This window comes from Elephas maximus, chromosome 11, assembly GCF_024166365.1.
Source record: "Elephas maximus indicus isolate mEleMax1 chromosome 11, mEleMax1 primary haplotype, whole genome shotgun sequence".
Classification (NCBI taxonomy): Eukaryota; Metazoa; Chordata; class Mammalia; order Proboscidea; family Elephantidae; genus Elephas; species Elephas maximus.
In genome coordinates this window covers 65,941,718-66,080,558 of record NC_064829.1, presented here as the reverse complement: position 1 = coordinate 66,080,558, position 138,841 = coordinate 65,941,718, and the positions used below count along the sequence as shown (strand labels likewise).

The 138,841-nt window shown below is 43.2% G+C and overlaps 1 protein-coding gene across 1 annotated transcript; it reads right to left on the bottom strand.

The window, feature by feature from the left end:
• Nucleotides 1-30,700: 30,700 nt before the first annotated feature.
• On the bottom strand, nt 30,701-129,585 carry ST8SIA3 (ST8 alpha-N-acetyl-neuraminide alpha-2,8-sialyltransferase 3). The gene is given in 9 exon segments (XM_049902328.1): nt 30,701-30,983; nt 33,444-34,001; nt 36,549-36,668; nt 38,000-38,291; nt 38,294-38,539; nt 126,985-127,084; nt 127,729-127,822; nt 127,923-128,067; nt 129,426-129,585. Coding segments are annotated over 9 exon segments (1,998 nt in total).
• Between the last annotated feature and the right edge of the window lie 9,256 nt (nt 129,586-138,841).

Here is a 138,841-nt window from a genome sequence, read left to right as displayed (position 1 = left end):
TTTGGTGCTTCCCATAGGTCTGTGATTCTCTTCAGTAGTCTGTGTTTTGTCTTTTACTTAGCACACTAAGCTGTCCTCTAGCTGGAGCTTCATGTCTTGCTCCTACTCATTCAGGGTCCTGTCTGCTAGGAACGTGGTAAAATGTTCATGGTACTCATTACGTACTTATCAGCATCCTTGTGGGAGAATTGCTTTACCCTGAAGATGTATCTCTGGTAGGAGTTTTTCTGGGGGACAGCTGCAGTTAGGTAGAGGAGCTTTTGGGTGGGAGGGAGTTTGAATGCTTTTCAAATTATCCCAGGCCATCTGCTTCTTATTCTACTTATGCTGAATGAGGTAGAATTGAGAGTGAAACCTAGGTGCAAATAGAGGGTGAGTTTGGGAGATAAAACTGAGAAATTAATGATACTCTAGCTGTGAGGACGGAATCATCAGCTGGGAGACCAAGACTTTTATGTTTCTGATGCTGAATAATAATAATAATAAACCCCTTCTCCAAATTTCTCCTTCCCTTAATTAAAGGATTTAATGAATTGAGTAAAGATTTTGTTTTCTTAGCCCTTTAAGGAAATGTGACTTTATATAACAATCGGAAGCTACCTATCAGTACTGTTGTTGGGCACCATGGAGTCGGTTCTGATTCATGGTGAACCCATGTGACAGCCTAGAACTGCTCCATAGGGTTTTCCTGGCTGTAATCTTTTCAGAAGCAAATCACTAGGTCTTTTTCCCATGGAGCCACTGGGTGGGTTCAGACCACCAACATTTTGGTTAGTAACCGAGTGCTTAACCATTGTGCCACCAGTATAGCAGAGCTTAGAAGCCTTAAAGGCGCCAAAGCCACCACATCAGTGATGCTTATTTCACCTCCATCTCCCAGCCACTCAGGGGAGCCTGCTCACTGAAGACAGAACAGGATCGGAGGCGTGAAAGGAAACTCTGAGGCTAGCCACTCTCCTGTTTTCTCCCAGGAAATGTATCTCCCAAAGCAATAGTTTCTGTGACATCATCTTGAAAATTTCATTACCTCCTGAGGCAGCCCATTCAGTTTCTAGTAGGGTTAGGAAATTCTCTTTTTACCTGTAACTTCCATCCCTTGGTCTCTTTTGCCCCCAGGAGGAGAACAGACTGGAGCCTTCTGCTTTTATAAGCCACAGCTCCAGTCATTTGGAGACAGCAATCTCATGCTTCAATTACTAGCCTGCGGAGTGTTAGTTATACTCGCAGCCTTGGTCTGCGGAGGAAAAGCACAAAGACGGTGTTGAATTAAAGTCACAGAAACAGCCCCTCCTAGCGGATGGCTCTCTGCCCCTTGCCTCCAAATGCATGAAGTCAGGGAAAATACACAACAATGGATGATCATTCTTTCCCTTGGCTGTGTGACCGAAGTCTAGCAGTCTCTGTCTCTGGGCCTCTGCATCTTCACTTGTACTTTCTGGCTCTACATTTAATGACCCTAAGTACCACTGAAAGAATTCCTGCTCTGTGTCTCTGTGTATGTGTGATGGGGACTAGGGTGGGGGAGAATGCCAGGGGTCTTGATTTTTCTGTAATAGCCAAATTAGGAAGACCTTTCTGGAATTTTTGCAGAGTTGTTGCACATACTGGAGCCACCATCACTAAATCGGATTAATCATTGAAGATGGAGCCCAAATCTCAAATGTTCTCTCTCTGGCCATAGCATCTTTCATACTTTCAATTAGTAATTACTGAAGGTCCACTGAATGGATAGTCCTATTGCTGGTTCTATATAGAACACATTCTCCAAGCCGCCTGAGAGTTTGAGATCCCCAGTCAGTGATATCAACAAAACAGTAATAATTGCAGCTACCATTTATTGAGTGTTACTCACTAGATATTTGAGCCCTGGTGGCACAATAGTTAAGAATTGTGGCTGCTAACCAAAAGGTCAGCAGTCCAGATCTACCAGCTGCTTATTGGAAACCATATTGGGCAGTTCTACTCTGTCCTATAGGGTCGCTATGAGTTGGAAATCAACTCGATGACAATGGTTTTGTTTTTTTTTTCTAACTCATTAGGTAGATATAGTCTATTTCATATAATCACACACACATTGTAGCATCCTTGCAAAGTGGATTTTATTGGAGGTTTTGCAAGTAGTATGTGCCAGAGCTGGGACTGGAGGTCAGGCTTTCCCAACTACACAGCCTTGGTGCTCTCCACAAAGCCAAACTGCCTCTCCTCAGAGTTGGGGACAAAAAACAGCCTCATGGCAGCCACACCAACTTTGTCCTGAAAAACCTTCTGAGTCCAGCGCAGTCCACACAGCCTGAATGAACATGCAAAGATCTTGTGGGTATGGTGAGTTTAGGCAGACATCATGGAGGTGGTGTCCCCTTCGCTAAATATTTAAAGGCATGGAGAATTTGAATTCATGGGGAAACTGAGCTGGCCTTGCTTTGGTTTGCTCAGGGGCCAAACCCTCCTTCCTTTCCTTCTGCTTTTCCATCAGTAAGGACAAAGTCTGACTTTAGAGAAGTGGGGAGGAGTCCTTTGCAGCTGGGCTTTCTTCTTGCCTGGGTGCAGGCAGGAAAAGCTGTCTATCTATTCATCTACTTCCTCCCTCTCCTCTCTGACTGGAGTTCCCATCCTGCACTCTGTGGTTTTCGTTTAACAAATGTTAATGAGATGGCATTGTAATCGCCGGATTTTATAAATGTCTCATCCACAAATTGGACCACAAAACCCAAATGAGCCAGCTGAGCATCTTTATTCCAGGAGCCTGTGTTTTCCCCACAGTCTTAACCAAAGGATGTTAAAACGTGTTCTTGCTTTGAAGCCCTTTGGGCCCATGGGTGTTAGATGCTGAGGACTACTGCTGCTCGCCCGGCCCTAACTCAAGTGGCTTGTTGGGTCTGCGCCTTTCATACCGGCCCGGGTGATGTTAGGGATTTAGGCTTGATCAATTATACCCTTTTCAAGTTAACGCTAGAAAAATGAGAAATTGATTTTTTTGACGAAACAATATTTTAGAAATTCAGGATATAAAAATGGGATTTGACCTCTCTTATCAAGTCAGCTATCATCGTGATGATTATAGTCTACAATTATGCCATATTTTGTATGTCAGGGTCTAACGCGATCTGCTTGTCAGATTGTGCGGGGAGAGGGCCGCGCAATGATGAAGCACCCGGCTGTGACTGCTCTGTGGTGTGAAGGGGAGAGCCTGAGGATCCATCTTGTTCAGCGAATCTGCTAGAATGAGCATCCTCACAGCCAGGGCACCAGACTCTAACAACCCTGCTTGATCTCTCTGCAGAGATCTAATAAGCAAAAGCAACCCTGAATCATTTTTCTCACATCTTATATTTCTACCTGGTATTTCACATTTTTATCCAATATGCTCTTATTATCATAAAGGCAGGCAGACTTCACAACTACAGATTACAGCCAAATGATACTATTTTACAATCAGAGAAGAGGTGCCAGGTATTGCAGAGGCAGCTTGTTGACCTATGGGTGGGTTCAACAGCATTTTGGAGGGCAGGACCGAGCCTTATTCATTTCTATAACCTCTCCACCTAGCACGCTGCCTGGCCCATGAAACCAAAGACCAAACCTGCTGCCATTGAGCTGATTCCAACTCATGGTGACTCTATGTTATGGAGTAAATCTGCTCCATAGGGTTTCTTTGGCTGTAATCTTTACAGAAGCAGATTGCCAGGCCTTTCTTCCAGGGTGCAGCTGGGTGGGCCCAAACTGCCAAACTTGAGGTTAGTAGTCAAGTACAAATCAGCTGTGCCACTTAGGGACTCTGCCTGGTCCATAGAAGGTAATTAATTTGTATTCATTGAATATTTGTAAATAGTATTCTAGTTCTGGAATTATCTGAAGAATATTCGTCAAGCTTCCTGACTGTAGCTAGTTACATGGAAGAAATTCTAATGTTTAAAAATTTGCCAGTAAAAAATATTAATGCCTTTGGGGAAGTGACATTAGCCTGGTAAAAATTGTCTGACAAGTGAAACAAAAAGTAAATGCAATGGAATGAGGTCATGAGAGATTTTGTTAAAAAAATCAGCACAACAACAAAAACGCCCCTGAAGATCCAGCTTCAGGTATAGGAAGCTGAAAGATGGTTACTTGAACTTTGTTACTGTTTGTTCCCAGATGTTTAACTATCTTTCTCAGTAAAAAAAAAAAGTTATTTAATCACTAATTTAAAATGTCATTATAATCATGCCCTGATCTCCTGGATCTACTTCCAGAATTTCTGCTCTAGCTCAGAATATATTGGTTTTTCTGATTACTCATCACTAGTAATACACTTTTAATTATAGTAACTTTTTAACATCTGCCAAGGCTAGTCATTCATTACAATTGTTTTGAATAATTTTTTTGGTTATTTTTGCATAGCTATTGTTCAGGTTGAACCTAATAGTCACCTTGCCAAGTTTAATTGTTCTTTGCCTTGTCCTCTACTTGCTGTAGAAGTCCCCGGGTGGCACGAACGGTTAAGACCTTGACTGCTAACCGAAAGGTTGGCAGTTTGAACTCACCCAGAGCTGCCTCAGAAGAAAGGCCTGGTGATCTGCTTCTGAAAGATCACAGCCTTGAAGACTATGGGGTGCAGTTCTACTCTGCCACACACGGGGTTGCCATGAGTCGGAACTGACACAATGGCGATTTTTTTTTTCTTCTACCTTCTGTACCTAAAATCTGGTTGGAATTTTCACAGGAATTGTGTTAAATTTATATGTTCATTTGTAGGAAAATAAAAAATCTATGATTTTATATCTCTAGATTTGGTGTTATATCTCCCAGTAATGCTATGGAGGCAACATGATGCAGTAGGCAAGTAGTCAGGCTAAGAATGAAAACATGTGAACTCCAGTGTCTGCTCAGTTGTAATGGTGTCTGTGCCTTGGTTTTGAAATCATCTTGGATGGTGAAAAATCATAAACTCCTTCACAGATTTGGGGTTTTATTGTTTATGGGGCTTTTCATGATTCATTATCTTTGTTTGTTGGCAAGAATAGAGATACCCCTCCCTCAGTTCTAGGGCTTTGTGTCAAGTAAAGAATGAGATTATAATTTAATACATAAAGGACTTCTATATCTGGATAGGGAGTAGGAAGTTTCAAGAGACCACTGCTTGAAACCATAAAAATGAGAACAAGCTGGAAGGTACAAAATCATAACTTTAAAAACCCATGAGAGAGTAGAGGTCACAAAGAAGCCTAAATGAAATACAACCTAGAAAATGATGAGTTTCTTCTGGAAGAGAAGAACAGGGAAGTGGGAGGGGAGGAGCATGCCAGAGGCAAGAATGAGAAGCCTGCTGAACTTCAAAGAAATTTTTGTTTTAAAATTAAAAGCTTTATTGAGCTATAAATGGCCTACAATAAATTATAAATATCCTAAGTATAAAATGTGGTAAGTTTTGACATTTGTGTACACCAGTGAAGCCATCACTATGATCAAGGTGATATAACTATCACCCCCAAATGTTCTTTATGCCCCCCTTGTAATTCTCCCCTCTCAGCTCTGCCCACCTTACTCCACCCAACCCAGGGTCTGCTTTACGGCACCATAGATCAGTTTGCATTTGCAAGAATTTTGTAGAAATAGAATCATATACTCATTTAAGTCTGACTTCTTAAAAAAAAATTTTTTTTTATTGTAGTTTAGATGAAGGTTTACAGAACAAACTAGCTTCTCATTAAATAATTATTACACATATCATTTTGTGACATTGGTTGCCAATCCCATGACATGTCAACATTCTCCCCTTCTAGACCGTGGGTCCCCCATTACCAGCTTTCCTGTCCCCTCCTGCCTGCTCCTCCTTGGCCCTAGGCTGGTGTGCCCATTTAGTCTTCTTTTGTTTCATGGGCCTGTCTAATCTTTGGCTGAAGGGTGAACTTCATGAGTGACTGCATTACTGATCTTAAAGGGTGTCCGGAGGCCATACTCTCAGGGTTTTTCCAGTCTCTGTCAGACCGGTAAGTCTGGTTTTCTTTTTTTTTTTTTGTGAGTTAGAATTTTGTTCTACATTTTGCTTCAGCTCTATTGTGATCCCTGTCAGAGCAGTTGGTGGTGGTATACATCTGATGTTTTTTTCCTCTCAGCATAGTTATAACGAGATTCATCTCTACCGTTGAGTGTAACAACAATTCATTCCTTTTTATTGCTGAGTAGCATCCCCTAGTATAGCAGTTCCACAATTTGCTTATCCATTTATCTGGTGATGAACATGTTATTTTCCAGTTTTTAGCTGTTACAAGTAAAGCTGCTGTGAACATTTGTATACAATCTTTGTATGGACATACGCTTTCTTACCCCTTCGGTAAATACCAAGGCATGGAGCGACTGGTTCATAGAGTAGGTGTATGTTTAACTTTTAAGAAACTACCAAACTATTTTCCACAGTGGTTGTCTCATTTTACATCCCTACCATCAGTGAATGAAAGTACCAGTTCCTCCATGTCCTCACGGACACTTTGTATACTCAGTCTTTTTAATTTCAGCCAATTAAGTAAGTGTGTAGTAACATCTCCTTGTGTTTAATTTGCATTTCTCTAATGACCGAAGGAGAGCCCTGGTGGCACAGTGGTGAAGAGCTCGGGTGCTAACCAAAAAGGTGGCAGTTCAGATCCACCACTGAAAAGGTCAGCAGTCTGAATCCACCAGTGACTCCTTGGAAACCCCATGGGGCAGTTCTCTGTCCTATAGGGTTGCTATGAGTCAGAATTGATTCGATGGCAAAGGGTTTGCTTTTTTGGTTTAATGACTAAGGAGCCCTGGGATGCAAGGGTTAAGTGCAGGGCTGCTAACTGAAAGTTCTGCAGTTGGAACCCACCAGTGGCTCCGCAGGAGAAAGACCTGGAGATCTACCTAGGAAACCCTTGGGGGAAGTTCTACTCTGTCCTATAGGGTTGCTATGAGCCAGAATTGACTCCATGGCACAGAACAGCAACAACAACAACAATGATTCATGATGTTAAGCATCCTTTCATGTGCTATTTGCCATCCGTATGTCTTCTTTGATGAACTGTCCTTTTAAATCTTTTGTCTTTAATGAACTTTCAGTGGGTGCATGTGGACTGATATGAACAATTAGTATTTGAAGAAGCCCCAGACCTAGAGCAGTGCACCCACCCAGCAATGCTTTCCAGTGGGCTTCATGGAGTGATTAAAAGTGGCACACCAAAGCCTGGGGCAGGGCTGGAGAGTTAAGACAGAACTCTCTTGGGGCACATGGACTCTTTCTCAAGTGCGAGGGAGCGGCACCAAAGGCTGAAGTGGGGCCAGGGCATGAGACAAGTCTATCCAAGGCATTCTTGGTCTTCACTGAGTGCACTGCAGTGTCCTGCTGGAAGCTGGGACAGGGAGGAGAATATTTGGAGGTATACTGACCTTCACCAGGTAAAAGGAAGTGCCTGCCAGATACAGGGAATAGGTTAGGAAAAATCCCTCTGGGAACTTCAGATCTTTACAGGGTGCCCTGGGGTGGCCCTCTGCCACACACACATGACCTACAGAACTAATAAATGAATACTGCCAGGCATTAGTATTCAAGATGAATATATAAAAATCAATTATATTCCTTTATACTAGCAATGCACAATTGAGAAATGAAAATTAAAAAATTAAGTTACAATAGCATAAAAAAATCAAATACCTAGGAATAAATCAAACCAAAGGTATGCAGGACCTTGGTACTGAAAAACCACAAAATGTAGCTAAGAAAACTGAAGATTTAACTGAATGGAGACTTGTTCTAAGTTTGTGGATTGGGAAACTCAGTATTGTTAAGCTGTCAATTCTCACCAAATTGATCTATAGATACAGCACAATCCCAATCAAAGTCCTAGCAGGTTTTATTTTTACTTATTGAATTTTAAGAAAGAGACAAATGGATTCTAAATTGGATACAGAACTGCAAAGAATCTAGAATAGCTGAAGCAATCTTGGAAAAGAAGAGCAAAGAGGGTTTACATTCTGATTTCAAGACTTACTATAAAGCCACAATAATTAAGATATTGAGGTATCAGTGAAAGGATAGGCAAATAGATCAATGGAACCGAATTGAAAATCCAGAAATAGATCCACACATATACAATCAAATGATTTTTTTTTTTTAAATCAAAGTACTAAGTCAACTCAATGGAAAAGGGAATGTCTCTTCAACAAATGATGCTGGAATGACTAGATACCCCTATGGGGGGGGGGCGGGGTGGAGAATGAGCCTTGAACCTTACTTTATACACAAAATTTTAAGATGAATCATAGCTCTAAACATAAAAGCTAGAACCAAAACACTTAACCAAAATTTAAAAATTTTGCCCACCGAAAGATATTCTTGGGAAAATAAATAGGTAAGCCACAGACTGGTAAAATATTTGCAAAAGTAGTAACTAATAACAACAACAAACAGTTGCCTTTGGACTCATGGAAACCCAGTGTGTTTTAGAGTAGAACTATATTCCATAGGGTTTTCAATGGCTGATTTTTTTTGGAAGTGGAGCACCAGGCCTTTCTTCCAAGGTGCCCCTGGGTGGACTCAAACTTCCAACCTTTCGGTTAATAGCTTATCAGGTTAACTGTTTGCACCCCCCAGAGACTCCTACCCTATCACTGAGTCTCTAAAATGCCTAAGCACGTATGAGGTGACAGCAGTGGTATCAGAGTCTCAGCACAGTGTGGGTCCAGGAGCTGGATTTTATGTGTGATCTCATGGGCCCTGTGTGATCTGATGATCTGCCAGGACCTGTCAGCCTGGCTGCTTGCGAGGGGTTTTAGAAAGGTATCCGTGCCTTTTAGTTAACAGACTTCTGCCTTCCACACCCGTGGAATAATAAAGACTTCCTAATAGTAAGTCATTGACATTTCCAGGTTAACAACTATTGTTGAAATGAAGCTAATTTCTCAACTGGATGAAAAATGGATCCTGCTTTCCCTGCTCTGGTAATATGAAAATAATGGGTCTCCTTTTTTTTTCACCATAGTCAACCATTTTTTTTCTCTCCAATCATTAGAGACAAGTAATTAACTTGCATTTATAAGACTCATAGAGATTATATGCTGTTAGTGTCACCTCTGTGCTGCCAATGCTTTGAAGGGATAGAGGAGAAGGTCTTAAGTGACCAGGGTTCTAGCCAATCTGAAATACTAGAATGTTAAGTTGATGGGATTCAGTTTACTAAGAGACTTATGACTAGAATTCATTCCTAGAAAGAATTCAGCAGGTCATATACATTTGTATATACAAGCAGTAGAAACTAGAACATACTCCAAAAGTTTCTGAACATCCCTGGGGTCCTGGGTGTGAGTGGGATTTAGATGAGGGAACAGATACTCTGCTCTGAATTAGATGGGACATACTCTTGGGAATAAATCCAGCCTCTTGGAGCAGGATGTAGCCATGCAATTATTGTGCTACTAAATTGGACTCCTTTGTCTCTAAACATGCCCCGTTGGATCTACACTGGGTTAAAAATCAGGAGGGAAGAGTATAGTCCCAGTTCTTCTCTGGGAAGCCAGGATTGCTCGATGGTTAGTGTTTGAAATTTATCTACACAACCGTGAGAGATTATAGGGTGGTTGAGAGGATACAATGAGATAATTCCTTTAAAGCCTTTAGGATAATCCCTGGCACATAGTCCCTTAATTGCTTCTACTAGAAAGGTAGCCCTCTAGGGTCTGCAGTTTACCTCTCTAGTTTTTTACTGTGTTGTATGTGTTGGACTTCTTTGGTGGTCTGCTGAAACCTGTAGACCATGTCTCATAATAAAGGATGCAATTATATTGCATATAATTATCAAAATATTAAAAAAAAACAAAATTTTAATTTTAGCCATATGTACCTTTTAAATTGGAGCCCTGGCGGCACAGTGGTTAAGAGCTCGGCTGCTAACCAAAAGGTCATCGATTCGAATCCACCAGCTGCTCCTTGGAAACCCTGTAGGGCAGACCTACTCCACTCAACCGCAATGGGTTTTGGTTTACTTTTTAAGTTCATGCATTAAATAAGATCTTGAGGTGGGGTTTAATATCTATTTATTTCCAAGAGGCCATGAGTATATGACATTTTAAGATGTCTGCAGCAATTTAATGTGATATGAAAATATCTATGATTTCTGACCAAGCCATGCCTATTGCCATCCAGTTGATTCTGACTCATAGCTACCTTATAGGGCAGAGTCAAACTGCCCTGTAGGGTTTCCAGGGCTGTAATCTTTATGAGGAGCCCTGGTGGTGTGGTGGTTAAGAGCTACAGCTGCTAACCGGAAGGTTGGCAGTTCGAATGCACCAGCCACTCCTTGGAAACCCTGCGGGACAATTCTACTCTGTTCTGTAGGGTCATTATGAGTCAGAATCAACTCAACAGCAACAGGTAAACTTTATGGAAAAGGACCACCACATCTTTTTCTTGCAGAGTGGCTGGTGGGTTTGAACTGCCAAGTAGTAGTAGCCAAGTGCTTAACCACTGTGCTACTTGGGCTCCTTACCAAGTCACAGGTGTTGCTAATATGACTGTGATTTGTTGCCTACTTTTACAATAGAAAGAAATTTGTTAATATGTAATTTGTTTCCTATCCATATTCAAGGACTGCTTTAATTCTATGTAGGGTGACCAGCTGTCCCTGTTTGCCCAGGACTGAGGGGTTTCCTGGGACTCAGGACTTTCAGTGCTAAAAGTGGGACAGTCCTGCACAAACTGGGACAGCTGGCCACTTCTCTCAGCAGACCCCAGGTTAAGAACCCCTGCTTGGGAGCGCCAGGGTCAGCAGTAATTCCTTTTGCAAAGACAACATATTACCCCATTATTATCTTCTCATCCATCAGGAGGCATTAGAATTATCTCCAAGAGCCAGACTGACCAAGTGATACGTTTCTTTTAAATCTACTTTGCTTTAATCTAAAAAAAAAATTTTTTTTTTAAATTCTCATTGGACCCTGTTCTGTTTTCCTTGTTGCTGCTGGAATACTGACAAGCTAATTACTAATTACAGTATAACGGCGGTAATTTCAAATGTAAGCAGTTGCCTTTTGATTGGGAGTCAAGGAGTCAGAGAACTCTGAAAGCAGAGTACAGTACAGGGGCACAGGGTGGGCTGAGAAAAGCCACTTCGGCCACTGCCCCAAAGGGTGGAGTAGGTGGATGCTGAGAAGGGTGTAGGAAGGTGAAGATGCCCTTGGTTTCTGATGTCCCCTGTGCTGTTTTCAGCATGAGTATCATGGAAAGGGGCCTGGAGTAAGAAGGGCCAAAAGACTTAGATTTCTTCTAATGTTAATATTCTCTGATTCTCAGTCTGAGAAGCTCATACTCTTAGTGTCCATTCACCTAGCAATTATCGCTCAGTGTCCTGTTCACAGGTGGAGGAGAGGAAGCATGCTGGGGTTGCTTCGACCAAGCCATTTCCCTCCTCCTCCCCTCTTTGAGCCAGGGCTCAAAGTGCCCATTAGTCATGGCTCACAAGCCACTTTGTAAAAATGGCGTGAGGGTGGTATCTGACCTTGTCTAACTTCACCAGGGGGAAGGAGAATCAAGATCAACAGCCCAAGGCTGATTCCTATGAGGTGGAGGTCAGACATGCCTTCTCTCTCTGCCATCTTTACCAATTCTAACACCAACCATCCCTCCCACAGCACTCTCTACTTCTCTGCTGGGTTTGGTAACTCATTGCAATGGCCACACAGAACTCACAGACAATACTCATGATTACAAAGTTTATAACAGAAGTAACAGGGTACAGTTCAGGTTCAGGAACGTTCACGATACAGTTCTTCCATCAGGACAGTCTCTTCCCAGCCATGCTCTCAGGCATACCTTTCCCTGGTCCTCTGCCTCTGCCCAAAGGCACTCAACTTTCTCACTCTATGGGCTGGGAATCCCACTGAGCAGTCTCTCTCCTGCCACTGCTTCTTTGCCATTGCTTTTTGCAGTCTTCGGGGTTACAGCTCGCTCTCTGTCTCCTGGGCCCAGAAGCTTCTTGGTGTAGGGATCTTGGGTCCAAAGGATGCACTCTCTGCTCCTGGCTGTTCTTCCTTGGTGGTGGTAGGATCGACCTTCTCTTCCCTGCCTCTGGGGTGGCTCATTTCAAGCCCAGGAGAGTGGCAAAACTGACCAATCCCTTTGGTGGGCCACAATTACCCTATCTGCATAGTCTCGCCCAATCACCTGGATGTGAGTTACAAGACCATTGCATGAAAGGCCACACAAAAGCAGTCCATCGCACTGCACGTTTGCTCCTGCCCCACACAAGGAACACTGTGGAGTATTAATGTTTTTTTTTTTAGTAGCATCCGGCTCAAGTGGGTGACTGGGAACAACTCTCTGTGGAGACTGGCATTCCTGTGTGTGGCTACAAAAGTGTATAGGCCTACTGGCTCTTCTTGTTTAGTGTCTATGGTTTTGGTTGAATGTTTTAGGTGATGGCTGGAGACACCTCACTCTGAGGTCCCAGTGTTTCATCCTGTTAAGGTGGTCACTTACAGTCAGGACTGAGCCAAGTGAGGCCTTCATATATCCTCAGGGAACTTTATTGTGCTTTTAATTGTATTCTGAGTGTAATTACCTTGGGTTTTTGAGGGAAGAAACAAAAAAGTCAAGTTTTTATCTTTTTTCAAGATCATAGAAATAAACTTTCATTGGAGAAAATTTAGCAAATTACAGAAAGGCACCATAATTCCACCATGAAGAGATAGCCACCGTTAACTGACATGTTAGTATCTATCTTTCCAGTAATGGATATGAGGGAAGTGTCATAATGGAACATTGGAGGGTGAAGGGACTTCTGGATGTATCTGCTCATGGGAACTATCTTGCTTAGCTTCATGCTGAAATCAAGTAGTGCGTACTGACTCCTCAGAACCACTTACATTTGAGGAAAAGTAGTAACAGCTACAAGATTGGCTCCAACAGTGGTTTTTGGTTGGGCCTGGGTCATGCAGATCATGAGGAGAAAATTCTCCTACATGAAGCTGTTTAGTGCCAAGGCCGCATGCTGAACCACACCAAATCTCTCTTTGAAACTGAGTGAAGCACTTTTTGATGGTAGAGATGGTGCCGACAAGGAGATAGGACCAGCTGCTGCAGGCACCTTATAGATAGGAGCCTAGGAGGAACCACAGGTGAGTCTGAACAATTATTATTATCCAGAACACTTATTGATTGCCTGCTGTGAGTGGATCTGAGTAAAGGATGCAGAGAAGCACCAGAGTGGTCCTTGCCTTCGAGGAACTTAACATTTGTTGGGTTACAAGGTAGTTGTTTTTGTTAGCTGCTGCTGAGTTTGCCCCAAGTTATGGTGACCCCATGCGCAATGGAACAAAATGCTTCCCAATCCTGTGCCATCCCCATGACCAGTTGAGGATCAGACCATTGTGATCCATAGGGTTTTTTGGGTTGATTTACACAAGTGGATCACTAGGCCTTCATTCGTAGTCCATCTTTGTCTGGAAGCCCTGATGAAACCTGTCTAGCATCATAGCTACACCTAAGCCACCACTGACAGATGGGTGGGGGATGCACCTGAGTTGCACTGGTCAGGAATTGAACCCAGGAATCTTGCATGGAAGGTGAGAATTCTACCACTGAACTCCTAATACTTCATTAGGAAAAGCAAGATGAGCTAAAGGCCAAAGACGCAGCAAATACAAGCAGCGCCATTAATGGTGGAGATATCAGGGCAGGAGAGGAGGACAATTCTATGTCAGGATGAGGGCATAGGAGCGGAGCATGCAAACCTATTTTTGGCAAGTAGGGTCTGTAGCTGGACACCAAGAAATTAAATCGGGGTGATTTCTATGCGCACATCATCCTTTGGTTATATTTATTTTTGCAAATTTAAAGCTTAAGGTGTTGTATTAATCTGGATGTTAGGTTATACTTTGGTAATAAATTAACCAAATAAGCCAAAATCTCAGTGGCTTAACTATACATGTTGATGTGCTCATTCAAACACTGCTGGGAGTGCAAGATTGTGAACAGGTTTCTGAAGATGCCGTTTTTCTATGAGGCTGCCAGGAATCTGCTCACTCCAATGTTCTGCCTCTCCGTCCATGGCCCCTTTGTCCTTCCCAGAGGAACTCAATCTCCTTCCCTTTGTTTATCACAATGCTACCACCTACTTGATTCCTTGGGTCTGTTCTGTGTGTTCCCAAACTGTAGCAGAGGAGGCCAGATTCCTACTTTCTGGCTCCTGGAGTCATTCCAGTGATTGATTTTCCCCCCAAGATGGTCTGGGTCTTGGATGCTGTGGGTTTGTTTAGTAATATTCCAAAGGCCTGGCTTAGGCTTGGTGGGGAAGGGCACCATCACAAGCCTGGCATTGTGGCTTGTGCAACTCAAGGGCTATCCCTTGTCACAAAACAAAATGAACGCTGGAGTTGAAGTTACTGAATCCATACAAGGGTACTAAGGAGAGGGCATGAAGCTGGGTAGCTTAATGGGAGAGGGACAAAGGGGAGTCAATATCTGAGGATGGTCAGTGCCGTCGGAAGGAAAGCAAACGAGAGGGACTTTCCTGAAGCAGAATGCTGGGACCACTTAAAGGGGCTGTCAGGGAGTAAACTCTACCACAATAGGGAAACAGTCTAGGCATCCAGAAAGAAGGAACATAGGGAATTGCAAAGGTTTAAGAGAAGATAAAGGTCTCTTGTCCCTTGTCCTTCGTTTGTGGTTCAAGATTCTCTTCTTTAGATAGGATCCAGACCAACCCAACCCTCCTGCTTTTCTACTCGACTCATTGAACTTACCTCTTTGAAGCAACATCCCTTCTCCCTGCTCTTGTGGTTACTGGCTCCATTACCTGGTAGATCCCCTTTCATAGTTAGGGCTGGATCAAAGAGTATAAACATACAGGCCACAGGGTGCTTCCTGGCACAAGGCGATCATTTTCTGGTCTAGAACATCCAGGTTGTGGGGTGTTTCCCATGGAGGTACCCCCAGGTCCCTACAGGAAAGACTATCTAGGCCATGTCCTCATAGAGGCCTTCACATTACATGTAATTTTATTTCCTAAGAATGAATGCCCCAAGTAGTCATTTTGGTCTTGATACATTTTAAGGCAGAAAACTTTCTGGAACATGTTCCATTCTGAAGGTTGTAATGCTTCCAACAGGAGGAAATAAGTCTGCATCAGTTTCTGATTTTCTGTTTAGGTCTGACTTTCCTCTCCTTGTATTCACTCAGTCAGCCTCCTTTACTCTCCTCTGCACTTCGTTGACAGTGGTTTCAGTGTGTCCCGTTTCTGAGAAACATATCTCAGGCTAAATTTCCACCTTAGTTCCCAATAGACTTTGTTCGCTGATTAGGTCGCAAAGGTTTCTGGAAGCTAAATCAGACATATTAGTGTTTGTGACTAAAGTTGTTTAGATCTATATCTATATATATGTGATACCTGCTGCAAGATGAGAATGAGTTTTAAATTGATCTTTAAGGTGTTGAACAACTGTGTCCACTAATACATGTTAGACATTTCTTCTGAACTTATCACTTCCTGTCATAGGTTGGTCAGCTTTCATACTCTTTTTCTTTCAATGTGGGACATGCACTCCAGCCAGAAAACTCACTTACTTAAAATCAATAGTCCTGGTTCTGAGCACTTTGTTTGTATGGGAAGTGAGCTCTTGTGTATTAGGAACATCTTTAGAGTGTGTTCATTTGGGTGGTGATGTTTGATTTGTTTCCGAATCCATTGTTGGAACCACATTCGTTGACTGTGTGCAGACACTAGAGATTTTTTAAAATGCAATTTGAGGACATATCTTACACCACCAATAATGCTATTGGACTTTTGCAGGATGCATTTGTTACTTTTGAAATGAAATAATTGCTTCTGGAGTACATCTGAGTCTTCGCATCACTCCATTATATCCTACCAGCCTCTTCTCAGAGCACTGGTGGTGTGATGCTAACCAAAAGGTTGGCAGTTTGAATCCACTAGACACTCCTTGGAAACTCCTTGGGGTAGTTCTACTCTGTCCTATAGGGTTACTATGAGTTGGAATTGACTCAATGGAAACAGGGCTATGGGCTGTTGAATTACTTGGTGGAAGGGGTGCAGTTGTAAATGAATGTAGTGGGTTGAATTGTGCCCACAAATGATATGTGCATTGGGAAACTCAGGATGTCATCTTATTTGAAATAAGGGTGTTTGCAGATGTAATTAAAGTAAGGACATCAAGATGAGATCATCCTGGATTAGGGTGAGCCATAAATCCAGTGACAAGTCCTCATAAGATAAGAGAAGGGGAAACAGACACAGACACACAGAGAAGGCCACGTAAAGATGGAGGCAGAGATTGGAGTAATACAGCTACAAGCTAAGGAATGCTAAGAGTTGCTGACAGCTACCAGAAGCTAGGAGAGAGGCATAACACAATTCTCTCTCAGAGCCTCTAGAAGGAACCAGCCCTGCTGATGTCTTCATTTGAACTTCTGGCCTCCAGAACTGTGAAAGTATACATTTTGTTTTTTTAAGCCACCAAGTCTGTTGTAATTTGTTATGGCAGCCTTTGGAACTAGTACAATGAAGATTGTCAAATGAAATATTTTAGATATAGTAAGGGGCTTGTTACCTAAAGCAGGAGTTGGCAAACCACAGCCCCATGAGCCAAAACTGGCTGCACTTATTTTTGTAAATAAAATTTTATTGGAACATAGCTGCACTTATTCATTATGTATTGTATCATGTACGGCTGCTTTCAGACTACAAGGGTAGAGTTGAGTAGTCACGCAGAGACTGTCTGCCCAAAAGGGTGAAAATATTTACTAATGCATTTCTTTGTGTTTGTAAACACAGGTTTACTTAAGAAAGGGACAATGGTACATAAGGAATTCTGTGGTGATTGCTTGGTCACCCTTAGCATATCTGCTTTGAAAATCTGTATGTTTATCTTTTAAATTTGCTTAACATACAATCACATCTACCCTATAAAAGTAGAGATGTTGATTAAAAGAGTTTCAATAAAAACAGCAGATCTATAGGATTCCGTGTAGCCTCAAGGTAGATTGTTTAGTTCAACGCCCTCATTTTGACTTCTTGGATTTAATGTGAATTGGAAGCAGTATTAGGTTGGTAGGATTGAGTAAACAATAAACATACTCTCAGAGTAAGGAAAAGAGCTATCTATCATTGTATTGAAGGTTCGCCTCTCCCAGATGGTCCTGGGTGCTTCTTATTTGATTAGTAATGAGGATGTGACTGGATGGGCTTTCTCTCTTGAGCATGTGAAGTTCTCCCAGCTCCTAAACAAGAGATGTGGTAACTGAATGTAAGTAGCATACAACATTACTTACTTATTTACCTTATTTTATTACATAAAAATGTGTTATTTCCCTGTTGAGGAAGTCAACCTCGATGATTATGCATGCTTTTCTTCTAACCTTTTTATAAGTTTTCTAAGGGAATAAAGATTTAAAAATTTGGTTATTGAGATTCTATTTGAAAATTTCTGCCAGGTTTTGAAAAAGATTCCTTTTAGGAAAATCGTTCATACCTCTTGAACTAGGAAATCCACTTCAAGGGATTTATCCAAGGAAATAACCATGGATGTTCAAAGATTTAATTACAAAGATATTCATCAGCGCACTGTTTGTAGCAATGAAACGTTGCAAAGAACCTAAGTTTGAAATAACAGTGGAGAATTGATTAAGCTAGTGGATATGCAATTTTATTAGATACTATGATTTATTTTTTTATGATTTATTTGACTTGATTATGATTATGTGATTTTATTAAAAAATATCCAATCACATGGAAAGCTGCTCTTGACATATTCTTAAAAAAAAAAAAGAAAAAGCCCATTGCCATTCTGACTCATAACGATCCTACAGGATAGGGTAGAACTGCCCTATAGAGTTTCCAAGGAGCACCTGGTGGATATATTCTTAAGTGGGGGAAAAGCAGAAAACACAGTAGTATGTATGGTATAGAACATAAATACACACTCAGAAAAACTGGCAAAAGGTTAGGTGATTTTTACGTTTGTTTGCTTATATCTGTTTTCTAATATTTTTTCAATGAATGTTTTTTATAATAATAGGAAATAATTAATTTAAATAAAATGAAAAGACTGTCCTTTTAAACATTTTATTTGGAGCTGAGGATTGCTATTTGATATAAAAATAACTTTCTTTTTCTTTTGCTTCCTGTAAAAATTGGTAAAGACTTGGGTTGTTGCTCACTAGGAGAGTACACTTGGACAAGTTACTTTCTCTCTGTGAGCCTCAGTTTCTTCATCTGGAAATGAGAGCATTGAATTAATCGAGTCTCTAGGTTCCTGATCTAGTATGACATTCTGAATGCTGTGAGTGTGTGATTAGAACAGTCTTTCCCATGGGGAAAAAAGCAAAAATGTCACTTTGACAACTAAGGTGCCTGACTCAAGCCACGGTCTTTCTGATGACCTCGTATGCATGTGAAAGTTGGACAATGAAAAAGAAAGACAGAAGAAGAATTGATGCATTTAAATTGTGGTGTCAGTAAAGCATATTGAATATGTCACGGACTGCCAGAAGAACAAACAAATTAGCCTTAGAAGTAATACAACCAGAATGCTCCTTAGAAGCGAGGATGGTGAGGCTTCGATTCACTTATTTTGGACACGTCATCAGGAAAGACCAGTCATTAGAAAAGGACATCGTGGTTGGTAGAGGGTCGATGAAAATGAGGTAAACCCTTCACGAGATAGATTGACACAGTAGCCAAAGCAATGGACTCAAACATACTAAAGATCGTGAAGGTGGTACAGGACTGGACAACGTTTTGTTTTGTTATGTATAAGGTTGCTATGAGTTCGAATTGACTTGGCAGCACCTAACAACAACATCTAGTGTGGTAACCCCACTTACCAAGAATTACATACTCAAAATGAGGGATGCCTCAGGAGTGAGGCTGGTACCAGCCACCTGTGGGCCCTCTGGCGGACGCTGTGGAAGCCCAGCTGGAGAAGGAGCCTGCACCCTTACCCACAGACTTCTCACTGAGACTGAGGCAGGAAGCTAAGCTTCCCTTCTGGCCCTTGAGCCTTGGGCCAGGTTGGCCCTTTAATAGGTGGAGGAGGGGGGCTTTAATCCTTTTTGTCTTAATCAGGCTGTGGCAATGCATTTTCTTGGGAAAAAAAAAATTCTGTTTTTAAAATGTAATTTGTACTAATCAGCCCCAGGCAAAGAGAGCCTGTAATAAACTTGGTGTCAATTTCACGTTTTGCTGAAGTTTGTAAAGTGTTTTTGTTTTGTTTTAGAACAACTTACTGTTCTGTGTGTGTTTGGGGGTAGGGAGGTGAATCATCAGTGTGGCAAATGTTTTTTTCAGAAAATATAGGCCCTGAGCATTAAATTTGGCCTCTAAACTTTTATTATCTTTACTTGAATTTTACTAGGTCACCGTTTTCTCTCCCTTCCTTTCTCTTTCTCTCTCTCACCTGTGTTCCCAACATTCTTTGAAGTTGTCTAGAATAAACGTGAGTACCTTTAATGTGTTGAACTGTTTCCCCGATAAGACTTGCAAGTTTCTTCAGGGTAGGCATTTTGATTTTGCTAATCTTGTATCCTGTTCGTATCTTGCCCACTGTCCTACATGATTATCAGTACGGGCTTTAGATTTGAATCAAAGATCCTTGCTGCCAGCCCACTCTGATGCAACCATGTCTCTTGAAGATGAGATTTTGTGAAAAGTGCTGTATTTTTTACTCTTTTTGCTTGAAATTACAATCAACCACGCAAAAGAATGGGATGCACTTTGGTGCCCTAAACGCTGGGATATTCTTGATATTGAAGTGTGGTTATTGAGGAAAACAATCCCCAGACTTGTTCATTTGTTCGTTTGCTCATTCATTCAACAAATGGTTATTATTGTTTATTTAAGACTCTGGCCAAGGCAGCAGAGTCAGAGAAGAGCAAGGACTTTTGATGTCTGTGATGTGGACACCAAAGATAGGGAAGGAAATAGTGAAAAAGAGCTGAAATGGTAAATTGACTCAATAGTGCATTGTCCATCCATTCATCATCCATCCACCCACCCACCCACCCACCCACCCACCCACCCATCCATCCATCCATCCATCCATCCATCCATCCATCCATCCATCCATCCATCCATCCATCCATCCATCCATCCATCCATCCATCCATCCATCCATCCATCCATCCATCCATCCATCCATCCATCCATCCATCCATCCATCCATCCATCCATCCACCATCCATCCAAATATGACTGAGATTCTGCTGAGTGCCCAACACTGTTCTAGACATTGGGGCACAGCATGAGAAAGAGCTGCTTTGTAGAAATCCCATTGCTGTCAAGTCAATTTCAACTCATAGAGACCCTATAGGACAGAGTAGAACTGCCCCATAAGATTCCCAAGGAGAGGGTGGTGGATTTGAACTTTGACCTTTTGGCTAACTGCCAAGCTCTTAACCACCATACCACCAGGGCTCCACTTTGTAGAAGGAACAACTTATAATAAAGTGGGAGAGAGAGATGGAAATTAACTAAATAAATAATATCATTTTAGGTAATGAAAGAAAATGCTATAAAGAAAAATGACACAGTGTCAGGGGATAGAGAGTGCTGGAGGCAGTCAGAGAAGGTTCTATGAGGAAGTGGCCTAAAAAGACACTGAAATGGGGTGAAGGTGCAGGGGAAAGGGCATTGGATCCAGAGTCAGGCCCAAGTTCTCATCTTGACTCTGCCACTTATGGTGCAATGTGGACCAAGTCCCTCAGCTTCTTTGAGGTTAAGATATCCCCTTCACCAGATTATTGATGAAATAAAATAAAGCATGTGGCTAACATTTAAGAGCAATGAATTATTCTTAATAATGTTAAGGCCTGTTGTCTGATTTGTATTTATAACACCTATGGAAAAAATTGAGGTTGCTTTTGATGTTTGATACCGGTTCATGGCTACACACAGCTAAGCTCAGTCTTTCTAGAGTCTCACAAACCTCCAAGGAGAAGACCTCAAAACACCAAGAATGAGAGAAAGGAGAAACTACTCAATTGTGTGTGTGTGTGTGTTGTATCTTCTTAAGGAGAGAGGCAGCCAGCAGTTTTTCCCAATGCACAATAAAACAATTTATTGAAAAACAATGCATCCAGTACTGTGTTTGGCACATGAGGCAGGCACATTCACACTTAACACGTACGTTTGGGGAGTTGTCAAAGCAAATCATTGCATCTTCTTCACAAACTACAGTCACAATATATGTGCAGTTACCTCTAGGAAAGAAAGATGGTAGTCCTTGGTCACCAAGAAGGCAGGAGTTATTTACATAATCCTCAGTTCAGCAGTGCTGGCTCCTTCCAGAGGTCCTTGGCCTCCCAGCCTGGCAGCCTTGGAGGCTTTGCATGGAGCTGGTTTCTAATGGCAGCTGAGGCTGTTTCTCACAAGAGATGTGAGTCTGATTCGTAAGGGCTGAGGTTTCTCCCAAAGAGCAAGAGGGTTTCTGATGTGGTTGGGAACAGGTGAAGTCTTCTACACCAGTCTCTCCCCATAAAGTGGCATTTTCCAAAACAAATGTACCCAGAGTCTGTGTGTGTGGGCTTCATGGAAATAACGATATATGAAGCATTAATTTTCCCTGACACATGCTTCTTGCTCATTTTTTTAATAACTTGCATTCACTCATTTCCTGCCTTTTGACCTTTTGGTTTCATCATTACTCTGTAAGAGCTTCATTTCACATGCTACACTGACATAACATTCTTTAAAATGATGCTAAAACAACATGGTGCAACCTAAGTAAGTGAGAGAAGATATCCTAAACATTCCTTTGTTTTGATTTCTAATTTACCCGTTTGCAATCGATTGTCAGCTTCTCATCAAAAGAACGGAGGCAGCATGGTGCGGTGTAGTAGAAAGCACTGGTTTCTGCCAGTCAGTGGTTGGGAGACCCAGATTCTAATTCCAGCTAAGTAGCTGGGCGGAGAGGTCATTTCCTACTATCAGAACCTCAGTTTTCTATCTCTTCCTTGAGGATGTTGATCTAGAATCTAGACCCGTGATAATATTTAGATCTGTGAAGCTCTGCTATGGACTTAGGTGACTGTCTCTATGTGAATAAATGATGCTACATTGTGATGTTTCAATATTTTTGTCCTGTACCTGGAAGATTTCATTACTCATTACTAATGCTTAGTGATTGGAACTGAACCCATCAGTAAACCCCTCCCAGGGCCCCTGGCTATCAGGCTGCTTTTCTGCAGAGTAGGGGCTCAGATCTGGATCTTGAAATGCTGTTAAAGAGCATTTCTAGCATGGAGTTCAATTATTCTAAGTCTTACAAAATGGTCTAGATTCCAGATTTCAGAAGGAAATCTCCCCCTCCTTTTTGTAATACTTCAGTACTTGATTCCACCTACACATATTGACCAAACACCTCACCCATTATCTATCGATTTTTCTTCCCCATCTCCCTAGCTAAAAATGCTCTGGGGTGGTTGGTTTCTTAAGGCTGGTTTTGTCGTGGATTTGATCATAATGAAATGGGGCGTAGCTGTCAAAGTCTAGTCTGCTTGTAGCTATGGACTTGTCTCTTTGGTGTCAAGAAAAGAACCAAAGGGTGAAAGTGTACTTTGTGCCCATGTTACGCAATTTGTTCTGAATACAGAAAAATATCTGCACCGGTACCTGGCTCATTTAAAACAGAGTATAGGTTACTCAGTGTAAAGAAACAAGCTCATTTTCGATGACTGTTAAGAACCAAACACAGAGGTATACCCTAGCCTTTGAAGCATAACATAAATGTCTAAGTTGAATTAAATTTACAGTCTAGAAATGCCCCCACAGAACCTGTAGGTACTTTACTACAGCAAGGAAATAAGATTTGGCCTTTCATGATCTAATTTTGATTTATTACATGCAGAATAAAAATCTATGGCCACTCATTGTGTCTGAGGAATTAAGTACATTTTTTTCCAGCATTGCCTTCCAAAGGATTTAATTAAACCCACTTAAGAATGACTTCCACCAGAAAAAACTTTGAATTTGCAAACAAAGCTTGTTCTGTGGATCATCAGAGTATCTGATTTCTAAACACTCTGTAGGTGATTCACTCACAACCATTGGTGAGAAAAAAAGGAAGTTGCTCTATTGCTCAATGCCCAGGGAGCTGCAGTGGCCAAAGGTTTGTTGGTAGATTTTTTTTCAGAGTCCAGGTTTACACAAGCTTAGCTAAAGGCAAGGCATCAAATGATGCCTACCTCTACAAAGGTAGCCCAGTCTACAAACGTGGCTACCACTATTTCAGTGGTGTTTCTTGCCCCCTAGGAACATTTCTGAGGGCAAAGAAAACCCAGGTGAGTGCATATTTGGGTCCTGAGCATAATACAAATCTAGGTGTCCCCTGGTGGGTTAGAGTAGAGACATCTGAACCAAGGAGCCTCTCCTGGTGTGGTGGGACCAGGTAAGCCACTTGCGTGTCTTTTTCTCCTCCAGCTCCTTTGTGGGCACTGTTCTCTGGATGCTTGTGGATTTTGTATTAGATCAGGAGGATGAAAGAATAAGGGGGCGGGGAAACTAGAGGGCTGGGAAGATAGGGTGTGAGCTATAGGATATGAAAAAGGATGGCCAAACATGGTTTCAACTGGCAGTTAAAGAATGTTTACCTGGAAGGTCACCCTTAGGAATTAGAAAAGTCATAACAGGTAATCTCTTAAGGTACTGAGTACTCTATTGAGAGGTTCCTAGGCATCATATGAATAGGAAATATTTCACACACAGTAGGGTCCTTAGCCTAAAGGGCCCAACAATATGTTCTCTTACTCAAAATTAGTAAAACTGACCAAGGTGTAAATTCTACCCCCCTCCTGGGGGGTCATTTGGGAGCTCCTTCAAAGCCAATGCTGCCCCTCTAGTGGGGTCATTTGGGAGCACCTCCAAAGCCACATATTTGGCACTCACTGACGCAGAAATTGGCAGGCAGTGTTGTGCTGGAACTGGCTCATACTGACTCTTGAAAACATATTGTTAAATGTTCATCAAGTTAGTAGGCTGAAGTTGGCCATGATGAGAGTATTTATGCCATGGACATTGGTAAGTGCTACAGATCAAGGCTCCACCCTTCTCCAGTGCCAGTTGTTAAACATTTACCAGCACACCAAAGAGCTAAATTGTCTCAGAACCACAGAGGAGGGAAATCAAAGGAGCCCTTTAGTATCTCTGATGATTAAAGACTTTGCATGCACACAGCTATGGAAAGAAGCTGGGCCAAAACTTCATTAGGATGGTGGTACTTATCCAAGAGAGGTGGTGCAAGGCGGCCAGTGCCAATGAGCACTTCTGTCACGCTGGTTGGTTCTAGAATTTTATCTCCTTGAATTTTGTTTTTTGATTGGTCTCATTTTAGCTTGAGGACCTTTGCATTTTGGGCATTACTGGGAGGTTGAGAAATCAGACCCTTGGAGGAATATTTTAGCTCTGGGACTAACTTCCAAGTTGAATCTGAATGAGCCATTTAACCTCCCTGTCTCAATTTATCCATTTACAAAAAAAAGTGACCTGAAACCTGCCTCTTAGTTTTGAATATAAACAGTAAAATATAAAGAGCTGGACTTGTGGTAAAGGATATTAGAGCTAAGCTTCCTTCTTTGACTGTCTTCAGACTCACATCCTTTATGATTAAATTGACCAACTACTATTCGCTTCCAAGTTAGTGACTGGTCAGCTCAGCCCAAAGAGTCAAAGCTTTGAGTCACTCAAATTGTGTCTATATTGCCATGTAACTTCAAGGAACAGATCAGATATTAATTGCATGAGGCATAATAAGCATTTAGCTACTTTGGTCAAAGTGGCATATATGACCCTAATATATTATTGGTTCCAAAATGCTGGCCATATCAGAATCACCTGGGGATCTTTGTACGGTGGACAAATCCCAGGGCATTCTGATGCAAAGTTCTGGGGTGGGGAGCAAGAATTGTATTTTAAAGAGCTCCTAGTGTCAAAATCTATGACAGGAGCTTTGTTTGCTGATGGATCAGTGGCAGAATCCAGGTCCTAACCCTATAATCCCATCATAATCTTAATGTGGAGTCAGTTATCCTGTGGCAGGCTCTTCATTGTGATTCCACTGTAATCAACAAGAAAATGAGCTTCATTGAGGAAAAGCATCTATTGAAATATGTGTCTTCAATAAAAAGTCATCACAACAAAAAAACACTGAGAAATATTGCATCACACAATAATGACGTTCGAAAATGTTATATCTATGTGGCTAAGCAATCAGAGTGTGAGAGAGGCATAATTAGTCATTTTGGTCCTTGGTATCAACTCATCTGTGGCCTTGATTAATTGGGCCACAGAGTCCAGACAGGTCAATCAGCTGGCCAAGGTGCCCTAAATCCCCTGTGCCATGATGCTCCATCTGGGTGCTTTAGCCACATACGCGCAGCTCCAAATCTCTTTGTAAACAAAAGGATAGGTCTACACACTCAGGGAAAAGTAAAGGCTAAACAGATACTTTTGCCGGGAGCATTCAAACAATTATGGGAAAAAAGGAGTTAAGGATCCAGACTTAAACATAAAATTGCTCAGTATGTCATTTTGCACACGAAGACCCAGCCAAAGTTATTCACTGCTATTTGCACATCTTCTTAGCATATTGAACTAAATGCAATAATTCAAAGGCTGTTGAAATTACTTACAATATGGAAGGCATTGACAAAAAGTTATTCTTCCCTCAAGGGGCCCCAGCTAAATACCACACATATGGAGAAGTACATAACTATTCGCAGGATTGAATGTCTAAATTACGCATACACGTTACTAAAACAAGGTTTTATTAAGATGAACAGATTACTGGATAAGATTCCAGCTGTCAACTGTGAATCGCCAGAAAATGACTTGTGATTTACCAAGGGGATTTCTTTCATTTCAGGGAGGGTTGTAGGTGATGAGCAGTGTCCTGTTGCACACCCAGGTGATCATCTCTTTTATCCTTTTGCAACAAGAGAAATAAATAAATATGTATATTTTTAGTAGATCTATTTTCACCTTGATGCTCTTTCCAATTTATTTTTTTATGTGCCCCGTGGATTCCAGACCCAAATCCTTTTCCCTTTGAGCCCATCTTCCTTTGATATGGATAAGGGCAAGAAGCAAGGATCAGGAGTCCCAATTATTCCACTCATGACCTATGTAATCTTGGGCAAATCACTTAACCTCTCTGTTTCTCTGTTCTCTGAGTTGTAAAGGCAAGCATTAAGACTGGATAAACTCAAGGGTCTCTTCCAGTTCCAGAGTCCTAGGATTCTACTGTTCTGTCCCTGCTTCCCTTGGCCTCAGGCCAATACCTCTTCGCTATCTGAGAGTGTCAAATTAGTGCCTCGCCCAAAGTTGGAAGAGATGCTCTTCCGTTTCTTAGCTTCCCCACCAAACAGGTTAGTCCTTGCACTTTCCCTGTAGTGGGGAGCTAGTCGCTTGAGCACAAGCAGGCTGGGAAGCCTTTCCCTTTGCATGTCCTTGCTGGCAGCCCCATGGTCAGGTGTCTGACATCAAGGTCACAGACAGGTGGCACAGCAGCCACAGTCAGCACTGCAAGGCACACAACACTCTCCTATACACACAGCACTACCAAAACAGTCAAGGACACTTAAGGCAGACACAGGGCTAAAAGAGATATTTTAGTCATCAAATATTGGGAAGAGTTTTGGATGTGGGAAGGATTCTTGAAGCCACGTTTTAACCCCGCTTCCCCTGGATCTACATGTGTGCACATGATGCTCCAAACAATGGCTGAAAGCTGAGAGTCTAGTAGTAAGCAGGTTGTCAACTGTTTGTGGGTTCTCCCCTCCCTGTGTTGGTGTTATGTATAGACAGCCTGGGGGGGCTTTATAATGGGATTCATTCCAGTAGTTGGAGGTAGACTCTGCTGTGATTATCCTAAAAGGGGGAAAGTTCTTATAAAAGGATGTATTTAACCCAGAAGTAATAAAGCAAGGGAAATGCGAAAACCAGGGTATGTATCTGTAGCAGAATCAGGAGGAACCCAACGGCCCTGTTCCCAGTGGTTTCATAGGCTTAATTTCTGAAACAGTCTTTAGGAACATGGCTCCTGGAAACCCTGCTAACTCAAAACTGAAGCCACTCCCGAAATCCACCTTTCAGCCAAAGATTAGACAGGCCTATAAAAACAAACAATAACACATGTGAAGAATGTGCTTCTTATTTCAATCAAGTATATGAGACCAAATGGTCAATACCTCCCAAAAGCAAAGATGAGAAGGCAGGAAGGGTTAGGAAAACTGGATGAATGGACACAAAGAACCCAGGGTAGAAAGGGAAAGGGAGAGAGTGCTGGCACAATGCAGGGATTTCAACCAGTGTCATGAAAAAATTTGTATACAGATTTTGAACGAGAAACTAATTTGCACTGTAAACTTTCACCTAAAGCAAAATAAAATAAAATAAAAAAGGATTTTGTGTGATCAGCTAGAGGCTGTTTTTTCTCTACACTTGAACTGTAGGCCAAGGGCATAGCTATTAACGAACATAATAGTAACAGCTCCCATCTATTGACTACTTACTATGGGTTGAAAACTGGGATACATGTTTACCCACATAGCTCACTTAATTTTTGCAAAGGAAGTGATATGGGCTCCTATAAAGAATTTGCAAATTATGGGAGGGTTTGGGATTTTCTTTAGAGATTTTTAAAGAAAAGGGAAGGGTGGTCTTTTGGGATCAGCTTCAGAGAAGTCCTGCCTGGAAGCGGGGGACGAGCTTAACCTCTAAACCTGTCTAGCTCTGGGAGATGAGTCCGTTTCCTCACTTTAGTTCTGAGTTCTAGTTCAAGTGACAGATGATGAAATGATGTTGGGAGATGGAAAAGTCCACTCACTCTAAGGTGAAGATGGAGTCTAGATTGAAAGTGAGATTTAAAAAAATCTCCCTGACCTTCTGTTAGCCCAAAACAGGAACTATTCTCAAAGCCAACTCTTCAGACAGGGATTGGACTGGACTATAAGACAGAAAATGATACTGTTGAGGAGTGGGCTTCTTGGATCAAGTAGACACATGAGACTATGTGGGCAGCTCCTGTCTAGAGGAGAGATGTGAAGGCCGAGGGGGACAGAAGCTGGTAGAATGGTGATGGAAACAGGGTGGAGAGGAGGAATGTGCCGTCTTATTAGGGGAAGGGCAACTAGGAGTATATAGCAAGGTGTATATAAGGTTTATTTTTTATATAAACCTTATATACACCTTGCTATATACTCCTAGTTTTTTTTTTATATATATAAGTTTTTATATGAGAGACTGACTTGATTTGTAAACTTACACTTAAAGCACAACAAAAATATATTAAAAAAAAAATCTCCCCAGACTTTGAAAAAAATCTTGGCATTCTGATGAGACCAAACTGCAATGGTTCACTATAGAACAATTAACTGATTTTTGGTATCCTGATCTTTTGCTCTTTTAACCCGCCTGGTTCAAAGTGTCTACGCATTTACATCTAGTGAAAAATAACGGGCACATTGGGATTAAAACTGCATAGTTGGAATCTGGCATGTGTAATATTGGCATTAATATCGCTTAGCTGTAACCAAATGGACTAAGTGCTCAGAAACAGCCAACTAAACCCTTCTGTCAGTTATCAGTCTTGCGGGGATCCTAACAGAGCACACCATGAGAAATGTGGTACTGTCCTCTTCAAAGGGACAGGGAACAAACCCAGTGTTGCGTTAATACCCGTCAAATTATACCACTGAATTTAATAATGTTTTTCATAGCTCCCCTCTAATTATTTCAGGTACAGGCTTTTTTAGTGTTCCCACCATCCTGAAACATCGATTCCTGTTTCTTTCCATCTATTTGACTTTCATTCAATGTTGTAAGAAAGATGTGTGACAACTGGTAATGCATTTGAGCTTGTATGGTTTTTCTTTCACTTGTTAATATCTGAATCTATGTAAGCCTCTCTGATTAGATAATTTTCTGGAGAAATTAGAAGAAGACAGCTTCCTCTAGGACCAGGCTGAATATGAGCATAGGCCTGTGTGGTTCCTTATTGTATCTGGTTTCACCTCAGGCATGATTATACCTTCCCAAGAAAGGCAATGAGTTGATTACTGTACTAAACTACTGCAATTATTTTTAACAGTATTTGTAACACTGCAAGCAATCTAGATGCGATTTCTGGAAAAGAACGAGCTATTCGACCCAAATGTGTAACAAATGTGCTTGACTGGGATTTGGAAAGAAGAAAGAAACTCTAATTAAAATTTAACATCAACTTGGCCAGACTGTGGGCTGGACTAGAAGAACAGAGTGCTGTTCAGTGAAAAGTCAGGGACGGAAGGGATGTGATCTCTACTCCCAGGGCTGAAATAATGAAGAAAGTAAGGCCAGCTAATTCCTTCATGGCAATCTATACAATCTCAAATGCCCAGAGTTATTTAGGACCAAATCTTGTCACTTCACATGACTTTTCCTTTTGAAAACCTTAATTTGTAGGTGTATAGATCTGATCTCAGTGGAAAGAAAGAAAAAATATCCAGTCTCTACAATTGTCCTGAAGAGAACAAATGGTTCTGGAACAATGATGGTGGACTCAATGATGCTGAAAATGACCCTAGTCTAAGCACTAGTCACAGGGTGTCTGACCTGGCCAATCTTGAACCTCTTCCACTCTAACTCTGCTGGTTCTCAACAGCTCTGAATGGCAACATGGTTACAACACTTTAGGGAATATAGGATTCCATAACAGCTTCTAAACATCCTTCTTCCCTTTCCTCTATCTGTCCCAGGCTCCTAAGATGGCTCATTGCCTCCATGTTCCAAGAGAATGCCCAGCCCAGTGCTTGAGTTGGAATTGAGGGAGGCACTAAACCCAGGCTGGAATGCCCTTGCAGATGTGGCAACAGAACTTTTTGCCATAATAGCACACATGTCAAGGGATGCGATGCCCCCTGCGATGTAGGCTTTGTGCTCGTGAAAGATGCACTCATGATATGCCATTTACCACAGGGGACTGCCCTGCTGTAGAATGATTGCAGGAACGAGTGAGACCTTAATAAGAGGCATTTCTTATAAAATTAATTATAAGGGGTCCATCATGATTTGCTCGGTTTGTCATAAAACATCGAAGTTACCCAGAGCTTTGAACACATCAAGTACAGATACAACACATACAAGCAAAGCTAATTCAATATGATTCCTAGAAAATTATTAAACTCCATGGTGATGGGGCAAGAGGAAACCTTTCAGAGACAGAGAGAGAAAGAAGAGAGAGAGAAGGAGAATAAGAGAGGAGAGGAAAGAGCGAAAGAGAGAGATGCAAACCAGTTTTTTTTTTTTTTTTTTTTATATTTCATTCTGAAGAGTCTGATCCCACAGGCAAAAGTGAGGTCCTGCCCAAACTGGCCAGAGGCCTACGATGACCAGGACTGTATCTGAGCATAGCTGCAGGAATTACGGCCCTAGTCCTAATAAAAAATGGGAGGCAGTTTATTATTAAAATACAAACATGAAAATACTTCAGACCATTTCGTTAGCAGCATAGTTCCAAATGCAACATTCCTTTTATCAATCAATTCTAAATCATGTGCTCAGTTGGCTAAGACCCTTCAAAGAGCAGTGCAAAAGAGGGGGAGAAGACATCTTTCCTTTTAAATGGCAGACAATCTTTATAAGAGATTCTCTAGGGTTCTATTCTGAAGACTATTCAATTTGATTTGGGCACTTTTTAAATAGCCATTTGGCACTTTCCTGTGGAGTTCTTAGGCACAGTGTGACAGAGTCAGCTTGGTGAGCCCTTCCCCATGCATTCGGTAAAGCAGCTGAAACTCGGCAGGCAGCTGGTGGGACTCCTGCCACTTGGTGGTAAATTTGGTTCCTTTTTTGTCATAGTAATGGTATGGAAGGTCTTCCCTCGTGTTGGGGTCAAATCCAAAAGGCCAAAATCCATACAAGTGGATCTCTTCACATATTGCTGACGCAAGGGTGTACATAAGAATACCTGTGCTCAGCCGTTTGGGCGACAAATGTTTGTTTTTCCAGTACCTGTGGAACAATAAGTACACGTAGGTTCAGAGTCCAGGGTTTCAAGTTTCAATTGGATAGGTCAATATGGCTGGGCTGGGAGATGGATTGTTCAAGTAACTGAAATAGTACTTGCTTTGAATCTATCTTGTAGACCACAAAAAAACCTCTGGGTAGAACGGGCTACATAATTTGTGGGACCCAGTGCAAAACAAAAATGTGGGCTCTTTTTTGAAAGATTATTAAGGATTTGAATATGGCAACAACAGATTATTAAACCAAGTGCAGGGCCCTTCTGAGCACAGGGGGATTCTGAGCATGGGGTCCTGTGTAACTGCACAGGTCTCACACCATGAAGCTGACCCAAACTCTGAGCCTTCCTAAAGAGTGGTGACTCTGACTCGATGGTGACGCCATGGAAAGCCACTGCTGAGAATGACTACACATCTCATAAATAAAGGACCTTTGAATGCAGTAGAAGTGGTTGTTTAATCCAAGGGGACCTCCTCTGTCACTTCTCCATCCAAACCTTGAAATAAATTCTTCTTCCTGGGTTTGGAAACCCTCTTGTAAAAAACAGTATTCCCTTCTCCTTCATCTCCTAACTAGGGGTTCCCAAGTTCTTCTTTAGCCTGTAAAGACCTAAGAAAAGTATTTATACACTTTTTGTGTTTAAAAAAAAAAAAGTTAAATTATTGTTGTTCCTTCCATACTTAGGTAGTATTCTGAAGCCTTCCTATCTACACTGTCAAATATTTGAGACGGCTGTGTGTGTGTATCATTAATTATGCAGGTAGAATTAACTTGTTCATGAATCAAGTTTCTATGGATTGTGTTTCTTTCGAGTTTTCATCAAATCACTGTGTTTGCTTCAAACTTGAGTGGTTTTCGGCATTATGCCTAACTCCACAGGCTTTCTGGAAGACTGGTGGCAGGTAGGCTGCATGGGCCAGTTTGCTGAAGTTTCTAGGCATATGTAATTCCTTCTTCACTACTTTAAGCCTTCAGAGATGTTCAGTCTCAGTTTTAATATTCTTACCTAAAGACTTCTGGCAATTCTTTTGGCAAGAGGAAATTTAAACTGAACAAGAGGGAGGCAAAATGATGAGGTCAAAAAACGACAGGACAGGGACTCAGGAACTTGGCTTCCTCCTGGTTCTGCCCAATTTGCACAGTGGCTTTCAGTAAATAACTTCTGCTCTTTGGACTTCAGTTTCCTCAACTTTAAATTTAGGAGATGGGCTACATTACCTCTTAAAAAGGTGACCATATGTCCTGCGAAACTGGGACGGTCCCCGTTTATGCCTGCTATCCCTGTTGTAATTACCAGTAGTGCTCCCTTTCTCTCCAAGAAAAAGTTCCAGTTTGAACTATAAAGGATGCCTTCACTTCTTAGATACATACTAGTTTATTAGACTATGATTCCTTCTTCTATGGGATGTCAACTAAACAGACCTTACATTTGGAAGATGTTAGGGGACTACAGGATGGAAATAGTATATTGTGGGATAAAAATCTTTAGAATTCCCTGTTTACCAGGCTTCCAGAGCACATTCTACCTTACAATATCTGGATAATATGTTAGGACATTGAGGCTACTTACAGAGCGGAAATTAGAGTTGAGACAATTTGGTCAGCTGGTTGAAAGGAAAAAAAAATAGCCTACAATTAATCTTGCTTTATAAAATATGTTGAATTGGTGGCTCTCAATTCAGTTGCATATTAGAATCACCTGGGAAGTTATTGAAAAATAACAAATACCTGGGGCTCAGCAGACCACTTGGATCAGAATCTCTTGAGACAGAGTCCAGGCGGAAGTATTTTTTAAAGCTCCGTAAATGATTCTAATGTACAGCCAGAATAGAGAATCGCCAGGCTACATGAAAACATTGCGTCTCTGGTCAATCTGTCATTTGAATCACAAGGGATCACAAAGAGCTCATAAAATACTTCTCACATGGTTTTGCACTCAAATTATAAAAGTAAATTACTCAGTTTATGATTAACCTAGGGGGTTTGCTAATCTTGGAAATCTACAAAATACTCAGACAACAACAGCAACAAAAAAAAAAAAGGAAAAATTTAAGTCAATTCCATTTTCTTAAAACACACACACTTGATTTGTCTAACTTAGCCATTGGCTTTATCGTGACATAGCTATCTATTTTAAAAAAATTGCTTTTTAGTGATTTCTATGACTGTTCACTAGGCTTACATCCAAGGGAGGAGACAGGGAATAGAAAAGGGAAGCCGATGAAATACTAAATCTTCCATTTGGCACTTGGCTACCAGTCAGGAGAAGACTGAAATTCTTAACTAGAACGATTCATTCATTCATTACAAAAGAGGAAGTAAAAATTTGGCCTAAAGTACTAAACTAACCGCAACAACGAATTAGATAGCTCCCCCCCTCCACAAGAGATTACAATATTGATTTGCCATCTGGTGGGGTATGAGTTAAATGCAATAAAATATACACACCTGTTGACATGTTGCATTATATTTCCAGGCCAAGCCAATTGGACCTTTAACTGACCTCTGTGTTCAACAAAAAAGTCAACTAATGTCCTGGTAACCGTTGCTGAAGTGTGGAAGAAAAATGCAGGGATCCAAAGAATGGCCCCATCGAGCTTTTTTAAACTGAGGAAAAAGTTGTTACGGTCCTGAATGGTCAAAAGATTGTTGTAATATTTTTCCAAGATGCTGGGGTTGAAGGTGGTAAGGTTCGTTTTCCTTCCAACATCTCTTTGGAATGCCTCCGTAGGGGCGAAATTGCAACGGAAAACAAAATCTGATTTATCTATTTGTTGTCCACACTGGCTCCCTGTCAGGATCCCACTATTTCCAACCACAGCACAAATATTATAATGCTTATTCATAATGGGTGACACTTCTGGAAGTAGTGACCGGAAGTTATTGCTAATGGAGAAAACATATTTATGGCTGGAATAATCATAGTGCATCAGTTGTCCGATCCGAACACTATTCTTGGTCAAAGAAAAATTTTTTATTACATCGACATGCTGAAGAATTTCTCGCCTAAAATAAAAAGAAATTCATTAAATGCATCCCATTCAAAAGAACTGATTTTCCGTTTTATGTCTTATGTGGCCATTTCATTCAGACAAAAGTCTTAGGCTCATTGAACCCAAGAAAGGTTATACGTCCATAATAATTGTGGTCTTTGGAGAGGGGGTTGTTTCAGAGTCTACAGACGTGCTAATCTTTTGGTCAAGTTCTGCATGTAATCCTTTAAGACTTGCAAAGGTTGTAACTTACAGTTTTAGTTGCCTTTCCTTGGTTATCTGCTCTACGTGAAGAGTGTATTTGATCAAGGAGGCATAGGCCAAACTGTGTCAGAAAATACAGGGAAACAATTTACACAAGCCCCAAAGAGCTCACATTAACGCACAAACATTGGTGACTGAGAGTTTGTAACTAGGGACTACTTGTTTGCTATTGGATTGCAGTGTTCAAGGAATATCAAATATCACCGGTGTCCAAATAAGAGCCAAATAGATATGAGTCAGTACAGTATTATCTATTATTAAAATATAAAACTGGTAATAACAATGGGTATAGTTGAATATTTAATAGAAATGAGATGATAATCTCATTAAGATCCTTTGAATAATGAAACAGGGTTATTTTTCCAGTTGATTATATAGAAACACAATTTAGTTGGAGAAGTCTAAGGCTCGGAAACAGAGGCTATTGTAAATCCTGAAAAAATATATATTCTAACAATTCAGAGGATAAATAAGGCATGGGTGATATTTAGAACTAATTTCAGGTTGCTTTCATGCTGAGTTTTAAGTAAAATTAAGAATTCCTTCTTAATGCCTCAGCTGTTTAAAATATTTAAGAGAAAGCAAGTAACATGTTACTTGGAGGCTAGATTTCCCAACACTAGAAAATCACACTGAATCTCCTGTATCTTTTGTCTAAAATGTAGCATGAATGTTATTACATATAATCACTTGACCTGGAATGTTATTTTAAAAAATTACTGCATTCTTCAAAGCATAGAGCAATATAAACTGAACTCTTTAACCGAGAACTTCCAAAGTTACCAGCATTGTTCTTACAAGCTGTTGTAAAAGTAAGTTGAAAAGGATACTGGTGAAAATTAATGAATAATTACCCAATTAATAGACTGAAAAGAGGAAAGTTTTGAAAAGGAAATATTGCTCTGACTGATCATTTGGGTCACGTGGACCAGCATGGGAAGAATATTTTTACTGAGTTAGAAATATATTTTGGTGAGGTATATGTGTTCTACTCATGAAAGCTTTCTGTGTTGTCTATAAAATTAATATTGGATTAAAAACCCAAAAGTTGAAAAAGGATTTTTAGGCTTTTAGAATTAATCAATTATTTTCATGGACTAATTTCTAATTATACAGTGTTTTGAAAATTTTAATCATATCTACATGACTGTAGGCCAACTTTTCAAGTAAACAGCATTCTCATGACACTATGGTTATCTATTGAATTTGTTTTAACTCTACCAGTAGGTCAAACTTAAAAAAGAGAGAGCAATAGCTAGAAATGCTATGACCACATCACATCCCCCTAAATAGAGTGGTTTGTAAAGTAAGTATTCACACCCCTAATGAGTACACTAGATGGCTCACATTCCATTTAGCAGCATAAAAATCCCACCAAGAAGGAGTAACGATATATCTCAGGTTGCTAATATCTAAGAGCAGACCTAAATCACTAAGGCGAATAAATAAATTAGAATACATCTCATCCTCTTCCCCTGCCCCTTCAAAACAAAACAAAACAAAGCAAAAACAAACTCCTTCATACATAAAATGAGGCTACTACAAGACATAAGTAATAAGAATGATGATGGGTAGCATATTGAAAAGTTAAAAGCCGCAAAGGCTTAATGAAAACAAACAGGCAAAACCAAAACAAAAACACACTTAAATATTTGTATGTGTTTGGGCCAAGGTTTTTACTAGTAATTTGATGGAGACGAATTATGGTATTTTCTGTGTGTTTCAATGAGAAAATATCATTTTAATACATATATTTTTAAAAATTTCAGCCAAAAAACAAAAACAAAAAACCCATTGCCATGGAGTCGATTCTGACTCATAGCGACCCTGTAGGACAGAGTAGAACTGCCCCACAGAGTTTCCAAGGAGCGCCTGGTGGACTCGAACTGCCGTCCCTTTGGTTAGCAGCTGTAAGATCATCAGGGAATGAAAATGCATTGGGTGGTCTTTTTGCCATTAACCTCTCCCCCATTTTTTAAAATAGATGGTGTTGGCCATATTGCCTGCATGTTAACTCTGAACCATGGCACGCAATTAACCCCTAGGCTCTCTCCTTTTTTTTTCATTCAAATTGGTCGTCTTGTTTTCTTTTTATGAGAGGGCATTCTAGTAACTAGCATTGGTTACCAACCAGAGCATTGCGCAGTCAGCCCAAGAACACAATGCAAATGCCTCTGCAGAGGGAGAGAAGACAGAATTTTGTTGTTTTGGATTTTTAAATTTTTTTTGTTTTGTTTTGCTTTTTGATTTCCAGAATTCAAAAACAACCTTTTGGATCTTCCCGCCCCCGTCCTACCTTTGGTGTAAAAACGCTGTCCGATTAAATCTCCACTTAGGTTTCCCTTGGAGTTCCTGGGTCAGAGAATTCGAAAGGGGTACAAATGACGGGTCTAGAAACTTCAGCGCAAATTGTGACCTGGAGAGGAGCGTGAGTACACAGACAAACGTGCTGGCCTCAGCTCTGGGAAGCCGAGGTAGCCATTAGAGTCCAATCAGCTAGGAGAGGGAGTAATTGGCCCACGCACTGGCTCCATCCTGCCCCAGGGCCCTCCTTCACTTGGCCCACTCCCTGCTCCCCACATACTCCAGGGAGGAAGAAAGACTCTTGGGAAACCCATCTCCATTGTCCTTTCCCCGGGAGCTGGAGCGACCATAAAATGGCCGTCTCGCGGAAGGCAGGGGCGGGAGCCCGACGCGCGGCTGGAGCAGGTGCGCGGACACGACCAGAATCAGCACCGCGGACAGCGACAGCGCTTGCCGGACCCGCGCCTCCTTAGCCGCCCTGGTGAATTGATTTTTGGAAACTGTGCAGAGAAAAACTGAGATACAGGGGAAGGCTGGGATGGCTCCTGACTTAAACTCTTCCTTCTGAGCCTAAGTCTGCTTTCACTCCCTGTCCCCCAGTTGGGGATCCCGGGGGCCGCTGGCCAGCTCAGCTCTTCTGCCCCAGTTGGGGATGTTCTGTGTCCCATACCCAGCCAGGGGGCCTGGCTGGGACCCAGATTGCAGTTTGTTTTTGCCAGCCGCCCCTCAGGAGGCCCTGCTGGGAGAGCTTCTTAGGTCACTTGGTAGGGGCGGAACTCTGGATGAGTTGCGCTAAGCTGCGCCTGGCAGCTTCCCAGGCCGGCCTCGCGTCCAGCCAGTGACTTCGACCTGTGGCGAGGGTAGGCGGCCCAAAGGAGAGTCGCTTCCCGTAGGGGCGGGGGACTGCAGAAATCCCGGAAAGGAGGGTGGCTGCAGGAGTGGGTCGAGAGAGAACTGCCCTGCGGCTTCAGGAGAATAAGCCCGCGCATCCCTTGATGGGTGGGGGAGAGAGGAGAGGAGGACAGTGTAAGGGGGGCCGGCGCCTGCGCCATTAAACCGCCCTGGGCTGCCCGGAGCCCGGTAGTCACGTCAGCAGACAGGGCGCTGGGCAGGCGCTCACCCCACGCATGTCCACCCCTCCCCCACCTCTCTCCCTCCACCACCCTTGTCCTTAAACCCTCCCCTCTTTTTTGAAATGGTGAGAAGGGATGCCGAAGATGAACACGAGAAATGTGGTCACATCGATTAGGACAACGGCTTTAGGGGCTCTGGGTTAAAAAATAAAGGGGAGGGGGAAGGGAGAACCACAGAGAGGAGTGGAAAAAAGACCACGCAATTATCTCGCCCCGAGAAGCCCAGACACCCTCTGCTCCCCGCCCCCCCCCCCCCCCCCCCCCAGTATACCAGATCCCTAAGGGTGCTCAAATCGAAGCCCGCACTCACCGGAATCCCGCGTGGAACATGTACATTCGGGGCGCCCCTTGGCTGGCATACTTGGGAGTGGTGAAGATGTTCTCCTTTTTCAGAGACACGTAGCTGATAAGCGATAAAATCAGCAGGGCGACGCTGAGCATGACCAGCCCCAGCACACTGGCGACCCGGGCCATTTTGCAATTTCTCATCCCTGGCTTGTCTAGGATCAGGGAAACCGGGGCAATCTGTCCATTGAGCGGCCAGCGACTCACTGGCGTGTGGGCGCGGGTGTGCGTGTGTGTGTGTGTGAGTGTGTGTGTGCGCGCGCGTGTGAGCGTGTGGTGGGGGATGGGACCGGAGCAGGGGGGCCGCGGAGGACCCGGGGAGGGGAATAGGAGCTCCGAGGAGAAGCCGGACCCCCCAAAAAAGGGCGCACGGGCGGGGAAGCTGAGCAGGAAGATGGAGGGGCTGCGTGGTGGCGTGGTGAGGGAGCGCGGCGCGCTGTGCGTCCCCAGTGCCGGCTCAGGCTCCCCTGCGCGTTTCCAGCAAGGCTGCCATCTCCTCCGCCGCCTAAAAGATAAATGTGATCAGAATAATGTTACAGTTCGATCTAAGCACAGGATTTAATTAATGAACTCTAATCTCCCAAATAACTGGGGGAGGGAACAAGGGGAGGCGGACGAGGGAAGGAGGGAGGAGAATTAAGGATAGAAGCCTGCATTCTCGCCGAGGGCGGTCTCCCAGGCTGAAGGTGTGAACGAGGAGGTGGCTGTAGGGAGACAGACGACCAAACTTAGTTTAATGGACCACACATTTCTTTAGAATGTATCACGGAATAGGGAGATAAATAACCGGATTTGCTGCTTTGGAGGAGAAACCACCAGCTGGGTCCTTCTCAGAGGCAGGGAGAGTGGTTGTAGGAAGGCATACCTTTAAAAGCTGCTCTGTCACCACTGAGACATCGCCTCGGGATCTGCGGGGCACCACCCGCCCTAGCACCCCAATAAGGAAGCCCCAACATTGGCTGGGCTGGCCTGAGGTGTGAATGCTTAAGACTTCCTGGAAATTTCCTAGAAAGTCTCCCTATTCGTCCCCTACGCCCGCCGTGTATTTCCCTTCTCTCTAAAAGGGAGAAACCAACCAAACCCATTGCCATAGAGTCATTCTGACTCACGGCGACCACATTTGTTACAGAGTAGAACTACTCCATAGGGTTTTCTTCGCTAGAATCTTTATGGCACAAGATGGCCAGGTTTTTCTTCTGTGGTGCTGCCGGGTGGGTTCCAACTGCCAATATTTAGGTTACTAGTACAGTTTAGTACAGTGCAAACCGCTTGCGCCTGCCAGGGACTTTTTAAAAGGTGGGTAGCCCTGGAAAAGGAGCTCTGGTGGCGCAGTGGCTGAGCGCTCAGCTGCTAAAGATTGGTGGTTTGAGCCCATCGGCCACTCAGAGGGAGAAAGAGGTGGCCCTCTGCTTCCATAAAGATTGTTGTTGGTAAACAAACAAACAAAAAAACAGACTTACTGGTCTAAACTGAGACTGGAGAAACCCTGACAGTATTGTCCCCAGACACCCTTATAGCTCAGTAATGAAGTCACTCCTGAGGGTCACCCTTCAGCCAAAGATTAGACAGGCACACGAGGCCAGTGGCAAGAACGAGAAGGCAGGAGGGGACAGGAAGGCCAAAGTCAAGAAGGGCAGGGTGCTGACGTGTTATGGGGTTGGCAACCAATGTCATAAAACAATATGTGTATCAATCGTTTAATGAGAAACTAGTTTGCTCTGTAAACCTTCATCTAAAGTACATTTAAAAAAGAAAAGAAAAAATTTTTGTTAATGTTAGGTGCCATCCAGTCAGTTCCCACTTGTAGCAACCCTGTGTACAACAGAATGAAACACTGCCCAGTCCTGCACCATCCTCACGATCATTGCTATGCTTGAGTCCATTGTTGCAGCCACTGTGTCAATCCATCTAGTTGAGGGTCTTCCTCTTTTTGCTAACCCTCTACTTTCACAAGCATGATGTCCTTCTCCAGGGACTGATCCCTCCTGATAATATGTCCAAAGCCATCCTTGCTTCTAAAGAGCATTCTGGTTGTACTTTTTCCAAGACAGATTTGTTCGTTCTTTTGGCAGTCCATGGTATATTCAATATTCTTCTTCAACACCACAATTCAAAGGCATCAATTCTTCTTCCTTACTTATTCATTGTCCAGCTTTCACATTTGTGTGAGGCAACTGAAAACACCATGGCTTGGGTCAGGCACATCTTAGTCCTTAATGTGAATACTTTAAAGAGTTTTTTTTTTTTTTCAGCAGATTTGCCTAACGCAATGCATTGTTTGATGTCTTGATTGCTACATCCATGTGTTTTGATTACGGATCCAAGTAAAATGAAATCCTTGACAACTTCGACCTTTTCTCCTTTTATCATGATGTTGCTTACTGGTCCAGTTGTGAGGAATTTTGTTTTCTTTGTGTTGGGGTATAAACCATACTGAAGGTCATCATCTTTGATTTTCATCAGTAAGTGCTTCCAGTCCTTTTCACTTTCAGCAAGCAAGGTTATGTCATCTGCGTATGGTAGGTTGTTAATGAGTCTTCAATCCTGATGCCCCATTCTTCTTCATATAGCCCAGCTTCTGGGATTATTGCTCCGCATACAAATTGAATAAGTATAGTGAAAGGATACAACCCTGACTCACATCTTTCTTTAAATCACACAGTATTTCCTTTGTTCTGTTCAAATGACTGCCTCTTGATCTAGGTACAGGTTCCTCACAAGAGCAGTTAAGTGCTCTGGAATTCCCATTCTTCACAATGTTATCCCTTAATTTATTATGATCCACACAGTTGAATGCCTTTGCACTGTCAATAAAACACATGTAAACATCTTTCTGGTATTCTCTACTTTCAGCCAGGATCCATCTGACATTAGCAATAGTATATCCCTGGTTCCACGTCCTATTCTGGAAACCCTGGTGGCATAGTCATTAAGAGCTATGGGTGCTAACCAAAAGGTCGGCAGTTTGAATCCACCAGGCAATCCTTGGAAACCCTATGGAGCAGTTCTGCTCTGTCCTATGGGGTCGCTGTGAGAGTTGGAACCGACTTGACAGCAACTGGTGTGGGTTTTAAGTCCTATTCTGAATCTGGTTTGAATTTCTGGTGGTTCCCTATTGATGTACTGCTACAGCTGCTTTTGAATGATCTTCAGCAAAATTTTACTTGCATGTGATTTTAATGATATTGTTCAATAATTTCCACATTGGGCTCGATCACCTTTCTTAGTAATAGGCATAAATATGGATCTCTTTCAGTTGGTTGGCCAGGTAGCTGTCTTCCAAATATCTTGGCATAAATGAGTGAGCACTTCCAGCACTGCATCCATTTGTGGAAACATCTCAACTGCTATTCCATCAGTTCCTGGAGCCTTGTTTTTCACCAATGCCTTCAATGCATCTTGGACCTCTTCCTTCAGTACCATTGATCCTCGATCATATGCTACCTCCTGAAATGATTGAACATTGACAAATTCTTTCTGGTTCAGTGACTCTGTGTATTCCTTCTACTTTCTTTTGATGCTTCCTGTGTCATTTAATATTTTTCCTGTAGAATTCTTAAATATTGCAACTAAAAGCTTGATTTTTTTTTTTTAGTTCTTTCAGCTTGAGAAATGCTCTGTATTCTTCCCTTTTGGTTTTCTAACTCCAGGTCTTTGCACATGTCATTATAATACTTTACTTTGTCTTCTCGAGCTACCCTTTGAAATCTTCCATTTAGATCTTCATCATTTCTTCCATTTGCTTTAGCTACTTGGTGTTCAAGAACAAGTTTCAGAGTCTCTTCTGGCATCCATTTTTGTCTTTTCTTTTTTTCCTGTCTTTTTAATGACCTCTAGCTTTCTTCATGTATGATGTCCTTGGTGTCATTACACAACTCATCTGGTCTTGGGTCATTAGTGTCAAATCTATTCTTGACACGGTCTCTAAATTCAGGTGGGATATACTCGAGGTCATACTTTGGCTCTCTTGGACTTGTTCTAATTTTCTTCAGCTTCAACTTAAACTTGCAAAGGAGCAATTCATGGTCTGTTCTGCAGTCAGCCCCTGGCCTTTTTCTAACTGGTGATATTGAGCTTTTCCATCATCTCTTTCCACAGAAGTAGTCTATTTGATTCCTGTGTATTCCGTCTGGTGAGGTCCATGTGTATAGTTGCTGTTTATGTTGTTGAAAAAAGGTATTTGCAATGAAGAAGTCGCTAGTCTTACAAAATTCTATCCTGTGGTCTCCAGCATCATTTCTATCACCAAGGCCGTATTTTCCAACTACCAATCCTTCTTTGTTTCCAACTGTCACATTCCAATCAGTAATTATCAATGCATCCTGATTGAATGTTCAATCAATTTCAGACTGCAGAATTTGGTAAAAAATCTTCAATTTCTTCAACTTTGGCCTTGGTGGTTGGTGTGTAAATTTGAATAATAGCTGTATTAACTGATCTTCCTTGTAGGCATATGGATATTACCTTATCATTGACAGTGTTGTACTTCAGGATAGATCTTGAAATGTTCTTTTTGATAATGAATGAAACTCCATTCCTCTTCAGTTTGCTATTCCTGGCATGGTAGACCATGATTGTCTGGTTTAAAATGGCCAATACTGGTCCATTTAGCTCACTAATGCCTAGAATAACGATGTTTATGAGTTCCATTTCATTTTTGATGATTTCCAATTTTCCTAGATTCATATTTCATACATTCTATGTTCCAATTATTAATGAATGTTTTCAGCTGTTTCTTCTCATTTTGAGTCATGCCACATCAGCAAACAGTCCTGAAAGCTTTACTCCATCCACGTCATTAAGGTCAACTCTATTTTGAGGAAGCACCTCTTCCCCAGTCGTCTTTTAAGTGCCTTCCAACCTGAGGGGCTCATCTTCCAGCACTATATCAGACAATGTTCTGCTGCTATTCATAAGGTTTTCACTGGCTAACTCTTTTCAGAAGTAGACCACCAGGTCCTTCTTCCTAGTCTGTCTTAGTCTGGAAGCTCAGCTGAAACCTGTCCACCATGGGTGTCCCTGCTGGTATTTGAATACTGGTGGCATAACTTCCAGCATCACAGCAACACCACAAGCCCCCACAGTACAACAAAATGACAGACATGTGGAGGCCATGAAGATCACAGCCTTGGAAACCCTATGGGGGCAGTTCTACTCTGTCCTGTGGGGTCGCTATGAGCCTGGATCAGCTTGACAGCAATAGGTTAGCCCTAGAAAAGTAGTGAGGTGAGCTGTGAGTATGGAAGGCCTTTTTCACCCTGTCTTGTTTCCTGCCAGGGCCTGGCTCCAGGTACACAGCAGGTGGCTATTGTGTTTGCCCCTGAGTTGACCAGGCCTAGGGGGAGTTAGCCCTGATTTAATTCTCTTTTGCCCACTTCTCTGACCCATTCCTGGATCTAGACCTCTGTGATGGGCCACCTAACTTAGCCCTGAGCCTACCAGAAGCTGAGGGCATTAAACAGAGTTTATAATAAATACACAGAACTGTCTTTTGAAAGAGCCCCAAGAACCAGGTAAGAGAGGCTCCCTCTGAGGGTGGGAGGAAAGCTCACATTTCCCTAACAACTGTCTGTGTTGTTTGATCTTAAATTTGTTTTTAGCATATTCACATTGTCATGGATTCAATTGTGTCCCCCAGAATATCTGTCAACTTGGCTAGTCCATGATTCCCAGTATTGTGTGATTGTTCACCATTTTGTCACCTGATGTGATTTTCCTATGCGTTGTAAATCCTACATTTATAATGTCAGTGAGGAGCTGCTGGGTGGGTTCGAACTGCCAGTCTCTCAGGTAGCAGCTGAGAGCTTAACTGTCCTTCCATCTGTGCTCCTTGTTTCAGGCAGAGGGCATGCTTAATATTTGAGGACCGAATAAGCTCCAATGTGAAACACACTGGGCTGGGTTCAATGACAAAGGGGGTAATTTCATACCCACTGAAGACTTTCCCACTAAAATCTAGAAATGTGGGGCTTACTTTATTATTTAAAAATTAATTTTCTGGGCTGGGGGAGCAGGAAATGGGGAGTTATTGCTTAAAGGGTACTGAGTTTCTGTCTGGGATGATGAAAACGTTTTGGAAACAGTGGTGACGGTAGCACAATATGGTGAATGTAATTGATGCCACTGAATTGTACACTGAAAAATGGTTGAAATGGCAAATTTTATGTTACAGATATTTTACCATAATAAAAAATTAAATTACTGAAAAAAAATCTTCAGAAAAGATTGGGTGTCTGCATGTGATGAATATTTGAACCATATTTCTTGAATAATTACTATAGTATATTTTCTGTGTTGCAAAATGCCAAAAGAGTAAGATCTCATGAGAGCTATCCAGAGGTTACTCATGTGACGGCGTTGGAAAAATTATTCTTGAACAAGAAGTCAGGGGACTTAGGTCATGGAGAGTCAGTCCAGGGAAATGGTTTATGCTTTCAGGCTGTAAAGCCAGGCAGTCCCAAGTTCAAAAACTTACTCTGTGTGACACCGGGGTAGTTATCAACCTCTCTGTGGTTCAGGCTCCTCATATGCAGAACCAGGATAAAAAACTTCCATGGTTTTGGGGGAGAATTAAACAGGGCATGAAAAGGCCTTTGTGTTGGGCATGATCTGTATTAACCAGTAAATAAATATGAGCTAAACAGCTTGGTCAAGTTACTTACTGTCTTTCTCCGACCCCGATAACATCCCAGCACAGAGCCCAGAGGAAAGAATGTACTTCGGTGAAGCATTTGCCTACAGAGAATGCCAAAACTCAAGAAGTTCTTTAGTTCTTTTTGAAAAACAGTGTAATGGGCTATCCTGGGACATAATATATAGACTCACTCTGCCTGGGTTTAAAAACTGATATGTTACTTATGCTTAGCACATCCCTGCAAACCTTCTAAGGAAAAGTCCAAGTTGAATGATTCCCACGTTCCGTATTTGTCACTGATATAAAGGGACCACATTAGCCAGAAAACAGAAGGCAGGCAGGGACTCTTGCCACATGTGCCAAGAGTAGAGGGGAAAACGGATTGCTTAGTGACTAACTACCTGGCGATGTTGCTTCACAGCACAGCTGCAGCCACTGGATAAGGGATTTTTCTGGCCCGAAATAATAGCTATTTAGCAAATTAAAAGATAACTAGAATCTTTTTTTTTTTTTTTTTACAAAATATCATTGCAAATCGGACATGTACAGGAGTATAGGAGGATGAAAAAAAGAAATACAGAAATGGAAGACCCTCTGATTTAATGTTTTCTAGGGAAAGTATGGAAATCCTGGTGGCATAGTGGTTAAGTGCTATGGCTGCTAACCAAAAGGCCGGCAGTTTGAATCCACCAGGCACTCCTTGGAAACCCTGTGGGGCAGTTGTATTCTGTCCTGTAGGGACACTATGAGTCAGAATTGACTCGACAGCAATGGGTTTTTTTTTTTTGGTTTTAGGGGAAGTATTCTTTTGGACACAGGTACTTCTCGTCTCCACCTGCCCTGCAATGAGTGCTCACCTCTCACAAACATGACTATTGCCCTGAATAGTCCCTCCCAACCCATACCTTCCAAGACTAATTTCTAGGCACCACTTGAATGGAAAGGAAGGTGCCTTTTGTTAGAAACTTCGTCATTCACTTGCTTACTCACTCATTCATTCGTCCATTCATTTCTGTTTTCTTCTATCAGTTCGTTAAATAAAATATCTTGGTTGTCAGACACCATACTAGGCAGATGCTGGGGTTGTAAAATCACCCCTGTGCTCCAAATCCTATCACCATGTTGGGGAAACATAAACGTAACGGCAGTAATCTATGAAGCGCTCAGCAAGAAAGGACCAGTGAGAGAACAGGGTGGCCAGCAGGGAAGCAACCAACTTTGCTAGGGTTTGGCGGGGCTCTTCACAGAGGGCCACATTTGAGCTGGGTTTTAAGGCATGAGTATGGTTCATTTGGTTTAAAATCAGGAATGTGTGCATTAGGTTTGTATCCTTACACCAGACTTATTCTGTATGCTGAGCAAATAATCCGAGAAACTGGACTACATGAAGAACACAGCATCAGGATTGGAGGAAGACTAATTAACAACCTGCGATATGCAGATGACACAACCTTGCTTGCTGAAAGTGAAGACGGTATGAAGCACTTACTGATGAGATCAAAGACCATAGCCTTCAGTGTGGGTTACATCTCAACATAAAGAAAACAAAAATCCTCACAACTGGACCAATAAGCAACATCATGATAAATGGAGAAAACATTGAAGTTGTCAAGGATTTCATTTTACTTGAGTCCGCAATCAATGCCCATGGAAGCAGCAGTCAAGAAATCAAACGATGTATTGCATTGGACAAATCTGCTGCAAAAGACCTCTTTAAACCGAAAACCAAACCCAGTGCCATTGAGTCGATTCTGACTCATAGCCACTCCACAGAACAGAGTAGAACTGCCCCATAGAGTTTCCAAGGAGCACCTGGCAGATTTGAGCTGCCAACCCTTTGATTAGCAGCCTTAGCACTTAATCACTATGCCACCATGGTTTCCAAAGACCTCTTTGAAGTGTTAAAAAATCAAAGATATCCCTTTGAGGATTAAGGCGTGCCTGACCCAAGCCATGGTATTTTCAATTGGCTTATGCTTGTGAAAATTGGACAATGAATAAGGAAGACCCAAGAAGAATTGATGTCTTTGAATTATAGTGTTGGTGTAGAATATTGAATATACCATGGGCTGCCAGAAGAATGAACAAATCTGTCTTGGAAGAAGTACAGCTAGAATACTCCTTAGAACTGAGGAGGGCAAGACTTCGTCTCATGTACTTTGGACATGTTATCAGGAGGGACTGGTCCCTGGAGAAGGACATCATGCTTGGTAAAGTAGAGGGTCAGTGAAAAAGATGAAGACCCTCAATGAGATGAATTTACACTGTGGCTGCAGCAATGGGCTCAGGCATAGCAACGATTGTAAGAATGGTGCAGAACTGGCCAGTGTTTCATTTTGATATATATAGGGTCACTAGGAGTCAGAAACCCTGGAGGCGTAGTGGTTAAGTGCTATGGCTGCTAACCAAAGAGTCAGCAGTTTGAATCCGCCAGGCGCTCCTTGGAAACTCTATGGGGCAGTTCTACTCTGTCCTATAGGGTCGCTATGAGTCGGAATCGACTCGACGGCACTGGGTTTGGTTTTGGTTTTCTAGGAGTCAGAACTGACTCGATGCTACCTAACAACAATAACGAGGTTCATTACCAGTTGCCATCCAGTTCTCAACTCCGTGGAGCAAATGGTTAACGTGATCAGCTGCTAAGCAAATGGTTGGAGGCTGAGTCCACCTACAGGTGCTTTGGAAGAAAGTCCTGGTGATTTACTTCTGGAAAACTCAGCCATGGGAGACCCTGTGGAGCACAGTTCTATGCTGACACTCATGGAGTCATCAGGGGTTGGAACTGACTTGATGACACAGTTCAGCAGGTAGAGAAGTGGACAAGGATGTTCCAGGGAGAGAGAAGACTAGGTATGGAGGCCTGGAGGTAGGGAAAGATTATGGTGGGTTTGGGGAACACCAAAGGGTATGAGAGGGCTGCACAAAAGGAGAAGTGCCTAGAAAGGATGCTGGGAACAGATTCTGGGAACAGGATGTGGGACAACTCCTTAGCATGTCATATAGGACTTGCTAAGGAGTTGGTTTGTATACCCCAGGGACTACTCAGAACTGCCCAGAGTTTTTAGAGGAATGACTCAGTTTGATCTGCACTGAGTGGACGTGGAGGCAGCTGGAGTTGGGTCCATGGGAAACGGAAATATCAACTGCTCATGCCAAGGTCAGCTGTAGTGTCCAGGGACCCACACGACAGTCCATATGCTAGAAGCCCCAGTGCCCCTTAATATATCAGTGAACCAAATAATCCTTTTCTAACACAAGGCACTCCTGAACGAGGGCTCAGAAACCTGACTTTTGGGAAGGCAATGTCCCCTTTCAGGTCACATGAAGGTCATGGCTCATGGTGCCGGAGGAAGCCCATGCAGAAAAACTGCTCTTTGGGTGCATGGTACCCGAGTTCTTTCTGCATATGATTTCCTTATTTCTTCGTGCCTAACAAGCCTTGCGGGAAACCCTGGTGGCGTAGTGGTTAAGTGCTAAGGCTGCTAACCAACAGGTTGGCAGTTCAAATCCACCAGGCGCTCCTTGGAAGCTCTATGGGACAGTTCTACTCTGTCCTATAGGGTTGTTATGAGTTGGAATTGACTTGACGGCAACGGTTTTGGTTTTTGGGTAATCAGTCTTGCAAGGGAGCCTTGATGGTACAGTGGTTAAATGATCAGCTGCTAACTGAAATGTCTGTGGTTTGAACCCCCCAGCTGCTCTTCAGGAAAAAGATGTGACAGTCTGCTTCCAGAAAGATTACAGCCTTGGAAACCTTATTGGGCAGTTCCACCCTGTCCTCTCAAAAAAACCAAAGCAAACCTGCTTCCATAGAGTGGATTCTGACTCATAGAGACCCTGTCTTATTGGGTCGTTAAATCTTTAGCTACCATTGAGTTAATGGTATACCACTGACTTTTTATGCCCCTGGGCTTCAGAGGTAAGGCGTTATTCTGGTTCTAATGCATTTAGTGTTAAGGTGGGCCCCTTTTGAAATGCGTGAAGCTCAGCAGATGAGAGTCTTATTGTTGTGTAGTTTCAGGATTCTATTAGGCGATGCTTCCTGGATGTGTTTTGTAAACTTTTGCCTTTCCTCCCTTTATTTCTGTGAGATAAGATTTGCAAGCATAATTATGGCTTTCTTGTGTTATAGTTAGGCATGCTTGATGGGTTTGTTTTGATTTTTCTGTGTCATATTTGGAAAACCAGAGACTCCTTCTGTAACCTAATGGAAAAGTGCCTGCAATAAATTATTTATCAAGCTCTCATCGGTATATTGTCATACTACAGATTGGTGACACCACAGTGCCCCTTGCCTCATTGGTGGCTTGTGTTACCAGACCATATTTCTCAAAATCCATATTACCAAGCCAAAATTTAAACATGCTCAATTAGTAAGCACGTACTCCAATACTGAAAACACATGCCATCAAAAAAAAAAAAAAAAAAAATTAAGGAGAAAAATGTAGTAATGAAGAGGCCATGAGTTGGAATTGACTCGATGGAAACGGATTTGGTTTTTGGTTTAATCAGTCTTGCAATAGCCACAGAGGAAAGATCCTGGGATCCCTGGAGCTTCCAGCCTCCTATTTTCCATAGAAGGCAAACACTCGATGAGCTTAGAGGTGGGAGAAGTCACTGTGATCAAAGGAAATATTGTGAAAGATCTCAGCTGGAACTGAGACTGGAAAAATGCATGGAGTTTCCACAGAAGGAGATGATACCAGAGGGCCGGGCAGGCAGGAGCCAGTAGGCTGAACTGAGTTGTGGATGTCGGTGAGGCAAAGGCATGCTGGGGCCCAGAATAGACAAGCACCCGTGGGGGAAAGTAAAACTAACCGAGATGTATAGAGTACCTCTTATGTGCCAGGAGCTTTTTATACATTATCTGTAAACTTCACCCTGATTCTACCAGGAAGGTATAATTATTTTTATTTTACAGTTGAAGATACTGATGTAAAGAGATGTTAAGCACTTGCCCAATGCAAAGTCTTTCTGGCTCTAAATCCTACCATTTCCACTATTCTGTGCTGCTTCTAAGCCAGTACTGAGACAGAGAGCTGGAAATGTGTACAGGGCTAGGAAGTTTGAAAGCACAATCCTTCCGGCAGTGAGAACCATATAATAATGATAATAATATCTAACATTTATTGCACACCTGCTGTATACTGGGCATTATACTAGGCATTTTACATCATTCATTATCTTCAATCTCTATTCCATCCCTCTGAGAATATGCTGACTACCATCATTTCAAGAAAGAAGAAACCAAGGCTCAGAGAGGTTGAACAACTTGCCAAAGTCACATAGCTAATGTGTTTCAGGAGAGGATTTGGTTCCAATGTGTTCTATTGGTATTCCAGGGCCCAGAGTAAGAGGTAGCTTAACCTTCTTCCTTAGTCTTTGTGTGTTCATTCTTCCTGAGGAAGGCAGTGCCCACTGGTCTATTTGAATAAATCACTTAATCACAAGGGTGGAGAAGTAGTGTCAACAAAGAAAAGACCAGAGCGGTGTATCTGAAAAGCTGTGACCTGCCCTGGGGCTGGGGGAAGGCTGAGGAGGGCTGGAGTGTGGGGTGGGAGAACAGCTACCCTGAAGGGACAGCCCAAGTCCCCCAGAGCCTCTGCAGCTGAGACAGTCTTATTACCATTGAATCCTTTAGTGCCAGTGCAGCACTCAATACAGACGGCGCTCGGTGTGAAAAAAGGCAGAACTTCCCTCTTTATAGCTTACCTGAGCTCTAGGCCGGGGAGAAGTTCAGGCTGCAATACTGACTGTGGAGGAAGCTCACCTGCCTTGATTGGAGTGGATGGGCTGACTTGCCTATAAAAAGCTTAGTTAAGTAATTAGATTAAGCAGATGAATATTAACACATGCACATAACACACAATATAAAATACAGAAAGGCAGCATTATGGACAGTAAACTTCCCTCTCATTCTTATCTCACAGGGCCGCAGCTACCCTCCCCAGAGACAGCTACCGTGGCTGTCCAGCGAAACACTACGCATCCCCAAGCGTAAGAGTATGTATTTGCTTTTTAAACTGAAACTGAAGCCAGTTTGAGATTATCTTTGTTTCAAGGTTTTTGTCTGTGTCTCAACGAAATGCATTTTGCGTACAATTTTGACATCTCTGATGTTTGCAGTGATTACATTCTCTAGTTGCTGAGGAATTACTCTCTTTGTGCCTATAGACGAATGCCCCTCTTAACGCTCAGCCAAGTGTCTTTATGTGAAGGGAATACAAAAACTTCAGATTGTCTTTTCTTCTTCATTGAATAAGTAAAATACATTTGGAAAGTGTCTGAAGGCTTTTTGCCATCCAATTCCTAGGAAATGGTTTGGAAAGACCTATTATTTTCAATTGTGTTCATCTCCCCAGTCTTTGCATAGAATTTTGAGTTTTCAGTCATTTTTTTTTTCCAGAAGCTGTTATACTTGGAGAAGCTACTTAAAAAATCATCTTACAGTTAAGTTTTAAGCCATTCTCATGTTTATTTTGCCTCTTTATTGTGCTGGCTGTGGCTACAGGAAAATACCCATGGTTCAAGCAGCCGCAATAACATTACCTAGGTACTGTCAGGGGAAGTATTTAAAAAAAAAAAAAAATCGAATTTTAGCCTTCATTTTGAGCTTTTTGGGCAGTTTTTGTCCTTGTGCTTCTGAAACTGTTATTGTCAACAACATATCTTTGAGTGCAGGAGAAAGCACCATTTTTTTTTTTTGTTGTTGTTGGTTTGTGCGCGGTTGTAACAATGTAAAAATGGTAAAATTTCAAAGTGATTTTAAAAACTGCACTGTCACTTTCTGATTTATTGATGGATACTGCTTTCACAGAGGAACTTGTAGGGACTGTTGAAGGATGGGAGCCCTGGTGGTGCAGTAGTTAAGAGCTTTGCTGCTAACCAAAAAATCCACAGTTTGAATCTACTAGCTGCTCCTTGGAAACCCCATGGGACAGTTCTACTCTGTCCTACAGGGCCTCTGTGTGTCGTAATCGACTTGATGGCAACAGATTTTCTTTTTTGTTTTTGGTTGAGAGATGATTGTTAAGCATCCCCTTTCCCGGGCACCAGACCCCAAATCCAAACCAAACCAAACCTATTGCCATTGCGTTTATTCTGACTCATGGTGACCCCATGTGTGTCAGAGTAGAACTGTGCTGCACTGTGTTTTCAATGTCTGTAATATATGGAAGTAGATTGCCAGCTCTTTCTTCCACAGCACTGCTAGGTAGATTTGAACTGCCAACCTTTTAGCTACAGAGCTGAGTACAAAACGTTTGTACTACTCAGGGACCTGGAATCCAGACCCAGTCTTCCCTAATTATAAACAAGCACTTCTACCTGAGATTCCTTATGTTATGTTCACAAGGAATTCACATCTCTGGACTTCTGATATTGAAAAACTCAGTCTCAGGAGGGATGAAGAAATGCTTGAGCTACATCCTGTTTTGCATTATGGAACTGCATGATGCTGTATGATAGTATTTTCGTTCCCTTATGGGAAAAAACAAACTCAGGGAGGCTAAATAACTTGGCCAAGATCATAGTGGCTTTAAAATATATGAGATTTTAATATAAGACTGAATGACTCCAAAGTTATTCTTTTCACCAAACCTTGTTGCCCCCCATTGCCAGAAGCTTAGGCTCTGTACCGTGGGGCATAAAAAATGCTTCTTCAAAGAGAATGCTTCTCCTTAAAAAAGGAGCCCAGGACATGCTACTTACTTTGGCTTCTATATCCTTTTCATCCTTATTTTACAAGGATGTTTGAACCCAAGAAAATGACTTTTCCATTGATGAGAAGATTTCTCTGTATCTTTGTTTCAAAATCCCATTTTGTCCTGTGGTGTTATGATTCTACGTGCAAAATGGTCTGCATCTTGTTGGAAGTGGTGTAGAATGAAGGAGTGGTGGTTTGGGTGTCTACTTCTGTTTTCAGAAGGGCGGTTTCAAAAAGAGCCTTTCTGCAGGTGGAAGAGGTTGGGTGGAGAGTATCAGAGAAGTCACAGGCAGATCAGGAATGTCATTAGCACCTTCTTTCTAGTAGCAACTGGAGTAGAAGGAGCCAGGGCAGGCTCAGAGGTGAGAGGAAGGTAACTGATCTGCCCCAGGGTATCTCTGATGCTTACACCAGTTATCTGACACCTTATTTAATTCCTGCTTAGGAGCTGGCCCATCTTTTTATTCTTGCTCTGAGTTTAAACTGCTCATTAGGAAAAAGAAACTCAATCATTATGTATACTATTTCCTTTTCAAAGAATCTTGTTTTCGTGTGTTTTTACTGCAGGAAAATATCAAACCAAAAGTGAGTAGAAAGCATGTTGTAATACTACTTGTCATATCTATGATCATCTATGGTTACAGAAAGCTTCCCCACTGGACCTTCATCCCCGCAAATAAGTATCACCTGAGGCTAGGTGCTACTTCAAGTGCAGTCTGAGTTTGCTGAATATTGAGGGTGTTGCTTCATTTCCTGGAGACCTGACATAGCATAGATAGGTAGGTATATTCAAGTACATGGGGTAGACCCCACGGTGGTCTCTGGATTCTACTGCTGGTTTTGGCTCAGATCTTGGACGATCTTTCCCTATCTGCCTGGGGAATTAAAGATTTTCTGATCCTGCAGCGTTGCCTCCACATGCAGACTCATCTCAATCTGTTGCCTGCCTTCCTCACTCTCTATAACATTGAGGATTGACAACTAAATGGAGGCCTTATGACGTTAACTTACTTTTAATCTTTAGAGCAGCATCCTTCAATTCTTTAATTTTATGCTGGATGGCTGTGTCTTTAGCAATTTTAGGGGGGATTTGCAAGACTATGGAAACTGCATCTCTTATAGATCTGGCGCAAGGCCAGCTGTGAACAAGGAGCAGCTGCAAACGGCATCAGACCTTTAGATAGTGGCTGTGAGCACTTATCAAAGGACACCCTCTTTGTGAGCTCAGTTGGAAAGGGAATGCTGGTTCCATGTAAGCCTTTACAGTTGATAATCACTATCTTCAGGACCATCTTTGGGCGAAAAAAAAAAAAAACCTGACAACCATATAAATCTTACATTTTTATAGCACTTCAATCTTTTTTTCAAAGTACTCTTACATCTATTATCCCGTCTTGACCTCCCAAGGAACCTGTGAGTTGAGCAGAGCAAGTACTTCTATCCTGATTTCACAGATAAGACACACGGAGGTTAAATCGCACAGCAAGGCAGAAGGAGAAGGAGGCTAAGCATCCTTCTCTGATGTGAAGACTGCTAGTCTCTCTGCTAAAAAGGCACTTCTTCCATTTTTTATTTTCTGCAATCTGGCTTCTCCTGTTACTACTCTACTGAAATCACTTTATTTAAAGCAGCATTTCTTGATGCTACCTGCACATTGGAGTCCCTGGAGCAACTTAAAAATTATACCAATGCTCAGGCCCCACCCAGACCAATTGAATCAGAATTTTGGGTGTAACTCACAGGCATCTGTGTGTTTTAAAGCTCCTCAGATGCACAGTGTTTCGTTCTGTTGTACGAGGTGTAGCTATGAGTCAGAGCTGACTTTACGGCACCTAACAACAACAACAACAACAGCAACAACAACAGATGATTCTGATGCACAGTGAGGATCCAAAAACCATTGCTAGAAGCTTACCAATGGCAACCCTCCTGTCAAATTCGGTGACTTTCCTTAGCTATTCCTTGGGACCACTTGACATCCATTTCCGCTTTTGGCTTCCATGATATGACACTCTCTTGGCTCCTTGTTCTTCTTTGATGGCACCTTCCCTGTCTTATTTTCTTGTTCCTCGTCTTTGTTCTGTCTTGCCAAGTTATATGACTTCGGCCTTACTCTTCTCTCTGCAGTCAGATGGTAACTGGAGCTAGTGTAGGGGATTGTGCAAAGAAGCCTTTATTTTCAAGGGCTTGGAAATTGGAATGTAAGTCTCACAAGGGCAGAGGCTTTTTTCTGATCCCCATTGCAGTTCTAGAACCTAGGACAGTGCCAGGCATGTGCTCAGTAACTCAGTGAAGGACCGCATCTATGTGGGTGACCCTCACATCTTTGTATACAGTTCTAACCTGCAGTCCAGTCCTGTCCCTATAACTCCATCTCTTGAATGTGCCACCTTCTTCTCAAACCCAACCTGTTCAAAACTGAGCCCATTGTCTTCCTCCCTCCTACAAAATAGCTATTTTAAATGTATCCCAACCACTTCACTGCTTCCAGTAGCTTCATCCTTCCGATCCTTCAAATCAGCAGAACAGCAAAGACTGTGCTTCATTAGAATCAGAGGAAATCTACTCTTGTTGTTGTATTTTTCCTATTTACACAGAAGGAACCTGAATAATTCAAGGTAATGTGGTTCACTGTGGCAGAGTTAGGATTATAGCTCAAGCCTTTGGGCTCCTGGGTCAGTCCTTCCTCCCATCACCCCAGCATCTCCCCACATGGATGATTCATCTTTATCCTCCTCAGTTAACTCCCCTAGTGGCTGGTGCTTCACCATAGGGGATCCTTGCTCAGAATCCCCAAGTCTACACACCCTGTAGCTGTTTATTTCTCATGTGTACCATCTGCAGCAACCCTCTAAAGCCACCAGGAACTGGGAGCCTGTCTTAGTCATCTAGCGTTACTGTAACAGAAATACCATAAGTGGATGTCTTTAACAAAGCAAAGTTTATTTTCTCACAGTAAAGTAGGCTAAAAGTCCAAATTCAGGGTGTCAGCTTCAGGGGAAGGCTTTCTGTCTCTGTTGGCCTTCTCATCAATCTTCCCCCGGACTAGGAGCTTCTCCGTGCAGGGACCTCAGGTCCAAAGAACGCGCTCTGCTCCTGGCACTGCTTTCTTGGTCCTCCTGTCCCTCTGTTTGCTTCTTTCTTTTATGTCTCAAGAGATTGCCTCAAGACACAATCAAATCTTGTAGACTGAGTCCTGCCTCACTAACACAACTGCTGCCCATCCTCCCTCATTAACGTCATAGAGGCAGGATTTACAACATATAGAAAAATCACACAATACTGGGAATCATGGCCCAGCCCAGCTGATAGACACATTTTTGGGGGGACATAATTCAATCCATGACAGAGCCCAAGAGCCACTCCAGGTCCTGATGAAATTCCAAGGAGGATCTGTAATTACCAACAAGGAGCTTCCTGATCTGACAGGCTCTCCTGTCAGTAGGAGACACAGTGTTCTGTCACTGTGCTTGCTGCCAGGGATGGCTGTCTTTCAGGGATGGCTCCTCTCTGGGCTTGCACCCAGAGCGGTCTTTGGTAGGCGGAGGCTCCCTTGTCTCAGAGAAGAAGAAGCTGTTTTCAGGGGTTCACTTTAAGAAACCCCAAATGAAGACAAGCCAGGAGTTCAGTCAACCCTATGATGTTAGAGGTAGTGGTGGTTTTTGAAGATGAAGAGAATTTAGAAAGAGTGGCCTAGAAAAAAGAAATGAACTAATATTTACTGTGTTTTCTCTATTCAGGGCACTACTCTGCGTGCTTTCCATATGTTCCCTGACTTCATTCTTACAACAAGTTTATGTGAGAGGTACACGCATCCACCTATATTTTCTGGGCCCATTCACTCTTCTGCTCCTTTCACCTGGATGATCTGGTCACACCTTCTCTCTCCTCCATCCTTCACACCAACTTCCTCATTGGCACTCTCACCTGATGACGTCATTGAGAAAATTAGATTTTTCTGGGGAAATCCAATCCCACCCTGGGGTGCAGTTTCAGCCTCACCTCTCTGAAGCAACTCTAGAGTCTCAGTGTCATTTGCCCTGGGAGCTGTGACTAGGCGAGAAGTTTCCACTGTCTCAGCATCAGGGCCTTCTCCTGGGGAGGGCGGAGCTCTTTTTGAATCACTGAAGGTTAGAGCAGAGAAAAAAACAACAAAAAACCAAAAACCAGCTGCCGTCAAGACAGCTCTGATTCATGGTGACCCCATGTGTGTCAGAGTAGAACTGTTTTCCATAGGGTCCTCAATGGTGGATTTTTTGGAAGTAAATCACCAGGCCTTTCCTCCTTCGTGACTCTGAATGGATTCAAACCTCTAACCTTTTAATCAGGAGTTGAACGTGTTAACCATTTGTATCACTCAGGGACTTCTATAGCAGAGAGGGATCTGATAAATCCTCTGTCTAACTCCCTGTTACTTAGGAGAATCCTGTAGCCTAGTTAGTGGCAGAGGCAGATTGAAAGTAATGTTTGGGGCTCTCAATCCAGGGCTGTTTCCACTACCCTAATGCCTTTCATCTGTGGGAGAAAGATGTAGCAGTCTGCTTCCATAAAGATTTACAGCCTTGGAAACTCTATGGGACAGTTCTACTCTGTCCTATAGGGTCCCTGTGAGTCAGAATCAAATCCTTTGCAGTGGAATGCCTTTCATTTGAGGGGAACTGATAGGTCCATCTGCTCCCACAAGGTCAAGCCTTTCCACAGTAGTCAGAATTGCCTAGGACGGTCTTTGCTAGGACTTTATCCCAACAAAATAATCAGTGACACATACAAAAATGTATGCACAAGGATCTCTATTGCAACATTATTGAAAGCAGTAAAACATAGGGACAAATCAAAAAGTGGGCAGGTTAGATACATTATGGAACATCCATCCAGTGTAATTATGTATGTCATAAAAATATTTTTGGGAGAATATGTACTGGCATAGGGTCTCAGTCACAGATACTAAGTGGAAATAGTAGTGTAAACTCTGAGCACTGGACTGTGGGTAGTTTTTATATTTTCTCTGTAATAATTTTCTAGATTTTCAACAATGAACATTCATTACTTAAATTATTTTATCTTTTAAAATGCAAAATAAAATGTCTTTTTGAGTGACTATAAAAAACCAAACACTAAACCCATTGCCATTGAGTGGATTCCAATTCATAGATACCCAATAGGACAGAGTAGAACCGCACCATAGGGTTTCCAAGGCTTTAATTTTTATGGAAGCAGACTACTACATCTTTCTCCTGTGGAGCAGCCGGTGGGTTCCAGGGCTTTGAATCTGTTCCAAAGGGTTCAGTCACAGCTGATGGAGACAAGGCAGGGCTTGAAACGATCTCCAAATGGTTTAGTCATGGTGGGGGAATCAAGGGCAGCATGTGTGTTGCATAGCAACCAAAGCTCTTGCACTTGGGGTTTTGACCGAGTAGGAAACAGGTAAGGAGACCTGGTGATGCAGTGGTTAAGGTGCTCGTCTGCTAAGCAAAAGGTCGGCGGTTAGAACCCACCAGCTGCTCTGAGGGAGAAAGATGTGGTAGCCTGCTTCTCTAGAAATTACAGCCTTGGAAACCCTACGGGTCAGTTCTACTGTGTCCTATAGGGTTGCTAGGAGTCGAAATCCACTGGATAGCAGTGGGTTTTCAGTTTTAGGAAACAGGCAGTGGCCCCATTCAAAAATGGTGGCCAACCTGCTGCTTTGAATTTGTGATGCTCTCCACGGTCCTGCCAATAATTCAGTCTCCCGCTTCAGGAGCCCAGTTGGCAGGATTGTGAAGAAAGACACGCATTCAAAGTGTTGTGGTTGGCCGCCATCTTTGAGTGGGCCCCCCGCTGCCTGTTTACTACCAAAAAACCAAACCCACTCCTGTCAAGTCTATTCTGACTCACAGTGACCCTAGAGGACAGAGTAGAACTACCCCATAGGATTTACAAGGTTGTAATTTTTACAGAAGCAGACTGCCACATCTTTCTCCTGCTGGGAGCACCGGTGGGTTCCAACCACTGACCTTTTGGTTAGCAGCCCAGTGCTTAACCACTGTGCCACCAAGGCTCTGCCTATTTCTTACTCAAGTCAGAACCCCAGGCGCAAGACATTTGGTTGTTATGCAATGCATATGCTGCCCTTGTTTCCCTCCGCCATGACTAAGCCATTTTGCACTGGCTCAAAGCCGTGGTTCCAACTGCTGACCTTTGGTTAGCAGCTGTGTGCTTAACCACTGCATGACCAGGGATCATTTTGACTGACTTTAGGCATTAGTTAATGAAAGTTGTCAATAAGTTTAACAATTTCTGGGTTCATTGGCTAGCTCTCACCTTACCTCTAGTTTTACTTTTCTTTTTGCTGAAGCATATCCTTTAGTATTCATTCAGAGATGGAGTATGGATGGTTAAAAAAAAAAAGATCTATTAGTTGATTTTTTAAGAAATAATATTTTATTGTGTTTTCAGTGAAAGTTTACACAGCGAATTCAGTTCTCATTTAATAATTCCAAATATATATATATAGGAATTGTCCAGAGACATTGGTTACATTTTCTACAATGTGTTAACATTCTCAATTCCCTTCTGGATATTTTGCTTCCAGTAATCTAGTTTCCCTGTCCGTTTACCCTTTCATCTTTGCTTTAGAGTGATTTTTGACCATTTGGTCTCATATAGATGATTTTTCAAAAAATTTTATTTTGTTGTTGTTGAGAATATGCACAGCAAAAATACACTAATTCAACATTTTCTGCATGTACCATTTAGTGACACTGATTACATTCTTTGAATCTGCAACCATTCTCACCCTCCTTTTTTGACCTGTTCGCCTCTCAGTAACATAAATTCACTGCCCCCTAAAGTTCCTATCTAATCTTCCCAGTTACTATTGTCAGTTTGATCCCATATAGATAGTTCTTAAAAAGTCACAATGCTCAAAGCAGACATTTTTTACTAGTCAAGTGTCTTAGTTAACTAGTGCTTCTGTAACAGAAATACCACAAGTGGATGACTTTAACAAACAGAAGTTTATTCTGTCATAGCCTAGTAGGCTGGAAGTCCAGACTGAGGGCATCAGCTCCAGGGGAAGGCTTTCTTTGCCAGCTCTGGAGGAAGGTCCTTGTCATCAATCTTCTCCTGGGCTAGGAGCTTCTCTGCACAGGAACCCTGGGTCCAAAGGATGCTCTCTGGTTTCTTGGTGGTATGAGGTCTCCAACTCCCTGCTTACTTCCCCTTTTTTTTTTTTTATCTCTTGTGGCTCTTGCAGACCACACCCCAGGGAAACTCCCTTTACATTAAATCAGAGATGTGATCTGAGAAAGGGTGTTACACCCCACCCTACTCCTCTTCAACATAACACAATCCTACCTCATTAACCACAGGCAGAGATTAGAATTTACAACACACAGGAAAATTACATCAATCACAAAATGTGGGACAACCACACCATACTGGGAATCATGGTCTAGCCAAATTGACACATATTTTTTGGGAACACAAATTAATCCATGACAGTAAGCTATTGTTTGGTTTTAAGACATCAGGGAATATTTTTGGTAAATCTATTAGTTTTTGTATGCCTAAAACATCTGTATTTTGCCCTTACTCTTGAATGATCTTATAGCAGGTATCTCTTCCAGCTTCTGCCTGCATTTTATCTGACATTACTCAGATGCATTTCCTCCTGCGTCTTTAAATAAAAAAAAAATTTTTTCTTACAGAGTTTACAATTGTTCTTTGAGAGAGGGTTAGTCTGAAACAAGATACTATTACTGGAAGTGGAACTCTCCTCTTAACCATTTTTTAGTATTTCTGTATCTTTATGTTGCTGTGGTATATTACTGGTAAGTTAATCTGTCCTACCTATTTAATTAATTTTAAATTAATAATTTTTTTTCCCCTATTATATTTCAGTCTATCATCCCTGTATTTGGTCTGGGAGTACAGTAAATTTACAGCACCAGTTTAGCTGAAAATTCTTCTCTATTATTTATAAAATCAGGAAAAGTCACTGAAATTAGTAGTGTCACCTCAGCCTCTTTATCGAAGACCCTTTACCCTTTTTTAGTGCCCTCTGCTGCCCTCTCACCCAGCTCTTGAGTCTCCCAATGATCTCTCCTGTCACCCACCTGCATAGAAATCAGATTGCATCATGATACTAAAAAATTGGGGAGAGTGGTGGACAGAAAATGGCTCCCCAAAATGTCCATGTCCTAATCCCTGGAACCTGTGAATTTGTTACTTTACATGGTAAAAGGGACTTATTAGATGTCATTAACTTAAGGATCTCGAGGTGAGGAGATTATCCTGGATTATCTGGGTGGGCCCAATATAATCACAAGGGCCTTCATAAGAGGAAGGCAGAGGACGGTCAAAGGCAGAGAAGGAGAGGTGATGAAGGAAGCAGAGTCAGAAAAGGTGATGTGAAGACAGGAGCAGAGAGAGGGATTATAAAATACTAAGCTGCTGGCTTTGAAAAGGGAGACACAGGGCAATGAGTTAAGGAATGCAAACAGTCTTTCAAGCTAGAAAATGCAGGGAAACAAATCCTCTCCTACAGCTTCCAGAAATAGCTGACCCATTTCAGACTTCTGACCTCAAGGACTGTAAAAGAATACATTTGTGTTGTTTGAAGCCACTACACTTGTGCTAACTTGTTACAGCAGCAGTACCCAGAACCCCAGTGCCAGTAGGAAACTAACAAAGGGGCTCAGGGTTTAACGTTAGAAGTATTTGAAATGTTTGCCATCTAAAATGGGACCAAAGGAGAGGACATTACTTTAATCAAGTGTATGACTCTGTAATGTTGGAATTTTGGCCGTGCAGGTGCAAGGCCCTGTTCAGGGTATGTTCCTCATCTGTTGTAATACCCAGGTTTCCTTCCTCAGTGTCATTGCCTCAGGATAAGGTTTTATTTTTCTGGAAGCCCCCTCCACAGCGCTATTGAGCTGAGGGGGGTGGGGTACTAACACAGGAGCAGGTCTGAGTTATCAGAGTCAGGACAGGTAGAGCGGAGGAAACCAGGCTTGAAAATACAAGAAGTCATCAGCCTAGAGGCTGGAGGCCTTCTGGGGCCTGGGGCACCTGGGGCAGGTCTGAGTTATCAGAGTCAGGACAGGTAGAGCGGAGGAAACCAGGCTTGAAAATACAAGAAGTCATCAGCCTAGAGGCTGGAGGCCTTCTGGGGCCTGGGGCACCTGGGGGAGATGCCAAGTTGGTGGGGGTGGCACCAAAGTCCACGACTTGGCCCAGTGAGGTCTTGCCCTCAGTCCTGGGGTCTAGAGAGGTCACGTGCACCTCCTCCAGCATGCTGTACGGAGAAACCGCTTGCAGTAAGAAACAAAGGTGGTTTTGCTTTGGATTCTTCAGAGATAGCAATATGTCAGCAGCCCCCAGAGAGGCAGAAAGTAAATGAATCAGTGCTAGAAAGTGAAGGATCCCATCCGCACTGAATGGTGAAAAGGACTCCGGAACAGTATCTTCATTGATTTTTCCTGTAATTGACACAGCATCTCGGTTTGCCTTCGGGCTTCAGAAGGAGAAAACAGGGAGCCCATGTACACAGAGCTTCCTTGTGTCGGAATTTAATAAAAAAAATTCTCCTGAACGAGCTACCTTTTCTTTCCCTCCATATTCCGCTTTCTCTCTGAGTCTTCTATCTCCTTCTTCTTTCTGCTTGCTTCCTTCATTTCTTCCTCCTTTCCTCCCTGCCGCCCCCGTCTCTCTTTTGTTTGAGATATGAGCTTATACAAATACACTACAGTAGGGTAACCTGATTTTGCTGGCTGTGACATTGAAGACCTTCATGGTGTGGGGCGGGAAGCACATTCCGTCTTTCAAATTGGCTTAAATCTCATTTGAGCAAAAGCGCTGTATTTTGTTTTGGAAAAATATGTCACTCACAGTTACCATATCTGAGAAGTGCCACCTGGGATGGAGTACAGGGATCCCTTCAGAGGTGCCTAGGGGTCCACCTCACAGGAGATGGAAGGATTGCAGCCCCCACCTGGGCCTTAGGGGCAGAGCCTGATTCCCAGCCATGTTACTGTTTACCAATTTCACAGGCAGGGGAAGCAGAGATCTGCTAGATAATTTTCAGGACCAACCTATTACCACTGAGTTGATTCCCACCCATGGCGACCCCATGTATGTCAGAGTAGAATTGTGCTCCATAGGGTTTTCAATGGCTGACTTCTCGAAAGTAGATGGCTGGAAGTTTCTTCTGAGGTGCCTCTGGGTAGACTCGAATCTCCAGCCTTTCAGTTAGCAACCTAGTGTGTTAACTATTTGCACCACCCAGGGATTCCTAGTTTTCAGGAGACCCCACCCTGAAATGAGTCCCTCTGTAGGTCAAGTCCGATAGCAGAGGTGGAGTGCTATTTTTGGCATGAAGCTGGCTTGGTAAGGCCCAGGAGAACAATGAGGAGTTTCTAAGTCAGGGAGAAGAGCTATCTTCGGATTTATCAGCAGCCTCCAAGGAAACAGGATTTGGTGCTGGGGAAGGCAAGTTCTCTGATAATCTCTCTTTGTACCAGACATGCTTGCCTAAGTGTGCCAGAGGAATGGGAGAGCATTTCAGACTTCCTAACATAAAGGTATCCCAGCAGGCCAAAAGCCAGTCTTGGCAGAAAAGAGGTTCAAAAATTATTTAACAAATTAAAATGAATCTGAGGTTTTTTTCTTTTTTTTAGAATTGGCTCCAAATTTGCCATTTGAAACATTATGCATTCATTCATTCAACAAATACTTATAAAGTTCCTACTATTTGCCAGGCACTCTGCTTTATGCTGTGAACACAATGGCCAGTGAAAAATCAGAGGTAATATCCTCGTTGGTGAGAAGATGAATCTCGATCCAAGACTCTTATAGGCATATGTAAAACTACCAGTGTGGCTCGAGCTTTGGAGGATAGGTGGTGTGGTCACAAGAGGAATACAAGAGTGGGGGCAGGCTTGGCCGGGGAACAGTTCTCTGAGGAAGTGGTGGCTTGATGCTGAGAGTTGATATCTGTAGGAAAAGTAGAATTAATCAGAGGAATGGGGCAGATGAGTGTCTAAGACAAGGAAAGGCATGTGCAAAGGCTCTGTGGTCATGGTTTCAAGCAGCTGAAAGAAACCCCATTTGATTGCCTAGCATTAAGGTGATTGGGGGAGAAGCGATAATAAGAAATGAGGTTGGAGGGTCAGGCCAGGGGCTAGGCTGTTTTGAGGATTTTGATCTTTATCTCAAAAGAATTTCTAGGGCTTTTATCAGCTTTAATGTGTGTGTGTGTGTAATGAGACAGAGGTGGGGGAAGAAAGAGGGAAAGAGAAAGAAAGAATATCAGAAAAAGGCAATGGAGGGCCAAGAATGGGGAAGGATGGGCCAGTTATATGGCTACCATAGTGATCTCTCTAATAGATGGTGTTGGCTGCGACTAGGGTGGTGGAGGGAATGGATGGAGTCCATACATATTTTTAAGGAAAAATCATGCATTTGAATCATGGATTGGATGAGAAGCTTGGGCGAGAGGGAAGAGTTAAGAATGACTCTTGGGTTTCTGGCCTAAGGAATCATGTGAATGGATGGCGGTACCATTCACTGAGGTGGAGAGCCAGGTAGAAGAAGCAGGTTTGGGATGAGCATAAATTTTGTATTATCGTGTTGGGTTTGAGGTATTGTTGAAAAATCTAAGTGGAGATGTTAGATTAACTTCCCCCTGCCTTCAACTCGTGCTCTCTCAGTGTATCCTCCTGAGAAGATGGCTAGAGCCCTGGCTGGCTTGAGACCTGCCCATCCTCAGTGGCCAGCCTCCACTCTTGCTCCAAGCAAGGTTCCTTGCAGTGTGTGGCATCCCCATTGTTATGGCCTGTTGGAAAGAATCTGAGAAACCAGCTGAACTAAGGCAGCAGCAACTCCAAATTACCTTGATGAGCCTTCTCATATGTATCGGCAGTTTGGGAATGCCACCTGAGCCCTGAGTCGCCTCTCAAAGTTATGAAACACTTTCGAGACCTCAGGACCATTGTTGGCATTTTGGGCAGGATAATTCTTTGTGATGGGGGACTATCCCACGCACTGCAGATGTTTAGCAGCAGTCCTGGCTTCCACTCACTAGGTCTTAGTGGTATCCTTTAGTTGTGATATCACAAATGTCTCCAGATATTGCCAAATATCCCCTGGGGGGCAAAACTATTTCTGATTGAATAGTACTGTTATACACAATTTTATTTCAACTCCATAATGTCTAGGTGGGCAGGGTAAATGTTATCATTCCCACATTTCGACAAAGAAAACTGAAGCTCAGAATGGTTAACTGGCTCGCTTAATGCCACCAGCTAGAAATTTGTAAAACTGGAATCAGAGTTTATTCTTTGGACTTCTAGTGTGGGGCTCCTTCCATTTTACCACACTGTTCTCTAGTTAAGGCATATCAATAACGATTGGCTTTCTGGCTCTGCAGAAAACTATTAGGAAGAGATATTTTGTTGGGGGTGGGGGGGGGGCTTCTGTCTAGGTGACCACTTAGTCTGCCTGCAAATGAGGCTGATGTCAGGGAACATCCTAGGAGCTGGGGACAGAAGCTGACAGTGTTAAAACGCTTTCGTGTGTGGTCATTGTTTGAGTTTCAAAGATCACATTCAAAATTCTAATAAGAGAAGAGTACTAACATTTATCTTTGACTTATTTATTCTTCATAACAACTCTATGGTATTGTGAAGGTGGGTGATGGTGTTCCCATTTCATGGATAAATAAACTGAGGGACCTTAATTTCAGTTACATGCCCAAGATGGCCCAGCTATAAAGTGGCCAAGCTGCAGTTGAAACTCATTTTGGTCTGATGGTAAGTCCATATGCCTTGTGCGATTCCTCACTGATTTGTCATGGAGCGAGACTTGAACCAAGTAGTCTTGAATCGGCCTTTTGCTGCCCCCCTTTAATGATTTGAATTATGAAAACAATGTTAGGAAAGAAAATAGCACCTGACATAATCCTCATATGAAAGGTCTGCCGTTTTATGCTATTTTATTTGGATACCAAAGGCTGCCTTTGTGGACGTGTGGAATACTAATGCCTCCTTTTGCCTGGTCTGATAAAAAGCCAGGACTCCAAATAAAGCAATAAAACAATTTTTATGGAGCTCTCTGAACAGGTAGAAATTGGTCTATTCTACTCCTGTTTCCTTCCTAGCAGGCTATTTTGAGCTTGGAAGGGAGATAGGATTTACTGGGGAAGACTTGGAAGGGGAAAAGATTTAGAAGTGGCTTAAGGGACCTGACAAACCTACTGGGCAGGGGAAAGTGTTCCTAGCTTCCTCTGCCCTAGAATTCCTTCTGCACAAGTTTCCTTTGTTCTTTTACCTGAGTGTGTCCCCCCACTGCTCCTTCCCCCAGAAGCACATGATGCTTTACATCAGTGGATCGCCATTCCTGCTGCGCATTGGGATTGCCTGGGGGATTTGTTTTTCTTTCTTTCTTTTTTTTTTTTTTTTATTTAATACTGTTGCTGGGTCCCATCCCAGACCAATTAATTCAGAACCTCTGGGGCTGAGGCTGGATCATTCTGATATCCTGCCGGTGCTGAGGACCATTGCCCTGGCCATTGTCTCCTCTGTCAAATTTCCCTGTCCTGCTCCCATTCTTTTGTGGACTTTGTAGGGGGTAAACAGTTAATTTGAGAAACTGGATTAGTCTAAGGTCATGAGGGGTAGGAGGTGTAATTAATCTCATTGAGGTTGATAGACTTGCAGGGCATCTTCTTGGGGAAGCCTAGTAATAGACGATTGAAAATGTGAGTCTGGAGGTCAGGAAGATGTGGGGGATGGAGAGAACACTAGTAGTAAGCAGTAACCATTGCTGTGGGAGGACATGAACTCACCCAGAATGAACAGGTGATAACATGGTTTCCATTCATTGCCCGCTGCGTGTGCCAGACAACTCACCAGTATTCCTACTCAGGGTTCTCTAAGTGTATTCTTCAGCAAGCCCATGAAGATCAAAGGCCAGAGAGGTTAAGTAGGTGTGATGATTAATGTTGTGTGTCACCTTGATTAGGTCATGATTTTCAGTAATTTTACAGTTATGTAGTGATGTAATCATCCTCCATTTTGTGATCTGATGTAGTCTTCTCACATTTTGTGATCTGATGTGGGCAGCCAATCAGTTGAAAAGGGAGTTTCCTTGGGGGTGTGGCCTACATGCAATATATATGGATATTCTGGCAAAACTCACTTGATTGCTCTGTATCTTGCATCTGACTTCCATCATATACCCTCTAGTTCTTGGAACCTGAGCCAGAGGTTTGCCATTTTACCTGCTGATCTTGGGATTTGTTGGCCTCTGTAGTCTGTGAGCCAGTGGCCTGCCAGCTGGCCTGCAGGTCTTGGGTTCCTCAGCCCCTGCAGCTACATGAGTCAGATGAAGCCTCCAGCCTGATGTCTGACCCACCAGCTTGGGACTTGCCAGCTTCTACAATAGTGTGTGTCATTTCTTTGAGATAAGTATCTCTCTCTCTCTGTATGTATGTATATATGTACATATATGTATGTATGTGTGTGTGTGTATTCGCTTCACTGCTTTTGATTTTTTAGAGAATGCAGCCCAAGACATTTGGTACCAGAAAAGTGGGATGTTGCTGTAATAAATACCTAAAATGTGGGACTGGTTTTGGGATTGGGTAATGGGTAGGGGCTGGAGGAGTTTTAATATGTCTAATAGTAAAAGCCTATGTCGACTTGAAGAGGCTGTTGGTACAATTATGGATGTCAAAGGCAATTCTGGTGAGGGCTCAGAAGGAAATGAGGACAGCTATAGAGAAAGGCTCTATTGTCTTAGAGAATACATATGACATGAGCAACAAAATGTTGCTAGAAATGTGGTGGTTTAAATGTGCTTCTGGTGAGGCTTTAAAAGAAAATAATGAACATGTGACCGGACAATGGAGAAAGGGCAAGGTTTTTTATGCAGTGGCAAAGAACTTGTCTGAAGTATGTTTAAATGTTTGGTGAAAGGTAGAACTTGTAAGTGATGACCTTGGATAGTTGACTGAGGAGATTTCTAAGCGAGATCTTAAAGGGGCCGCATGGTTTCTCCTTGTCGCTTATAGTAAAATGCGAGAGAAAAGAGATGCACTTAAAAACGAACTGTGCAAAATGAAAACAAAATTTAAAGATTTAGAAAATTCTGTTTGTGCAAACTAAAGAGATATGTCTTAGGATTTTTACCAAAGATGTGACTACATCTTTTGTTAAAGAGATTAAGCCTGTGACTGATGGATCTAACCAACTATCGCAGCAGAAAACCCATCAGCCTAGACTGAAGAGGACAAAGAATGAAAAGAAGGAACGCTGTCTGCTTCTTGGAATTCTGCAGGCAGGACACAGACCAAAGGAGCTACGACTGTTGTCCTCCAAGAAAAGAAAAGGACCATTTTTGGAGAAGCTTGGAGATCAACGGGACTGTTGAAAGGAGCATGGGAAGCAGGGCTGCACTGATTTCAAAGGGTGGAGTCGTTACCTCCTATTTTTAAGAGCCAGATCTTCACCAGCTCGGTTCCAGAGTGTGGGGCTGCCTTTCACAAGTGTCAGGGGGATGGGGCCATTGCCCAAAGCTGAGGGGGTGGGGCTGCCATGCCCAAGGGGCAAAAGAACTGGCCTGCTGGTACTGAGGGGGTGGGTCCCCACTCAGACAGACTAGGAGAGTGGGGCCACCCAGGGTCTAGGGAGCAGAGCACGCTTATGTGCAGAAGTCAGCATCAGTGAGGAGGGACGGGGAGGCGAAAGTGAATGATGAAGGCTCAATTTTTTTTCCAACCTGTGAAACTGATTTATTTTTCTATCCTGTTACTTAACTTCTCTGAGTCTCAGTTTCCATATCTGTAAAACAGGGATACTAATAGCAGCTACTTCAAAGGGCTATGGAGAGTAGAGAGTGCCTGGCACATAAAAAGCAGTTGCCATTGAGTCTAACCCCATGTGTGTCAGAGCAGAACTGTGTTCCGTAGGGTTTTCAGTGGCTGATTCTTCAGAAGTAGATTGCCAAGCCTTTCTTCTAAGGTGCCTGTGGGTGGACTTGAACCTCCAACCTTCCCATTAGCAGCTGAGCACATGAACCGTTTGCACCACACAGGGACTCTGTTCGGCACAGGGTGAGCACTATAGAAGTGCTTGCCATCATCATTATCTCCTCCTCTTCCTTCTTCACCATTATTCTATCTTCACTCTCTACCTAGTCCTCTCTCCTTCCCAGGCCACATCTATCTGGGAGCATGGCAGGAGAAAATGAGCCCCAATGTGTCACAGCTTCCTCCAGCATGGATAGGTGTGAAAGTGCTCCCAAGCGGAGGAAGACACTTTTGCTCCTTGGCCTCTAACTCTGCTTTTTTATCGTTTCCTTAACAATTTCTAATAGCCGTGTTAATTTTGTCACAAAAAATCCATTCTTGGCCTCATAGCATATGGTGTAGTGACAAAACCCTCTGTGTTACAAAGTGAGGGGGTGGGCTCATCTCCACATCTCTTCATAAAAAGGTGTTTTCAATGTGAGGAACAACACCCCGTCCTTTCTCTGGCTGCCAGTTCTCAACTCTGTCCCTCAGAGACTGGCTGTGGAAAGAGCTCAGGGCTGGGCGTCAGACGACCTAGGTTCCAGCCCTTGTTCACCTACATGGCCTCAGAGAAGTGGCTTCATGTTTCCAGGTCCAAGTGATTTCCTGGGAGGGCATTGGGCCTCAGTTCTGCGGGTTGACTGCCACTTCTTGTTCTTCCTGAGGCTGCTGCCCGCTGTTCTGCCCCCTACCAGGAATCAGGGAGCCCTGCTCACGTCTGTCCTTCAGAGTTTGGCCAGCAAGGTCAATGTTGTCAGTCACCAGAGGTTGCCATACGAAGCAGTTAGCTAAGAATTTTTAAAAATATTTTTTCTAGACCCAAAGAGCCTGACCCTTTTCAGAGCCCAAGGAACTTGCAAGTGGAGTAAGGAGCGAATTGGCTGGAGGTAGAGTTGGGTGTAGAGGAGCCCTGGTGGTGAAGTGGTTAAGCGCTTGGCTGCTAACTGAAAGGTCAGTGATTTGAGCCCACCAGTAGCTCTGTGGGAGAAAGATGCGGCAGTCAGCTTCCATAACGATTTACAGCCTTGGAAACCCTATGGGGCAGTTTTACTCTGTCCTATACAGTTTCTATGAGTCAGAATTGACTCAACAGCAGCGGATTTGGTTTGGTTTAGAGGTGGGTATGGATCTCACCGTGCAATTCACCCCTTCTAATCCCTAATCCCCCAGACCATGAGCTTCCTGCTCACCCATCCACCACCAATGAGATCCAGAAAATAGAGAACCATCTGAGTTCAGCCACACGAAAAGCACCGATAGTGATACTTCTTGTTGTTAGGTACCGTCATGTCGATTCCCACTCATAGTGACCCCATGTATAACAGAACAAAACACTTCCAGGTCCTGCGCCTCCTCACAATCTTTGCTATGCTTGAGCCCATTGTTGCAGCCACTGTGTCAATCCATCTCGTTGAGGGTCTTCCTCTTTTTTGCTGACCCTCCACGTTACCAAGCAAGATGTAATGGATGTTTGCAGCTGTTTCTTCTCATTTTGAGTCACGCCACATCAGCAAACGAAGGTTCTGAAAGCTTTACTCCATCCGTGTCATGAAGGCTGACTCTATTTTGAGGAGAAAGCTCTTCCCCAGTTGTATTTCGAAGAGCCTTCAAACTTGAGGGACTCATCTTCCGGCACTATATCAGACAATGTTCCACCACTATCCGTAAGGCTTTCGCTGGCCAATTTTTTCAGGAGTAGACTGCCAGGTCCTTCTTCCCAGTCTGGCTTAGTCTGGAAGCTCCTTTGAAATCTGTTCACCATGGGTGACCCTGTTGGTATTTGAAATACCGGTGGCATCGCTTCTAGCATCACAGCAACATCCAAGCCACCACAGTACAACAAACTTACAAGACGTGTGGGGATAGTGATACTCGCTAATATTTATTAAGCGCTTTAAACAAACAAAAAAATTTTTTTTTTCCGTATACCTGGAGTTTCTTTACATTCCACATGTAATTTAATTCTCATTACAACCCTGTGAGGTGGGTATGAGTTCCCCTGATTTTATAAGGGAGGAAATTGAGGCTCAACTCCCTTTCATTTACTCAGCCACTAAGTAGTAAGTAGTGCTGGGTTCCAAACCTGAGACCATCTGGCCCTAATGACCATGCTTTGTCCCAAGTGGAGGGATTTTCCTGGGAAGAGGTGATGGGAACAAGGACGGGAGCATGATTAAAGTGAAGGGGAAGGGAGAAGGCTGGGATGGCGAATCAATGAATGTTTAGAGAGCATGTGCTTACACATAAGGCGTTCTGCCAGGTGCTGGGAGGATACCAAGTCAGCCAGCTCCTCCTGCCAACCTCAGCCAGGGCACAGGCCCAGCAGACACCTACGTGCCCAGCCAGGAACTGGGACACCACTGTTTCTTATCTCCTATAACTCCCGTGATCCTTCTGTGCACCCTTCTGTCTGCTCGGCTCATTTGTAAAATGGTGCTTACTTCATTAATGCAGTAATGTATATGAAGCAGTTAACACAGCCCCTGGCACATGGCAGGTTTCACGAAATGTTAGCTGTCATTATTGTACTTTCTTCACCAACACACTGAAATGGCAGTGAAGCTGACAGCCAAGCCCACAAAGAATAAGACCAAATACAGGAAAACCTCAGGGTAGGTTTGTGGCCAACTGGTCCATCCTCTTTGACTAAATATACTTTGTGAATTCAGGTATCTGCATTTTTCTCATGTGAGCTCCCCACCCTCCTCTTTATCTATTGAAATTATATAATTTCTCCAAGACCTAAATGAAATAAGAACATTCTAGGGATGCTCCCACGCCATATGGCATCTTTTAGAGCAGCGTTATTCAATAAATGTATAACGTGAGCCACATATGTAATTTTAAATGTTATGGTAGCCATAGTTAACCCAATATATCCAAAATATTGCCATTTTAACATGTAATCAATACAAAAATTACTAACGAAGTATTTTATATTCTTTTGTTCATACCAAGTCTTCAAAATCTGGTGATTACTTTGCACTCACGGCCACATCTTAATTTGGACCTGCCACATTTCCAGTGCTAAATAGTTATGCGTGGCTTGTGGCTACTGTTTTGGATAGCACACCTTTAAAGCAAGCTAACGCTGTTCCTTTAAAGACCAGAACACTTCCCGCATTAGTTGAGGGGGGATGTGGGGGTCATTAGAGTAGCAGGTGGTCCTGTCTGTCCCTCTGCCTCCAGGGAATGTGTGAAGAAGGAGCCTGTATCTGGCCAAAGCAAATCACACAAACCCATCTAAGACCCTGCTGATAATGCATTCATAGAGTTTCACACCCCAGCACACAAACAGGCTCTGGCTAAATAGGCTTTTAAAAATACCTTCATACCTGTAACCACCACTCCCCAAAGACGCCATCACAGAGACAACACTGCTGCATCCCAGCACTCCCTTTGTCACAGAGACAACACTGCTGCATCCCAGCACTCCCTTTGTCACAGAGACAACACTGCTGCATCCCAGCACTCCCTTTTACATGAGCACTGAAAGGACCCACTTTCTCTAGCTCCCCGACAAAGGCACAGCTCTGAATAAGTCATTCATTCTACGTGTTTCCTGAGCACACCCCATGCACTGGGCACCTAGCTAGGTGAATAGGTGTGGATCCTGGCCTCAAAGCTGTCAGTGGGGGGACATAAGCAATGTTGTTGGTGTTAGTTGCCATTGAGTCAGCTCTGACTTGGGAGTCAGGACAAAACTGTACCTGGCCTTGCCCCGTCTTCACCATTGTTGGTATGTCCGAGTCCATTGTTGTGGCCACTGTGTATTCTGAGGGCCTTCCAGCCTAGGGGGCTCGTCTTCCAGCACCCTCTCAGGCGATATTCTGTGGGGATCTGTAGAGTTTTCATTGGTTGAGTTTCGAGAGTAGATCACGAGGTCTTTCTTCCTAGTTTGCCTAGTCTGGAAGCTCCCCTGAAACCTGTCCATATGGGTGATCCTACTGGTATCTGAAAACTGGGTGGCATAGCTTCCAGCATCGAGGCAACATGTAAACCACCACAGTACAATAAACTGACAGGTGGATGGTGGATTGGACATGTAGTAAGTACTCAATAAAGGCTTGCTGAATAAGTGATTGACCACCTGCACAGTAGATGCTGCTGACCGAAGCCATCTCTTGGGAGGAATGACTAATGTGGGGTCTTAACAGATACACTGAGCTGCGCTGGGCAAGCTGAGGGGTTCTGACCATTGTTTCTTCCTTCTCATCCCTATGCTATGAATAGACTATCTGAATCTACATATAGCATAAAATAACAACAACAACAAAAAGGATAATGGTAAAACTACTGAAAATCAGTCAAAAATCCCTGACTATATTGAAAACAATAACTCAGATGTACACAGTTAGTGTCTTTTTTGTTTAATAAAAACAAAACAACTACCTTACTTGGATTCAAGCAAAGATCCCAAAAAAAAGGGCTTAATTAATTGAATCAGTTTGTATATATGGAGGATCCCACGCAGAGACTGAATTGTCAGTGGGCTGGGATTATTTGGTTGGCCGATTTGGGAGAGATTTCTCTCTGAGCTGCTCACAGCACCCTTTCATGGATGTGTTCCCCTGGAGGTGGGCAAGTGTGGCTGTGGAGAACTCACACATTCTATTTGTGAAGTGAATTAACTCAGAGCCCTTAACCGGGTCAATTCATGGGGCCAGTGAGTGGACAGAGAACCCATGGAATCGCCCCTTTAAGAGGAAATGCATTTGGTCCAGGGAAGTGCTCAGGTATTCAGCCCCTGATAAGGGATGCATGGTAATCGATTGAAGGACTAAATTGAATAACCTGGGACTGAAGCTTCATGGCGCAAAAAAGAAGACACTGTACCAGCAATTACGAGCTCCACATGGGGTCGCTATCAGTCAGAATCAACTCAATGGCAACTAACAACAACAAAAACAGCAACAGGTAGAGCTAGATCAGAAAAGGATGGCAGGCTGGTGCTCATGTCAGAACTTTTAGACAAACAGGCACAACCAAACCACTGGGAGAGCATAAAATACCTTTGCCTGAGAAAGAACCACTGAATGGGGCCCTGAAGCTCAGGAGTTTCTGTCTTGGCTTTCCTTCACTCTTACTTCTAGCTTGCTCTCTGTCTCTTGACCTCTCCCTCTACACACACACTCATACATAGTCGCATATACACACACACAAATGCATACACATACATGCTCACTCACACACATGTACATGCACTCACACACACCCTCATGCACATGCACACATATGCTCACTCACACAACACACACACTGATACACACACTCACACATACACTCACACAACCTATACGCAAACTCATACCCATGCACACAACCACGCACATGATCGCACACACACACACACACTCTCTCACGCACATCCACACATGCTCACTCAACAGTGCACACACTGATACACATACTCACACATGCTCATTCATGCCACATGCACGCTGACGCACACACTCACACCACTCTTGCAACCATCGCACAGACTGGAGAAGTAAGATGCATGGAGCACCTCAGAGAAATCACACAAATTGAAAGAACGATTTCCATCCCCATCTCTGCCTGATTTCACTTTTAATTTGTAGTCTTTGCCACCCTTAGTCCTATTTTCTAAAATACTTCACTCTGAGAGCCCAAGGGGGATAACTTTGCTCCTCTCTCCTTTTCCCCCTTTCAGTGGGTGAGCAGCCGGCTCCCAGGGCTTGCTGGGCAGTGTGGAGGATGGAGGTGGCTGCCCTGCTGGCAGGCTGTCTGCACTGTCGGCTGCAGGAGTCCAGCACTCCTGGTGGGCAATGTCATTTTGCCCGAGGAGACTCAAAAGTGAAGCAGTGGGCTGTCGGAGGCTGCCCTCTGGGGAGGCAGCATGGCTGCAGAAGACTTCACTCTGGGTCTTTTTTGTTCTGAGTGAGAATAAGTCCCTGTATTGGGACTAGATGGATGCCTAAAGGACAAAAAACAAAAACAAAAAACAAACAAACGAGCCAAAACTGCCTGGAGCTGGAAGCCTCGTCCTTGTGTGAGCATTCATTTAGTAACAATTCTGTAACTCAATTTGCAGAAAATGTCTGAACCTTCTAGAGAGAAGCAGGGTGGATTCGTGGGCCAGGCACTGAGCTGGGAGCCTGGGAGCTGGACTTCAGCTTAAGCTCTGGCACTAGCAGCCCATGTGGCCTTCAGCCAGGCCTATCACCTCTCTTAGCCTCAGCGACCTCATCGTTAAGTGAGAAGTGAGGTCCAGATCGTGCCGATACCCCTGAGAGATGCTCCGTGGAAACTTGGATCCAGGATCAATTTAGTTGACAGTGCTGCCCACTCTAAGAGCTGACACTTCAATAGCACTTAGTTTGTGCCAAGCACTGTTTTGATCTCAAAGCATGCTAATGTATATAATCCTTGAAGGTGACCCTGTGAAGCAGGTGCTGTTGTTTTCCCTCTTTCACAGATGAGGTCACATAGCCAGAAAGGGACGAAGCTGGGGTTCAAGAGAGGCAGCGCTGCCCCGGAGTCTGTGTTCCTAGCCACCATATACTCCCAAGCACATTGCTATCCTCAGGGCTTGGAGAAGTGTTGCAAAAAATGGATCAGTTTCCCTTTGTTTAACCCAGTGATTCCCAAATGGGCATGACTCAAGAGCAGCAGAGTGTAGTGCCCGAAAGCCCAGATTCTAGACTCAGACATGCCTGGGTTTACTTACATCTTTCCCCTCCACTTAAAATCTCTAATCCTGGGCAGGTGCTCAATCTCTCTAAACATCAGTTTGCTCATCTATAAAACGATGATGATGATAGGTTTTCTGGGAGGATTAAATGGACTAATGCATGAAAAACTATGTAGTGGTTACTCCTGTATATACACACATGCATACACATATACACATACGCATAGTACAGGTGTACACGTGCACACACACATCCTATTAAGATTCTACAGAGCTCGTGTTCCACAAACACGTTGGGAAGTGTTGTTTCAACAATCTCCAAGGCCTTTTTCTTTTCCTTTTCCTCTGTTTTGATTTCTAAAATTTCTGGGATCTTATTAACATACATGTGGTCTTCCTGTGTGAAAAGAACTCATAATCACAGAATGTTATAGCTGAAAAAGAGCTTAGAGATCATGGGGTCACTTGTGTTACAGACAGCTGAGGTCCAGAGAGGTCCAGTGACTTGTCTAATGCCACCATCTGTGGTCCCATGATTGAAAAATGACAAACGTATGAACTTACATCGTTATAGGAGAGCATTATGTCACCTGCCTTACCTCGGGGTGGGGTGGGACTTAAATTTTGATGAACCTTTAGAGCTAATATTCACAGTCAAACCCTCCACAGCCTTAGGGATAGGGTACTCTAGACCTTCCAGAAAAACCACATATGAGGTGCTCATAGGGTAGCCAAAGACCGCTAGTTCCCTCTGTTCTGGTTGAGCTCCTCTTGACCTCTATTTGATTTATATCGGGAATGAGAACATTCTCTAAGATCCAAGTTATATTTAAGGAAGGGGTTGCATGTAACACAGGAGGGTGTTGGGACCTGTTTGAGACACCATGAGAAGTGATTACTATGGCATCAGGAGGACTACAGGACCTACCTGAAGTCATTCAAATTCCAAACACAGCTACAGTGTTGGCCAATGAAGCCAGGCCTGGCCTGGATTGGACATTATAGGCTTACGGTTGTCATCCCTGCCTTCGTCATCTTAAAGCACCTTGATTAGAGGCTCTTCCTCCCCTCCTGAAGAAGTCTCGCCAGCCTATGCCAGACTCCATCCCCCTGTGCCCCCATGCCATGTAACTGTGTCATTGCAGCCTCACACACTGTGTCTCAGTCACCTAGTACTACTGTGACACAATTACCACAAGTAGGGGGCTTTAAAGAACAGCTCTCAGAGTTCTGGAGGCTAAAAGTCCAAATCAAGGTCTTGGCTATTTTGATTCCTTCCTTGTGGATAGCTCTGGGCATTCCTTGGCTTGTGAATGATCCTCTCGCGGCCTCTGTCTTCCCCTGTGTGGGTACGTCTCTGGGTCTAATTTGCTATTTTTAGAACTCAGAGATGATTAGATGGAGAACCCACTCTTCTCGGGCATGATCTGATTAACATAACAAAGAAAACGCCATTTTCAAAAAGGATCACAACCACAAGTACTACGGTTATGATCCCAAAACATATTTTTGGGGACACAATTCAATTCATAACACGCCACCAGGACGATTCCACCTTTGGACCTTTGCTTCCTGTAGCAGCTTTCCCCCAAAGCTTTGTGCTCCCCTTTCAGAGAGTTGCTGCTGGAAAGTGGCTGACTGGCCAGGGACCGTCAGTCCTTCACCTTCTCATCTATGTGGGGCAATGGGGCAGATGATAGGCCAATGGGATGTGGGACAGGCGATGTGGGCCACTTGCAGGCCTGAGCTAGATAAGCCTCCCTGTGATCCTTGCCCATGTCTCCCCATTTGCTGGCTCGATGTTGAGGCCCTGATGGTCTGCATGGCATGGGTTGAAGATAGTGGATCCACTGGAACCTGGGACCCTGAATGGCCTATGTAGAAAAGTCCCACCCCCACCCCTGCTGCCAGATGGCCTTTATATGAGCAAGAAATAAACTATCATAAGGCACTGATATTTCAGAGATTATTATTACTGTGGCTAGCATTGCCCGAACACACATGTGTACTTCTTCAGCCAGTCATATTTCCTGCACCCCCAACTCCAGCTCAGATCCTACCTCTTGTCTGATGTCCCCTGGCCTCCTAGATCTCAGAAAGCCCAGTCCTCTGCATTTCTGTAGTTCCCATTGTCATACTCAGGCAGCTCCCACTTTGCTCAGTGTGGGCTTCTGGTGCTAACTGAAGAGGACAGAGACCTCGTTCTCTACTCATTCTGCATCTCCCAAAATGACTAGTGCTGAAGCCTGGCAAACAGTAGGCACTCAATCAATACTTGTTGATCGATTGGAGAGAGTCTGGAATGATCCACATCAAATTCCAAGCATCATCCGGGAGCTCGCTGATTAAACAGATGAATCTGGCAACCTTTCTTTAACGCCACCCACCCAGCCTTTGCTGAGGGGAGCCCTGAGTCCGAGTCTCCAGTCTGAAGGGCCCCCCTTGCTGGCTGGTTCCTGGCCGACTTCTCAAAATCCAAGGTACTCTGGGCCTGTCTCCAGTGACCACGGCATCCATCAAATGGCCTGTCGACTGAAGGTTATTCTTTGTTCTCTCTGCTGCTCCTGCTTGAAAAAAAAAAAAGCCCACTGTAGACCCCTCTCTCTGCGGCTCCTGTTTACCTCTCTGCCTATCTTCTAGTTATCACACCTGTGTTTATATACGTTTATTTATATAAATGCAAATATATGTATATTGTTGCTGTTGTATGCCCTTGAGTTGATTTCACCTTATAGTGACCCTATATGACCTCTGTCACATGGGGAGTCTATGAGTTGGAATTAAGCCAATGCCATCCAGCAACAGCAATAAATACATGTTTATGTTATAGATTCACAGAAGTGCCATGTGCAAGGGGTCTTGGATACCCAGAGCCAGGCTGGAATGTAGAACGTTAGTTAGCAGCATACTTTGAACGGGCGTTTCCATTCAGGCGGCTCCGCTCCTAATGCTGCAGCAGGTGACAGCTTAGTGAGAAATTCAACTATACCAGTGACCTGGCCTCGCGGAGATCAAAAATGTTTTAGCTTCACTACACTTAGTTATTTTTATTTTTTATTACTTTTTTGTAGTACAAGTAATATCTGTGTAATGAAAACCATCAGAAAATACGGATAAGTAAACTAAACACTAGCATCACATGATTTTTCATGAATCAAAGATAAACACATTGCCATTGAGTCAATTCTGACTCCTGACGACCTTATGGGACAGAGCGGAACTGCCCCATAGGGCTTCCAAGACGGTAATCTTTAGGAAAGCAGTTTGCCACATCTTTCTCCAGTGGAATGGCTGTTAGGTTCAAACCATTGGCCTTTTGGCTAGCAGTTGAGCACTTAATGACTGCGTCACCAGGGCTTTTTGATGAATTAAAGATAGCCCATTATTAATATTTTTGTGTATATCTTTTAGGCTTTTCCTGGCTCAAACATATATTTTAAAGTGTATATACATGCTAATATACAGCTTTGTAAGTGGGTCTTAACATTTTTCAATGCAGGGAGTCTTGGTGGCACAATGGTTATGAGCTCAGACTGCTAACCAAAAGGTCAGCAGTTCGAATCCACCAGCTGCTCCTTGGAAACCCTATGGAGCATTCTACTCTGTCCTGTAGGGTTGCTATGAGTCGGAATCGACTCGACGCCAATGGTATTGTTTTTAATATCTTCATATGACTCCATTTCATAGAAATGTACCATAGTTTAGAAAACTCTTGTTATCTATTGTCGGATATTTAAGTGTTTTTCTGTTTGTTTTGTTTTGCTAACCTAAGTTTTTCGGTGGACATTCTTGTATATAAACTTTTGCATCCATGTGTGGTCATTTTCTCAGGATACATTCACAAAAGTGGGCTCACTAGGTCAAAAGAACTGAAGATTTTAAAGGTGTTTGGTATTTATGGCCAGAAAGGTCATATTTTTACTCTCTACCAGCATTGCAGCTAGTTTTCAAACTGTTTTGTGTGTCTGGATACAAATAGCCTGTAGTTTGTTTGGGGGCAGGTGGAGTAGAGAGAAATAATTTGAACAGTTAACATATTTTTAAAACTGTCTGTCCTAATTCAGTCTTCTCTGGCTGAAATTCTGCTGCTCTTTAAAACAAACTGGTGGGTTTAGATCCAGTTTTTGTCTGATGCAAGACTGCAAAACATCTGAAGCCCTACACTTGCATGAGTGCAAGGAGGTAGGTTTGTTTCCACATAATTCAAATAGGCAAAAGCACTGTGCTCTTGCGAGCTGAGTGGTGTGCTGTGCACTGGGGAGTGTTACATTTTCATCTTGTGTTTCCTAGCCCCCTGGGCCGAGAGCTGGTTATTTCAATAGGAAAAAAGAAGAAATCTGCTTTGGAGACACCCAGGGGAAAGAAAAAGCCAGGTGAAGCGAGGGCCATTTATCTTGTCAGGAAGAATGTTTGTACACGCCAGGAAGAGCTGCCTTAAAGAAACTGTCTTTTTGGAGGGTGTGGCTGTATTAAAATCCTCCTACTTAATGTTTCCAAAACATCTCTTTTCAAAGTGAAAAACAGGAACAGTAAAGGTCTCCCTTCTCTCTCCTCCCTACCATGTTCCATTTTCTGGTCTGTCTTTCGGCACCCAAGCGGCCAGGTTGCTCTCTGGTGGGGAGAGAGTCGGTCACATCTGCAGTGGACACAGAGGCTTTGCTGCAGCAAGGACCTTTGCCCTGTGGACAAGACCCTCATGCTTCCTAAGGTTGTTGTTAGCTGCCAGCAGTCCTGTGTACAACACAACAAGATGCCGCCCAGCTCTGTGCTATCCCCATGATTGGTTGTGGATTGAAGAGTCTTCCACTGTGATCTATATAGTTTTCACTGGTTGATTTTTGGAAGTACATCACCAGGCCTTTCTTCCTAGTTTGTCTTAGTCTGGAAGTTCTCCTGACACCTGTTCAACGTCATAGCAACATGCAAACCATCACTGAGAGATGCATTGTTGCTATGCCTGAGGTGCGTTGGCCAAGAGGCAAGAATTCTTCCACTGAGCCACCCATGCTACCTAAGGTTACATGTTCTTATTTGCTTGGCCCCTGTGGAAGGAAAGGAGTTGACTTATTCACAAGTCCCTGAGCAGGATTGCTCCTGGGAGTGGTGCGCTTGTGGTCTGATAGACAGTAACGGGGAGAAGCTTCTGGTTAAACCCTGTCCTGGCCAGTCCTCTCAGTTCTTAGATTATGGGTTTGTGGTTCTCCAAAAAGAGCGTTGAGACAGGGTCATGCAAGGAGAGAGAGCTGGAATCAAATCAGGAGTCCTGGCTCTACTAGTGATAAGCTGGATCACTTTGCCCAAGTCATTTAACCTGTCTGGACTTAGAGTCTTAATATGTCAAATGGTGGTGATAAGGTTGTTGGTGAAAATCAAATAACCGGTTTCTTCCAGGCCTACTGCCTCTGTGATGTATCTTCTCCAAATTCCTGAGTAAATTTGTCTCTCCCATCTTGCCCTTTTGGTACACTCATGGCATGTTGTTGACATAGCTCTCACTATACCAGGTTCCACCATCCATCTGTCAGTTTGTCTTCTATGGTGGTTTGGGTTTTGCTATCATACTGGAAGCAATGCCATAGGTATTTCAAATACCAGCAAGGTCGCCCATGGTGAACCGGCTTCAGACTAGGAAGAAAGGTCTGGAAATCCACCTCCAAAAACCCTGTCATCATAATAGACTATTATCTGATACAGTGCTGGAAGATGAGCCCCCTAAGTTGGAAGACAGTGTACAACAGCCGCAACAGTGGACTCGGACATATCAGTGCAGGTCTGGGCAACTTTTAGCTGTTATGCCTAAGTGTCACGAGTTGAAGCCAACTTGATAGCAACCGACAACAATAACCCCACCGGGTTATGATGATTTACATGGTTTGTGTTCTCTGCTGCTCTGTTGTGCTAATTAAGGTAAAGCTAGCTGCCATCATAAATAAAACCCTCAAGTTTTATAGGCTTAACTCAATAGAAATTTATTTTTCAGTCACTTTTTTTTTTTTTTTTGATTGATAGGTACATTCCATGTAGAAGTTCAGAAACGCAAGTTCCTTCTATCTTGTGGCTCTGCCATCCCCTGGATCCTTGGAGTGGTATATCTGCAGCCAGAAAACCCATGATGAATGCATGTAGAAGGCACACGTTTCTTCTTAATCATCTTTGCTTGTGAGGGGCTCATGGTACTTCTGCTGATGTTCTGTTGATGAGGACAGTCGCAGGTTCCGCTTAGATGCAAAACCCCCCCAAAAAAGAAAAACAAACTCATTGCTGTCGAGTTGATTCCGACTCATAGCAATCCTATAGAGTAGAACTGCCCCACAGGGTTTTCAAGAAGCAGCTGGTGGATTTGAACTACCAACCTTTTGGTTACCAGCCTGAGCTCGTAACCATTGCACTACCAGAGCTCCTTTGAAAATCATAGTATTACTATAGCTTTCACTTCTCACTTGTTATAGTTCAGGAAACAGAGATACCCCTATATGAATCCAAGGAGAATGACCTATCAACCCCAAGATGCTCCTTAGAATTTTATGTCCTGCTGGTTTTATGACTGATAGCCTCTCTCTTCTTCTTGGTTTAGTTCATCATCACAAACAGAAAAAAATACCCTTTTTTTTTTTTAAGATTGGGATGGAGGTGTGCGTGTTACAGGCTCCCTTACTAGCAAATAGTGAGAAAGCCCTCGACTTCGAAATACATGGTCTGAAATCAGAGGACTTCAGAAACTCACCTGCCCTAGACTGAGAAGACAAGCCATTTAGGCTAAAGGCTGGGTCTAAACAGGCGTCAGGGGTCTAGCAGAAACTGGAAGATTCGTTTGAGTTTGGGCGGCCTGCCCCATGGAACTGTTGTGGCTCTAACGTGCGCTGACTCTCACCGCAGTTTTAACAGCCCAACTGAACCTACATCCCAATGAAGCTCATGGAAGGGAGGGAGGCTATGTCTTCATTCTCGTTCTAAGGACATTGCTTTTGCTCAGAATAATTTTGGAAACTCTGTTTAGAATTACTTTCAGAACCTGTGGCACATTCTTTTAAATATTGTCAATTTTTTTTTTTTGGAGTAGCCAATTAATTTTTGGAAACAGGCGAAAAATAATTAATAGAGCTAAGCCTGTGGACAAGCTAACAGGTAGCCAAAACAGGTTATGATGGTTAGGTCCAAAAAATGATCAGATGGTAATAATAATAATAGTGATAATAATACCCAATAATAGGTAATATTTACTGAGTACTGACTATGTGCCAGCAGCCCTGGTGGCTCAGTGGTTAAAGTGCTCGGCTTCTAACCAAATGTCGGTGTTTTGAACCCATCAGCTGCTCCTCGGGAGAAAGATGTGGCAGTCTGCTTCCATAAAGATTCACAGACTTGGAAACCATATGGGGCGGTTCTACTCTGCCCTATAGGATCGCTATGAGTTGGCATTGACTTGATGGCCACAGGTTTGGTTTCTTTTGGAACTATGTGCCAGGTATAAGGTATTTAAGTAGCTTATCTTGTTTAAAGGTCCCTGGATGGCACAAATGGTTGGCACTTGACTACTAACCTGAAGGTTGGCAGTTTGAACCCACCTAGTGGCACTGTGGAAGAAAAGTCTGGTGACCTGCTTCCATCAAGATTACAGCCAAGAAAACCCTATGGAACAGTTGTACACTGTAGCACATGGAGTCACCATGAGTTGGAATTGACTTGACAGTAATTTTTTTTTAAATTTCATTTAAGTCTATTTACAGTTGTAATTCTGTTTTTATTCTTAGCTAGCTTTTTAAAAACTGTTTATTAAAATATAACATACAAAAGAAAGGGACCAAATCGTAAGCATACAGGTTGATAAATTTTCACAGATTGAACACACCTACGGAACCAAAAGGAGTCCCTGTGTGGTGCAAGCAGTTACGCTCAGGACTACCAGCTGATGGGTTGGCATTTTGAACCCACACAGAGGCGTCTCAGAAGACAGTCCTGGCGATTTGCTTCCAAAAGGTCACAGCCTTGAAAATTCTGTGGAACAATTCTACTCTGCTCATATAGGGTCTCCATGAGTTGGAACCAACTCGACAACAACTAGCATTGACAATGATGAAACCAGAATCCAGATCAAGAAACAGAACATCACCAGCACTCCAAAGTCCTCAGATACCCCGTTTGAGTCACTCACAACCCCCTATAAAAGTAATGATTATGATGACTTCTAACAGCATTCTAATTTTTTCCTGCTTTTGAACTTTCTATACATGAAATCAAGCTGTCCATCCCCTTTTGAGTCTGGCTTCTTTTGGACAACATCCTGGTTGTAAACTTCATCCATATTTTTGCAAAGTTGACTGTGTACATACTCTTTGCTAGATGGTATTCCATTGCGTCAGGATGGCATTTAACCTGACCCTGAAGGCACTTCCCAAAGGGACTTGTGGATGTGGTTTAAGCAATTGAGAGTTTTTTTTTAGTCCCTTACGGTGGAGTAAAACTCTGATTGAGAAATAGAAGCCCTTACATGTTTATTTAAAGTCAGTCCAGTTTACCCCAAGTCACATCCTATGTCCCAAGCCTCTTTGATGAAGCTCAGAACTTAGCCTGTCCCCACCCTAGCTGTGACTTTGTTCCTGTCAGGATAGGCCATCATGCTTGGGTCTGACCTGAGCTCATAACTAACCAACCAACCCACTGCCATGGAGTTGATTCCGACTCATAGTGACCCTATAGGACAGAATAGAACTGCCCCATAGAGTTTCCAAGGAGCACCTGGAGGATTCAAATTGCTGACCCTTTGGTTAGCAGCTGTAGCACTTAACCACTACTACACTGAGCTCATAAAAAAAGTGAGAATTCAGCCAAAGCCAGTTCTTCCACGGAGGAAATGGCAGTCCTGTTATGTGAAGAGGATTTATAAAGAGATCACTATGCCTCAGTGCTTCAGTCTGAAGACGGGGGCATCTGTGCTCTTTATCTTGTAAACTGTGGGAAAAAAAGGAATTTAAATGCTGTGAGGATTTTCTGAGAAATTATTACAAGAAAGACATGTGCACCGAGTGCCATTTTTGTGTAAGTGTTAGAAATTGTGTAAAGACTAATTTTAAAAATGCTGCAAATGTTTCTGTGGACCTCTGCATGGTATTTCTAGGTGGCTGTATTAATTTTTAAGTGTGCTAGCCCCTCCCTGTGTTACTGCTCTTCACCACCCTCATTACACACACCGTCCAATCAGGCACATACCCTGTGATCAGATGTTTTTTCAAGAAAGAATATTTTTGGAACCAGTTGCCATAGAATCGATTCTGACTCGTGGTGACCCCATGTGTGTCAGAGCAGAACTACGCACCATACGATTTTCAATGGCTAATTTTTTGGAAGTAGATTACCAGGCCTCTCTTCTGAGGCACCTCTGAGTGGATTTGAACTGCCAACCTTTCATTTAGTAGCAAAACATTAACTGTTTGCACCACTCAGGTATTCCTCTTATACATTAAACCCATTGCCATTGAATTGATTCTGACCCATAGCAACCCTAGAGGATAGAGTAGAACTGTCTTATAGGGTTTCCAAGGAGCAGCTGGTGGATTTAACTGCCGACCTTTTGGTTAGCAGCTGTATCAGTTAACCACGGCACCACCAGGGCCTTCCCTTATACATTAAAATATACATTACTTGTATTAAATTCCAGTTCCTTTCATTGAAAACCACAAAACTTTTCATTTTTAATGAAGAGCTTCCTAAAGATCGGTTGTTGTTGCTCGCCATTGAGTTGATTCTGACTCATGGTGACCCTGTGTATGCAGAGTAGAACTGCACTCCATGGGGTTGTCAAGGCCATGACCTTTTTGGATGCAGATTACCAGGCCTGTCTTCCAAGGTGCCCCTTGGTGGGGTTGAACTGACAACCTTTCAGCTAGTAGTTCAGCATTTAACCATTTGGGCCACCCAGGGATCCCTCTAACGACTAGGATGGCTGAATAAAAAGTGATCTCTGGTATAAGAAGAGTGTGGAAGAATTTCTGGAGCATGTTGCTTATTCCCCACTTGTTTCTAAATCTGAGGGCAGACAAACCAGACCAAATATGAGTGTTGGGTTTATACTGGTTGGCTTCCGTAGACAATGCTGTTTGTGCCCTGTCCATGCCCCCTTGGCACTCGTGGTCCCCTAGATGCCAGTGGCTTCCTATTGCAAACAAATGTGATTCTGCCTGAGGGCTTGTTCATTGCTGGCATGTGCTTGTTTGAGCAAGGGGAGTTAATGGCTCAAGCCAAAAACACCCGTTGTCGATTCCGACTCACAGTGACCCTCCAGGACAGAGTAGAACTGCCTCATTTGGTTTCCAAGGCTGTAAATCTTTGCAGAAGCAGACTGCCACATCATCCTCCCCTGGAGCGGCAAATGGGTTTGAACCATCAACCTTTTGGTTAGCAGCCGAGCTTTTAACCACTGTGCCGCCAGGGCTCCTAAATGGCTCATGAGCAGCTTTAACCAACGCTGAATGCGAGTTGGTGATAAAGTATCCAGCTTCCTCACCCCTTGAATAGGACAACTCTGAGGTATGTTCTACACAGCGTCCCAGAGGTCCTCAAAGGCATTGAGCCCTGATTTCTTACAGTGGTAACCTGGACTTTAATGAACCCTATTGGCCTTCCCTTCTTTCGTTCACTTCCCCACTCTCTTATTAATGCTTCCTGAGATCACCTTCCAAATAAACTACTTGCACTCAAATCCTTTCTTAGGATCTGCTTCTGGGGAAACCCAAATTAAGACAACTTCTCTTTTAGGAGTGGGTGATTTAATTTTTTTTTGTTGTTGTTGTCCAAACTAAGCACTAAATATGAACTCCTTGAGGTAGGGAGAAAAAAATAAAAAGTTGAAAAATTTTCCATTTCAGGCTTTTCCACCTTGAAGCTTGGGTGGGAAGATACCAGACAAAGAAATATCTAGAGAAAAAAAGAAAATTATAGAATCAGGCATCCTCAGGTTTAGGAGCACCTATGACCCATAGTTGTTTCAATGGTATAGCTTGGAGAACTCTAAAAATGATTCCTCTGCTTAGAAAACCAGATTACCACTAATACTAGAAATAGTCAATCAACAAGTATTTTTAAAATTTCCCCAGGCACTCCTGATGCAGAGGCAGGACTAAGACCAGCTTGCTCTGTTAAGTATATTATATTATAGCGATATTATAATAGCTACTGTTTATTGTCTGTTTCTATGACCCAGGCATTGTACTAAACTCTTTACATATGCTGTCTCATCTAATCTGGACAGCACCTTGTAGGGCAGGATTTTTTGTTATCTGCATTTTATAGATGGTGAGACCATGCTGAGAGAGGTGAAGGAATTTACATGAGACTGCACAGAAATTCAGGCTGAAATTTAGCCTCAGGCCTTCCTCTGGTACCATGTGTTCATGGGCCTTCTCTGTCCTAGTCAAACCTGACAAGAATTGATCTCAAAGGACCAGACGTTTTATTGATTAATTTGTAATTTCTTTTTTACTTCCTTCCTTCTATTTTCCTTGGATTATGTTGTTATGTTCTTTTTAATTCAAACATTTGGTTCATTTAGTTTCAGTCTATCTTTTGTATTAATAAACTTGTTTATTGCTATTCATTGGCTTCTGAGTACCACTTTGGCTGCATTCCTTATGTTTTGCCATGTACTGTTGTTGCTGAGTTACAAATAGTTTGTAATTTGCTTCTATTTCACCTCAAACTTGAGAGTTATTTGAAAATCAATTTTAAAGTATTCAGATGTAGATATGTTTTGTGGTTATCTTTATTTTGCCAATTTCTAATCATATTGCATTGTGGTCAATGAATGTGCTCTACCTAATAACAACTTTTCCTTTTTGGCCAATTAACAGAACAAGAGATGTCTCACGATTTCCATCTGGATAGAAGGGGAAACTTTACCTCCATAGACTCCATAACCTTTATCTAAAATTGAGAAAATATCAATCATTCATGTTAAAGAATGGACCGAGTAACTGAGGGAGATTAAGGGAAAACTAAAACCCTTCTTTCTCTCCCCAGGCCTGCCACTGGTACAGACCATTAAAAGCAATCTTTGTATCCCCACCCTTTGTATTCCCTAGCTTGGCAACTTGATCAGAATTAATCTTCAAAATATGTTGAGTTGAGTACTTACACCCATCATAAAATAATTAGTACTATGTCCTGATACAAGAAGTATCAGTAGTGAGAACAAGAAAAATTAGGGAAGAGATTAGAGTGACCAGGCGGAGGAAGTGAAGTTTGAACAGGGCCCTGTAAGATGAATAAGATGAGGGAAAGTGGAGTGGAGGGGCAGTATGTTTCCAGTGAGAGCAAAACACCATCAACCCATCGGCAGTGGGAGCAAGCTAATCGTGTTCGTTTGTATGGGGGTAGGAATATATCAAGTAGAGAGTTTGGCTGCAGCAAGTAATTCATGCCATGGAGTAATGAGAAATCCAGTTGATTAAACACAATGTGGCCAGCATATTAAATTTAAAGCAAGGACTTTAGTTTCATGTGGAAAGTGGACATCACTGTTGATGGGGCTTAGTGAGTGTTTTAAGAAGGTTAATCCATTTGTGATGGGCAAGAAAGGCTAAAAAGGAGAGAATGGAGTGGTATTGAAGATGATGGGATAAATCTAGAAGGCATTTTAAAGGAAGAAACAATAGGACTTGGGAACTAAGTGAATGGGTAGGTTGTCTCATTGGGGCCCAACCTGGAAAGCTAGGAGATGGTAAGGGCGTTTAAGACCCAGGAGAATATGTTTGAAGAGAAAGACCACAGTCTGGTTTTCAATAGCTTGAGGTTGAGAACATCTATGAAGAGACGTTTGGCAGTTACCAGACTGTAGAAGAGAGAAGTGGTAGAGAAAACCACTGCAATATATGGTGTCACAGAAGCCAGGAAGAGAGAACGTCAGGGAAGCATGTATGTGTGTGTTTGTGGCAGGGGCATGAGAGTGTCAAATGTGTCAATTGCTGTAGAGAAGTGAAAGAAGAGGGTGGTTAGATAAAGCACTTAAGAGTTGACCTTGAAGAATACAGTTTCAGTAATGTGATGTTGGGAGAAATCAGGTTGCAAAGATTTAGGGGAGAATGGGCAGCAAAGCAGGGGAGGCGATGGGCCTAAAGGACATAAGTAATGTTATTTTGTCTATCTATCCTCTATCTTTCATTTCTCAGAAAGCATTAGACAAAGACCTCAGAAATGGAATTGCTTTGGAGGGTAAGGTGTCCTGGGTAGCTGTGCTGGGATAGGCCAGGTGTTAAACCCATATAGCACCACAGAAACTAAGAATGAATTTCAGGACTTTGGGATGAAGGTTACTGGGATCATGGCAGGGAACAGAGGGCCAATTTCATGTCTGTAGGGCATTGAGAAAGAACTGAACAGAAGATTTCAAAGGGCGTCTTGAGAAGACAAAGTAAAGTGTTATAATGACACGTGCAAATAAATGGAGATGGGAAACCAAAAGGGAAGAACATGCTTGGCGTTTCTCAAGCTGAAAGAACTGAAGAAAAAATTCAAGCCTCGAGTTGCAATAGTGAAGGATTCTATGGGGAAAATATTAAACAACACAGGAAGCATCAAAAGAAGATGGAAAGAATATACAGAGTCATTATACCAAAAGAATTAGTTGATGTTCAACCATTTCAAGAGGTGGCATATGATCAGGAACCGATGATACTGAAGGAAAAAGTCCAAGCTGCTCTGAAGGCATCGGCGAAAAACAAGGCTCCAGGAATTGATGGAATATCAATTGAGATGTTTCAACAAACAGATGCAGCGCTGGAAGTGCTCACTCGTCTATGCCAAGAAATATGGAAGACAGCTTCCTGGCCAACTGACTGGAAGAGATCCATATTTATGCCTATTCCCAAGAAAGGTGATCCAACCGAATGTGGAAATTATAGAACAAGATCATTAATATCACACGCAAACAAAATTTTGCTGAAGATCATTCAATAACGGCTACAGCAGTACATCGACAGGCAACTGCCAGAAATTCAGGCTGGTTTCAGAGGAGGACGTGGAACCAGGGATATCATTGCTGATGCCAGATGGATCCTGGCTGAAAGCAGAGAATACCAGAAGGATGTTGACCTGTGTTTTATTGACTATGCAAAGGCATTCGACTGTGTGGATCATAACAAATCACGGGTAACATTGAGAAGAATGGGAATTCCAAAACACTTAATTGTGCTCCTGAGGAACCTTTACATAGATCAAGAGGCAGTTGTTCGGACAGAACAAGGGGATACTGATTGGTTTAAAGCCAGGAACAGTGTGCATCAGGGTTGTATTCTTTTACCATACCTATTCAATCTGTATTACGCTGAGGAAATAATATGAGAAGCTGGACTACATGAAGAACAGGGCATCAGGATTGGAGGAAGACTCATTAACAACCTGTGTTATGCAGATGACACAACCTTGTTTGCTGAAAGTTAAGAGGACTTGAAGCACTGACTAGTGAAGATCAAAGACCACAACCTTCAGTATGGATTGCACCTCAACATAAAGAAAACAAAAATCCTCACAACTGGACCAACGAGCAACATCATGATAAATGGAGAAAAGGTTGAAGTTGTCAAGGATTTCATCTTACTTGGATCCACAATCAAAAGGCATGGAAGCAACAGTCAAGAAATCAAAAGACGCATTGCATTGGGTAAATCTGCTGCAAAGGACCTCTTTAAAGTGTTGAAGAGCAAAGATGTCACCTTGAAGAATAAGGTGTGCCTGAGCCAAGCCATGGTACTTTCAATGGCATCATATGCATGTGAAAGCTGGACAATGAATAAGGAAGACCGAAGAAGAATTGACACCTTCGAATTGTGGTGTTGGTGAAGAATATCAAATATACCATGGACTGCCAAAAGAACGAACAAATCTGTCTTGGAAGAAGTACAGCCAGAATGCTCCTTAGAAGCAAGAACAGTGAGACTGAGTCTTACATACTTTGGACATGTTGTCAGGAGGGTTCAGTCCCTGGAGAAAGACATCATGCTTGGCAGAGTACAGGGTCAGCGGAAAAGAGGAAGACCCTCAACGAGGTGGATTGACACGGTGGCTGCAACAATGAGCTCAAACATATCAACGATTGTGAGGATGGCTCAGGACTGGGCAGTGTTTCATTCCATTGTGCATAGGGTCGCGATGAGTCAGAACAGACTTGATGGCACCTAACAACAACAACAAAAGGCCATTGAGAAGTTGGGATTAGAGGATACATGCAAGCCACTGAAAGCTGTCAGATTTTTCAATGCATAGCAGGGACAGTAGTAAAGGAAACAATAGGACCAAGTCTGGGAGAATGTGGAGGGCATGGACTTTGAGTGTTTCCTGGCTGATCAAAACTGGTGGACACAGGGACCATCTCATCTTTGGGGAAGATGGAGTAAACGGTAAGGTGGCCCGCCTCCTGTGGCAGCAAGAGACATGATTTGGGGGGCTTCCATGGTTTTTAAAGGTAGCCACTCATTCCTCAACAGTTTCCACTTGTGGGGATTTCTTCCTTAGAAGACCCTGTTGTCTCATTAATATTGGGGCAAGAAAAAACTCCTCACTTTTATGGTCCTAAAAGTTCAAACTCTTTTTTTTTAGGTCAAGCTCAGCATAGATGTGAGACTTCATTAGCTGTACCTCAGCTCTGAGAAGAAACCTCACAGGATTCAATATTTATAGCTCAGGAGACCTGGGGCTCTTCCCAGAGGAAATAAGGTGTGTACTGTCAAGTTCCTGGAGGGGTCTGAAAGGAAGCCAACGCACAAGGAAGCACTCGGGCTTGTCTGGGCCAGGCTCATGTTACCACGACAAAAGCATGCTGGCCTGAGGTTGAGGAGGAATTACTTTTAGATCTACTAAGTGGACTTAAAGGAGCTACCTGGTGGTGCAATGATTAAGCGCTTGGTTGCTAACTGAAAGGTCAGCAGTTTGAACCTACCAGCTGCTCTGCAGGAAAAAAGATTTGTTCCTGTAAAGATTTCAGCCTAGGAAACCCTATGAGCAGTTCTACTCTGTCATATAGGGTTGCTATGAGTTGGAATTGACTTGATGGCACACAACAACAATGAGCTTTTCTAGTCAAAATTCAAGGATGAAGCCAGTGAATGAAGTACCCCATGTGTTTGGTGGGACGGTTGCGGTCTGCCTTAGGGTAAGTGGGGTCTAGGCCTCACAATCCTGCCACTGTCAATGGCAAGTCACAATTCTCTCAGGCCTGTCTGTCTGACTTAAAAATAGATGGGGCAAACTACTGCTTAAAAATGCACAGGGAGTGCTGTACTGTGGGATCCTTTTGTAAGAGATCAAAAGCACATGCTTTAGAAGCCTGGTGGAACTTAGTCTTCTGAGGGTTCATGGGGCAAGGGTCATATAAACACTGGGAATTGTTGTATCAGGGGCTTTGGGTTCATCATTGCCTATGGAAGGAGGCCCCTGTGCTTCTCTCGAGAGGGACCTCAAATGTCATTATGTAATTGGTCTACAAACCACAACAGCTTGGTGGTATGTTGATGCTAAAGGAATAGCTCTGGATTTTACTTTTCTTATATGGAGAATTTTCCTGCTAGAAGGACCGAATACTGGTGTGCTACACAGTGTGTGTGTGTGTGTGTGCGTGTAGAGAGAGAGAATACTCTCTACAATCACCTATCTTGAACCTTTCCATTTCTGTGATGGGATCATTCCGTAATGATGGGAGAGACACCCAGATCCCATGTTTCCTTCAGCCACCACCCTTGTTCTTTCCTCCCTTTCCTAAACAAACTTCTTAAAAGCTTTGGTCATATTTCTTGCCTCCACTTCTCCAACTCACTCCTCACCCACTTCAGTGTGGCTTCTACCCCATCACTCCACAGAACCATTTCTCACTAAGGTCTCCATGGAGCTAAGTCCACCAGACATCTTCTCTTCTCCTCTTACTGATCTCCCAGCAACATTTCACACAGTTGGCCTGTACTGACTCACTTTCCCCAACACAACACGCTCTTGTTTCATTTCTCTTAGTCTAGCCTTTCTCCTCTGTCCCTTTAGAGCTTCAGTCGCCTCTCTAGCCATTAAATAGTATTGCTCAAGGGCTACTCCAAGTTCTCATTTTTGTCTCACAGCCTCTTCTTTGTCCAGGCAATTTCATTTACACTGTTGGCTTTCATAACCTTCTAATCTCTGGTGGTGCCCAGATTTTAACCACAGCCAGACACTGCATGTCTACCTCTTGGTTCAGAACGGCTTTTCATTTCTGGAGCCACTCCTCCATGAAGGCCATGGGGCATGCATGATTCTTTATATAATTAAATGATCTTTTCTGTTTTTTGTTCCAGCTAGCAGAAATGAGTTATTTTTAACCAAAATATTCCACCTATTATGTTAGCGAAAAGGTTGGCCCTACACTGAAGAAAGCTACATCTCATTAGAAAGACAAAAGGTACATATATGGAAGAAATCCACTCCGAGGCAAACTGAGGGAGTGTATAGAAAAGCAGAGGCCATGAGCAATACCGGAGCAAAATTAACTGAATCTGGCTAAATGAGGTGTTGGAGTTCTTCCCTTTGCACAAAGCTATCTCTTAGTCAGAAATAGAACAGGCATTCTATAGTATTCTATCAGAAATTAACACCATCACTAGCTCTCATCAAAACCACATGAACAGCACATCTAAAAGCTATTTAGCAGAACCACTCAATATTACATGTGAGGTTTGAAGATGTTCGTTTTGAAATTGCAGCTTTTAATCACTGACTGGAAGCAGCAAGATGTAGGAAAAATTATTCTTGCCTCAAATTAATTAGGATTCTCTCTGGTTGAAAGCTTTTTCAATGAAAGAAAAGGGAAAATAATGCTGCGTAAAAGATGGCGATGGAAGAGGGCTACGTATGAATCCAATGACTAAACCACTCGATGCTTGCAAAGCATCAAACGCTTTCTTTGGCAAGGTGGTCCTGGGGACCCAGTCAGGAAGAAGATTCCTTTTATTCCTGAGTTAGTGGCAATTAGAGCCTGTTAGAAGGAGATGATGGAGCCCTGGTGGCACAATGGTTAAGCACTTGACTGCTAACTGAAAGGTTGGAAGTTCAAATTCAGCCAGTGGCTCTGGTGATCTGCAGACCTGGTGATCTGCTCCCATGAAGATTACAGCTCAGAAAACCCTATGGGGCAGTTCTATTCTGTCACATGGGGTTGCTATGAGTTGAAATTGACTCAATGGCACCCAGTAACAACAGAAGAAGAAGCAAAGTTGAAGCTACAGATTGGAATTTGCCCAAAGGTTGATGCTGAGAAACAAAACTGCCCTAGGGTAAACCTGAACCAGGGGAAGCTTCTTGTACCAGGCTACCCCGCTACTGTGTCCTGTCTTCATATAGCCTTTTTTTTTTTTAAATAATTTTTATTGTGCTTTAAGTGAAAGTTTACAAATCAAGTCAGTCTGTCACATATAAGCTTATATACACCTTACTCCATACTCCTACTTACTCTCTGCCTAATGAGTCAGCCCGCTCCCTCCTTCCAGTCTCTCCTTTCATGACCATTTTGCCAGTTTCTAACCCTCTCTACCCTCCCATCTCCCTTCCAGACAGGAGATGTCAACACAGTCTCAAGTGTCCACCTGATACAAGTAGCTCACTCTTCGTCAGCATCTCTCTCCAACCCATTGTCCAGTCCCTTCCATGTCTGATGAGTTGTCTTTGGGAATGGTTCCTGTCCTGGGCCAACAGAAGGTTTGGGGACCATGACTGCCGGGATTCCTCTCGTCTCAGTCAGACCATTAAGTCTGGTCTTTTTATGAGAATTTGGGGTCTGCATCCCACTGAACTCCTGCTCTCTCAGGGGTTCTCTGTTGTGCTCCCTGTCAGGGCAGTCATCGGTTGTGGCCAGGCACCATCTAGTTCTTTTGGTCTCAGGATGATGTAAGTCTCTGGTTCATGTGGCCCTTTCTGTCTCTTGGGCTCATAGTTATCGTGTGACCTTGGTGTTCTTCATTCTCCTTTGATCCAGGTGGGTTGAGATCAATTGATGCATCTTAGATGGCCACTTGTTAGCATTTAAGACCCCAGACGCCACATTTCAAAGCGGGGTGCAGAATGTTTTCATAATAGAATTATTTTGCCAATTGACTTAGAAGTCCCCTTAAGCCATAGTTCCCAAACCCCCGCCCTTGCTCCACCGACCTTTGAAGCATTCAGTTTATCCCAGAAACTTCTTTGCTTTTGGTCCAGTCCAATTGAGCTGACCTTCCATGTATTGAGTATTGTCCTTCCATTCACCTAAAGTAGTTCTTATCTACTAACTAACCAGTAAATAACCCTCTCCCACCCTCCCTCCCTCCCCCCCTCGTAACCACAAAAGTATGTGTTCTTCTCAGTTTATATTATTTCTCAAGATCTTATAATAGTGGTCTTATACAATATTTGTCCTTTTGCCTCTGACTAATTTCACTCAGCATAATGCCTTCCAGGTTCCTCCATGTTAAGAAATGCTTCACAGATTCGTCACTGTTCTTTATCGATGCGTGGTCTTCCATTGTGTGAATATACCACAATTTATTTAACCATTCATCCATTGAAGGACACCTTGGTTGCTTCCAGCTTTTTGCTATTGTAAACAGAGCTGCAATAAACATGGGTGTGCATATATCTGTTCGTGTAAAGGCTCTTATTTCTCTAGGGTATATTCTGAGGAGTGGGATTTCTCGGTTGTATGGTAGTTCTATTTCTAACTTTTTAAGGAAATGCCAGATAGATTTCCAAAGTGGTTGTACCATTTTACATTCCCAGCAGCAGTGTAAAAGAGTTCCAATCTCTCCGCAGCCTCTCCAACATTTATTATTTTGTGTTTTTTGGATTAATGCCAGCCTTGTTGGAGTGAGATGGAATCTCATCGTAGTTTTAATTTGCATTTCTCTAATGGCTAATGATCGAGAGCATTTTCTCATGTATCTGTTAGCTGCCTGAATATCTTCTTTAGTGAAGTGCGTGTTCATATCCTTTGCCCACTTTTTGATTGGGTTGTTTGTCTTTTTGTGGTTGCGTTTTAACAGAATCATATAGATTTTAGAGATCAGGCGCTGGTCGGAGATGTCATAGCTGAAAACTCTTTCCCAATCTGTAGGTGATCTTTTCACTCTTTTGGTGAAGTCTTTAGATGAGCATAGGTGTTTGATTTTTAGGAGCTCCCCGTTATCTGGTTTCTCTTCGTCATTTTTGGTAATGTTTTGTATTCTGTTTATGCCCTGTATTATGGCTCCTAACGTTGTCCCTATTTTTTCTTCCATGATCTTTATCGTTTTAGTCTTTATGTTTAGGTCTTTGATCCACTTGGAGTTAGTTTTTGTGCATGGTGTGAGGTATGGGTCCTGTTTCATTTTTTTTGCAAATGGATATCCAGTTATGCCAGCACCATTTGTTAAAAAGACTATCTTTTCCCCAATTAACTGACACTGGGCCTTTGTCAAATATCAGCCGCTCATATGTGGATGGATTTATATCTGGGTTCTCAATTCTGTTCCATTGGTCTATGTGCCTGTTGTTGTACCAGTACCGGGCTGTTTTGACTACTGTGGCTGTATAATCTGTTCTAAAATCAGGTAGAGTAAGGCCTCCCACTTTCTTCTTTTTCAGTAATGCTTTACTTATCCGGGGCTTCTTTCCCTTCCATATGAAGTTGGTGATTTGTTTCTCCATCACATTAAAAAATGTCATTGGAATTTGGATTGGAAGTGCATTGTATAGATGGCTTTTGGTAGAACAGACATTTTTACTATGTTAAGTCTTCCTATCCATGAGCAAGGTATGTTTTTCCACTTATGTAGGTCCTTTTTAGTTTCTTGCACTAGTACTTTGTAGTTTTCTTTGTATAGGTCTTTTACATCTTTGGTAAGATTTATTCCTAAGTATTTTGTCTTCTTGGGGGCTACTGGGAATGGTATTGATTTGGTGATTTCCTCTTCGATGTTCTTTTTGTTGATGTAGAGGAATCCAAGTGATGTTTGTATGTTTACCTTATAACCTGAGGCTCTGCCAAACTCTTGTATTAGTTTCAGTAGTTCTCTGGAGGATTCATTAGGGTTTTCTGTGTAGAAGATCATGTCATCTGCAAATAGAGATAATTTTACTTCCTCCCTGCCAATCCGGATGCCCTTTATTTGTTTGTCTAGCCTAATTGCTCTGGCTAGGACCTCTAGCACAATGTTGAATAAGAGTGGTGATAAAGGGCATCCTTGTCTGGTTCCCGTTCTCAAAGGAAATGCTTTCAGGCTCTCTCCATTTAGAGTGATGTTGGCTGTTGGCTTTGCATAAAAACATAGACACCCTTTATTATGTTGAGAAATTTTCCTTCAATTCCTATTTTGGTGAGAGTTTTTATCATGAATGGGTGTTGGACTTTGTCAAATGCCTTTTCTGCATCAATTGATAAGATCATGTGGTTTTTGTCTTTTGTTTTATTTATATGGTGGATTACATTAATGGTTTTTCTAATATTAAACCAGCCTTGCATACCTGGTATAAATCCCACTTGGTCGTGGTGGATTATTTTTTTGATATGTTGTTGAATTCTATTGGCTAGAATTTTGTTGAGGATTTTTGCATCTATGTTCATGAGGGATATAGGTCTGTAATTTTCTTTTTTTGTGGTGTCTTTACCTGGTTTTGGTATGAGGGATATGGCGGCTTCATAGAATGAGTTAGGTAGTATTCCATCGTTTTCTACGCTTTGAAATACTTTTGGTAGTAGTGGTGTTAACTCTTCTCTGAAAGTTTGGTAGAACTCTGCAGTAAAGCCGTCCAGGCCAGGACTTTTTTTTTGTTGGGAGTTTTTTGATTACCGTTTCAATCTCTTTTTTTGTTATGGGTCTATTTAGATGTTCCACTTCTGATTGTGTTAGTTTAGGTAGGTAGTGTTTTTCTAGGAATTCATCCATTTCTTCTAGGTTTGCAAATTTGTTAGAGTACAATTTTTTGTAATAATCTGATATGATTCTTTTAATTTCAGTTGGGTCTGTTGTGATGTGGCCCATCGTGTTTCTTAATCGGGTTATTTGTTTCTTTTCCTGTATTTCTTTAGTCAGTCTAGCCAATGGTTTATCAATTTTGTTAATTTTTTCAAAGAACCAGCTTTTGGCTTTGTTAATTCTTGCAATTGTTTTTCTGTTCTCTAATTCATTTAGTTCAGCTCTAATTTTTATTATTTGTTTTCTTCTGGTGCCTGATGGGTTCTTTTGTTGCTCACTTTCTATTTGTTCAAGTTGTAGGGACAGTTCTCTGATTTGGGCTCTTTCTTCTTTTTGTATGTGTGCATTTATCAATATAAATTGACCTCTGAGAACTGCTTTTGCTGTGACCCAGAGGTTTTGATAGGCAGTGTTTTCATTCTTGTTGCATCCTATGAATTTCTTTATTCCCTCCTTAATGTCTTCTATAACCCAGTCTTTTTTCAGCAGGGTATTGTTCAGTTTCCAAGTATTCGATTTCTTTTCCCTAATTTTTCTGTTATTGATTTCCACTTTTATGGCCTTGTGGTCTGAGAAGATGCTTTGTAATATTTCTATGTTTTGGATTCTGCAAAGGTTTGTTTTATGACCTAATATGTGGTCTATTCTAGAGAATGTTCCATGTGCACTAGAAAAAAAAGTATACTTTGCAGCAGTTGGGTGGAGTGTTCTGTACAAGTCTATGAGGTCAAGTTGGTTGATTATAGCAATTAGGTCTTCCGTGTCTCTATTGAGCTTCTTGCTGGATGTCTTGTCCTTCTCCAAAAGTGGTGTGTTGAAGTCTCCTACTATAATTGTTGAGGTGTCTATCTCACTTTTCAGTTCTGTTAAAGTTTTTTTTTATGTATCTTTCAGCCCTGTCATTGGGTGCATAAGTATTTAATATGGTTATATCTTCCTGGTCAATTGTCCCTTTAATCATTATATAGTGTCCTTCTTTATCCTTTGTGGTGGATTTAACTTTAAAGTCTATTTTGTCAGAAATTAATATTGCTACTCCTGCTCTTTTTTGATTGTTGTTTGTTTGATGTATTTTTTTCCATCCTTTGAGTTTTAGTTTGTTTGTGTCTCTAAGTCTAAGGCGTGTCTCTTGTAGGCAGCATATAGACGGATCGTGTTTCTTTATCCAGTCTGAGACTCTCTGTCTCTTTATTGGTGCATTTAGTCCATTTATATTCAGCGTAATTATAGATAAGTATGTGTTTAGTGCTGTCGTTTTGATGCCTTTTTATGTATGTTGTTGACAATTTCATTTTTCCACTTTTTTCTGCTGAGATGTTTTTCTTTGTAAATTGTGTGTTCCTCATTTTCATAGTATTTGACTTTATGTTTGCTGAGTCATTATGTTTTTCTTGGTTTTTATTTTGAGTTATGGAGTTGTTATACCTCTTTGTGGTTACCTTAATATTTACCCCTATTTTTCTAAGTAAAAACTTAACTTGTATTGTCCTATATCGCCTTGTTTCCCTCTCCATATGGCAGTTCTATGCCACCTGTATTTAGTCCCTCTTTTTGATTATTGTGATCTTTTACATATTGACTTCAATGATTCCCTGTTTTGAGTGTTTTTTTTCTTTTTAAATTTAATCTTAATTTGTTTTTGTGATTTCCCTATTTGAGTTGATATCAGGATGCTCTGTTCTGTGACCTTGTGTTATGCTGGTATCTGATATTATTGGTTTTCTGACCAATTTCCTTTAGTATTTCTTGTAGCTTTGGTTTGGTTTTTGCAAATTCTCTAAGCTTGTGTTTATCTGTAAATGTTTTAATTTCGCCTTCATATTTGAGAGAGAGTTTTGCTGGATATATGATCCTTGGCTGGCAGTTTTTCTCCTTCAGTGCTCTATATATGCCATCCCGTTGCCTACTTGCCTGCATGGTTTCTGCTGAGTAGTCTGAACTTATTCTTATTGATTCTCCTTTGTAGGAGACCTTTCTTTTATCTCTGGCTGCTTTTAAAATTTCTCTTTATCTTTGGTTTTGGCAAGTTTGATGATAATATGTCTTGGTGATTTTCTTTTTGGATAATCTTAAATGGGGTTCGATGAGTGTCTTGGATAGATATCCTTTCATCTTTCATGATGTCAGGGAAGTTTTCTGTCAGCAGATCTTCAACTATTCTCTTTGTATTTTCTGTTATGCCTCCCTGTTCTGGGACTCCAATCATAAGCAAGTTATTCTTCTTAAAAGAGTCCCACATGATTCTTAGGTTTTCTTCATTTTTTAAAATTCTTTTATCTGATTTTTTTTGCAGCTATATTGGTGTCAATTCCCTGGTCCTCCAGATCTCCCGCTCTGCATTCCAATTGCTCTAGTCTGCTCCTCTGACTTCCTATTGGGTTGTCTAATTCTGTAATTTTATTGTTAATGTTTTGGATTTCTGAATGCTGTCTCTCTATGGATTCTTGCAAATTGTTAATTTTTCCACTATGTCTTGAATAATCTTTTTGAGTTCTTCAACTGCTTTATCAGTGTGTTCCTTGGCTTTTTCTGTAGATTGCCTTATTTCATTGCTGAGGTCATCCCTGATGTCTTGAAGCATTCTGTAAATTAGTTTTTTATATTCTGTATCTGGCAATTCCAGGATTGTATCTTCATTTGGGAAAGAATTTGATTCTTTAGTTTGGGGAGTTGTAGAAGCAATCATGGTCTGCTTCTTTATGTGGTTTGATATCGACTGCTGTCTCCAAGTCATCACTAAGATATTGTAGTGATGTATTCTATATTTGCTCACTGAGTCTTATCTTGTTTTGTTTTCTTTGAATATACATAGATGGGCTACTAGATTGGGCTGTCATGATTGTTGTAGCCCTTGACTTACTTATGTCCTATTACCAGCTCGTTTGGGCTGTTACCAGATATATAAGCCTAAGAGTCCATTCACTATTCTTGAGTAGAATCTGATTTTGGGTCATCAAGTGTGTGGTGCAGACTGTCACCTATCCACCTAGAGGGGTAGTGGTGATAGTTGTGTGCACCAGATTCTAGTAGCAGCAGGGTTTCACACTCTGGGGTGGGAGGGAGGGGCAGGATGCTGACAGGCTTCTCCCAAGTGCCAGTGAGGTAGGTGTGTCTCTCATACAGCCTTCTTTAACCCCTGGGATCCTGGTCCCCTTGTGGAATCTTACTCAAACCTGGAAGATATGGGAATACCTTCCATCAACCTGCTACCATCTATCACAATGTGTCAGTCCTACATCCCACCCCCTCTAGGCCTTCCTAACACCTGGTTGTATGAGTTATGGGTTACCTCTTGGTGAATTATTTGAACAGTAGCTTCCTGCAGGTAACAATGTAACCGAAAGGAGAAGTTTTAGGGTTTCTCCCTTCTTACAGGGAGAAATTTTAGGCCACCGGACAAATATATACTCTCTAGTTACATCATGTCTGGGGTTGGGGAAGGAGTGTTAGTTTTTGTTATGGATTGAATTGTGTCCCCCCAAAATGTATGTGAACTTGGCTAGGCCCTGATTCCCAGTATCGTGTGATTGTCCTTCATTTTGTTATCTGATATGATTTTCCTATGTGTTGTAATCCTACCTCTATGATGTTAATGAAGAGGATTAGAGGCAGTTAATGTTAAAAAGGCAGGACTCAACCTACAAGATTATGTTGTATCTTGAGTCAATCTCTTTTGAGAAATAAAAGTGAGAAGTAAGCAGAAAAATATGGGAACCTCAAGCCACCAAGAAAGCAGTGCCAGGAGCAGAGTGTGTCCTTTGGACTCAGGGTTCCTATGCTGAGAAGCTCTTAGACCAAGGGAAGATTGATGACAAGGGCCTTCCCCCAGAACTGACAGAAAGAGAAAGACTTTCCCTGGAGCTGGCCCTCTGAATTTGAACTTCTAGCCTCCTGAACTGTGAGAGAATAAGTTTCTCTTTATTAAAGCCATTTACTTGTGGTATTTCTGTTATAGCAGCACTAGATAACTAAGACATCTTTGGAGTATGAGCAATCTTGGTTCCATGTGGAAGGTTCTACCACTTTACAGCTGGGTGCTCTCAAGCATGTTGCTACACCTTTCTGAGCCTCTGTTTCTTCTTCTATGAAGGTGAGGTCATGTTATCTACTTCTCAGGGTTGAAAAAGATTAGATATAATGGATGTCATGGGCTCAGCCCAGTGCTAGGAACAAAATAGTTGCTTCTTACATCTAAGTTATTGTGGTTGCATAGGCTAGCCACTGAACCTACCTACAGAAATGTCATTTTTTTTAATCAACATTCCCCAGGTTTCACTGAAGGAAGAGTAGTGATGAAGAAATGCCCAGTTCCATACCAATAAGTTAGTTGCGTTGGTGGCATATCGGTGCTGTCTGCATGGGCACTGCCAAGGAGAATCCCAGGAATATAGTGGTATGAGAGGAGCACTCCTGATCTAGGAGCTGGGAGACGACCGGGTTCTAGCTGGTTCCACCTCAAACTGGCTGTTTGACCTAGGGTAAGTTACATTTCCCTTGAGAATTAAATGAGCAACTGTATGTGAATCTTTTGAAAATTATAAAGTGGTATATAAATGTTGGATATAAATGCTATCATCACCCTTTGGCCCACAGATGTCTTGAATGAGGTCAAATCATGTTCATATGCATTCAAGCTCACAAAAGTCCTGGGCAGCAGAGGGGTGAGGAGATTACATGGTTTGTCTGTGGAAATATGGGGACCTTGTTTTCAAGACATTTTATAGAGCTTGTTTTTCAGACTTGAATTATGTAAAGCCATTCTCTTCTTCCTTCAGATACCTCCAGCTTTCATAAGAAAGTTACACGAAGCTACCTTTTTTGTTTGGGGAGGGGAAACACTCGCTTTTCCTTCCCCCATGGGTAGCTCAGTAACGATGCCCTTCTCCAAATGCTAACCCTCCTTATAGTGCAGTGCCTTCTTATAGTGACAGGGGTTGTTGTTGTTGTTTGGGTGCCATTGAGTCTATTTTTGACTCATAGCAATCCCATGTGACAGAGTAGAACTGCTCCATAGGGTTTGCTTGGCTGTCATCTTTATGGGAGCAGATCACCAGGTCTTCCTCCACAGAGCCCTAGGTGGGTTTAAACCACCAACCTTTCAGTTAGCAGCTGAGCACTTAACTATTGTTCCCCCAGGGCTCCTCGACTGGGGTGTTGAGCTGGTTTTAAAATGGTGCCTCTCAGTTATCCCTGGAACAAGGGCCCCAATGGCTAGGGGTTTTATGAATTAAGAATGTTTGCTATTTTAGAATCTTGAGTCCTTAGCCTTGGATCTTAGCCAGGATTCTGAGACAACAGGAGATTCCCTGCTCCATTCTGTCACATTGCTCTGCCACCAAGTTATGGGACTCCTTCTTCTTGAGCAGAACCTGCTCCTTTTTGTTCAGATGGAACTAGCCACTCCGCCACCTTATCTTCTCTCACTCCAGCTCACAACAGGGGTACATCTGACCTGGGCTTGGCCAATTCATACACCCCAACACTGTGGCCAAAGGACAGGTCCAGGGTTGGGAGTATGCCTCAAGCTAAAAAAAAAAAAAAAAAAAAAATTTTTTTTTTTTTTTAAGCTAAGCCAGTGAGAATCCTCCTTAGGACTTTTCTGCCAGAGCTATGCCAATACCTGTCTGTTTCCACCGGGATTGTTAAGCTCAGGATATGTGAGTTTGGAGCTACCAGTCTGTGGAGAATGTCAGAAGGCCAGCTGAAATCAGGCAGCAATAGGCAGAGCTGTGAGATAGGGAAACTGAGTCCTGACACCATCATTTGTGGTCCTGGATCCAATTGCACCTCAGACCTCCACACAGCTCTGTCATGCATATCATTAAACCCCCCTTTAGCTAAGTCACTCAGAGTTCAAGCTTTAAACATGGCAATTTGGTCTAGTACAATCAATTAGGAGACAATTTCAAAAGTCTTGATGACTGCTACAATTTGACAGCATGATAAGGACTCTGAAATCTATAGCAGAGGCACTTTACTGGCTTTTGAACCAAGGGGCTCTGTCTTAACCAAAAGTCATAGTAAACTTAAGGGTGTTTTCATTCCTATGTGTGTATATTTTAATTTAGCACCATAAACAAATTGCCAGGGACCCAGCCTATATGTGGCGTGATGAGGCATGAAACATTACCTTTTGTGGATTGTTGCTATCCCTGCAATTCCTCTTCTTACTCTCCACTCTTTGCCATCCCCATCCTCCTTTAGGTTTTAAACTTTTAAGGGCTAAAGTTCTGATATGAACCACACATCTCCCCATCTTCACCCAACGAAGGAGGCGGAACACTCTAGGTTGAAGGAGGGGAGAGGAAATCTGTGAGAAAGCAGACAGGGAGTTAGGTACGGGGTAGAGAACCTGACCTCTTCCTTCCTCTTAGATTCCTTTAAAATATGGAAATCAGAGGGTGGAGGGGATGGTGTGACCCACTTCCAGGACGAAGTCCAGGGGCTCAGCAATGCTGGTAGAAAAGTTCTCCAAACCATCAGGGTGGGCAGGCGGTAGAGTGAAAATGAGGGGGGGATGAGGTATGTCTAGGCCGGAGAGGGCCAGATGGAGCAGAAAGCAGCTGAGAAGGGGAGAGCTGCTTGCAAGGGGTTTTCTTGTGGCCAGAAAAAGGGAGGATGAGTGGACTACTCATGACTTGGCTGTAGAAGCAGAGGATGAAAACCAATGGAGGCCAAGAAGGAGACGTCCTTCCCCTGTTGGGGCCACAGCCACAAGCACAAGCCCTGCTCTCTTCGCCCTTCCCTCCTCTATGCCCTGGAAGTCCAGCTCCAGAGAGGCACAAGGAAGGGGGGTGTGGAGTCTGAAGAGTAACAGAGCTTTAAACCTGAAATGGTTGAGTGATCACTGAATTTGACAGAGCTTTCCTGGAATTAATAGTATCTAGTTTTTTTTTTAGTGCACTATGAGTTGAAATCGACTCGATGGCAGTGGGCTGGGTTAGTGTCTGACCATTGGGTAAAAATGTAGTATTGAAAGATAAATCTTGTTAGAGAAAAAAAAAATGCTATATTTTCATACCCTTGAGTTTATTATGTCTTACGAAATTTGTATCTGCTACATACACTTTTAAGGAACCTTGGTGGCACAGTGGCTAAAGTGCTCAGCTGCTAAATAAAAGGTCCACGGCTTGAATCTACCAGCTGCTGCACAGGAGAACCATGTGGCAGTCTGCTCCTGTAAAGATTTCCCCCCGCCCCCGCAGAACACAACAGAGTAGAACTGCCCCACAGGCCTTCCAAGGCTGTAATCTTTACAGAAGGCGACTACCACTTCCTTCTCCCAAGCAGCAGCAGGTGAGTTAGCAGCCGAGCACTTTAACTACTGAGCCACCAGGGCTTCTTCTGTAAAGATTATAGCCTGGGAAACCGTATGGGGCAGTTCTACTCTGTCCTATAGGGTCACTATGAGTCAGAATTGATGCCACAGCAGCAAGTTTTTTACATACACTTTCGGGCACTAATCTTTACTGTCAAAATAAAATTTTCAGTGAAAGAAAAGGGGTAAAGTGGTTGCCCAGCAACACAATTCAGCACTACGCCCTCCCCTGTTACAGTGGATGCTAGCCATGTGTGACGTCTTTACTGTCGGGACTTCTGTCTAGTGGACCGCCTTCCTTTCCTGGTGAGGGGGTGACCAGACTCCTCACTGGTGGCCTCAGCCATTAGTTATAGGAACTGGCCACTTTTGAGGGTCTCTGAAGCCTTTGCTTAAATGGAGACATCCCATCTCTGCTTTCGAAATGCAGGTTTGCCCAGGATTGATTGATCTGTGCGAATAAAACCATTCATCTAGGTCATCTAGTGCTGCTGTAACAGAAATACCAGTGTCTTGGTCATCTAGTGCTTCTGTAACAGAAATACCACAAGTGAATGTCTTTAACAAAGAGAAATTTATTTCTTCACAGTAAAGTGGGATAAAAGTCCAAATTCAGGGTACCAGCTCCAGGGGAAGGATTTCTCCATCAGCCTTCTCCTCAATCTTCACCTGGACTAGGCGCTTCTCCACGCAGGGACACCCCCCCCAGCCCCCAGTCCAAAGGACGTGCTTTGTCCCTGGCACTGCTTTCTTGATAGTATGAGGTACCCCCTCTTTGCATGCTTCCCTTTTTATCTCTTGAGAGATAAAAGTGGTGCAGACCACACCCCAGGGAAACTCTCTTTACATTGGATCAGGGATGTGACCTGGTAAGAGTGTTACAATCCCAAAACTTACCATCACAAAATGGAGGACAACCGCACAATATTGAGAATCATGGCCCAACCAAGTTGATACACATTTTTGGGGAACACAATTCAACCCATAACAAGGTTCTTGAAGGCAGTGGTGCTCAACGTTTATTGGGATGAGAATTACCTGGTGGTGGGGATGTGGTGCTTGATAAAATGCAGATGCTTAGGCCTGCCCAAGGACTTCGATTTTGATATAAGTGATCCTGGGAACACGCTTTGAGAAATGGTTTTAAGGGTATTGCATACCATTTGGATTTCCTTAAATGCTCCACAAATGGACAAACAGCTCATTGAAATTCTCTCCTGCAGGTTAGTTCTGAAGACAAACCAAAGTTTTTAAGGGGGAAAAAATCCTGTGGAAGGTAGTTTCTTTGGAAAGTTGACAGCAACTAGGAGGAAAAACGTGCCTGGAATAGACATGACATCTTAATCATTGGTACTGAGAAGCTGTAATGCCAGACTATAGAAAGCTTAAATAAAACTGTAGCTCTTTTTCTTTTATTAAAGACAGAAAGCCCAGGAGTACAATACCAGAACAAGAACTAATTCCGGAAGCTTGCTGGTATGATATTGTCAGTCACACCAGTGATGTAGATAAAAGCTTTTCGCACATAATAATTTCAGTGAAAGGGCTTTATCGCTTTTTATTTGCCGGGCATTTACAGGAGAATAAACATGCTGGTATATATTATATATGGAGTGAAAGTCAGCAGCAAATTAAAGCAAAGACCCAGACCCAGTTATCGGTACAGACTATGGTTGCTTAGCAACCAAGCAACTGGAGAATTCTCTCTCTCTTTCTTTCTTTTGTTTTTAGATTGCAGTAACCTTTGATCAATTTTGGCTCCACAACAAAAGCCTTGGATATTTCGAGAGAAGAGTACCTGCTAATTTGTAATAGCAAGGACATAGACGGTGACACCAATTTTTTCTCTCCAATTTCATGTTAAACAGCAAAAACAGTCTAAAATTCCTTTTAAAAGTCTTATTGCTGGTGGGCTGGGTTCCTGATGAATCAGAAGTTACATGATAATTGCCTTAAATTGTCCTCAGAAGTGTTTGCTCTCTGTCAATTCACCTTGATTCTTCTGCTCGTTGGTCGGCTTTGGAAGCCTACTTCATTCTAAACCCAGTTGCTAAGGAGAAGCAGCTAGATTCCATGTCCCATATCCTTGGGACACTTTAAATGGCCATCTGTCTCAAAAGTGGCATGAAATTAGGGAATGCTAAACTGGAAGGTGCTTTCTAAGTCATCCTCTATGGGCCCTTCATTCTTCACAGGTTCTTTCAATTCAAATTCATACTTGGCAACTTCCAGTGTCCACAGCATCTGTTACAAACCAAGAAGGCTCACAGGTCCTTCCTCCCTCTCAGAGACGTTCAAAGCTGTGAGGAGCAAGGCAGGGCACAGATAATAATCCAATTCAATTCATGTGCCCAAAGTAGCAGGAAAAGCTGATAATCTGCCTGAAGTGTATCAGTGGAGATTCCAAGCAAAAGGCCTGGGGTAGAGTGGTTACTAGCTTCTGAGGCCAAGCCTCACAAAAGGGCTGTTAACAGTTTGCATTCTAGAAAAAAAAAGCCCAGTGCCTTCCAGTTGATTCCGACTCATCGCGACCCTAAAGAGGCTGAGTTTATTTCAATGTAAATAACTTTGCTGAAGCAATCTGTCAAGGAATCCTCACAGGCTAATATCACTATTTCCTTAGTTTGAAAGAGAAAAATACCTGGATGGCAAGGTGAAGGAGGTAGAGGAGGAGGAGTGGAAGCTAGAAAAGGAGAGGGCCATGCCTTTCGGAACTCTAGGTCTCTCTCTTGTAACATCTTCTGTCAGCCCCAGATGAATAGGGCTGGTGTGAGCAATGCAATTCTTTTCTTCTTTTTTTTTAAATATTGTATTTTTGTGAAAGTATACACAGCAAAACAGGTTCCCATTCAACAATTTCTACACACCATGTTCAGTGACATTGGTTACATTCTTCAGCTTGTGTCAACATTCTCATTATTTCCATTCTAGTTGTTTTACTTCAGTTAACTTTGTCTCACTGCCCCAAAACTTCTCATCCATACTTTACAGTAACTGTTGTCCATTTGGTCTAATATTGATAATTTTTAAAAGAGTACAATTCTCAAGGGTGAATTCTTTACTTTTTAGCTAACTTATTATTTAGCTAAAGGGTGTTCTCAGGGGATAGTTTCTGTTCAAGGTTTAAAGAATATCTTAGGGCAGTAGTCTCAGGGATTCCTCCAGTCTCAATGGGTTAAGTAAGTCTGGATTCTGTGTGAATTTGAAGTTCTGTTCCATTTTTTTCCTCCTTTCTATCAGTGATCCTGAATGTTTCATAATGGTAACCAGGCACTATCTAGTTCTTCTGGTCTCAGGGTAGAGGAGGCCATGGTTCATGGAGATATTAGTCCTATATTTCAGTTCCTTCTCTGATACTTGGATTTTCTTCTGCTCCAGAAAAATAGACCAATAGTTACATCTTATCTTTTCTTCTGTAGCAAGAAAGGTAAAGAGTAACCTTGCAACCTCAGATGACTCTTGGTCTTGGACCAGCTTTGGAGTGTACTGTTGCCTAATGAGCAAAGGCTAGTTTCATGACCTCTCCATGGCTCAGTTTAGCTAGGAGCATAATTTCCATGTGGCATATTCTGAGCCCGGGGTGGGTTAGAGGGGTAGCGTTGGTGTCATTCTCTCAACCTTGCTCAAATGCCTGATGTGGCAGTGTTCTTGATGTCTAAAGGATGTTGGGCACAGGTAAGGGAAACTGGTCTTCCAAACAAGCCTGGAGAGTATCGTGGGGTATCCAAATGGGTCATACAGGGGAATCCTGGATCTGTCCCCCAGCTTTCTGCTCTGAGGCCCACATCCAGGTTCATCATTGGCTGTCTTCATCAGCATACGGCAGATCCTTGTCATTAGCCAAGAGGAGGGTGAGAACTGCCCACCTGCACTGCAGATCCCCAAAGTCTGAGCTTGCTCTTGTTAGGCTGGTGTCTAGCACCTGTCACTTTCCCCTGTCCTCGATTACTGCCACCTGAGCAACTGCCTGGGTGGGGAAGCACTTTGAACTTAAACTGTCTTTGTGTTAGCGCCTTAATTTGAGCCTTAATTGTGATTCTCCACCTGCTTCTGCAGTCTGGGAAGCCTCTGAGAGACCTCGTGTGGTTCATTTAGAACCTGAAGAATCCCAGGGAGGCCAGTCAAAAACGTGGGAGCCTAGGAAAGGAGAATCCACCGCTCCTGGCTTTGTAGGTCCCCACTACCTACCTGAGGGGCTGATACCTGTGTCTGCAGATAGATGAACATTCATGAAATTGCATTTTGATTATTCCCTTGTCCTAAAAGAGGAGTTAGCATTTTGAGGCTAAAACACCTTGAAAAACACCTTCTTTCTGCCCTTGCTGCAAAAGGAGCAGAAAACCAGAAATAAATAGGTCAGTGGAACAGCTGAGCTGATGGAAGGCTCACAAGCTCAAAATAGTCAGAGAGAGACCTGCTTGTAGAGTGGTTGAGTTAAACAGTTTGCAGCTGGGACTGCTTCATTCTAAGGCCTGAAAATTTATACCTGAATCTAACCTAGCTGCCAACAACACTACTCCTAATGCACTCTTCACGCCCCTGGTTGGTGCTGGAGCTGATCAATTCAGTGATAAGGCAATTTAATTTAGTAAATAGTAGCAACCAAATTGGGGCCAATCAGGGGGCCTGGCAGACTCAGCTCTTTGCTCTTTGCCAAGTAGAGTCAGAATCATGTCAGGATCGCCTGTGAGCGTTTGTAGCCTCAGTTATTAACTGTGTGCTCAGAGATTTGGCATAACGGGAAAATGGGACTGCTGACAAGGTAACAGCAGAGATGTATATTGTCTGGGGCTCGTAGGCCTAGAAATCGCTATTGAAAAACTTTGAATTGGGTATGCCACCCAGAATCTATGTTCCCTGTAATCTTAACTCCACCAGCTGTTGGAAATAAAGTTTTCTTACAGAACATTCACGAAATTACAGGCAGTCCCCGGATTACGAATGAGATCCATTCATAAACTGCGTCTTTAAATCGAATTTGTAGGTAAGTTGAAACAGGTGCATACAGTTCTTATTTAGCCTTATTTTAGTGCAAGAAAAGGCCTTTCCAATGATTTAAATGCTGCATGTGCAGCAAATGAAATGGATTTTGATGAAGAATTTGTTGTGAGCAGGATTGATTCAATCGTTTCAAAGTGAGGGCAAATTTACATAAAATTAAAGGGCAAGTACAAGTTGTCCATAAATGAGATGTTTCTAATCTGGGGATTTACTGTAACCTTCTGGGTGGAGTATTCCAATCCCTAATGTTCTTCTTAGGAGACCCTGGGTGGTGCACATGGTTAAGTGCTCAGCTCCTGATTGAAAGGTTGGTGGTTTGAATCCCCCCAGTAGTGCCTCTGAAGAAAGGCCTGGCAATCTAATTCCAGAAGGTCACAACCATGAAAACTCTATGGATTAGTTCTACTCTGTACACATGGGGTTGCCATGAGTCAGAATCGACTAGATGGCAACTGGTTTAATGTGTTCATTGCCTTCTGGTTTTAACCATTTGTACAAATGTACAGTTTGGGAAATGAAACCTTTAAATTAAAATCTAAACTCCCAAAGTTGGGCTTGATTTATCACAATTTAAATCGAGGAAAGTCCAAAGGCAATAACAGCAGGATTCGCATCGCTAACTTCCCTACGAAGCCTTCCACAAAACGCCTGAATGTCTGGAAGCTTCCGTCTGGAGAAACAACAAAAGGAGCCTGAGCCTGAGGCAGAGCCCCAGGAGTAGCCCTTCCCTCTGCTTTCAGATTCATAGACAAGAAGAATATGGCCAACCCTGAACGTCATATGAGCCCTGGTGGCACAATGCTTAAGCATTCTGCTGCCAACCAAATGTTGACAGTTTGAATTCACCACCTAATCCTTAGAAATCCTATGGGGCAGTTCTACTGTGTCCTATAGGGTCAGCATGAGTTGAAATTGGATAGCAATGGGTTTTTTTTTTTTTTTTTTTGGAACACCATAAGCAGTCTTGAGAAATTCCACAGAGTCTGAGACATCCGAACGAGTTGACCTGAAGGGTTGTAGGAGGAAGGAATGCTCCAGGAGGGCATCAGGCATCCTGAGGATGTTCAGGGTGGGTTTGTGAGGAGTGAGTTTCTGATCCTTGGTGAATAAGAGCCAGATCACTCTTAGAGTTTACTTTGCCTATCAACCTTTAAGAACTTTTGGACTAAGACTTTTTCTGGGGTATCTTTCCCACATGCGTATCCTGTGACCTGTAGGGAAAATCATGAGGAGGGATTAGGGCTTTTCCTCGTCCTCAAATTTCCTGGCTGCCGATGTGACCAGAGGGTGAGGAGAGCTGTGCTCAGCCCCATGACTTTCCCCAGACCAGGGGTTGTCCAGAACTCATCTCAGCACTAGGCGTGTGGTGCCAGCTGGGCCCCGGGACACCTGTGAAGCCTTTGGACAGGCATCTTCACAGAGCTGTGTTTGGCCGTGTCCTTCAGGTTCTAGCAAATCCTTCCTCTTTTCCTTTACTTTCCCTCAGAGGAGGTTGCCCTCCTGTTCTTGGAACTGGACATTACGGCCTTATCAGAGTGCTGGCCACTTAACATTTACTAGGAGAACTGGTGACGCAGTGGCTAATCACTCGGCTGATAATCAGCCGCTCGGCAGGAGAAAGATGTGGCGGTCTGCTTCTGTAAAGATTACAGCCTTGGAAATCCTATGAGGTAGTTCTACTCTGTCCTATAGGGTTGCTATGAATTGAAATAGACTTGACAGCCACAGGTTTGGTTTGGTTTTTTGGTGACATCTGCTTATTACTAAGCAAAGCGCATTAGTCTCTAAGTTAATCAAATCGATAATCACTTATTAAGTACCTGGAGTCCCTGAGTGGTGCGAAAGGTTCAGAGCTCGGCTGCTAACTGAAAGGTTGGAGGTTCGAGTTCACCCAGAGGTGGCTTGGAAGAAAGGCCCACTGAGCTACTTCCAAAAAATCAGTTGTTGAAAACCCTAGGGAGCGCAGTTCTACTCTGACGCACGTGGGGTCACCATGAGCTGGAATCCATTTGAAGGCAAATGGATGGTTTCGTCCTAGGCTCTGGAGTCAGACTGTCTGAGGCTGAATTCTCCATCACTGGCTATCTGTACGTGACTTACTCAACCTCTCTATGCCTCGGTTTCTCTATCTGTGATATGGGGTAAAAATAGAATCTACAGCATAGAGTTGTCATGAGGATCAACTGACATAATACAGGTCTAGAACTTAGACTAGAGCCTGGAACATAGTAGATGCTCAATACAGGCCCCTTGCTATTACGTATGACTATTACATGCTGTTGATGGACACAGGTAGAGTGTTTCCGCATTCGCTGGGGGAGGGGCAGAGAATGGCTCCACTTCTTTAAACCTGATGACTTCACACAGTCCTCCTCACAGTCCCAGTTATTTCCTTGGTAAGAAAACAGTTCTATTAACTCTTTCAGGGCCTGCTGATGCACTAAAAGGCCCCAGGATGGTTGGACCTTTTCTTTTAAAGTCTAGCAGTAGAGAAGACTATCATTTAGGAGCCTATCAAAGCACTCTTTGAGACTTTTGTTCAGGTCAACTTGGCATCAGTGTGATTCTGAGGTGTTTTGTGTTAATATCTGCATCCTGAATCTTCTAGTGCCTGAAGATGGGTGTGTTTGGACCTCTGTCTTCTGGAAATCACTTTGGATGTCGAGGGCACTTTAATCTGCAGATGGGTGACTCACAGGGCCAGGGAGGACTATGGAGAGGGAAGGTATACAAGTGGGAAATTAACGTGGAACATTAATCTCTTGAACACCTGCAGGTTCATCACTCAATTCATTTGGTTTTAACATGAAGTTTTCCAAATATTCCCAAGCCTCTAAGTCTTCTTGAGGCTTTGAAAAGTCCAATCTAGTGACCAGAGTTAAATCTTTACTAGCTGGGGCTCACATGGAATTTAGCTGTATTCTGAGTGTCAGTGCTTGCTCTCCAGCCCTGCAGACATAGATGTGATGAGTTCTCTGTGTGCTAGCTATTCGCCTGTAAAACTGGGATCATGATAATAATAGTTTCATGCAGCTTAAAAGTCAAGGGCTTAGTACAGCTCCTGGAACCTGTAAGTACTACTTACATGTTTGCTCTTGTAATTATTTCATTTTTTTTAAATTGAAGTGGCAATATCCAGTCAAATAAAGATTTTAATTTATTGGGTTCTGGTTAATTGGAATTTGCCTCTGTAAATAGACAAGTCTTGAAAAATGAGTCTTTGTTTTTTAACTGTGAGGGAAAGTTAGTGCATGATGCAGTAGAATTTGGAAGCATTAGGCATATGAAGGAGCCCTGGTGGCGCAGTGGTTAACAGCTCGGCTGCTAACCAAAAGGTCAGCAGCTCCAATCCACCAGCTGCTCCTTGGAAACCCTATGGGGCAGTTCTACTCTGTCCTATAGGGTCACTATAAGTTGGACTCGACTCGACAGCAATGGGTTTAGTTTGGTTTAGGCATACAGAGGGTTTCATCTGGGTAATATACTACTTCCCAGAAGAGGGCTGTGTCTATGCAGATACATCATAAATGCTAGTTCATTATGAAGGCACAGCTTTATTCTGTCTGTGGCTGTTACTCAACTCTTCCAGGCTTGGGTCCCAGGGCAGGGTGTGCTATAGCTTGGGAATTTTCTCTCTCCCTTTGCTGGGTTCTGTTAACAGCTCTATTGGCATAAGAATAAGTCCTCAAAGGTTTGTGTTGTTGTTGTTAGCTGCCATTGAGTCAATTCCAACTTAAGGTGACCCACATGTGCAGAGTAGAACTACTCCATTGCTTTTCAAGGCTGTGACCTTTTGGAAGCAGATCGCCAGGCCTGTCTCTGGAGGCACTTCTGAGTGCATCCGAACTGCCAACCTTTTACCGTTTGTATCACCAGGGACTCCTTAGCTCCCCTCAAATCAGCTCAAGGCTGGGGGCCTCTAGGGAAGAGAGAGTTTATCTCGGCAGAAGAAGATTGCAACTCAAATGTCTCCATTAAAACTAGTTGCTAGGGACAAGCCAAGAACAGCTCAGGGAGCATCAATTCCTGGGTGGTGGTCTCCATTCTATATGGTGTCCGGGGCTAGTATGGCTGCCTTCCAGGTCCACTAATTGCTATTAAGGGACAGAAAAAAGGTGAGCAGTTAAAGCCTGCTTATTTATGATACTCTTGTTCTTGTCATTCCTATTACTATTGCAATGTATAATGTATTCTGGTCTACTCATAATTACACTGAATATCGTCCTTTATATATTTAATTGTTATGAAATAAAATTTTAATTAAAAATTGGAACTTTTTAAAAAGGGACCTAATATAGAGCATGGAGCCCTGGTGGTGCAGTGGTTAAGAGCTCAGCTGCTAACCAAAAGGCTGGCAGTTCAAATCCACCAGCCGCTTCTTGGAAACCCTGTGGGGCAGATCTACTCTGTCCTATAGGGTCCCTATGAGTCAGAATCAACTTGACGACAATGGGTTTGGTTTTGGTTTAATATAGAGCAGGGAGCCCTGGTGGTGCAGTGGTTAAGAGCTTGGCTGCTAACTAAAAGGCCCACAGTTTGAATCTACCAGCAGCTCCTTGGAAACCCTATAGGGCAGTTCTACTCTGCCCTATAGGGTCCCTGTGAGTCAGAATTGACTCGATAGCAATGGTAGGTTTTAACATAGAGTAGATTCTCAAAAGAAATAAGATTGGTCAAGACATTCATGGATTTTCAACTCTAGTGTGGATCCCAATGAATTAAGAGACTGGGGTATTTAGAGAGTCTCTTTTTTTGCATTTCAATGCCTCTTACTTTCCAGCAAAGGAGGTCTAAGCATATTAGTGCCCTGATGGGAACCACCATTTTGTGATTAAATGTGGCATAGAATGCTTTCTTTTCTACTATGGGGAAGGAAGGGCATTTCGAAGCAAGTGTTATACTATGTAAATAGCTGTCTATTCTTTGATGAGTATGCATGTTGCTGGATAAGACTATAGAGTATTTCATTGTCCCATTGCTTCATTTCTCTTCAAAGAGTTAAAGAAGGAATCCATGTAGGAAACAGAATCTTGACTAATTAGTAAGGATGGCCTTCCGCCCCCCCATAAACTCATTTATCAGATATGTTCCTACTTTAGCCAGTTACTTTAAAAAGCAAATACTCTTTATCAGGCATGTCTCTATTTTAACCAATTACTTTATTGCACTTTTATTACAAGTGCAAAGGTTAGGCAAAGTCAATGCCTGCCATCTACATGGCTCTTAGTCATTGCAAACACTGCTGATCAAGGAACTTTGGAACCAGGCTCCTTATTGTCCAAACTGTCATTAGTATCTAGGTAATTATTATAAATGTCTTTTATATGTCAACTATTACCTTGAAAATCTTCCCAAGTTCAAGTACATGAGAGGGAAAATCACCTCCACCTTGGATTCCTCTGATAATCTTGAAAAGATTTTTTTTTTTAAACCCTAAATGGATATGTATCAAATGATCTTTTGTGAGGTAAACCTTATGGCATTAAAAGCTAAAAAAACCAAACCATTGCTGACAAGCTGATTCTGACTCACGGCAACTCCATGTCTGTCAGTGTAGAACTGTGCTCCCTAGGTACTTCCGTGGCTGTGATCTTTCAGAAATAGAGCACCAAGCCTTTCTTCAGAGGTGTTTCTGGGTGGACTCAAACCTTCAACCTTTTGGGTAGCAGCTGAGTGCTTAACTTCTTGCGCTACTCAGGGACTCTGTTGTGGCACTACCAGGTCATACAGGCACAAGTATTAATTACACAGCATGTTAATTTAGGCTAAAATTCCAGTTTTGAATTTGAATTTTGGAATTTATTTAGCTGTTTGACTATTTGTTTTTTAACAGCTTTTTGGTCATTTCTGCATACCACATATTTAACAGATTTTACTGTCTCAAACCTTTTGTGGAACCAGACAGGAGATGGAAAGAGCAGGGTCAGAGAAAATAAATATACATAGTTGTTTTCCAGGGTTTAGAGTGCCCCCAATGTTCATTCAGAGAATTCTTGCTCCAAATTCTAATCTCTCTGATTTTGTTCCATCTTTGTAACGAAGATTTGGGAAGTGGGGAGAGGTGGGGGAGGGACAGGAGGTGGAAAGATAGGTGTGTTCTCTGGACTGAGGAATTGACCGTCTTGAGTTGATATTGTTGTTACTTTTGATCAGAATGACAATGGGTTTTACCACTGGCTGGCTCTAGGATCTTGGCTAAGTCACCACACTTTTCGGATCCTTAATTTTCTCATCTGTATTTCAAGGCTTCTGTGGATGAGTATTGCTCAAAGTGTGGGCCATCAGCATTACTTAGGACTTGTTAAAAGTGCAGCCCTGGCACTCACCCTAGGCCTTCTGATTCCAGATCAGGCCTGAGAACCTGCACGCTTAACAGGTCTGCAAGTCCTGTTCATGCACCCAAGAATCTCAGTACCACTGGCTAGATGAACCCCAAGGCTTCTTCTGCTCTCGCAGACCATAATTCTGGGAGGTCAGAGTACAAGTGACAGATGTTGTTGTTTGGTGCTGTCAAGTCAATTCTGATTTATACCGACCCTATATGACAGAGTAAAACTGCCCCATAAGGTTTCCTAGGTTGTAATCTTTGTGGAAGCAGATTGCCAGGTCTTTCTCCTGTGGAGCTGCTGGGTGGGTTCAAACCACCAACTTTTCAGTTAGCAGGCAAGCGCTTAACCATTGCAGATATAGGTGTACGTATATCGGCGGTTGTATCTGGGCTTAGCTGACAGCAGGTAGCTTGAGGTGGTGTTAGTTTCAGGGGAGAGTGGGACAGTGTTCTGGCCTATGGCCAGGGAGGGACAAGACTCAATGTCTCATTGCATCCATTTCACTTCCCTGAGGTCACCGCCTTCTATTGGGTGAGCCTGCACGGGGCTACATTTCTATGAGGAATGCAGAAACTTCAGGCAACCCTCCAATGTTTTGTTTGGATCCTGTAGACTAAATGTTGTAACAATTGACTTTTCCCACATGTTGTTTGGATGTTTGGGCATCCCATGGATGCAGCCTTTATTTCCAGAATGAACAAATATATAGTCCATATTGAGCAGCTGCTATGTGCTGGCCACTGTGTTTTACGCCTTAACATACTTCATTTCATTTACTCCTGCAGCCCTCTGTGGTAGATTTCCTTTTCATCTCCATTTCACAGGTAAGAAGAGTGAAGCCTAGGATGGGTGACTTTTCTAAGACCATAGGGCCGGTAAGTGATTTGAACCTGATTAGCGAGACTGGTCCAGCTTCTGACTGTGCTTTATCATTACCGTGTACTGAATGGTGCTGCACAAGGAATTAGAGCAAACCAGACTAGGAGCCAGCTTTCCTTGCTTCGGGGTCTGTGCCCGAAGCCCCAGTACAGCTGATGAGCATCTTTTAAAAGAATCCACAGTGCAACATTGCCATTTTCAAAAACAGCTCAGATTTCTCATTACCGACACTGTTTGGATCATTCTAGTTATTTATAACGCAAATTTGCCTCCTTTAGGACACACACAAGCACGCACATACGTACACTTGCACCGCTGAATTCTGAGAACTTATTGCTATGCTAGAGAACAGATCTCGACATTTCCAAGCTTCAGTCCTGCCCCCAGTCTTTTCTCCCAAGCCTTTCTTATCCCCTCCAGCCCCAAGCAGCCAGTGTGAAAAGTTGGGGCTTTCAAATTGCATCTTTTTCCAAGGGCATAGGACACTCTCCAGTGCCACTTCAGAAGGCCCAATCTGCAAAGCAGACAGTGAAAGAAATAAAATATCATTTTCCCCTTGGAATTGGCAAAAAAATATATATATATATCTTTCCAGTAGGCAATTTATTGCTAACATAATTACGGCAGAATGTATTATTAGTAATAAAATTCTCAAAGCGTATTTCAGAAATTACAGTTGTAAGAAATAGTAACTATATGCCCCTTTTCCCATTCCTCCGACTGCAGGCACTCATTAGGCCTGGGAGGGGGGCTTCGCCCACTCTTAGCTGGCCCAGCTAAATCCTGCCCTTGGGTGTGTTTCTGCAGCTCACACCACTGGGAGCCAGGTGTGCGCTTCCGCAGGCTGAATTTGGCTGTAAATTATGTTTTGTTTTCTGTCAGCTGTCTGACAGCTAAAATCATATTTGCTGTCAGAGGTGACAGGGGCCACGATGGTGATATATTAAAGTGCAGCAGAGTCATGGAGGAGGAGGCTGGGCGGGTTCCCCTGGCACCTTGGCTGTTACCTGCTTCCTACGGCTGGGGTAGCATGCCCAGGACACACGTGGCCCCACCTGGGGATGGGTGGTCGCGGTGTGTTTTTCAGGAGAGCACTACAAAGGAGATGCAATCTCATCAAAGTCATTGAAAACATGGCCAGCTTCCATCCAGATCTCTTAATAGGCTTAAGATGTTGGCTAAATCCTACCCCTTAATTGCATTGTGTGACAAAATGCAAAATCCATCACCGTAATTACTTTCAAGCACAGGATTCCAAGGCATTTTGGCTATATTCAAATGGATATTTAAACTCACACAAGCTTAATTTCTCCCAAATGACTGATTGTTCCTTGTCATGGCCCTCCCCTTCTACTCCTTCTTCCTTGCACTGGGGTGTCTTTGTTCACTCTGAAAGACCGAAGTAAAATGTCCTTTTGACTGTTGGATCCTCACTGGTAATACCCCCAGCTCTGTAACTTCTAACCCTGCTCCTGTGAGCTAGCCTCTGGGCAAATCTTTCCTATGCTTCCATCCACATTCCTTTCTTGATATTCTTTTCTTCTCCCCTTTTCCTGGATTCCTACCAGATTCACAGGAGCAGCTCTAGGATTGAGTTCGGCTTCTGAAGCTTTGTCGTTGGAAACCCACCACTAAGTCAGGAATACTGACTGCTTATTACTCCTTGCAGGGGGCAAGCCATCACACTGTGCACTTGATCTACTGGTCATTACGGGTAAGTGAGACAACCCAAGTCGGAGTTGAGTCCTGACCTGCCTCCAAAGCCTATGCTCTTCGCGCCTCTGCCGTTGTCCCACTGCTCACAAACCGAGAGCTTGGGTCTCCTTTGAAGAATGAGTAAGTTAAGCTTCATGCCCGTAAGATCGTGCAGTCAGGGCCATGTGCTCAGAAGGGCCTCTGCTTCGGGTTTAATGATCTGCAGTTGCTGTCTAAATTCTACATTTTATCTTTGTGCTTGGTAAGTGAAGTTCCATGAGACAATGGAGCATGTGCTGGGAGTTGGAGCCTCGGTTCAGCGCAGTTCACCTTCTGCCACCTCTCTGCCTTCTTGGACAAGCTCTCAGCTGCCTGTTCCCTCGTCCCTTGGCCTCCCAGGCTCCACTCAGCCTCCTTCTCCCTGTTTCCTCCTTACAACCACAGCTGCTCTCTGTTACCTTTCTAGCAAGGGCCTGAGCTTGGGTCCAGGGAGGGTTGGGGTTAGGTGTGTGCTCTTTTGTACCTTGGGGAGGGGCAAGGTGTCAGGCAACTCATCAGGGCTTCTGGTTTACCTCCAATCCAGATACTGAGTATGTCCCAGTGTAGAAGTTGCAATACTTTGGGGATTACCTGTCCACGGTGGGTTGTGGGTGGCCTGTTGGAAGTGGAGATTGACTTTCTGCCCCTAGCCAAGGGCCATATGTCCGTTTTGCACTGCACCCAGCTAATTACGTAGCTGGCTCTGGTTAGGTCTTAGGTTTACAGAAGCAACTGTCTTAGGAGACAGAAGGTGGTGGTGACTGGGGCTATGGAATGAAGACTGTCTTAGGACAATGGGCTTCGATGCCTTGGCCTTACCCAGCTGAACACTTTTTGGCATATAGTAGAATCTACATTTTTTTATTTGGAGAACAATGTAAGTCAGAAGGCTAGAGCAACTTTTTTTCCTACAAACATCAGGAACCAGAGGGGCAAAACAATTGTGGTTAAGAGATGGGAAAGGGCTAGATATAAGTCTCAATTTCAAGACACAGAACTCTGTTCTTTTGAGTTTTTGGTTTCCTGCACAACAAGCCCAAGAAGGCCAACTCGTGTTAGCCTTTGGCCCGGTGCAGAATGATCCTGAAATATTTATGGATGTGACTGACCTCGTACCCCCTTTGGGTTCAAAGCAAGCCCTGAAGTTCTGAGGTGGCGTCTTGACTGATGTCCTGAAGCTCCACATGTTTTGGAACTCCAGAGTGTCGGGGCTGGAAGGAAATGCATACACCCAAACCTACATTCTACCGAGAGAAAACAAGCCCGGGGAGATATGCCTTAGTTACTTACTTTCATACACATGTGCATACGTACCTACGTGCTTAACGTACAGATTACCCAACTTATTTACGTACTTATTTAGTTAGGACTAAGACCAAAAGCCTTATAGCTCTTTGTCCAGAGCTCTTTACGCGATTCGTTGTTAGTTGCTGCTGAGGCGGTTCTGACTCATGGCGACCCCGTGTGTGCAGACTAGAACTGCTCCATAGGGCGTTCAAGGCTGTGACCTTTCAGAAGCAGATAGCCAGGCCTGCCTTCTGAGGCACATCTTGCTGAGTTCGAATTGCCAACCTTTCTGCTGATAGTTAAGTTCTTAACCATTTGTGCCAACCAGGGACTTCCTTTACTTGAATGAAAGGGACGATGATAATAGTGAGAGCTAACACTCAGTGTTTAACATGTCCCAGGTACAGGACTAAGCACGTCTGTGTCTATCCTCACAAAATCCCTGTGGAGTAGGTATTTGCACATTTAACTTGCACAGATACAGCTGTATATGCTATGAGTCGGAATTGACTCGACGGCAGTGGTTACTCATTAAGACGGAGAAAAAGAGGAAAGAGATTTACTAAGCAGCGAGGGCCATTCTGCCCATCGTTCCACTTGAAGGCTGCCTGCATGGAGTAAGGATGAGACAAGGAACATAAATCTCCTTTCTCCCCCATTGGACTCAGTTCCTGAGTGCCCTTCAAAGCGCGCATGTCTTATTGTGTGGAATATCATTATAATGTTTAAAGAGAGCTAAGAAGCCCTGATGGTGTAATGGTTAAGTGCTCAGATGCTAACTGAAAGTTCGGTGGTTGGAACCTACCCTGCTGCTCTGTGAGTGAAAGACCTGGCAATCTGTTCCGGTAAAGACTAGAGCCTTGGAAACCCTGTGGGGCACTTCTGCTCTGTCCTGTAGGTTCTCTATGAGTCGGAATCAACTCTATGGCACCTGACCACAACAGCAATTTCTCACAGAGCACGGCCCCTGAAGACACATCCTCCCTTGCCCAGCTGAGGGACCGCCTACCGGTGCAGCGAGAGATGCTGGGTTGATCCCCAGTGAGGAGAATGGAAACCCTATTACTGAAATGCGGCTGATTTAATGGGTTTTCAAGGGTGACTCTGACCAGCAGTGATTTTTTACTTAGGCACTGACTTTAGAATCCAACCCTTATAGAGTTGCAAATGCCACTGTATCGTCCTCATTTTAGAAATGAGGAGTCCCAAAACGCAGATTAAGCTTCTTCCTCAAGGTCACACAGTTGGTATATGGCAGAGCTAGAATTGAGTCAGGCCCAGACTCCAAAGCCCATGCCTCGTTGTCTGTAATTCACCATTGGGCCTGGGCAGGGGGGCTTGAGTGTTCCCTCCCACCCCCAGCTCTAGGATCCCCCTCCTGGACACTGGGGAGAGGCTGGGGTAGAATTTGGAGGAGTGTGTTTTTCCCCTAGAAGGGACAGTATTTGTTTTTTAGTCAAACTCACTCTGTTCCCATAGAGAAATTCTTGTATAGAGGCCCAGTCTAAGCCTGGCTCCTGTATGCCTTCTCTCTTGGGTTCTAGAGTTACCTTAAAAGACAGGGAGGGATGTTGGACTATATGGGTGGAGAAGAGTGCCTTTGATGAGGGTTCTGCGAAGCAGCAGATCAGGTCAGGAATGAATGCCTGTGAAAGCCAACATTTCTACTCTTGGGTCTAATGTCTGAACAGATACCTAATGTCTGAACTCATTCAACCAAGAACTCAGCTTGAAGTTGAGGGAGAGGGAGAAGAAGAGGGCAGAAGGCACAACAGCTGGACCAAACCTAGAAGAGTCATCAAGAAGGAGTAAGCCTAAAGGTAGAAGGTTGGAAACTGAGATCTACTAGATGGGAAGGGGTTGGTTGCTGATTTCAAGGACAGGTTTATTTTCTTGATCTCTGCTATAGGATTTTGTGTGTGTGTGTGTGTGTGTGTGTGTGTATGCGCGCGCATGTGTGTTTGTCTTTCCCTCCTGTCTCTCTCTGTTTTTAAAATAGACTTTATTTTTTTAGGGCAGTTTTAGGTTTACAGAAAAAATGTACAGATAGTACAGAGACTTCCCTTGTACATTATTTCTTCTATTAACATCTTATATTTCTGTGGTACATTTGTCACAGTTGATGAACCAACATTAATACATCATTAACTAATGTCCACAGTCCGCATTAGGGCTCACTCTTTCTGTTGTATAGGCCTATGGGTTTTGACAAATGCACGTCATGTGTCCACCATTACAGTATCATATGGGATAGTTCCACTGCCCTAAAAATATCCTGTGATCCATCTGTTCACCCCTCCCCCTGACTCCACGACAAACACTGATGTTTTTACTGTCTCTATAGTTTTTTTTTTTATTTTTTATAGTTTGGCCTTTTCCAGAATGTCATATAGCTGGAATCATACAGTATATAGCATCTTCAGATTGGATTTTTTTACTTAGCAATATGCATTTAAGGCTCCTACGTGTCTTTCTGTAGCTTGATACCTCATTTCTTTTTATCGTGGAATAATCCTCCTTTGTATGGATGAACCACAGTTTGTTTATCCACCCACTCATTTAAGGACATCCTGGTTGCTTCTAACTTTTGGAAATTATGAATAAATAGTTTTTGTAAAAATATTGTAGTATGCCATTGAGTCGATTCTGACTCATAGTGCCCCTATAGGAAGGAGTAGATCTGTTCCATAGGGTTTCCTAGGCTGTAATCTTTATGAGAGCAGATGCCCAGGTCTTCCCCCTGAGGAGCAGCTGGTGGGTTCGAACCATCTGCCTTTGGTTAGCAGTTGAGCACTTAACTATTATACCCCCAGGGTTCCTTTTCATAAACAGTAAATGATATAAAATATGTTAATCCATTCTCTGAGTTTCTCTTCCATATTTTCACCTCTCATGTTCATGAAAGGTGAGAGTTAGTAGATATGGATATTCAAGCAGTACCTCCAGGTCTATGTGTGTGACAAAATAATCCCTTATATCCAAAGAGCACCCACTTGCTGAGCCCACTTGCAAACACCAACCTTCACAGAACCCTGGGGGTGACTTGTGCTGTGCCTGTGGTCCACTGTACCCCTTGCAGCACATGTTCTACTCTGTCCTCTGGCAGGTGGTGAGCACACAGGAGGCACTCAAGAAATGTCCACGGGATGAGTACACTCCCATTTTACAGATGATGAAAGGAAGTTCTGAGGCAGTAACTTGCTCAAGGTCTCACAGTGGGACCAGACCAGCGTGGTGCCTGCTGGTTCTGGCTGCCTTCCTTCTGCCCCACCCTGCCTGTGTGACCTGACCTTCCCTCCAAGGCTCGCAGTCTCAGGGTGCCCTGTGCTAAGCACTCATGGTCTTCACTTTTTTGAGTCTATACCTGCATTCAGAAGAAATGGTGCCAAATGTGCTTCCCTGGGGCAGGAAATGGCAGCTGGCATCTGAGGGTGGTGGTGGGGGAACCTTGGTGGGGAGGCTGGGAGGGTGTCCACTAGAGCAGCTCATTCCTGTGTCTCCCCAAGACACTGGTCTGGCCCCACTTTGCTGGTGGGCCTGTGAGGGAGGGCAGAGGCCCATTTCTCAAGGCCCAGCCTGGCCAGGGTGGGAACACGGTCAGTGCAAGCAGGCTCCTCTCTTGTGCCAGCTTTCATTCCTCATGGAAGCAGCCTCCAAATAATTCAGGTTGTGCCAAAAAGAAAAATTCCAAGCAGCCAGAAGGATGCCGTGTGGGAGGGAAAGTCTCCAGCAGGCAAGCCCTTCTAGGTGGTAGCAGCCAGATCAATCGTGAGTCCACAAGTCGGAAGTAGAGGGAGCCACCCGGACCCTAGAGGCTACCCTGCTGGACTCTTAGAGTGCCCCCTCTGCATCTGCTGCTCCTTTTTGGCTTCTGTGCTTGGGATTCAAAGAAAACAGAATTCATTGGGGGTTTGTTCTTACCTTTTGAAGACTGGAAGAGGAGGAGGGAACCCAGAAGTGTGTGAGTGAGCTGGGCAAGATCTGTAGTAGAATCAAGCAGTTTGGATCCAGGGCAACACCAGCCACTCCCTGAAGGACAGACCCAGTGTCTCCTCACTTCTACAAGGACCACTTCTGAGACTGGGGACACTGAGGACTGCTCTATCATCACCTTCCACTTCCTCACTGGAGACAAAAAGTACCAGGGAGGCAGCAGGATAAAGCATTGACTTTGTGTCAGAGAACTGAGTTCAAATCCAGACTCCACCACTTCGTGGATGTCTGACCTCTGGCAAGTTATTTAACCTTGCTCAGCCTCAGTTTCCTAATCTGTGAAATGGGGGAAATATTTTTTTTTCACCATAGGGTGATCCGATGAGATAGGCAGCCTCAGAGCTCAGCCCTTCTAGGAGACACCTGCTCTGGCTTATCCTCTTAAACTGAGCAGAAGAGGCTGCACATTCTGAAATTGTCCTTGACAAGATAACCACAGAATGGCCATAGTTGGCCTCTACAGGTTTTCAACGCCATCTTAGCACTTTATGTGACCTATTAGCTCATTAAATGAAAAATACATGTAAGCACCTGGCCTCTGGGTGGAGACCTAACATGCTAATGAAGGAAAATCAACCTCTTCCTCTATCCGGGGAATCAAACCCTTGTCTGAAGAAAATGCGTACTCATCCTCAAACTCTGGACGCCTGAACGAAGGTGGATCCTGAATATTCATGATAAATTTACATTTCCTTGTCTGCTCTCGGTAAAAGCCTGCCTCTCCAAGCTGCCCGCGAGCAGTCTTGGAGGCAGCAGCCCCTCTTCCTTCCCTTGCACAACGAAATAAAGCTACCTTTTTACTCTCCCACCTCTATCTCTTGTTTATTGGCTATAACGAGTTGCACCAAATAAAACTTGGGGTTTCCACCCAGCAACCATGAGAATGAAATGGAAAAATTTCTGATGCATAGTAGGGACTCAATAAAAGACGTTTATGATAGTGACTATGTTTACCATGGCCTCTGTGAAACAATAGTTGGGGTAGGCGCTGTGCTTGGGTTTCACATTGAAGATGAGCCCAGACAGCAAACTGATGGGAGTCCTCTGGGCAGGCCAGGGTGTACCCAGGATTTAAATTGATGCAAAGTCCATGAAAAACAAATATATCTCAAAATTTTAAATAAAACAGCATCACTCTCACTGCTTTTTCCTTTTGCCTTCAGCTCCAAATTGGCTGACATGGTACTGTTCCCTGCAGCTGGGGAAATGGTCCTGCAGGGAAGGACCCCTGGTGGCACAGGGTCGAGTGCTCAGCTGCTAACTGAAAGGTTAGTGGTTTGAACTCAACAGCCGCTCCTCAGGGAGAAAGAGGTGGTAGTCTGCTTCCATAAAAGTTTACAGCCTTGGAAACCCTATGGGGCAGCTCTACTTTGTCCTATAGAGTTGCTATGTGTCAGAATCGACTTGACACCAACGGGCCCAGCAGGAGAATCTGGGTGGCATACAACAGCATCCACTGCACCAAGAAGAGGAAAGCCAGGTTTAGGACCTAGGCAATGTGACTGGGTGCTTAACCACTGCCCTGTACTGCCTGGGAGCACTCAGAGGAAGTGTTTAAAAACTAAACCAAACCAAACTCGTTGCTTTTGTGTTAATTCCAACTCATAGCGACCCTATAGGACAGAGGGTTTCCAAGGAGTGGCTTCTGGATTTGAACTGCTGACCTTTTTGGTTAGCAGTTGAACGCTTAACCACTCACCACCTGGGCTCCAAGGAAGTATCTGGAGGGACCAAAATCAGTAACCAGCTGCCATTGAGTTCATTCCGACTCATGGTGGCCCCATATACGTCAGAGGAGAACTGTGCTCCGTAGGATTTTCAGTGGCTGATTTTTCAAATGTAGATCACCAGGACTTTCTTCCAAGATGCCTCTTGGTGGACTCGAACTCCAACTTTTCAGTTGGCAGCTGAGTGTGTGAACCATTTGTACCTCCAAGGGCCTCCATTTGGAGGGCCAGGGATGATCAAAGCCACAGAGGGAAGCACACAGGAAAACAGGGCAAAGGTAAAAAAGTTGTAAAGTCTGTTGTGGTGAAAAACCCAGTCTACTCATTGTTCTGTGCAGTGTGAATGCCAACAGAGCCACCAATAGCTGGGCACTTAGCCATAGTGTTCTGGGGGTCATGCCTACTGGCAAGAAGTCTATGCCTCTGGTCTTGGATCAGGAGGGGAAGGAAACCCTCCCTGGCTGCATGCAGGTTCAGATGGCCCCCTTGACACAGTCAAATCAAAGCCATGATGTCCAAGGCCAAGGGTGTTTGCTCTTTCCCCTCCTGCATCAGTTCAGCCTTTGGAGTGATGGTCTACTCTTGCCTGGACATGCTTCTGGCTGTGTCAACGACACGGTGGGTGGGCTTTACGTCCTGAGTCCTGGGTCTCTCAACCTGAGGCAGATAGGGCCCAGGCGGGGGTGGATGGACGGATGGTTCTTTCACCCTGACCCCTTCCCTTCATCCCAAACCTGACCTCCCCAAGGCCCTCAAGTAATTCACTCCTCTCCTTCCAGGCTATTTCCAGTCTCCCCCTCCCACCAACACAACCCACAACAGGAGACAGCCTTCCTTGGCCGACCCATTATAAATCCCCGGCTTAGCAGATTCCAGGCTGATTGCCTTGTCTCGCTTGTCTCCCTGTAAATGAGGCTTCTCACCCATGACGGATGGCCCCATCCTCCGGACATCCATTTCAGCTAGCTGGAAGCACCACCACCAACTATTGAACAGTATTGTTTTGGCGCCAACTCCTTTGCATGGCTTTGTCCCTGGCTTAATAATTTTTAATCAATAAAAATTGTCAGTGGGAGCTAGTCACTCCCTTCCTCGTATCGAATGACAGAGTGGGTATCTTGGCTCTGAGCTCCGAGAGCCCTTGGCCTCCTGAATAAACATAGCGTCAAATGTTATTCTCTGTTCTCCTGCTCAAGCCTAAATTTAGCAAAATTAGGATATGGATTTTCCTTTATTCTCTGTGATCACAAATGTAATGTCAGGTTTTTGTTCCCAGAGAGCTTTTCATCCCACCTTACTGAGTGTCAAGGTTGTCAGAGACATAATTTATTCATATTTTTGACCTCTGGGGAGGACAATATCCAAAGGGTCACGGAGTGTTATTGGATGTCGGAATGAAAATTCACTGCACTGGCTCCCTTACAGCATTACATTTAATCAGGCCTGCACAATTGTGGCAGAGGCGTTGGCTTCTGTAATTACCCCTGAAGGGCTCTTCCTTCTGATTCATCATTATGCAATATGTACGCATTTCCCAACGACCTCAGTGATGACGGAAGACATCCAAAGCGGCTTGGTTTTCTCTGGTAGGAAATGGAGGTCTGTGGTTTTTTTCCCCTCTGCTTGGGTCACGGCCGTGACCCCTTGAGGGCTTCAGGCCAGGGCCAGGAATGAGTCTAGTGGAGCCTCTTGCTGTGGACTGGGCTACCGCATTCAGGGTCCTCTTGCCCGGCCACTCTGAGATCTGGCTTGTCCTTGAAGGGCTCACCGTGCAGCTCCTTTGCCCAGAATGTCAGGGCCCGGGCAACCTGGGAAGTGTAATGATTTGCTGAGAACTGTATGGAGAGGCCTAAGAGGGCCTGAGGAGCAATTAATCAATGCTAAATAATAACAATAGTTATTCTCCGATTCATGGACGGAATAAATCCCTCATTGCTGGCCTGCAATAGATACGGTTCGGATGTGTACAGCAGAGCCTATGGGCTCATTAGAATTCTTGCCAAGCTGCATTTTACATGTCTTCCAGAGGGTTCTGTTTTCCCAGTCATTTTAAAGGGCTTGGAAAAAGCTTTTGCAAACCCACTTTATTTTGATGGGTTTGTCCCTGTTCCCTTGAGGCGGGGGGTACAAGGGACTGGGTGAATTCAGGCAGTGTGTGTGTATGTGTGTGTGGGTGGGGGGCGGAATTCAGGGTCAGGGCTTTGGAACCAGACACCTGTGTGTATAAACCAGTCCTTCTACTTTCCCGCTGCATAACCTTTATCGTGCCACTTCACCGCTCTGAGCCTCAGTTTCCTTATTTGCAAGATGAGGGCAATAATTTTGCATACCACATAAAGCTATTGAGAAGATGGCGTGAGATCCTGAATATGAATTGAGATGGAGACCATTTCACTCTGAGCTGGTACGAGAGAGAGCCTCTGATGTGGAAAGAATCCCTTGATTAGCCCACTTGGGCGTGTGCCCCCAGAGCCCGGGTATCGACCACATCAGGCTTCAGAAGAAGCAGAAGCTGCTCTGCCAAGTAGAGTAAGAGGAACTGGGAACTGGGGGCGGGGGGTGGGGAACAGAGAGCTCAGAGGTGGAAGCAGGAGGAGGGAGGGGCATATAAAATGGGAAATGGTGTGCAAGGTTCTTCCGGGTGACCTCTCCTCTGAATCTTCCTGGGAGTCTAATACATTCAGGAGATGCTTGGTGAGGCCAGATTCCTCATGGATGCTGGTGAAGGGCAGGTAGGAGCCATGGATCCAGGTGGCCCCAGAATCCAGGGACAGCAAGGGACAATGAAGGGCTGGAGGAAAGGGGCACCTGGAGTTCTCACTATAGGTCACTGAATCTTGAGGAAGCACTCGAGCTTCAAAAGGGAGAGTGACGATCAAAGGAATTTCACTCGCAATGCAAGATGTTTAGCTTGGTGCATGGCTTCCAGTAAAATGCACAGTAAATGGCTGCTGTGATAAACGTTATTATTCTCTTAGTCTGGAGAAGCTAGAATGTGAGGTCAGTTCTCCAGGTAAACCAGGACTGGGGAAGCAGAGTCCTACTTTTTAAGTCCTACAGCGTTTGAGAAAGAACTAATAGAACTGAGGGCTGTTGTTAGGTGCTGTCGAGTTGATTTTGACTCATAGCAACACCATGTGCTGAGTAGAACTGCCCCATAGGGTTTTCTAGACTGTAATCTTGACAGGAGCAGATAACCAGGTCTTTCTCTCTTTGAGCTGCTGGGTGAGTTTGAACTGCCAACCTTTTGGTTAGCAGCTGAGTGCTTAACCATTGCACCACCAGGGCTCCTTGAGGGCTGTTAATAGTTCCTGAAAACTTTGGCCATTGGGAAATGGATCCCACCAAGAATTTTTATTAACTGTTACGTGGTGCTTTATGTGCTTTATTGTCTTAGGCTGGATTCTCAAGAGAAGCAAAACCAGTAAAGAGTGTAAATAAATACATAGAGATTTATATTAAGAAAATGGCTCATGTGGTTGTAGAGGCTGGAATGTCCCAAGTCTGTGGGTCAAGCGGGAGGCTTCTCCTGACTTACATAGCTGCAGGGGCTGGTGAACCCAAGATCAGCAAGTCAAACAGCAGGGCTCTGGCTCATAGGCTGCAGAGACTGACGAATCCGAAGAACGACAGACAAGATGGCAGGTGAGCTGCTAGCTCAAGTTCCAAGAACCAGAGGTCAGATGAACAGGAGCCAGCTGCAAGATTCAGTGTGAGCAAAAGCCCACAAGCCTTGCCAGAAAGCCCACCTATATTGAATGCAGGCCACACTCCCAAGGAAACTCCCTTTCTACTGGTTGGCTACTCATAGCAGATGCCATCGTGAAGGTGATCCCCTTATATCAAATCTCATCATGGAGGTGATCTCATCATTATACCACTGCCAAACTACATCATAACTGCCAAACCACCGAGACTAGTGGCCCAGCCAAATGGACACAAAACCTCAAGGATCACACTTATATAGATATCAGTGTAATTCATTTGTATTGTGAGCTTTTTTTTTTTTAATTCAAATGCACTTCTTGTAGTTTCTGGACATCTCTCCCTTGTTGCTTTGCATCTAGGGACACAGGAAGGAGGTCTCCCACAGTTTGCTCCCCTTGCAGAGCTTGCCCCTCATCTTTGCAGATATGGACCTCACTGAACCTTCCAAGTCCAACTCGGCCGGCACTTCTCCAGGAAGAATTTCCTGGTCCTCATAACCAGCCAGTGCCTCCCTCTCTGTGTGCACATTGCAGCTGGGTGTGCCCTCTCTGTAGCGCCTGTCACCCTTGGCATGGCCCAGTGGTTGCACAGTGACATCCATAAGCGATGTGCCCCAGACCTTTGGAGTGACCCAAGTCACAAATTCCCTTCATCACAACAGATAATTTTTTCCATGTAATGTTTATTTTCAATTAAAGAACAATTTTTTACTTCCTTCTCACTTTCATCGCCTGCACAGCGCTTAGTTTCTTATGGAAACCATTTTTGTTTTCACAGAACAGTGTTTTTACCCCTTCACTTGAGTTGCCACATTGACTAGTGCTGCCCAACAGAGCTACCTACAATGATGAGAACGTTCCACTTCTGTGCTGTCCAAGACGGTAGCTGCATATCGTTTTGAGCATTTGAAACGTAGCCATTGCAACTGAAGAACTGAATTTATAATTTTAATTTATTTAATTTAAATTTAAATAGCCACATGTGGACAGTGGCTACCAATTTGGACAGTGCTGACATAGACACTAACAAGAAGAGACTTGCACAGGCATGTGGCTAGGCTAGCCTCACCCACTGGCTAAGGACCCGCTTGTACACTCATATCCTTGAGGGGTGCATAATTCAGCTTACCTCCCAGAGAGGGGAAAGCAAGAGTTAAAAATCTTGGCATGCTGAAGTTCAGTTGTTGTCATCACCATTCCTCCTGGTTGTTGTTGTTAGCTGCCGTCAAGTCAGCCCCTGATTCACGGTGTCCCCGTGCATAACCAAGTGAAATGCTGCCTGGTCCTGTGCCATTCCCATGATTGGTTGCAGATCAGACTATTGTAATCCATACGATTTTCACTGGCTGATTTTTGGAAGTAGATTACCAGGCCTTTCTTCCTAGTCTATCTTAGTCTGGAAGCTCTGCTGAAGCCTCTTCAGCATCATAGCAACAAGCAAGGCTCTACTGACAGATGGGTGGTGGCTGCACGGGAAGTGCATTGGCCAGAAATCGAACCTGGGTCTCCCACATGGTCAGTGAGAATTCTACCACTTAACCAATACTATTCCCTTACTTCACAGAAGCACATTAAAAAAAAAATCTGTGGTCTCCACAGTACCTAGCTTAGTGTCTTTCAAAGGGTATGTGTGCAGTAAATATTGGAGGAAGAAATGAGTGGGGATTTTATGAAATTAAACAGTGCTTTCCAGAGAGTGGCTGCCGCTATGGCTCTCTGCTGTTAAAAACAAGTACAGTGATGTTGAGGGCAAGGACATCAGAGATTGGAAACAGTCATTCAATAAATATTGATTGAAGGCACTTTCTGGTACACAGTGGTCATATTCAGGAAGAGACACTAGGCTGTTTCTTTTCTTCCTTACAGCACAACTGTTCAGGAAGCTTCTCCAAGGGACCCTCAGTGATCTCATCAGGGTGAGCTGGTTTATGCTGCAAAGGTGCAGTGACAATGATTCAAGGCTCTACCTGCTGATCAGGGAGGATTCGCTGAGCTGCACTCTGGCCATGAGGACTGAGAGGTGGACTCACCAAACCCACAATGGCTAACGTCCACTGGAGAAAGCACTTAAGTTGTGCTTCCTCACATTCAGCAGCCACGCAGAGCAGTGGACTCAGAGCCGGAAGACCAAGTTTCTGGCCGTGCTTCTATCACCTACCTTGTTCGACCCATACTTCTCTCTTCTGTAAAATGGAGGTGAATGGCCTTGGAATTTTTCCTTCACTTGTGGTGCTCAGGCACAATCTCTCCAACTAGAGGGAGACCTTTGGAGAGCAGGAATCCTATTTCCTCCCACATGCCCTAGGAGTTCAGGGTGTGTTTGAAGTTCACTTCACAAAGTTCCACAAGGACACCAGTCACATTTGTTTCACTTTGGAAACCTTGGTGGCACAGTAGTTAAGAGCTATGGCTACTAACCAAAGGTCAGCAGTTCAAATCCACCAGGCACTCCTTGGAAACTCTATGGAGCAGTTCTACTCTGTCCTATAGGGTCGCTATGAGTTGGAAGTGACTTGACAGAAATGGGTTGGTTTTTGTTGGTTGTGGACCCAATGCCTGGCACACACTCGGTGCTCAATAAATGGCTTACCGAAAGAATAATACATTGATAAATTAAGGCCACGCACCAAGTAAATGAGCAAAAGGACCCCAGATCTGTCCCTCACATGCTACTTGTTACTTATTTTGGGGTGGAGGGACCATGCATATGCCCCGGGTGTTGACAATCCTGGTCTCACCCTCTGCACTGTGGGTGGAGCAAGAATGGAGCTCTGAGGGGCCAGGCAGAGGGATTAAGCCACTGGCCTGTGCTATTGACCTTGAAGCTCTGAGGCCTCCATTTTCCATCTGCTCAGAATAGGAAAGGGCAGGAGTGAGTCTGGGTTTGGTTCAATGGAATTTGATGAAATGTAGCTTCTCTGGCCTGCTGCAGCCTTAGAGAATGTCTGCGTATTCCCAATGAAGTTTGAATGGAAAATGACCAACCAACTGAAATTAAGCCAGCACCATGTCTAAGATCATAATATCTTGGTAGCTTGCACCCACCCATAGGCGGTAGAAAGACCTGGCAATCTGGTTCTGTAAAGATTACAGCCAAGAAAACCCTGTGGGGCAGTTCTACTCTGTCATATGGGGCTGCCGTGAGTTGGAATCGACCCTATAGCACCCAATAAAAACAACAGGCAAGAAATAGTAAGGACAGTCTCATCTTTACAAGAGAATCCTCCCTCCCCCCATCTCCCTCCTTCCCTCTTTTCCTTTCTCTTTTCGTCTCTCCCTCATCTGACTCCTTCTTTCTAAAGGAAAACAGACTAAACATCTTCATGTTTCCATCCTGTGGCCCCATACTCACTTGAAAATACATTTTGACCACATTTGAGCAGGTTTGCCTCATTAGGGTTTTCTGTTCATCCTTGTCAAGATTTCCCATTTGACCACCATGGCATTATTGCCTTGGTTGGACATCTCAGGGGAGAGGGGGCAGTAGTGAGGAGTCCTCTGCAGAGAAATGACAGGTTTAACAAGGAATTGTTCACACTGCATCTTCACCCGCCCCTCGCCCCCTCAGAAACAGCGCATTTAATTTCACAAGGACATCAGACCCTAATCCACTGCCGTTGAGTTGACTCTGACTCATGGTGACCCTGTAGGACAGAGTAGAACTGCCCCACAGGGTTTTCAAGGCTGTAAATCTTTACGAAGCAGACTGCCACATCTTCTCCTGAGGAGCTGCTGGTGAGTTCAAACTGTCGACCTTTCGTTTGGCAACTGAGCGCTTAACCAGTGTGCCACCAGGGCTCCCTACACAAGGACGTCAGGCCTTTGCAAATCTGCCTATCCACCCCTTCCTGGCGTCTTTAGGGAAGAGAGGGGGAGGCTGCCCTTCTTAGATTGAACCTGGAAGAGAAACCAGCTCCTGGGAGCTTGGTTCCCTGGGAACAGGACTGCTGGCTGTCCCTTATTTCAAAGGAAAATTTACGCTTCCAATTTTTACAGTTTACATCTTTCATTTAATATTCTAGCCTTCTTTCCCCAAGGCTTTCAGCTCTGCTCATGTCAGAAGGGAACACTTATTTCCCCCAACCCTCTTTGCATTATTAGTTTCATTTATTATTTTGATGTTTTCTATTTAGTCCATGTACATATCATTTCTCTGAGATCCCTGGAGCAACTGACAGTGAGCTGGAAGCCATCATCTCTTGGTAATCCGAAGCGAAGATGCTGTCATTGGTTCTCCAGGGAGAATGTTTTCAGCTCCTGCATTTAAAATTAGCCCCAGTTAACCCCTCATCAACCGGCCCAAAAATGTCCATGCAGATGGGGTCAGACCTTCTAATCCCATCTGTATGTGTTCCTGAACATGGGAGGGTTTAAGGACACAAGAAGTGAAGTAACAACTTCTCAGATAGCGGAAATGCCTTTCTTCTACACCCATTTATCTTCAGAAGATGCTCAAAGTCTGAGGAGACTGAAGCATAAAAACCTTGTAATTGTTTTTAGAGTAGAAAAGCAAACTGATTTGACTTTGAAAATCACGATCGTTTTTGTTAAATAAAGGTAGAACAGCAACAGAACAGCTGTCTACCCTATGGAACCTTCTGGAACATTACAAAGGAGCCTGGTGCATGGCTATGCTTGGCAGCAATCATCATTAGTAGATGCCGCATGTCATTCTTAGAACCAGCAACGCCGTTTGACAAAGTCACCTTTCTAGACTGGTATTTAGCAGACAAACTTTGAATTATTATGAGTGTCTGTGCATTCTCACTTGGCTTCTAATGAGCAGGAGCTGCTCTTAGAAGTGTTTCTGTTTGCCTGTGAGCTGAGAACACAAGTTTTTGATACCTCAGGCTAGAAGAAAACTGCTTCTTCAGAAAGACTTGGAAGAGTCACATTGGTTCTGCCAATAGTTGCTGGATTGTAAGCTCTTTGCTGGGAAGACCTCTGTTGGCTCTGATACCTCCTCTGCAGTGATACCTTATCCTGGCCTGGTATACAGGAGATGCGTAACGTTTGTTGCATCTATTTAATTACTCCATTTCTTTTCACCTGTGTAAAGATGTCAGCCAGGAGTGGTACAGAGGTGTGGTGGAGTGGAGGGACTGGCCTCTCCTGAGTTGGGAACAGCTTGTGACAGTTCCCTTTAGTGCCCCAACATCAGCTCCACTGTAAACCCTCCCACTGTAAACCCTCCCACTGTCTGGTCATGTCTCCAAGTCCTTCTCTGAATTAGGCTCGTGTGATCTGCTTCCTAAAGGTCATAGCCTTGAGATGGATTGACACAGTGGCTACAACAATGGACTCAAGCACACCAACAATTGTGAGGATGGTAGAGGACTGGGCAACATTTAGTTCTGTTGTACAAAAGGTTGCTATGAGTTGGAGCTGACTCAATGACACCTAACAACAATAAGCATGCCTCAGAACTTCATTTCTCTTTGGGCTGAATAATATTCCATTTTTTTGATACATACATTTTGTTTATACATTCATCTGTTGATGAACACTTGGATTGTTTCCACCTTTTGGCTATTGTGAATAATGTTGCAATGAACATTGGTGTACAAGTCTCAGAGTCCTCTTATTTACATTTGGCTGAGTCATTCACTCTTTCATGACTTGGTCCTACGTACCACATGACTTAAAATGTTGAGACTCCACATTACCCCATGGGATTTTGAAAATGGTAATGGGAACAAACACAGTTATATAAAAATCAGGCTGAAGGAGAAGCTTATATATTTACATGCTCAAAGCACTTCTTAACCCATTATCTCATTTTTATATTCCTTAGCTGGTCAAAAATGACACATTCTCTGCTCCATTCGCTCTAGCCTGATTCAGAAAGTGCTCTGTAAAGTTAAAAAAATTTTTTTTAATTGCCTAATTGAAAAAATAAACAAACAAAACGTTCCCTGCCTGTAATGAGGACTGGTCTAGCTGAAAATCTGATGAAATTTGGGTCAGACAAATTGACAAAGAAGATTTGATTCAAGTTGGGTCGATACTTGGTGTGTCTATTTTTTAGAGGTAGTAATAAATTAAGAATAATAAAAAGGAGATGGGTGTATTTTAAAATACATATATATCTTTTTGGAAAATACCGCGTGTTGCTTATTAACCTCCTTGGGAATCGACTCCTGTTGACGTTGAGGTTTAGTGACATGGTTTGATGTTCGTGGCTCTACCCCCAGATGAATAGAAAGTCTCTGGAACGGTACTTACAGTCTGTAATATCATTACCACTTGGGCTGCTGTGGGGTCCCTCAGTCATTTTTTCAATTAAAAAAGGCCGGATGCTCTATTAACCTTTTGTCTGCTGCTCCATCCTTCATACTACTGTGGCTCTGAGATGGTGAGCCATGTATTAAAAAAGGCATATATTACTGTAAGCCACCTTCAAGTTCTCTGTCATTAGAAAGATGAAGTATCACTTTTTCATTAAAAAATATGAGACAGTTTGTCATACTCATAACTGCCGGGCCTGCCTGGAATCTCTTTGTTATAGGAGATGAGGGGGGACTCCCACCACTCAATGTTGTCCTGTGGCTGGGAAGCTCACTCACCTGAGCCCTCTCCCCCCTGGAAGATTTGTTGGGAAAGGGTTTTGCTCCCAGGAGGTAAGACTGTGGGCTCTTGGCATTTTTTCTTACAGCTGCTCTTAGGTAGAACATTGGCCTCAGCTTAGCAGATACCTGAAACCCACATCGTCTGCAGCCGCAGAGAAACCAGGCAGCTCTCTGAGTCCCCTTCCTGCTTTTCGTCACGTGGAAACACAGACACCCAGGGAACACAAAGTCTAGGCCGTGGGTTCTGTACTCTGGATCTCTTGCTTTCAAGTCTTATGAGAAGCATGTAGAGTGGCCAAACAAATCCGGTCAGGTTACTGAGGTTCCAGTTGACTTAGGAGATGAGCAGGACCAGGTGTCTGAAACCCAACCACCATTATTATGTCTGTGGTGCTGGGTGACAGCCAAGGGGAGCACCCAAGAATTGCCTTTCTTTGTTCGTTCCAAACTGAATAAGGGGGAGAAGCACTGAGACCATTGGTTCTTTGGAAGTCCATTTTGGCTACGTTAACTTGGGGACCATGACTATTGTTGCAATCTCTCCCGGGATGTACTTGCTAAATTTCCACGTAATCCTTCTGTTTGCCCTTCTAGCCAACCATATAGGCAGGGCTAGTTCTAGTGAAGGAATATGGAAGGTTCTGCCTTTGCCTCTCTGGGTCCTCGCAACTTCATGGCTGTCCCCGCCCCAGAATCTCAAGGATCTCCTAGTCCCCGCAGCCCCCCCCCCCAGTCAAAACTGACTCACGGCAAAGAAGCTAGTGGGCTCATTCAATCTGACAAACACTTATGCACTCTGCAGATTGGCACCATGACAAGTTTGTGATTTCTGATCTCACCTGTGAATACTGTCAATCGATTCTTTTCTTCGTTTCTAGTTGAAGGTCTTTCCTGGGGCACTCATTAGCTCTTCCAAACCCTGCTCTCCCTCCTCAAGGAAAGGTGAAGACTCGCTTCCAATGGCTTCCATGTCCAAGCATCAGGGACAACCTCAAATTCTGGCTCTACTAAGTACTAGCTCTCTGCACTATGGAAAGTTACTTGACCTCTCTGAGGTCCGTTTTCTCACCTCTTAAATTGGGGTGTAATAGAAATTGCCTCATGGGGTTACCGTAAGGATTAAAACAGATGATCATGGACATGCTTACTTTGTACCTGGCCCATAGTCAAGTCCTCAACAAACACCAGCTGCCGTTATGATTACTTAGTCGCTGTCATATACTTACCTCTTTAATCATGATCAGAGCCCTCCGAAGTAGGCCTTTTTATCCAAGTTTGGTTGAATTTTTACTTAAATTTTGTCGATGAAGAAATAAGGCTCTGAGAGGTTCAGTAACTTGCCCCAGCTCTCTCAGCTGGTAAGCTGTGGAACTGGTACTCATGTCCAAGTTTGTGGCTCCCACCATGTACCTTCTTTCCACTGTTGCCTGTGGTCCTGTGTGCTCCCTCACTCTCATTCCTGGCCTGGGCTCTCAGAAGATGATCTTATCTGTGGAAAATGGAGCCCAGGCATGAACTTCACTTCCTCAATGCCACTCCATTTTGCCTCCAAACTCTTCATGCTCTTCAACCTTACCTCTAAGCCATTCCAAGACAATTAATTGATGATTAAGCTTTGATTCTATCCCTTCCAGCCTCATTCAGGGCTTTGCCCTGAGAATTTTCACCCATACTCTCCTATCTTCAGTCTCTTGCTCTTCTTTGACATCCTCTCCTCAATTAGAATTTTCTCCTATTAAAAAAGAATTTCCCGTAATAACAACAACCAGAACACTCCTTAATCTCTCTCCCAGTGGTGTGCTAGAGATAATGCTTACCAGCTCAAAAGAGCCAATTGTTAAAATTTCAGAACTTTTGCAAGTTGGTCTCTGGGTAATGCAAATAGTTTGCACTTGGCTACCAACTAAAAGGTAGGCTTTGCAAACCTACCCAGGGGTGTTTGAACCCACCCAGTGGTGTCACAGAAGAAAGGCCTGGCAATCTGCTTCTATAAAGATTATAGCCAACAAAACCCTATGGAGCTCAAGTCTACTGTGTAACGCACGGGGTCACCATGAGTTGAAATCGGCTCCATGGCAACTGTTTTTTTTCCAAGTCAGTTGACATCACTTTGGTAGCTTGAAATCAGCCATGGTGGGAGTATTTATGCTTTGAACATCAGCAAATGCTATTGGAATGCTACAGGAGTTTGGGACAAGGATTCAGAGAGGCTGGTTTATTTACTTGCCAACACTGGCCCTCATGTAGATTGTCTTAAGTATTGAGGCTGCCATGTGTGGACAGCCATTTTGAAGCTATGAATAGCGATTGGCATTGGCAGGCATCAGAAAAGCCAGTCTAAGAAAGAAGCAGGAGAAAGGTGCACAGAGAATATAGGTGAGCACCCAAAAGACCCCAAAGAGCGGCAGATTCTAGTTTTTTGACATTATAAACAATTCTTTAATGAACATCCCTTCACATACACATCTTTCTACATCTACGATATTTCTTTAGAATGCATATCTGCAAATGGACTTCCTGGGTCAAAAAATATTTGCATTTTTAAAGGTTTTGATATATGTTGCCAAATGACCCTTAAGAAAGTTTGTGTCGATTTTTACTCCTTCACAGTGCGTTTGTGTCTGAATTTTTGTGTTGTTATACTTTCTAGATATTATTGTTTAAAGAAAAAAATGGGGGCAATTTGAATAATCTGAACGTATTTCTTAGAAAAGGAAATATACCTGGCTCAGATTTACTTATAAGAAGAGAAATACAAATTGAAGCTACCCTGAGATACCGCTTTTCACCTATCCATTTGGTAAATCCCAAAAGTTTGCTAACATACTCTGTTAGCAAGGCTGTAGAGAAGCAGGCATGCTCATACACTTTGGGAGGGTGTATAAATTGATAAAACACTTGTGGAGGGCAATTTGGCAACCTCTTTTAGAATTAAAATGCATATGTCCTTGGTCCCAGTAATTCCACTTCTGGGAATTTACAGTTATCCTGGCACAATTAAGAAATGGCATATGCTCAAGGTTGTTCACTGCCATACTGTTTGTAAGAATCGAAGATTTGAAACCATCTAAATAAATTATTGTATATCCATGCCATGAAAAACTAGTAATAAATAGGGAGGAAGCTCTTAGTACGCCCATATGAAAAGTTCTATAACATATATAGTTAAGAGGAAAAAGCAAGGGATGAAAGAGTATCTGTAGTATGTTGTATTTTATTTAATAAGGAGGAAAATAATAAATAATAATGCATATTGGTATTTGCTTGTATATATAAAAAAAAATAAAAA